General features: G+C 43.0%; 4 protein-coding genes across 7 annotated transcripts; 2 read left to right on the forward strand and 2 right to left on the reverse strand.

Moving 5' to 3' along the window:
* Positions 1-3,975: 3,975 nt before the first annotated feature.
* Positions 3,976-7,672, forward strand: LYSET (lysosomal enzyme trafficking factor). Of its 2 annotated transcripts, none has more exons than XM_075427281.1 (2): positions 3,976-4,067; positions 6,064-7,672. In XM_075427281.1, exon 2 carries the CDS (start codon positions 6,115-6,117, stop codon positions 6,508-6,510), a length of 396 nt encoding a protein of 131 aa, XP_075283396.1. In that variant the 5' UTR covers positions 3,976-4,067; positions 6,064-6,114; the 3' UTR covers positions 6,511-7,672. The 2 variants fall into 2 exon arrangements, with proteins under 2 accessions (XP_075283396.1, XP_075283395.1); XM_075427280.1 differs by having other exon boundaries at positions 3,981-4,067; positions 6,099-7,672.
* A 4,940-nt stretch (positions 7,673-12,612) lies between these two features.
* Positions 12,613-14,422, reverse strand: GON7 (GON7 subunit of KEOPS complex). Its single transcript, XM_075427367.1, has 2 exons — positions 14,191-14,422; positions 12,613-14,110 (listed from the first exon to the last, which is right to left on the reverse strand). Exons 1-2 carry the CDS (start codon positions 14,402-14,404, stop codon positions 13,974-13,976), a joined length of 351 nt encoding a protein of 116 aa, XP_075283482.1. The 5' UTR covers positions 14,405-14,422; the 3' UTR covers positions 12,613-13,973.
* A 143-nt stretch (positions 14,423-14,565) lies between these two features.
* UBR7 (ubiquitin protein ligase E3 component n-recognin 7) lies at positions 14,566-25,813 on the forward strand. Its single transcript, XM_075426617.1, has 11 exons — positions 14,566-14,777; positions 14,879-15,012; positions 15,436-15,496; positions 17,049-17,144; positions 18,863-18,916; positions 19,828-19,933; positions 21,160-21,344; positions 21,920-22,051; positions 22,421-22,583; positions 23,491-23,552; positions 24,393-25,813. Exons 1-11 carry the CDS (start codon positions 14,610-14,612, stop codon positions 24,483-24,485), a joined length of 1,254 nt encoding a protein of 417 aa, XP_075282732.1. The 5' UTR covers positions 14,566-14,609; the 3' UTR covers positions 24,486-25,813.
* A 3,289-nt stretch (positions 25,814-29,102) lies between these two features.
* On the reverse strand, positions 29,103-84,553 carry BTBD7 (BTB domain containing 7). 3 transcript variants are annotated; one of them, XM_075426489.1, is made up of 12 exons: positions 84,451-84,553; positions 63,325-63,510; positions 57,098-58,177; positions 45,548-45,756; positions 44,100-44,175; positions 41,730-41,890; positions 41,296-41,439; positions 40,952-41,065; positions 39,214-39,403; positions 34,763-34,941; positions 33,624-34,052; positions 29,103-31,918 (listed from the first exon to the last, which is right to left on the reverse strand). In XM_075426489.1, exons 2-12 carry the CDS (start codon positions 63,404-63,406, stop codon positions 31,103-31,105), a joined length of 3,480 nt encoding a protein of 1,159 aa, XP_075282604.1. In that variant the 5' UTR covers positions 63,407-63,510; positions 84,451-84,553; the 3' UTR covers positions 29,103-31,102. The 3 variants fall into 3 exon arrangements, with proteins under 3 accessions (XP_075282604.1, XP_075282605.1, XP_075282607.1); XM_075426490.1 differs by lacking the exon at positions 84,451-84,553 and adding an exon at positions 64,398-64,454; XM_075426492.1 differs by lacking the exon at positions 40,952-41,065.
* Between the last annotated feature and the right edge of the window lie 29,189 nt (positions 84,554-113,742).

Below are 113,742 nucleotides of genomic sequence, written 5' to 3' on the forward strand. Positions count from 1 at the left end.
GTCTAACCCTCTTGGCTTAAGGTTAGGTATGATCTTCATAGGACCAGCACATAGGCTCATGCCCTGTTCTCCCCCTTTATGCCAGTTTTCTCCTTGGAATCTCAACACATATGGGCTCCTTAAGGATCCCAGATCTCTAGCAAGAATTTGCCTTAGAGTTAGCATTAAGAAGAAAAAAAATCCAGGAATGTGGTGTTCTTGATGAATCAAAAATCAGTATCCAACAAAGCAGAAGGCAGATGCCTTTGTGAGAAAAATGTTTCTGTAATTAGTTTCTCACTTTTTGGTTACTTGTCAATAAGGAAAACCTACCTATGACTATGTCAAATCTTTATCAGCCCAAACAGTCCATGGTGTTTTGTGTCCTTCAGCTTCTGCCTTCCATTTAGAAGTCCAACTAGTTTTGATTTGGTAATCATCTCAGGTCTTTCTATCTTTTCTTCAGTTTTGGCCAAAATCTAAGCCTGGTGAAGACCTTAATTTAATACTAAGTTACAAAAACTTTGTTTGACACGAAGATTACAACTAACCCTCCTGCTTCGTATTGTCAGCCCTTCATTTTCCTGTGTACTTTGTCAGGACCCTGAGTACACTAACAGGCCTGAACAGCCCCAACAAGCCTCACCTACCCCCCAGTGCATGGGCTCAGGAGCCCCATGTAAGCTGAGCCCTGGGTCTTCAGTCCCTACCTGGGCTATGTTGTAGGAGTATGGGTCTCCAGCTCAGCCATGACTCTGCGTAGCCATGTTGATCTGGGTCTGGACTTACAGACTGAACGTCCTAGCTTGACCTCAGTCTTCTCTTATCAGTATGGACCTGCCTGGCAATCACGAGGTTATGTCTGACCCTAGTTATCCTCACTGGACCTCACCCTAACCTGTGGGTTGCCTTCTCAGCTTGACCTTGGACCTGTCTCATCGCTTGCCTGATGATCTGGACTCTTGGCTGAATCTGGTATGCCCTGCTTGCTTTGCTCAGGGACTGTGGGACTGCGTTCTGGCAGGGAGGCTCTGTCCTATCAGCTGTGTTATCATGCTTGGCTCCTGCCCTTTATGGAGCAGCCAGCCCTCACTGCTCCAAATGCTTCTCTGCTTTACCTTCAAAATAAACCTGCTATTTCTATACTTAGTTTCACAATCCTAACAAGAACTCACATGTCAAAACTGAGTGGAAACACTCCCTTTCCATTTTTTTTTTTTTAGTACTACAAAATCCCATTATTAACTCTGTAATTCTAGGCCTGAACATTAAATGTTAATTGCTTTTGATTCAACTGACTTCTATCTTTTCTTCTTATTTGCAACCTGAATATTACCCTTTTGAGTTTCACTAGGTGTATGTCCCCATTCCAATATGGCGAGCATCAGTTGTTTTCCCTTATTGCTACCAGTCCTGGTGATCAGAATTTAGCTTGAAATCCCTCTGAAGCTGAGAACTGTCGCTTCTTGTTCCACTAATCTTGGTATTTTTGCCCCCTCAAAGGCTGCTGCTAAAAAACGCCAAACAAACCCTCAGCTGAGCTATTTGCTGCGTCCCTTCCTATACTATGCCAAAGGCTAAGCATAATACCGAATTTATGCAAACTGAGATCTAACCCATAGATACTACAATCACTCTGGTGTTATGTCTTTGCTTTCAAAGGCAGCTTGTGTTTGCTGTAACAACTCCACAAATTTTTTACATCTTTCTGTTCATAACTGTAATTTCAGGCCCATGGTTAACACAGAAGAAAAGACCCATAAACCAAGCAGGTTAAATCCTAAACTGTCCTCCCTTTCCAGCTCCAACCCTTCAGAGGACAGACTGGTTATGCAGCAGGAATAAGCCCCACATTTCACTCCTTTTTCTTCAGAATCTTAAATGAAACCATGGGCTTTACATGTGTCACACGAATCCACTGCCAAGCCATATAGTCACGCAGTCACATATTCATTCTGACTGAAACCCTTCTCTGACATCTAGGTCGGTATTTTAAAGGAAATTGGCTCTATGCAGTAGCTATTCCATTGCTCTAACCCCAATATAAGAAAATGCAATAAAGCCATACTTGAGTAGAAGGTCTGTCAGCTACACAGGAGCTATACTCACTTCTACATCAACTGGGACTTCACCACCTGTAAGACGGGAAAGAATGGCATTTAGTTAAGAGCAGTGTCCCAAGGACAAATAGCTGTATGTAGTTATTCATACCTACATCTTTCATCAGAACTGCACTAACAGTTTATTTAAATTTCATGAAAGATGATGAAATCCCGATTCAACCGAAGTCAAGCGCAAAACCTCTGCTGAACTGGGAGTTGGGGTTTCACCTGGCCTAGGAAAGGTCGGCTTTGCCTGTGGTGTTGAGCACCATCTAGTGTTCTCACAGTGACCAAGGAGATACACTTCCTTGAGCCTTTAGTTGAACGAGCATCAAAACAGGGGGGCCGCGGGGGGGAACATGGCTTAAGGTGAAGTTGTGAAGTTGCTGTGCCAGGGAACTTCCTTCTGACTTTTGTGGGCCCTCAACAGTGTTATTTTTCTCCAATGACATCTGCAGCACTGTGCATTTAGTTGTCAGCTGTCCCAAGTATAATCCAAAACATTAGCTTCTAACATTTTTCATTGAAACACCATATGTAGCAGGATAATCCATCATAAATTTAATTTTGCAGCAGCTTTTATATACTGCCTCACAAACACCTACTATATCCCACAAAAATATTGGCAGAAAATCATATGTGTATATATCTATATACATGCAAACAAAAAATGTCATTGCTTTAGCATCTTTGGTTTCTTGTTTGATGACCCTTTTTAAATTCTCTTTTAGCTTTCTTGTTAACTATAGCTGGAGTTGTGTGAATTGTGGCCACAACTGCTTCTCTGTAAAGGTCAGAACTCAATGCTGCCTGCATGAGTCAGTCATTCCCAACACAAATGGAGAGTAAGTCAAGGTTTTGACAAATCAAATGGATTTGAAATCCATTTTGCTCATAGTTGATTCAATTTGTGAAGCAATTCAGAAAGAAGTTACAGCAGCTCCTAGCAGCAGTAGGAGAAAACAGTAGCTTTGTCGTGACTCTGGGACACACCAACTTAGTGAAAAGTTTGTATTTTACATATAATGCTATGCAGTTACTGAATACTTTAGCACAGGAAATATGCATTGAAGTGTTACTGAATTCAGACAATATGTCAAAACACCATCTGCACAAGCAAACTTTCCAAACATCGTGGTGCACGTCAGTCAACTGCACACATCTGACCAAATCAGATTTTTTGTCAATTTAGATGATCTTCTGGCTTCATTGAAGGCTTTCTCCTGGTAGCATATTTCCTAATAATTTACCTCACATATTTCCTAACAATTTACCTCAATAGAAATAAGCCAGTAACACGTTTATGTATAAACACACACTGTTTTTTAAGTACATGTACTTTAGTTCCACAACATAATAGTCTCCATTGGTACATCCCTCAATGCACCACACCTGGCTAATGCAGCCCACTGTCAAAACGCAACCACTGGCATTTCTCCTCTCCTCGAGTGCCTCCGCCATTAAAACACACGCACTGGCACGGGCAGCGCGGGGAAAGGCGAGCGCTGCGCCAGGCCGCTGGGCCTCTCTCCTCTGCCACCACGTGAAGCGGCACTAGCACGGAAACGACGGCGCCTCGAGGCCGGCAGCCACAGCCGCACCGGCGGTAACCCAGCAGTGACACAAGGCCGCCGTTACCGCCGACGGCCGCCATTTTGGGCGAGGCCAACCCCGCCACAGAGGGGCGCGGGCCCCAGCCAAGATGGCCGCCGGCCAACCCGCCCCGCCCCGCCTCGCCCGGGCAGGGCCGGCCCCGCCCCGCCCCGCCTCGCCTCGTCCCGGATGCAAACGGGCGCGCACCGGAAGTGTCTCTCCCATTGCGGAAGTGCCGCGGTTCCGGAGCGGCGGTCGGGCGGCGATGGCAGCGGGCCGGCAGCGGCGGGGCGGGCCGGCGGGCCCCTCCGCCTCCCGGCGCGGCGGCGCGGGCTGAGGGGAGCGGGCCGCCCGCCGCCGCCCTCCCGCTCCCTGCTTCTCTGCCGGAGGAAGGTAAGGGGCTGTCGGCGCCGGCGGAGGAGCGGCGCAGCGCTTCTCGCCCGCGGCGCGGGCGGCGTCAGCGGCCGGTTTGCGCGGCCTGTGGCGGGAGGAGGGCCCCGGAGCGCCCCCGGGACGGGCTGCGGGGCTCCGGTGACCGCGGCCGGTGGGAGCGGCGCCTCGAAACGGCGAACACGGCCGAGAAAGCCCCGGGCGCTACCGCCGGCTCCCTCGGTGCCTCCCGGGGCTCGGGCTCCGCGCTGGCTGCTGCCGCCGAGCAGGGCCGGGGGGAAACCCCCTGACGCCTGCCTGCTTAAATCCGCGGCACTTCTGATGGCGTTTGTGCGTTCAATGCCGGGGTTCCTGTGAAGATCGGTTGTCTCTGAAGGCGGCTGCTTGTTAGCCACCTCTCAAACGCCCGACCGCTGGAAAACAGGGACAGGGACTTAGATGGCGGGTAAACGGGGCTCTGGAATTGAAGTTTTCACCCAGTAGGTTGCCAGCTTCTGAAACAAAACTTTTGGTCACTTATTGTATTAAAGAGAAACATACTGTTAAGTTATATTGAAGGATACGCTGAACAACAGATGGCTGTCACAGGCATAAGTAATGGCATTCTCGGGTATTTACTGCCACTGTATGCTCGACTCTTTTAGCCACAGCAAGTGCAGAAGTGTGAAGGCCAGAACAACTTCTCTGGGGCTCCACTGATCAGATTCTGGCAGGTCAGCATTTTGGATATCCGATTGTATATGGAAAACTGGGAAGTCTTTCAAGATTGCTGACTAGACAAATTAGTTTGGCCTCAGGCAGGGGGATTTAGAAAGGTGTCATGATTTTTTTACCAATTTTGGTAAACTGTCTTGTACTTTTGTTAATAGTTATTGTTCTGGATGCATAAATTATCCGTAAACAAGCATTTCTGCCTAGTATTTTTAAAGCCTGATATATTTTCTTAAAGCAGTGCTGCATAAATTGATTTTACCCCTCTCTGGAAAATGCTAGGAAAGGTAAAACCCCAACAGTCTGAAAAAGTTTATTTGTTAGGAGAGCTCTTTAACCAGCTGCAGTGAGGCAGTGGTTCTCCCTGCCCTGCCAAGGGCTATTTTGAGGGCAGGTGGTAATGACTTCTTGGTATTAGTGAAGGTACTTTAGCTAGAGTGTTTGTGACAGCTCTGAAGAGTGTTTTAAGACACCTAGACCTGTACGGCCAGCTGGAGATCTTAAAGCAACTAAAATCAAGCTCAGTAGTGTCTGTGGTGCTTCAATAATTTGTGCTTTTTCTGAAAAGTACCACTTGACGGGCGTCTGGTTTGTTCTGCACCGAGTCAGTTACTAGTACAGATGTTCAGCGCCTTTCCTCCCAAAGGCATACCGCAACTGTTCGCACGGGCAGAGCAGAAGTGCAGTTAGGTTCAAACAACGTGCCTGTAGTCCGTATCTTCACGTGAGCGAATGGGTACTACTACATACCTGTAGTACATATCTTTCCATGTGCAAATTGAAAACATCCTTTTATGTGGTTTCTAGATGGGCACTCAGCTAGAGCTTAATAAAACCGGACGTTGCTACACTGCAAACAAGCAGTGATGCTCATGTTACTGACTGGCTAGCAGTGTGTTTGTCTTGCAGACATCGAAGAACTTTACAAGCTTCCTGTATTTATAGGAAGTTTTGTATTATCCCCACCCTGTGGCTAGGGACACACTGAGGGCAGGTGGGGTAAGTAACTTACCCAGTTCACGACTTCTGTTTTGTTCACTCAGTTCATGACTTTAGCCTGGTATAACTTGATAGCTAGCAGGCCTTAAACTAGCCAGAGCTATCAATAAGTGTTGTATGTAATTACCATTAGCCTGTTGCTGGCATAGTGGTGTGATGTTCTCTCATGTAGACAGAACCCGGGTCTTCAGAAATGGCTGTGTGTGCTGTTGTTACTCATGCATCATGAAAAATTACAAAAAGTTAATTTATGAAAACCAAGCTTCATCTGTGTTCCCTCTTTCTCCAGGCTGTACTGAATGTATACGTCGCCTTTTGTTCCAGGTACAGAGCATGGAGAATGATGAACTTCCGCCAGAGGATGGGATGGATTGGTGTGGGGTTGTACTTGTTAGCAAGTGCTGCAGCTTTTTATTACGTCTTTGAAATCAATGAGACTTACAACAAACTAGCGCTGGAGCACATTCAGCAACACCCCAAGGAACCACAGGAAGGAACCACATGGACGCACTCCTTAAAAGTACGACTGCTATCCTTGCCTTTTTGGCTTTGGACTATAATATTTTTAATACCATATTTACAGGTGTTCTTGTTCCTCTATTCCTGTACAAGAGCTGACCCCAAAACTGTCGGCTATTGCATCATTCCTATCTGCTTGGCTGTTATTTGCAATCGTCATCAAACATTTGTGAAGGCCTCTAATCAGATCAGTAGATTACAACTGATTGACACTTAGCTCAATTTCTAGTTTCCGTAGCTGTTTTGAAGCAATTGCATATGCCTGATCTAATCACAAGACTGAAGTTCTGAGCGAAGGCTGGAAAGAGTCTTTTCTTTCAAACTGTTAAGCAATGAAGAGAGTGACTGTTTTCTGTTAAAAAACAAAACAAAACCTAACTTCAAAGGTTTTTAAATATGGGTCTATCAAAATGGCCAGAGGGGGAGAGCCCTGTGTGACAGTTGATGGAAGTATTCCTCATTTTGCCTTAACGATGCAAAATTGCAACACTCCATCTAAAACGTCTTGTGGGGAAATAAGTTTCTGGTCCATGACTTTACTCCTCTGTGCAAAGAAGTGATTTCCTATGTTTTCCCTTGGAGTAAAATCAATGAAAATATACTTCTTTTGTGGTAAATGTAAAAGGAAAAAAAAATAGAACATGATTATAAAAGCTGCTCTTAACATAATTATTTTCTTTTTGTTTTTTTTTTAAGTAATTCATATCTACATCAGTGCTTGTTTTGAATGAATTTTTTAAAAATAAGTTTAGATATGAATACAGGAAGCAAAAAATTAAAGTTTGTGCGAACCTTTAAAGAGGAAAAAGGTACTTTTCCGTGGTAGTGTACTTTTTTCAGTGACCACAACAGTACCACGTTGTAGCAGGTAGGGAGCGAGGAGTGGCATAGGCCTGGAGGTTGGTGCTTTAAACTCTTTCCTATGATGTCAAAAGCAGCTTTTGCTGGCATTGGCCTATAGTCTGCACAAAACTTCATTTGTGTTTCTTTCTCCTATCTATAGCAATCTCCTTTGATAAAATTATAAGTGATTGGAATTTATTATCATTCTGATTTCACTCCGGACATGATGCAAAACCGTGTTGTGGGGGCACTGATGTATTAGGAAAAAATTTTAGATTTGGGAAAGTTAACTGGTATTAGGTTGGGGGGATGCTACAAACAGGTTGTAAGACAGATAAACATTTTTCTTCCAGAAATTTGAAGAAATAAGATACCTCCTTGTTCTTGCAGTGAATGCAAATCTCTTTGGTCATACTAAAATTCCACTGAGATTTCTTACCATACTTTCAACCTCTGTTTTTCAGGGCTATTTTGGCATAGCATTTAATTCTAACTACTGGATTGTCTGTTTTGAATAATATCGAATCTGTTCTTTTTTCTTGGCTTTTTGTGTTTGTTCTTGGAACAACCAAATTATTGAACCAGCCGTGATGGAAATAACTTTCTGAATGTGAAAACAGGGCAAAATACGCCCTTCAAAAGCATTAGGCCCAGAACAATTACAAATGAAATTCCTCGATCATCATTTCAATTGTATGTGATTGTCAGTACTGAATCATCACAAATGCTAATCTGTTTCTGACTACTTTAAGGGAATCCTGGAGAATATCGGCTTTCTCTTGCTTTGGAAAGAGAACACTATTTTCAGTGTCGCTGTGTTTAAGCATGGTAGTTCCAACACCTTAAACTTTCTGTTTGCATTTGGAGATATTTTGAGACACTGGTTTCAAATGCCAGCATTGGTGCTAGGACCTGAAAACACAATGTAGCCTTTACAAGAAGGTTTTGAGTTCTAAGTGCAATAGGAGGAGGAGGAAGAAGCTGCCATCTTAATATGCTGGAGTAAGAATGAAGTATCAGCTCTGACTTGTAGTATCTTTGGGAGTCAGAGCTTTTAAGTTGTGTTGTTTCCCAACTTTAAAAATCACCATCCTATTTATCTATAAAATAAAAATTTTTCAATGTTTATAAACAGAAGTCTGTTAATGCAGATGTAATACATACTGATGGTTTTATTTTTTTTGCGTATGTTTATTGCTGGATTGCAGTGCTGGCAGTCAGCTAGCTGCTGTAGCTTACTCCCCTGTCCTTCCCTCAGTGTATGTTGGGTTGGTCTTTTCGTTTGTCCTTTTATGCTCTGTGCCATGTCTGTAGCCTGAGGTTTTGGGGCTGGCTGGATTCAACTGTGTTCTTTTGTCATTTCTCTGCCTTTGTGTAACAGGGAGATACCTCTGGCGGGACTATGTTTTTAACTACTTCTGTAGTTTTTAAACTGAGCTGTTGTGTCTAGATGGAGTTACTTAAGAAGAAGAACGTAAGAGGAAGCATCAAAAATAGAAAATGATAGGGAGAACTGCCTGAGTGTCTGTTGTACAAGCATGTGGCCTGCAGCAAATTCATCAGCATGCCTGACACGGTGAGCCAAGCTGTCTGGGTGTGGAGCACGTGCTGAGTGCAGCAGTGACTTGCCGAATGGAGGTTTGTGTTCGTAGACTTTTCCGTCAGAAGCCTGGTTTTGGATTCAAGCTGGCTCAAGCGTGAGCTTTACAGCTAACAGAAAGACACACAGTCTAATTGCAGCAAATGCTGTCTCCGAGTGTTTGAGCTTGAGGTGGAAAGCGGCAGTGGAGAGAAATAGTATAAACTGTTAACATAGCGCATAGGAATACTAGCAGTAGGCGGGTTTGGCACCAGTGGAACATCAACAGGTGAAGTCTTACCCACAGAATGAGTAAAGGAAGGACTATCAAAATTAATGATTAAATTGCTTTTTACTGTAGTCTTTTAAAAGAGGTAGTAAAATTACTTTAAGCTTGATTATCCTGAATATTTCTAGGTAGTGTCAAGGCTAATTAGTTCTCAGTCACAGAAGATAATTGCCTGTAACACAAATTGACATAATCTACAAGCTTTGGGGATAATCAGGCTCAAAGAAGTTTTACAACCTCTTTAAAGACTACAGTACTTCTCAATTAGTTCTTGATTGTATGTGACATAATAGCACAAATCTGTTTCTACAGCAATGGCATTAATAAAAGATGTGAGACTAGCTTATACTAGAACCTGCCTCATACAAATCTACTTAGTTCTTTTCACTGAGTGGGCAGAAAAGATGAGCTGCTACAATTTCCACTTAGGGGTGGGAAAGCTATTTTTACTCATGTTCTTTTAACTTAAAATGAGTTAACTCAGACGTGATCTTGAAGAGCTTCCAAAAGCAGAAGCAGTAATAATAGAGGCAGTAATGAAGTCCTCAGAAGACTGCAAACCTCTACCAGCTTAGCTGTCATTCAGAGCTTTAATTTTCTGCCAAGAAAGTGAGTAGCTGTAGTACAAGGTTGCTTAACATTTATCTCTGTGCCACCTACCCTGGATTTCTTTTTATTGTGTTTGTGTCACAAGATAAATCTTTGTCAGACTGCTTGAAGATCACTTTTGGCCAGTTTGAGCATTAGTTTCATTAGCGGCTCAACCATCACCTGACAGTCCCTTCCTGTCTCAGAAAAACGCCTGCCACTTTTTTTTTTAAGTGCTGCTGAGCCTGTTCTTCACTCTCTCCAGTGGGAGAGTGGGTCCAGTGGTGGAGAGCATAACTTCAGGCTGCAGCCCTTCAAACTTGGATGGAAGTAAGTTGCAACAAAATGTGTTCCTTATGAAGCACGTTTCTTCCAGCAGCGAAGCAGAACTGCAAGCTTGGCTTCTTTTTTAATTAAAAGTATGAGGATTGACTTCTTATCCTTAGAACAAAACTTCCCAGTTTGTGCAGGATACCTATTAACTCCCCTTATTTTCTCTGTCTTCTTAACAGGATGCTCCACAGTTTATCATTCTGTTAGTTTCTAAAAAATGCTTTTTGCGTGCCAGTCTTGGATGTTAACCTCTTTTCTACATATGATCTAATGCATGAAAGCAGTTTTAATAACTTTATTGAGTAGTTAATTCGTAAGAACTGACTCATCTTAGCTCTCCTTAAAGGTGGCCCTATGGTACAGGTTTCTTGTGGAAAGAACGTGCTACAGCTACAAGAAGGTACTTCTGCTCCACTTTCAGTCCTCAAAGTCCATGACTAGTCCAGTAAATTTTGGCTGTGCACAAAACCACTGCTCACTTGTTTACGCTGCTGAGTGTTAACCTAGTTGCCATACGTTAAGCCCCATGATACATTATTAAGTCCTAACTGCCAGATTGCTGTGTATTTTAAGGAGAATTTGGTATCTGTGGGAACTTGTGTATAAATTAACTCTTAAGCTAGAATGAGTGGGAATTACACAGGGGCTGCAATGGGTGAATCGCATTCAAACCCTTTTAATGAAAATTATGAGAGTGAATCTCTCTCCTAGGAACTAGGAGGGGTCTTGGCACTTTTAGACAATGCCCTGATTATTGGGCATAATGGGATTGCCCCCTTTCCTTCACAGAACCTGCTGAGTGCCTAATACATACCACACTTGTGATTTTAAACTTTTTTTTTTTTTAAACACAGAATGCTGCAACTTCTTAAATTCCTTTGCGAATTTAGCCTCAAAGTTGTTTGAACCAGCAAATTCAGTATTTCAAAGCAGTAACAACAGACTATGTCATACCATCCCAGTCTATGTGAAGGAGACTTGCTTTCACATTTTTGATGTTCTGTTTTACAACTAGGAAAAAGTAGTTGGTTCCCATCTCAGTACTACCAAGAATTTGAGTGTCACTTCAGCTTTTTTAGTTCAATAGAAACATACCAGTGTTCTCCCCCCTTTATCAGAAAGGAAATCCATCTTTTGGCCAGAAAAATTAAGTCCTATTAGCAAGACATACAAACTATACTAAACAGCGCAGAGGTGGTGAACTGGGCTTGTTCTGTGCCAGCCTGAAGTTTGGGTGAGGTACAGAAGCACTAGCGTTATCTCAGAGATGAAGACTATGCCATCAAGGCTAATCTACTGTCCGCCTAAAACGCAGGGGACACAGCTGACTTACAACATGCATGAAGCGTCACCCTCCAGGACAGCTTTGTAGAAGTCATTGCAGTGTTCTCCACACACATGAACCTTCAGCTCTTCTGCCTTCAGAAAATTTTGAGGCCTCTCCCACAGCTGTGAAAAAAACTGTATGCTTCTCTGACTTGGTTGCTTGGAAGAAGGGTCCTGCAACCAGTGAGCAACAGCAGGTAGTTCTGTTGCTCCATGTACCTTCCACATGTGGCTAGAGGACGGTACAGGGAGTGGGAGACTGCAGTCCTTCTGGGGGAGAAAGGGGCTCCCCAGAAGGGGTTCAGAACGCAGCTGCAAGGTAGGTCCTAAAACAGATATGGAGGGAGAAAGGGAAGAAAAAAAAACCACCCAAAATGACACCAGAGCTTTCTGTGCCTCGTTACCTTGCAGCAGCTCTCAGAGAAGCCATGTTCTCTGTAGAAGATTCAGGGCACTTGTGTCACAAACAAGCCTACGGCTTGAAGTTCTTCAAGGCCCCATGAAGCTCCAGTGCCCTCTTCGTTGTTTAAAAGTTTTGTGGCCACAGTAAGGACTAGAAAGTGCTTCATTAAAAGTAAAACCTGAGTGGCTGTTCTTGACCCAGTGCACACCGATCTCTTCTGGAGCTCAGGCGCGGCATGTTGCTGTGTCCAGGCTGACACAAAAAACAAGCATGCCGTTACTGGGGTATTACCTGCATTTACTCCCACGCTAGTGAAGTTAGGCTTCGTTGCTTCAGACCAGAGGTTTTCAGCCTTTGACTTGCCAATGGACCATTTACACAAAGTTTATATATAAAGACCACATATCCATGCTTAATGTTAAATGTTGTTTTTCAGCCACCCCACAGTTCACAGCATTGTTCGGGTGTTTCAGACAGCAGTCTGGAAGCAGTGTGGGGGGGAACACCACTTGGATGTAGCTCTACAAGCAGCTTCCAAAGCTGCAGAACAGAGCTCGTAAGCGGTGCAGGTCAGAGGAAGGAGCCCTTCTGATGCGTTTATCAGCCTCGGGTTTTTGTACTAAATGTTGCCTTTGCCATTTTGATAAGCCACTTCCTTCAAAAAATTATCATCTACCCTAAAACACTTTAAGCATTTTATCACTTTAAGAATTTGCAACCTGACAAGAGATCAGAATTAATTTGTATAATTTTTTTCTTACCCTAGGTCCTCAGCAACTAAAGCTCCCTAGTCTTCAGAGCTGGGCTTTTCTCCTCAGTTACACCTCTGCTGTATCTGCTAACAGAATAATGGGTGTATGAATTTCTTAGAGTAAGAGTACATAAAAGTGTCCAAAATATGTTTTCCAACTTTTTTTTTGCACTATTTCAAATGAATGCAGACAATTTTGTGCCCATAAAAATTTGCCCATAATTTATTCTGATGCTTTGTCCTCCAAACATAAGTCTCAAAATTTGCTCAGTGTGCACAATACATAAACAAACTAGGCCAGTGGAACACATGAAAATGAAAAAAAAAAAAATGCTTTTCACACTATTAAATGTAAGTCAATTTCTGCTAGAGAAAACTCCCGGGCCCCACAATAAGCTCTATGGACTGGCTATCAAGAGTCTTTTACGCCTGTTCACAGAAGCATGCACCAAAAAAACCCTGGGAATTAAAGTAACACCCAGGAAGCACTGACAACCTTCCCCTTGCAGGAAGCATCCGTTACCTTAATGACATTCCACACGCTGCACTGTCCTCAGAGCAACAAGCTGCCTGGGCAGAGGGACTGCGTCATGCCGGTTTATACAGCCAACAACTGTCACATACAACATACTCGTAGGTGTTACGGCAACAGTTATGCTCTCCCCCCACCTGCAGCAACTAGTGTAGAACCCTACTATGTTTCCCCTAGTTTCTGCCCAAAGTTTGGTTTTTATAAAGCATCTCAAAAAAAAAAACCACCTAATTTCCTTTTTTCTTCTTTTTTTCTTCTTTTTTGAGCAAATGTTGAGAGTTCTGCACAGGCAGAATATTAAGTTCTGGTGTTCACTTTATTTGACTTAGCTACTGAATGAGCCAAGAAATCAACCTGGATAAAACTCCGTGATGGAAGAAATTGTATAAAGATTGGCTGCTGCATGAAAAAAAAGAAAAAACATTTGGAGAAGACAGACAGCGGGTTTTGAATTGTGTAATATTAATTATCAAAATCATATTGACTTGTCACCTTCCTGGCTGTCACTACAAGCGAGGATTTTTTGAAACCAAGATTCCCAACTCTTTCAGTCTACTTTGTCCATGACCTTTTCCAGGAAAACACACGAGTGATGGGCAACTAGATTAAACCTTTCAGATGACAGGGAGAAATCATCTTCCATTGTACAGGACTGCCCAGGAACGGACAGGGTCACATCTGTGCTGGTGTTTTTCACTGATTTTAAGTACTACAGTGGCCTGACGTTGCTTTATCTCCAAACAAGTAAGAGTTGTCTTGTGCCGCTCCGAGATCGTGGCTGACAAAATAACCCTTCCCAGATGCAGTTTGGTGGAGGCCACGCGCAGAAACAGTGTGACCTGTAAAAAGTTGCTGAAAGCGCAGCAGTCAGAGGGCTCGCGAGGACGGGTTTGTATCGGTTACCTGCTTTACCACAGACTCTCCCCAGCGTCGCGCCGGCAGCGCGGGGCACCCCTTCCTCACGGCGTCCATCCGCACCCCGCTGTGCGGGATGGGCGCGGGGGGCGACCCGCAGGCTCGGTCTCCCGGGCCGCCGTCAGGGCTGCTGCACCTTCGTCCGCTTTGCGGGCGGGTCACCGGCGCCCGCCTTCGCGTCGAGGCTGTTGTCATCTTCGTCTTCATCTTCCTCATCCTCCTCCTCCTCCTCGTCGTCGTCCCCGTCCTCGGCACCACCTGCCAGGGCCCGGGCGGGGCGCGGGTGAGCGGTGGGGCCGCCGGGGCCCGCCCCGGCCCTCCCCCCGCCCGCCACTCACCGCGCGGCCCGCCGCCGCCGCCGCCGCCCGCCGCCGCTCTCTCCTCCCGCACCAGCGGCGCCAGCAGCTCCGCCACGCGCTCCTGCAGCTCCTCCACGGCCCGCCGCAGCACGCGCAGCTGCGCGGCCTCGCCCCCGCCCTCCTCCGCCGGGCACCGCACCCGCACCGACCGCGTCCGCCCGTCGCGGCCCCGCAGCTCCGCCACCAGCTCCATGGCGCCGCGGACCGACAGCCCCCGCGCCGGCCCCGCCCCGCCGGTCACGTGACCGCCTCCCGCGCGCGGGCTCCCCCCGCCGCCGCCGCTGCTGTTGTGACGCCGTCACGTGAGGCGCGGGCGCTTCCGCTTCCGCCGCGGCGCCCTCTGGCGCCCGGGCCGCGCGCTTCGCGCCTCGGCTCGCCCTCGGCCTCGCGTCCCGGCGATGGAGGCGGCGGCGGAGGGCGCCGAGCCGGGGAGCGGCGGTGGCGGCGGCGGCGCGGAGGAGCCCGTGGTCTCCTTGGCGGAGGTGCTGGCGGAGAACGAGGAGCTCGAGAAGGAGGCGCGGGCCGTGCTGGGGGGCAGCGACCACGAGCGCTGCAGCTACTCCCAGGTGGGGGCGGGGCCGCGGGCCGGGGGGGCGGGGCCGTCCGGGGCCGGGACCCCCGCCGGGCGGCCCGTGTAACGCGCGCGCGCGCCGCTGTCGCCCCGCAGGGCGCGGTGAAGAGGCAGGCGCTGTACGCCTGCGGCACCTGCACGCCGCCCGGGGCGGAGCCGGCGGGGATCTGCCTGGCCTGCAGCTACGAGTGCCACGGCGCCCACCGCCTCTTCGAGCTCTACACCAAGAGGTACGGACCGCCCGACGGCGGGAGGCGCGCGCGGGCGGCGGGCGGCCCCACATCCCCCCCCCCCGTCCCCTCAGGCGGCGGGACCCTCGCGCGGCGACCGCCACCCGGTGCCTCTGCCCGCGGGGCCGAGCGGGGGGGAGGCGGCCGTGGCACCGGGGGAGCGGGCGGGGAGCGGCCCCAGCGCCCGCCCTGCCGCGCGGTGCGGTGCGGGGAACCGGCGCGGCGCGGGGTCGTCGAGGCCGCCGCGCGGGAGGGTGAGGCTGCGAGCCCCCGCGGCCCGTTCTGACCGGCGCTGCGGTTTGAACAGCTGCGAGGACATTTGTGTGGCTCCTGATACGCTGCTGGGGCTGCTGCGGACACAAAAACTGATAAAACATGAACTCGGGTAGTAAAAAACCTGGCATGCGATGTTTTCCCTTCCAGGAACTTCCGCTGTGACTGTGGGAATAGCAAGTTCAAAAATCTGCAGTGCAAGCTGCTCCCCGTAAGTCCGGGCGCGGGTTCCGTACGTACAGCATCACAGTAAGAGTCTGGGGAGGCCGGTGCCTCGCCTTGGCCCGCGCTGATGCGTGCGACGCCTCCGCTTTTCCCAGCGAGTTAAACCGGGTGGGAGTGTGACAGCGGGAGGTAGAACCATTGAGGGACTGAAGGGAAATGCTGCGAGGAGAGAGAACGATTGAGCCTTGTCATCCACGAATGCAGCAGGTCTGTATCCGTGGTCAGGGCAACGCCAGAAACATGCGTGGTGGCTGCACCAATACATCTCACCATCTTTAAGCTGGCTCCAGGAGAACCTCCTGGGGTGCAGTTTTACCGTGGCATTAAGGAAATGTAAGGTTGGGCTGCTGTCAAAGGGACAGTTCCCTCCCCTGCTCGCTGGTGGCATTTGTGCCCTGATCTGTCTTGGCAGGTTGTCATCAGAGCCTGCTGACGGCTGCGAAAGCCCTGTGCTTTGGTACCCGGTGGGCATTTTGGGCTCGTCGAGTAGCTGGTAGTCGTCTGGGAAGCAGCGACAGGAAGCTGCTTCGCTCGCCAGCAGCGCTGCTCCCAGGGCGATAACGGTCCCCGTGTAGAAACAGCAAATGGTTCTGTGCGTGCCCATTTTGTTCTGGCAGAACTGGGATGGATCCAGAGCTAGTCAGCCTAGGGCTACAGGCCAGCGAGCCCTGCGGAGACACCCGCAGCAATTCTAAGATGTTCCTGTTTGTCGTTTGAGTCAATGGAACGGATCACATGGTTTTTCCTCCTGCTTCTGTTCAGTGCAAAGTCAGTTGCACAGGTTAAGTGACCTTTGGCACCCCTCCGTTAATCTGTCTGACTGTGGATGCCGGGTGCTCCCATCGTCCATTCTTCCTTTGTCAGAACAGTGGTAGGAAGCGTTTTGCAGCAACATCGTAAACGGGCACAGACGTTGCGGGTACATGCAGCTCTGAAGCCTTCTGGCTGCAGCTGTATTAGCTGTTGTTTTTTTTTTAAATCGGATTACCTGTAATTGAATTTTGTTCAGCGTGTTTTGTAATTTGGATAGTCCTCTCCTGTGGAGTGAGGCTTATATGACATGAGTTTAGTGGAAGCTCAGTGGCAAGATTAAACAAAGTCAGGTTTGGATTCCAGGCTGGATGTTTGAGAAAAAATGGAGAGGAAGGTGCACAGTAAATCTATGGACGTTGCTATAATGGCAGCAGGCAGGCGTGGTTGGTGATCAGAACTCGTACATTGTTTTAGGTTAGCCGCAGCTTAACAAACACCACAGTTGCCATTTGTTACAAAGACAGAAAGACTGTTTTTTCTCTTTCCTTCTGAACTTCAGTGTTCGTCGCGTGCCCTGTCTGCTGCTCACTGTCTAGCATAGGTGTCTGGATAATACCTGTCTTTTCGGATCCTCAAGCTGATATATATATAATATATATATATATTAATGATTGCTTTTAGGAATTAAAGCGGAACAGGAATTGGATTTTTCTAGATCATACATCATTTCTGGTTTTTGTTTTTCACTGCATTGTCTATTGAGGCGTTTTTTGCTTTCCTCCTAGGAAAAAACCAAGGTGAATTCAGGAAACAAGTATAATGATAATTTTTATGGATTATACTGTACTTGTAAAAGACCTTATCCTGATCCTGAAGATGAGGTAAGGAATACAAAAAACAGTAGTGATCATATATGGATGGCATTTATGAAAAACTTTGTGCAAAGGGTGGTTGCTGAGCTGCTTTACAGTGTGGCCAGTAGGACGAGGGAGGTTCTCCTTCCCCTCTACACTGCCCTGGTGAGGCCTCATCTGGAGTACTGTGTCCAGTTCTGGGCTCCCCAGTTCAAGAAAGATGAAGAGCTACTGGAGAGAGTCCAGCGGAGGGCTACAAGGATGGTGAGGGGACTGGAGCATCTCCCCTACGAGGAGAGGTTGAGGGAACTGGGCTTGTTCAGCCTGAAGAAGAGAAGGCTGCGAGGGGACCTTATAAATGCCTACAAATATCTGAAGGGTGGGTGTCAGGAGGATGGGGCCAAGCTCTTTTCAGTGGTGCCCAGTGACAGGACAAGGGGCAATGGGCACAAACTGAGGCACGGGAAGTTCCGTCTGAACATGAGGAAGAACTTCTTCCCTCTGAGGGTGACGGAGCACTGGAACAGGCTGCCCAGGGAGGTTGTGGAGTCTCCTTCTCTGGAGATATTCAAGACCTGCCTGGACAAGATCCTGTGCAGCCTGCTGTAGGTGACCCTGCTTCGGCAGGGGGGTTGGACTAGATGACCCACAGAGGTCCCTTCCAACCCCTACTATTCTGTGATTCTGTGATTCTGTGAAGATGCTGCTTTAAGAAATCATAAGTTCCATATTGCTTTTGGTCCTCATGTGCTGTATAAAATATTTACTTTATCAGATATATTTGTTTTAAATGGTAGAATATGTTTGTGCCTTAAAGATAGATGAGGAGGACAAACCATCATTTGGACAAAATGCTGCCACAGTCACTGCTGCTTTCCTGCCTCTAGAGTCGCAGAGCTCCCTCAGGGGGTGGGTTTCTCATTATCCCGAGAAATGTGGCAAGCACGGAATAAACACATTGCACATGTTAGGAGAGATCAGAATCTGCTTCCTCGTGCCTGCAACAGCGCTCCGACAAGGCTTCTGGGAGGGGTTCAGCCTGTCCTGTAGTACTGGCGTTAGCTGTCCTTTACAGTAGTCAGAACACTTTTTCTCTGCCTGAAGTATTAAAGCATACCCCTTGGTTTGCACACGCAAACTTTTGTTTGCAGTCATCAAAGTTAGGTGTCTTAATAAGGAAGGCACAAGTCTTTCAAATACAAAAAAGTATTTTATAAACTCACCTCTCTGAAGTTCAGAGATAGCTAAACGTTTCTAAAGAAATTGTTAATAACTGTTTCATAACGGAGCGGTTTGCACTATACTGTGTTGTGGACAGTTAAGTTAGGATTCTGTCATTCCAGTATAAACCTGATGACGTAAGGAGTGTCAGTATCTTTCCTTTGCTAAGCTGTCTGGTCATACATTCCTGTTGACAGGAAGAAAGATACCAATAGTGTGTTCACTTTTATCAGCTCTTTTGTGTGAGAAGTTAGAATGTCTTGCTTTAGTGGGAAAGCTACTTTTGTAGTAATAAATGGGAATTTCCACAGTCTTGATAATATGACAAATTACATACGCTGCTGAACTTGAGGGAAGCAAACTGACTGGTGAAGCAGTAACTGCTCATTAATGGCAGCTCCCTGTGGGTGAGTGAAGAGGGAAATGCAATCCACTCGAGCAGGCTTTGCATGATACTGCAGTTTGAGGCTTGTGAAAGATCCTGGAGGTTGCTATTAATGCTAATAATACAACCGTTCATCTAGATTCCAGATGAGATGATCCAATGCATAGTTTGCGAAGACTGGTTCCATGGAAGGGTAAGGAAACTCTTAACTAGCGGAATTGCCATTTGCATAGAAGTAAGTTAGTGTCAGTTGAGTTTGTATGGTTACTCTTACTTGGGAAGGTTTGCTGGAGTTCTCAAAAGATTATTACATGAGTTCTAAGGTATTTCTTTTCATCCTGTGCAAAGGAATATTGAAAGTTTAGTCTTGCACTGCTGTCCACTCCAGTCCAGAAAACCTAGGAAGAGTTCTACCTTTTTGAAGGTTACCACTGCAGAATAAAATAACAACTTTATAAGCATCTCTTTAAGTGGAGAATTCTAATCAGTAGAATCAGTGAGAAGAAGATTCTTACCGAAACACATCATTATCAAGTACCTGAATAGTTCTTCATTCAAAAAAATGCTTTTTAAACCGTAATTACTTTAAATAGCAAGGAACAAACTGCGCGGTTGCTTCCTGATTATGAATTTTGGGGAAATCTTTTAAAAGCAGCTTGGCACTTCAGTGAGTGCCCTACTTAACTTGTAAGCATTAAAGATTCAGCCTTTTGTGCCTTGAAGGGCACGAGTGAAATTCCATGTTTGAAGTTGCAGGATCAAAGAATTAAAAAAAGAGATGATTGGCTTTGATTAGGAGTTCTGTAGACAAACTATAGGATTCTTTTGTATAAATGTATGTAATTAAGAATGTTACGCTGCATACTGCGAGCTTTGCAGGAATGCTTTTTGAAAGAAAGCCAGTAAGTGCTTTTAATTGCCTAAATGGTTCTCACCGGTTTGTGGAGAGCTTTGGGACCTAATTCTTCTTAAGTTCAGTATGAAGACTTAACAATCTCTTACATGCAAGGAAGTAATTGTAAGTTATCTTCCTTTAAACTTAGAACTGAGTCTGTTAATTTGCAGCAAACGTTTCACTGCTGCGTGCTTGTTTCTTGTTGGTAGCATCTTGGCGCAGTCCCCCCTGAAAGCGGAGACTTCCATGAAATGGTATGCCAAGCCTGCATGAATCACTGCCATTTCCTGTGGGCCTATGCATCGCAATTAGCAGGTAAAGAAAATTAAGATATCTGAGCCAATATTTCATTAGCATGTATTTCTCATACTTGGTTGATTAATGACATAATATTGCTTAAGTGGTTGGAGAAGGGATATTCATTGTATCGGAGAATTGCCTTCAGCAGTGGAACGTGTAGGGCTGCAGTAACTGTTCTGTAAAAAGAAATAATGCAGTTCTTGGTCCTAAATCTCAGTTCAGTGGTGCTCACTCTTTTATTTATGTTATCAAAGATGTGCTAGCACATAGATGGATGGAGATTTAATACTTGTCTTGAGGAACCTGATATCTAAACTGGACCAAAGACCTGAAGAGCCATCCTGAGGGAAGCAGTCAGGCAAACGGCTGAGTCTAAGAGGCTCTGAGCAGCAAACAGAGAATGACAGAGTGACCCGAAATGAGTGTGTAAAACCTTAATCTGAGTAGGTCTGGGGTGTGCTCAGGACACGTGTTCCCTGCGGTCACACCAGGCCTCTGTCTGCTGTGTGATCTCCGTGGGGTCAGAAGGGTAGATGACTTGATTTCTGTGGAAAGACCTGGTTTCATGTAGTCTCCTAAATGTTACTTAGATCAACTGGTGATTGATCTATTGTGTGCCAGAAACTTCAGTGGCAATTTTAGGGATTCCAAGCTGGCCCGCCTGGAGTTCTCTTCCTTCTAATGTAAATCCAGTACAGAATGGGGTTTGCTGTTTGGTTTTCCTCCTCCTCACCAGCTAGGTTGCAGGGCACACATTTGAATTGACATCAGAAGAAAAACTTGCTTTAAGTAAGGAATCGGTTAGTGTAGTTAATCCGTCACGGAGTTTTTGGGGGGTGTGTCTGGAGAAAATGAAGGACAAAGTCAGCAAAGAAGTATACAACAGCTACTGACCCTGCCATAGCTATCAAGGGGTGTCAGGAAGGGCAGGCATCTTAGCACAGAACTATCTGAAATTGTGCTACTCTCTTCCCTGTCCTAGGGCTTAGAGTTTGGGAAGCAGAGTACTTTAGAATAGGAGTATGACAGGTGAGGAACACTGAGGTGAAAGAGGGAGCCGCTGCGTTACATACCTAGGTCACTGTGTCTGTGGACGGCTGTAGGATGTATCCAGGACCCTGCAGTGTGCGAGGTGATCTCGGTGCTCTTTGACGCTGCGCTGTAAAGCAGAGAGAACGTCTGTGGTAGCCCGTGTGTTGCCTGGCACGGTATTTTCACTTACACGGCTGTGTGTCTTCCAGTTCCTGCTCTGACCAAAGTGAACTCCCTTGAAGATGAAGGGATTGTCCTGAAGGCTGAGCAAACTGAAGAGCAGAAAAAAGAAATAAAAAAAGAAAGTGGAGCGGAACACCAAGAAGTGAAGAAGGAAAAGCAAATGGAACCGTTCAATGAACCATCTACTAGCTCTGGGTCTGCTTGTCCGGAGGTAAAACAGCCCTTCTTCTCCATCCTGTACCGCTTCGTGCTGGTCTTGGGTGAAGCGCAGCCCCCCTCTCCCTGCGTAGGCTCTGTGAAGAGGCAGATGCTTTCAGTCTGTTTCCATGTGCCTCTTCGCATGTCCGACGGGTCAGTGCCTGGTCTCTGTGGAGCACAGCGCAGGCTGGGGAGCGCGCGTGTGGAAGTGGGTGACCGGGGTGTAGGGTCCGCTTGCAGATCAGTTGTTAGATCCGTCCCTGCGTGTCAGCCACCCGGCCTTTACGCTGAGGTGACTCTGGAGCCTGTTCTTCTGTGGGGGTATTGTGCAGTGCATGATGGTCCAGCTCTGATTTTTTAAACATTTATGGCTATTGCAGTAAATTTCTACAGAAATTTCCAGTGGAAACTGCTAAAACCATGTTGGAATCCTCCTGCGGATGAAATGGTAATATAGGTTGTTCATAAAGATAAGTGTGTCTGAGACAAAAGAAAAAGCTTGTGTAAGGAAAATGCCATGCTGGACAGAACGGAGTGTATGTGAAGTGCCGTGAAAGAGCACTGAAGGCTCTCATTTTAATAATTCAGGTAGTTACTAAGAGTGAAGAGCCAGTCTGCAAGCTGAAAGAGCTCCAAAGCAAGCAATTTTTGAAAAAAGATACAGCCACCTTTTGGCCATCGAACTGGAGAAGCAAATTATGCACTTGTGAAGACTGTTTGGTATGTATTCTCTCTTTGTGACCATCACTGACGTGGGGCAGGCTGGGAGGAAAGTCTTTGAAGGGAAGCTTGTAGATAAAACCAGTGTAAATGTGCTTACTGTGCACATAGACCCCTCCACCCCACATAAAGAAACACACTGAATCCTGTGCAATTAACACAGCACGAAGGAGCTGCTAAACGTTTGTATTTCCTTTGCTGCTTAAATCCAGTAGTATTGCTTTGGAAGTCGTTATGGGGAGGTGTCTGAAATGCTGGATACAAAATTTACATGATTATTTGTGAGACTGAGCACAAAAAGGATTGGGTGAGAGCATCTCCATCTGAGAAGTTTTGTAACGTAAAAGTAAATTTTACTTTATTCTACAGAAAATGTATTCAGAGCTTGAAGTCCAGTTCCTGACAGATGAATGTGACACGGTCTTGGCCTACGAAAGCAAAGGTACCAGTGACCAAGAAGCAGAGCGGAGAGATCCTTTAATGGACACCCTTAACAGCATGAACAGAGTCCAGCAAGTAGAACTCATCTGTGGTAAGTACAGCTACTTCTGTTTGAGGCTCTCCCTTAGCGCTTCAAGTGAGCGGTTTCCCTGAGAGGTTGGTGCCAGGGCTGGCAGCGTGGTGTCAGGCTGTTCTCGAGGTAACCTGTAGAAGACTGTATGACGGATCACGCGCCTCAAGCAGGATCACTCTAGAGAAGTTGGTCCTCTCTGGCCTGTTGTTACAACTTTAACTTACATTGAGGAACTAGATGGTGAGGGAACTTTTCCCCTGTTTAACACCGTAGATACTGTGTTGATGGCAATTTCTTGTAACTTGACTATTTAAACATTAATTTACACTTCTGCTGTTGGCTTGTTTGTCTCGCCCTGTTCTGTTGTTCGCAATCCCCTGCGGTCTGGGGGTGCTGGCTGGTGCGACGCTGGGGCACAGGGTGCTCGCGGGCAGCTCTGCCGCGGAGCGCGTTGACCAGGCAGCGTTGGGGTGTTTCGTAACAGGAGCCACGCTTCCCCCCTCCGCGTGAGGGCTTTGTGCGCTGGTGAGGACGCTGGCCCAGTGCCGCGTTACGGGCTGGCACTGCCCACCGCTACCCATGCCTGCGTCTGCAGGGGGAGGCTGGGAGCAGCGCAGGCTTTTAGTTTACGGTACTCACTCACTGGCTGAACTTCTGTACGTTTCTCTGAAGAGCACCTGAACAGGTATTCGGACTGCATAGGCTCGTCTGATAAATTGTTAGGCTTCTCACGTTGCCCTGGACTTGCCTTTCTTTTTATTGCTGTTATTTATAATCCAGTGCAAACCTAGATTTGTCTCAAGTAAACTGAACAAATGACAAGAGGAAGTAGAGCAAGTTGTCTTCTTGAGCACCTGTTAAACTAAAGCTGGGCATCTTCTTGTATTTTTTGTTTTCTTTCTCCTGCCTTCACTTCTCCATCCAGAATACAACGATTTAAAGACAGAACTGACCGACTATCTCAGGAGGTTTGCAGATGAGGGAACGGTAAGGCGCGACTCGCAGAATTTGTTTGCCAGAAAATGTGTTTTAAAGTGCTCCTGAGGGGTGGGTGTTGAATACCATGGTGCTGGGTTATGTTTGGGTTTTTTTTCCTGTCTGTTGGGAGTTGCTGGTACTGCAGTAGAAACTAGAAATCTCTGATTTGATTGGAACTTAAAAGTTGTATTTTCTCAATGGCATTATTGAGAGATAACAGGGACCTTACAGAAATCTGTCTATAAAGTACAGAGCACAGTTCCTAAGTTGAAGTGAAACTCCTGTTGCTCTAGGAAGAGTATCTGGGGGGGAGGGGGGGCGGCTCTTAACCTCTATGGTTTTTCTTAGAGTGAATTTAAACCCTTAGAAGAGCAAGGACTGGCTAAATACTGGCACGCAATTGTGTCAGTTCTTTTCTGGAGAAATTTGCATGCTATTATTAATCAACGCCTGCATTGTGTTGGCTTATTTGCTACACGGCCAGTCTTGGTTACATTGTAAGGACTGAAGCCAGCTGGTGAAAATCTTGCTTTGTGTTTGTTTCTCTGATGCTAAAAGCAAGTGGTCAAACCTGTTACAAACACTGTCGGGAGCTTTGCTCCATGTGCTTGTTCTGCCTGCGGGGAGCTCCTGTCCCTGGTTGTGTTCTCTCACAACAGGATTTGGGCGATAATCAGTTCCTTTAGGTACAGCAGGAGAGCTGGTTCGCTGGCGGCGTCAGGGCGATGCCGGGATACCGGCATGTGGATGCTTGGTGCACGCGCGGGGGATGCATGCAAGGGGAGGGGGGGAAGGATCGTTTCATTGAATTCTTGTACCAGAGCTTGGGTTTCGTATTGCTTCCCCCAGGTGGTTAAAAGAGAGGACATCCAGCACTTCTTCGAAGAATTTCAGTCACGGAAAAGACGACGGACTAACAGGATGCAGTACTACTGTAGTTAGACTGAGGGGGACAACTGGGAAAACAGTATTCACTGGCAAATACAAGAGGCGTCTTCAGTGTTTGGCTCCTCATCAAAACCCAGCTGTCCAAGAAACGTCTTCATTTTGTCTCATACTTCCTCTGCTTGTAGCGACTAAATCGTGTTCTGAGCCGGGACATTGCATTTGTAGGGGTTCCAGTACCGATCGCCTTTGCATTTGGCGAGCACTGGCCTTGTCCCCAGGGAGGGGACGCCTCGGTGGGGGCAGGGTGCTGCTGCGTGTGCGCCAGGGCCGGCTGCGGTTCTGCCTTCAGCCCCATGCCGTGCTCAAACTGGGCGTGGGCCGCCCGCCCTTCCCTGCAGCGCAGGAGCAGGTGCTCGCGGGGCCGTGCGGGACGGAGGCCGCTGCTGTCCCGCTCCGCGCAGCTCTGTGTCCGCTCGGCGAGGGCCGGGCAGGCAGGCACTGCAGCCACAGCTGGCACCGGGCGAGCCCAACAGCACCGCGCTTCTGCACGTGGGCTGCGCGCTGCAGACAGGTGCCCCGGGCAGGAGAGAAATGGGAAATCGTAGGTCAGGCTCCGGGCAACAGAGTGTTGTACCTGGTTTTATAAATTCAAAAGCTTTGTTTCTAATATTGTACAGTGGTGTTTTACAGGCAAAAATTTGTCACATGGACTTTATCCACTCACTAGAATATGACCAGTGTCTAGGAGGAGGTATGACATTACAAATTAAGCATGGAGGGGTCTTGTTATAGGACTTCTAATGTGCTTTGATTTTAAAAACTAGCCTACTTCAAATTACTTCTTAAATGTTCCTGAAAATACGGCAGCACCCGGCATGTTGCTACAGTGTAGAACGTGGGATCTTTTTATAATCACTGTGATAATCATGGCACAGGAGATGTTTCACTGACTTTTAAAAATCTACACAACTACAGTTAAATATTGACTTTTCCTAAGTTGGGAGCTATGTAGTTTTTAGTTTTCTTTACCTGCAAACCCCAAAACATACCTTAAGGAAGTTCTAATTTTTAACTCCTGCTTTACGTAGTTGGAGGATTTCTTTACCATGGGGTACTGTTCTGCTTCCACGTTTGTGACTTTTGAGAAGAAAAGCAGAGCTTATCTACCATCCTCCCTATTAAAGGTTTCTAACTACTTTCTTTCCAAAAGCTAGTTCTAGCCTAGCAGCGCAGCTCAGCGGTTTGTTTCTTGCGAAATGATTAGTTGCTTTTAAATTTAACTCTGGGTATTGTATGTGTTTTTTTTTTGTAGCAACTGTTATGGGAGTTGTAACCATGTATCTAACTAAAATACCTAAAAATTAAAGACCTGTCAATCTGTAGCACCTTGGTTCGTGGAAGTGCTGCTGTGGTGGTGTGTGCGCACCCACCCTCCCTACACGCGCAGGGTGGGCAGCAGGGGCTGCTCTGGGAGCAGCTGCTGAGCAGGGTGACCTGGCCCCTGTGCTGCCCGGACCAGCATGGGGGAAAACAGGCCTGGAGGATGAGAAAGGCAGCAGCAGGTGCCAGGGTGCAGGTGAAGGCTACAGCAAGCCCCAGCCCTGCCACACGCCCTGTCCAGGGCAGGCTCACCCACCGGGATCAGCAAGCACTTGGGCCCAGCAGTCCCCTTCCTAAGGCTCCTCGTGCGGTCCCCCGAAGGCCCACCGCCCAGCAAGGAGGGACCCCCTCCGTGTATGAGCAGGCTCCAGGGAAGGCTGCTGCAAAATGACCAGCACGCCTGCAACCGAGGGTCACGCTGCCGCGGCTCAGGCAGCTGCTCCCACAGCTCGCCTTCCTGGCCGCAGCAGCGAAGGGCATTAACGGCCACAGCCCACGGGGCACTCTGGCTCCCCAGCACACCGCCCTGCTGCTGCTGCCCACGCAGTGGGACTGGTGGAGGGTTTCTGCTGCCGGCTGAGGCTTCCCAACTGGAGTCTGCTCGTGGCAGCGGTGAAGCGCTTGTTTTGGCAAAAGGGATGCACTGACTTCAGCCGATGCAGGGCAACTGCAGCTCGGGACTGCTGGGCCCTGATGAGCAGCCCAGGCTGCTCTGCGGAGAACATGCTCAGCCAAGGGCTAAAGGCCCTCAGCCCAGACAAAGTAACCCTGTTCCCATGCAGAGGGAGTAGTCTCTGTGCAGCTCCAGCCTGAGAACTCACTGAACCATGTCAGTGCAGTGCTTTTTCCTTTTCAACAAGCCACTCCAACAGCACTACTAATTCTGAATTCCTCTTTTTACACCGGTTTGTATCACATCCTCCATGTTCAAAGCATTACTGCACACTTTCTTCCCCAGCAGGAACAGCAAACCTTGTCAGCTCCAGGAGCCTCCGCAGCCAGAGGGCACCTCACAGTTTGCGCTCAGGCACTCCTGTCCCCGCTGTGAGGGCGGCACAGCCCCTGGGGCGCCTGCCGGGGACAGCTCAGCGGAAGAAGTCGCACAGGCACTTTCTATACAAGCCATTTATTTGAAATGCCAACTATACGTAGGATAAAGTCAGTGTTACATGCTTCTCAGCAACAGTAGAAAAATAGAACCAGTGAAAACCTTTTTACAACTGTAATGGTACTCAAAAGAGAAATGTATTGTTTTACAATGCATCACACAAGACTAGAATTCAAGTTTGGAGGTACCTAAATAAAAATACTATTTTTTTTTTAAAAAAACACTATATACAATTGAAGCGTAAACAAGTTTTACAAAGTACTGGTTATGCAGGTTGTAGAAAAAACACTTGCATAGGACATGAAGTCAGTTTAAGAAAGTTTTCTGAGCCTTTAGCATTGAAGGCACTTGACTTTATACCAGTAACAACACGAGGACAAGAAACAAAACTGTAACGCTGCCAAAGGCAGGGCTGCCTTCTGCAGTACAGATACTTACAGAAACCCCAAACACAGTTTTACAGTTTTCTCTCTCGGCTGTTCCCTGCGTTTGGCAGAGCTCAGCACCTCGACCACAGACGCATGTAATCATCAGGAGACAGAACAGAGCCTCCAACAGCACGAGGATTCTTGCCAAAAGACCCCAGACCAACCCAAATGCCCCCAAAACCCCCAAACCCAAACTAAAGAAACCCCCAAGACAAACACTTGGGACATTCCAGGACCAAAATCCAAGGCTTACAAGTATGAGCAGCCACAGCCTTAACTTTAACAAATGAAACTCCTCAAGAACAGGAAAAATACAACAAGGAACTGCCGATCAACGCAGCAGCTAATACACAACTACTGTGGAACAAAGCATTTCAAAGGAAGAATCTGTTTCAGGAATTAAGTTATTCACCCATATATTAAGGAAAAGAGAAGGGGGTCAGGGAAGGGGGAACACAAAGTTTCTGCATGTCGCTCACTAAATGAAAGTCTGAGCTCTCTCTAACAGAACAAGGAGCACAAGTCTTCTTCCTCCAAGCAAACTTCATACCTCTATCCTCAAGCAAAATACAGTCAGAAATCTGTTACCTCCATCACATTTACAGGAGGAAAAGATGGTAATTTCCAGCCTAACCAGAAAGTGCTTCATGTAAACAAGGAGCTTCTGCACCGAAGTCCCAGCAGACAGAGAACAAGCAGCAGCAGGTAGCACAGGTACACGCGCCCTGCGAGCAAGTGCACTATCAACCTCCCAGTGATGTTTCTGTGAAGAGCAGTGAAGATGGGCTCTCTCCCCTCCCTCCGCACGTCCAACTCGGGAGGAAATCCTACGCTGGAGTACAAAAACAGTTCCAGCAACCGGACAAATCCTCCTTTTCCACTCAGAATCAGCTGCCGTTAGCTGCTCTCTTTTTCCCAACTCCAAACACAAGTGAAAATGCAGATTGTCTGCACGGCCTGATTGTCTTTGTGGCCTCAGGACGACTCGTCTCTTACGTTACACCTACTTTCAAACACTTTATATTCTCTTTTTAATACTGCTCAGCTCCTGAGACTTCAGAAGCAGTTTCGTATTCTAAAATGCAGACACGTCCCTCTCCCCAAGGCATTTCTCACCAACTTATGCTGAAGCCAAAGCATTTCATTATTCCCTTCAAGCCATAATCTTAAAACTCCTCAGTCTTCATCAGCCACGTCCCCACAAATTTGAAGCTTAAAAGTTACGCCTGTAGATTTCAGCCCCACCTCTGTCCAGGCACACAGTGCCCCATCAAACTATGGTAACTAAAACAGTTTTCTCAAAGTACATCTATCAATTTTAGGTAAAAATAAGTTATTCATAATAGCAAGTCTTCTGAGGAGAGCTATACCTTTTAGTAATGAAGCTCCCAACATACATATGACCCAAGTGCCATGAGTTTCAGGGTTTCTGTGTGCGATGGAAGGTCATGCTTCCAGTGCTGGTGAGCACGAGACCCGAGCGCCCGGGCAGAGCTGCGCAGCCGGACAGCGCTGGGCTCAAGTCTCCAGCAGAAACCCAGCGAGCCCCAGCCCCTGCCCGCAGCAGCACCGTCCCCCACTGACACCTCCTGCCATTTAACAGCGTTCTACACTGCAGTCCCATGGAAATAACACACACTGGTGATGAGGCCACGACCACCAAGTATCTTCACTGTGGTCAAAGAAAAGAGATTAAAAAAAGCTCGCAGAGGAGAACCGCCCCCCCCCCCCCAAAAAAAAAAAAACCCCAAAAAACCAACACAAAACCAAAAACCCCAACCAACCTACAGCCAAAAAACCACAACCCCCCACACCTCCTCTCACCCACAAGAGCCATCACCTGCAGTTCATCTGAGTTTCTCCTCCACTCCTACAGCCCGCCTTCCACAGCTGCATCTCGACAGCAGTGTCTCCAGAGCCTCCACAGCAGCAGGAGGCCTCCAGAAGCATCGGCAGGAGACATTAGGGTTTATTTGTTCAAGCACCCGTGTCTCCACTGACCTAGCAGCTATTTCGTGGTTTGGGAATGCAGTGCTCGATGTATTTTGGTAACATTCTGTTGTTACCAGGCCTTGCATACTTTAATGGAACAGGTTAGGTAAGAATCTGCCAGCAACAAGAACTAAAAGTAAAGTTGCAGCAAGATTTCTGTTTAAATAGCATTAAGCATTTTGACCCGCAGGAAACAACCTAACCTTAAAGTAGTCCTTCGGTCACACGTGGGATTAAAGTTTTTTACTATAGGGAAATTCTTCATGATAGAAGCTGCATTTAAAAAACCCAAACAGGCCTTTATCAGTAATCACTGCGCTGCAGTGGCATCAGATCCCTACCCCGGAATGCCATGAATCTGCAGTGAAAATTGCACGGTATTAAAGATGCACTTCAGTGCCGCCGTTACACTCGGTGCGCTGCTCAACCCCAGCCCAGAGGCAGGGAACCAGCCCACATCACCACCGTTCCCCCTTCGTACCGCGTTAATAGATGAATCTTGCTTCTGTGCTTTGAAAAACCAAAGCTGGGAAATGGAAGTGTGATTTAAGCGTGCTAAAGCTTTGCACGTTTCGTGATGCTTGAGCGGTTATGTTTGACTTAGATTTTGTTCACAGAATGGCTGCAATTACGAAGTCAGCAACACTTCAGATCAGGCAAGGAACACTGAACGACGTCACCACGAGTGAAGCCCTTTGTTAAGCCCCGGCAGGAGAAACCAAGGCGATGGGCAGTCACCTCAGCACCTCTGCTGGAGAGGGAACCCTCTCAGGGGAGGGTTACTGCGCAGGCAGCAGCGAAGATCCGATGCCTTGTCTTCCTGACGCTCCGGGATTTACCACGAATCCTCAACGCTGGTCTTCACTTACCCCCATGTACGGGTAGCTGGAAGAACAAGTTATTACTATAATTTTTACAGTATTTCTAGATTTATTTCTGCATGGGCAAATAAACAATTCTGTTCTGTCCAGTAAGTGCTTCTGGGTGATCGTGGAGTTCTCCACGGTCACAGCTGAACCAGAAAACACACAGAATCAGACTGTCGGATCCCAGTGAATTTCACCGGAATTCAGACTCCTAAATATCCCCCTGGACTCTTAAAAACCCAAATATAATTCTTGAAGTGGGCTTGCTATATAAGGGTAAGACCAGCTGCCAGAACTTTTCAAATGAAACATTAGACTGGATTCTTGCTGTAGTCATAAAAATCAGGAAGATTTCAGATCTAAACAAGCAAAGAGTCTGAACTAAAAATGTAGTATTTTGATGTGCTGTTCTTTGGAATTCCTATAATTAAAAAATAAACAGATTGTTATTATCTCATAAGAAAATACGTTTCATAATGTGCAACCCAATGCACACAGGGAATTGGCAGGCGAAAGGGAAAATGCAAAAGTATGAAAATACAGTCCTTTAAATGTGACAAAGTTTAACATATTAGTACAAAACTAATACACTAAAATAGATGTACAGGTGCAAAAGGCTACGAGGTTGTAGAAAAAAGGTACCAGCTTTTTCTTTTTTCAAAAGGCTTAATGAAATTTGCTCCAAAAAAATTTTCCCACAAAATAAATCCAGAAGCAGCATTAAAACCAAACTGATAACATGCTGTCTCTAACAAAGCAATGTATGTACAGAAGAAGTGAGCGAAGCTGATGATAGCTGCTGGCGTGAGTGAATTCGTCTGACAGAAGTCAGGCCAACAGCTGCAGAGAACGGGACCTTTACAACTCTTAGGCACAGAGAAGTAGTGGACGCTGCTTTCATAGGGCAGATTTTTTATAGAGGAAGTCTGGTTTGTTTGGAGACCTCCTGCCCCTGCTCACTGCATCTTCCCTTTCCAAATCCGTGTTTCTCGGTGCTCCATGTTCCAACGGCTCATCATCGGCCAGTCTCCTGCTGGGTCTCTCCTCTTGCATTTCGGAGGCGTACGCAGAGAGCGAAGGCCTGTTGGAAATCAGCCCATAGGTTAAATCGGTCTCCATTTTTGTTCTTCCCCTGATGTGAACCGGGCCGTTACCAGCATTCTCCTGGGTAGCCAACGCCAAGTCCAGTCGCTGGGGAGGTTGTTCTAAGACATCGAGGTGTATTGGCTCATTCTTTTGTCTGTGTTGATGCCCGTCTTGGGAGAGCAGGTATTCCCTCCTGGAATCCTCTTGCTTTTTAGGAGATATCTGGGAAGGCAGATAGGCTGACTTTAAGCCACTTGGTGATGCCTTACTGTGGCTATACAAATCTGGGCCAAAATATATGCCTTGTGAAGGCGAAGGACTGTGCCTGCTGGGCACTGGAGTGGAGGGTCTGCATGCAGCATTGGAGAAGTCATAGAAGTCGGGATATTCCTGCTGATTTTCTTGAGCATCTATTTTTGGCTCTATTGCATGTTTCTTTCGAGAAGCGGGCACGTGTCTGTTCTGAATACATGAAATGTGCTGGGGTGGACCGGGCCCTACCTCTGTAACCGTCTGGCTTAATTCGGTGTCGACAGTGAGCTCTGGTAATCTTCTGTCTTTTAAGGACATTGCTGACACACCCATTGCGATGTCTGGCATCAGTTCATTTAGCAAGGGCTGAGCGCACTGCAAGAGAAAAGAAATTGGTCCATGGAAACAAAGCAAAAGCCAAACACAAACGGCATTTAAGAGAGTTTCTGTAATTCAGAATGGCATTTTCCTAATCTGTCTTTGCCTAGACCAACCTCAGCCTGCAAGTTTCCCACGCTGCTCAAAGTACAGACATATCCTCCAACCTTCACCTTCCTGCTAGCATAAGGCAACTTTCCTTCATGAAGCTGTTGTGCCACAGCAATAGTTCCTTCTTAAAATGCATCTTGTCTTGAATATGTAGTAAATGTCAGCGTACTGTTAAACTCTCTAAAGGTAAGGCTGCTTTAGGCCACTTGCATCCAACTGAACAAGGCACTGTGTGCAGAACTCCACAAATGGTTTGTCACAGCACACAGTTCTGGTGCAGAGAAGCCACGAAACACGTATTTCATCACTACAGATGCAACCCCTCTGCTTGCATTTCATACTTTAATTTGCATGCACGACAGCCTCGGGGCTTGAGGGGGAGCGTCTGTCACAGCACTGACCAGATTCACAACATGCTGGAAGCTGCTGCACAGCATGCTGCCCACCTACACCTGCCAGCAACCCTGTAAGGGGACACGCATATTGCGGTCTTCCACACAGAAGAGTTCAAACTTCTAATTGTATTTATCATTTCTAATGAAAGCAATTTTAATAATCATTGGTCACTAGTAACTCTCAAATTGCAGAAATAAAGAACAAAAATATCATCCATATTAAGTCTATGCTTCTCCTTGTATTTTTTTTATACAAATATTCTAGTAGAGACATTTCCAATGTGAGAAAGGTGTGAAAAAGATCACTATACGGTTTCCTTAGTGAAGTCACTATTGCTTAAGAAAGAGATACTTCTGCTACAAAGCCCACCATTGAACAAAATTAGAATTGTTTTCCATTGTTTAAGTTAAATATTTCAGGTTAAAATATAGAAAGGAGTGTAATGTATTTAGGACAATTGCTGAAGGAAAAAAAAATTTTCCATTCAGAACTCCAGATCAAATCTAAATCTAAACAGCAGGCTTTCAGTATGACACAACTGTGCACTGAAATAGCTTTTTCACTGCACAAATAAGTTACTAAATTCTTTATTTATCATTTCATGTACTTCACAAAGCTATGTCTTTGTCCAGTATGTTACAAGTCATTGTTTTCATCACATCATATTGTGGTTCAGCAACTATAATGATTGCCTTTAAATGCTGTGACAAACCCTTTTGAATTTGCAATTAACGATTGCTGCTTGCCTGTTAACTGTAAAATCTTTTCCACAGCTGTAAGGCCTTCACATTCTCCACAGGTTCCCTTTATACACATCCGTTCACTTCAGGACCACTTACCTGTGAACAGCCAAAGTACCATCACTACTTCACCCTTGAATTCCAGCACACAGTCCACTACTGACTTTGTTTTTATGTAGGGCAAACCGTATTGCTTCAGAAGATTCACAAGCCCTGCTCGGCCCTCCAAAATGCTCCTGGCCCTGGAACATTCACTCTCCCAGGGACTAGGGCATGCCTTTGGGATACAGAACGCCAACAGCCAGTTTGGTAGAAAATTCTTCTCCTAACCAATGCAGAAGCTCTTTTATTTCACAAAGCCAAGTTAATTCATCATCAGAACTCCCTCCAGCTCCTCTCTATAAGCTACTCTTAAGTGGGCAGAGATAGGGAGAAGAGAAGAAGTCATAACTTACCACTTGCTTCTCAGCTGCCATCACCGCTGCTGCAGCAGCCACCGTTTGTCTCCCCAGAGCTGTAGTGTTAGTGCAATCAGGAGGTGCTGCTTTAACACCCGGCAAGTAGACAGGCGGTGCAGCTTTGGGAGCGGTTCGGGAGTGGAACAGTGAGTGATTACACGGGTAAGAAAAGGAACGAGAGGGATGTTGACTTGGCACCCTTTGTTTCCAGCCCACTTTGAACTGGTTATGAATAGGAGTTGCTGGTGGGTGGTATGGAGGTGGAGGAGGGGGCAATGGTGGATGGAAGGCCACAAAAGAGTCCAGTTCTGTAAACATGGTTTCTGCAGTGGGAGTGCTGTTAACACGACATCGTCCAGACTGTCTCATCATCAGGAGTGGGCTTTCGTCCCCGAATCGCTCATCAGGAAAAAATTTGTGAGGATTCTGCAAAGGAAAAAACCCACCACGTAACAAAACAAAGTAGGAAGCCATCTAGAAAAATCTCCTAAACTAACATGCATTGGAACTAGAAATCTGCTAGTACAGTACCAGGACAGTTGTGCCACCTAAAACCTCACCAACACTCGGAGGCGATTACAGTTACCATGGAATAATTTTTTTTTTTTTAAAAAGCAAGACGAGAAGCACCAGATTCAGTGTGAATAAGTCGACCAACAAATGCATTTGCTTTAACTGCAACATACAAACAGAAGCAGGATTTCCAGCTTCCCAGTCCTGACAGGTACTGTGCAGATCTGCTGCATCAGGTGGACTTTTTTTTCCTTTCTGTCTGAAGGATAGATCATCATCTAGATTTCTAGTTATGGTTTGACTATTCTCATCAACTGCCTCTTCGACAGATTTTTTTTGTCCCCAAAATCTGCAACAGTAAGAGCACACTGAATAGCAACATCTCTTGAGAAAAGTATTCATACATTGTGCTTGCACATTTATAAAAATCACACAAATCAAATGCAACAGTCCCCCTGTAATTTGCACTTGGACAATTCTAAAGTTAAGCAGGCATTTCAAAGCCTTTTTGCACCTGCCTGTGCACACACAAAGCAGTTCTCACTGCAGACTACACATTCAAGTCAATTCATCAGCAGAAGAGAATCAAAGCATTTGTGGTTCTATAGAGCAATCTTCCATACCTGCAGAAGTTCAGCAGCAGCATCAGACAGTCCGAATTCCCGCAGCACACGAATCTGAATCTCGTAACTGACTGTGGCACCCTCTCCGCAGTTGAGAGCATAGGCTCTCTGCACCTGCTCGGTGTGACGCAGCTCCTGCAGCCGCCTGATCATTTCTTTTACAATGAGGAGATTGGGAACTGGAGGGATAATAGAGAACGGAAAAGGGGTAACAGAGACTACTTTTTGAACCGTGAGACGGTAAGTTTGATCGCAATGGTTAGACTTAATTCTGAAGGAAAAAAAACTAACGTCAGGCCGAATTGGCTTTTTTCTTTTTTAAAGCAGCATTCTGCCAAGAACAGTTGGAATTAGGCACCTTCCTTGAAGCATCATTAAGGCACATGGGATAACACACATTATCCTACAAATGGTAAAGACATAGACCATTTTTTCAGCTTCTGCTAGAGTAAGCCACAAATACAGCCTTCTTGGCAAAGTCATTCTGATGCAGGAATTTTATGATTTGAGGTGGGGGCAGTATATCTTAAATAACAACTGAATGTTCCCTCATGAATTCTACAGGCCAAGAATTCATTGTTTTTTTTGGCATACACTTCATACTTCTAGTGGAATTCTATAATCACAAGACCACAACACCAGTATGTAACTACAGAAAGAGCGTTCTAAAAAAGTTACAAACCATAAGCCAACATAAACCTGTTAAAATTATGTTGGTTTATGGAGCCATATTGAAATAATTAAAAAAAAAAAAAAACTTTCCAGAAGGAAATGGTGTATAATTTGGGGTATTTATCCTGTTGCAAAACTTTCTCATGCCACTTCTTGCTGCTGTTTGATGATGAATGGTATTTCTCTGTGGTCTTTCTGTCCTCAGGAAAATGTGCATATTGTAAGAGAAGACAAATCCAGATCTCTGAACACGTAAGTCCTGGCATCTGATCCTTCACCAGCTTTACAAGCATTACGTATTCCCATGACCAGATGTCCATAATGAAAGCTCATAAAAATTACATGGATCAGACAGCAAGAATAGTGTGAAGAGATATTTGCATTACAGAGGAGGAGAAAACCCAACACTATGCAACTACAACTGGTCCCAATTTCACAAAGTTTACATTGGTACGCGAAGGATAAGTGCAAGTAGTGCAAAATATTTTTTCCCTCCAAGTTGAGTTCCTGTACTAGGAAAAAAAAAAAAAAAAAGAATCCATTCAATCCAGTCTTCAAGGCTTGGAAATAAGCCTTCCACGCAAACCCTCCCCACACTTCAATTGTTCTGAAAAATCCTCATTCAGCCGCCAGATGTTTAGCTACAACGAGCATTTTGCTAACACTGAAAAAAGCAATTTTAGAGAAGTTTGAAGCAGCTCTCCAAACCAGTAGCCATAAAAATAATCTAGTTCTTTCATAAAAGAGTGCTACCTTCTCAAATCTAGGTTTGTTTCTGATTTTTTTGGTATTATTCATACGAAACACATGTAAGAGATTACATATATAAAATTACAATACTCAAGTCAGTTGCAGGATTGCTAATTCAAACTGAAATTGGAAAATACCTATGGAATCCTGCAAACCTAAAGCTACCTGCAGAACCCAGTCTGGAAGTAGCACAGACTTCAGCGGAGGTTGAACTCATTTTACAATAGTGTTGCAAGAGGAGCACCAAGATGCACTGCCATTAGCATTTATACAAATACAGTCCACAGGCAGTGGGTACAAGGAAGATGCAAACGGCCTCAGCTGTAAAGAACCCCCTGTTCTAAGAGCCCAGCCTAAGGGGCACGGAGGTAATGCTGCCTCGCTCTCCCTCCAGCAGTTCCTGCACTCCATCTGTGCTTTGGGATGGATTCCTGCACAAGCGATAGGTCTGGTCAATGCCTGAACCTCCTCAAATTAACTGGGCTCCATCTACCCTTCCTAGCGCAAGGCGTTGGCAAAACAATCAGTTCTTTTGCATAATTACAGAACTAACCAAAGCTGGCAGTTACCAGGACACAATACCTGTGCTCCAGCTACTGGCCCAGCTCGCACCCTGCTCCAATCAAAGGGCTGGCACTAATTACTATACGTTAAATTGTACAGAATCAAGCTGGAGTTTCAGATTGGTCAAGATGTCTTATGCTTGCCAACAGAGACAGATTTTTTCAGAACATGAGAACTTTTGCAAAACACTGGAGACCTGTTTTCTTTCTCAACTTCTCTGGAAACTAAGATTGAGCAAAGTGTTACCAAAGCCCCATCTTATGATGAAGTACTTTACATTCAATTCATGGTGAGTATATTTATGCTTTTCTGTAGAGGAAGAAAAAGTCTCAGTACTGTAATGCACTGCTGAGACGCCACAGCTTTAAGTTGCTAAACAATTAGTACTTTTATCAAATTACAGAAATTTTCAGAAGCTCCTTTTAGGCTTTATCAAGTCTCTTCCCAAATCACAAGAAACAAATAGATCAAAAACATTTCACAAACCTTACTAGAAAACTTACTGCAGTGTGTAACCAAACAGCATTTCAAATCTTCTCAACAGCTCAACTTAAAATTCTCTTGCAGAAATTTAACCCTATTATTTTTGTCCTGGGTCTAGCATCCGTAAGAATAGTTCATTTATTTCCTTTCAACATAGTTGACTTAAGGGAGACATAACTGATTACAAAGAGCTTATAAAATGGGAAGTGGTGGAGGAAGACGACTGTTTTGTTGGTGGCATGTCATCTTTTATCGCTTTTCTACAGACCCTCAAACTGATCCATATCTACTGAAATGTGGTATTTTGAACTAAAAACGGATGCCAAAAGTTTACGCAAGTTTAAGGAAAGACTGCATAAGCTCATGGTTTAAAGATGCATTTAAAATTACTGACTACACAGAAACACCATCCACCGTAGGACACCTCTGACCTGCAAATGGCTGAAGGGTGCACAGAATTTTACAGTGAATTATTTTGTGTGCTTTTTCTGCTACACCTTCCTTATGCACTCACTTCTGGTCACTGCTAGAATACGGATACTAGATTAGACAGACAAATCATTGACCTGACCCAGTATGGCCATTTGAAGGGCTAAACACAATCACTCCATATGAGAAGAAATTACTTCACATGCCTCGTGGCACATTTGGTTTTCTATTTTAGTATGACTCTTCATGGAATTGTGTAACATTGACTTTCAGGCTTTTCTCCACAGAGCTTCCCTCAGCCATCCTGTATGCATGCAGCTGGCTAGTTACTTAAGCACATTTCCCACTTTCTTCACTGAGTTTAAATTTAATCTTGGTCATTCAGCTATATAATCCTGCCCTCCAAAACATCCGCTGACCCTCCCAACTTGTCATCAGCTGCCAAGTTTTCCCAGTGTATTCTCTATTCTGAGTATTGATGGAGCCAGGGAAAGGTGGGAAGCGCTAGATGCTTTGGCATCCCACCAGATACATTGTCATTTATGCATTTGATCTTCCAGTGTCAAACTGGAGGAATGTATTACAGTAGTTTTATGACTATATTTCCTTGGTTTGCCTATGGGGGATGTCCCACCAAATATCCTGAAGTTGAGAGAGGCCGTGCCTACTTCCACCCATAACAACTTACTCTGACACACAAAGCTAAAGTGGATTTCATGAACTGAAAAAAAGAGTGCCTACTTCCAATATTTTTCTGGCAAATTGAGTTAAGCTGACTGCTGTAGAAGTTATGCTCCTCTGCTTTTTGTTTTTAGAAGATATCAGTATTTTGCCATTTTCCAGCCTTCTGGATCAACCACTTGTCCAAGACAGCTAAGCAGAAAACTGAGAACCACTCTAAGAACAGAGTGCCAGGCTCCAGCATGTGTTCCACAGTAAGTTTAACTAGTGCAAGGTTTTTCAAATTGCTCAGCTAAAGCTGGCTAAAACACTACTCCCTCCAGTAGCTTCCTTTCTAACTACTTACTATGCCATCCAAAAATAGTTAATGCCTTCAGAGTACACCAAAGGGACTACCAGTGGGTGGGAAGAAGCCCAAACGGTGCAGTACCACTCTCTGAGGAAATCACAGAATCACAGAATGACAGGGGTTGGAAGGGACCTCTGTGGGTCATCTAGCCCAACCCTCCTGCTGAAGCAGGATCACCTACAGCAGACTGCACAGGACCTTTGTCCAGGCGGGTCTTGAATATCTCCAGAGAAGGAGACTCCACAACCTCCCTGGGCAGCCTGTTCCAGGGCTCCGTAACCCTCAGAGGGAAGAAGTTCTTCCTCATGTTCAGATGGAACTTCCTGTGCTTCAGTCTGTGCCCATTGCCCCTTGTCCTGTCGCTGGGCACTACTGAAAAGAGCTTGGCCCCATCTTCCTGACACCCACTCTTCAGATATTTGTAAGTATAATATTCAGTAATTCGCATTCCCTCTCCCCTGCCCCAAGCCCCCATCCGCCCACATAAGACCAGTCAGTGTTGCAAGCGGTTGAGCAGCCTTACCTGGGATCTCATTGGCTATAACTGAAGGAGGACTGGACTGGTTAGTGCTAACTTGCTGGTGGGTAATCATATGACAGCACTGTGGCACTGCGTTGTTTACCATGTACAGGGTGTCGGGCACATTGGACATTCGGACCATCCGCAAGCGAACGAGATCTGTTTGTTCCACCATCATCTCATCCAGCACTGACTGCAACGACAGCCATGAGAGCCCTCATGAAGGCACTGCACACACACCCCCTGCCAACGCAGTCCCGAGGCCACAAGTCTAGCAATGTCTACACCGTAACTTTTCCAGGTCACAAACACTATTTGGCTTTTCCACAGCATTTTCTATTCCATTTTCCAGTCATGATCAGAGTTGACTTTCCAAGCTAAGAGCAGGCAGGTGAATACAATCTGGGAAGGCTGCTATGTTTATCAGATGTTGTCAGACTGGAAGTAACCTTCGAGGCCAGACTCTCCGGACTCTGTCTCAATTACTGCCTATAGGTCTCAACTCTCTGTGCCACTGAGTAGAAGGCACTAGTCTGAAAATGTGATGTGCTTCCCTCAATTGTCTTAAAGAATAAAAAGGGATTTATTAATACCATTTTAAGAGTCTCATTTAATGTTAAATGGATTTATTTCAAAAAATGGGAGGCTAGCAGGGGAGGAAAAAAAAATCAGAAACTCATCTGCAATTTTTGCATTTCACAATAATTAAACTGTGAATAGGAGTATAGTTACACAATAATTAAACTGTGAATAGGAGTATAGTTACCAGATAGTAAGTATGAGAGTCCTTCCCTTAAGGTTAAACAGCTAATGATGCTTTTAAAAATATTAACAGCATAATATGAAACTACTAGAAACAAGTATATTCCAGACAGGGGGGGGCGGAAAATTTAGAATGCATTTTTTACTTTGAGGTTACTACTAAAGCACTCCCATACCATAGACCTGAAAACTAAAAGAGTCAAAGCTTCTATCACATGTTCTTTAAGACATTTTTGTTAGTTTTAAATTTATATCTTTGTATCTTGGATTGTTAACTGGCTAGTCTTCCTTTGCTGCTTTAGTGCCACCTGGTGCTCTCTAACCTTTGTGCCCAAAATGCAAAAGTAGTTTTATTTCTCCCCTCCCCTCAAAGAGGACATCAACAACAACAATTCACATCCTTAGAAAATAATTTTCTTATTAGGCACAGGGCAAAAGCTGTGAATTCACCAGAGTAGTGGTCAGAGTCCGTAGGTGATATGGATGCACACAGCTTCACTTAAGCCTCTCGTTCTGGAGTCACCTGTGCTGCAGGGACTCACCAGCTCTTAAGTAAGAGCTGCCTTCAGTGGTGGCATTAGTTAGCGACCCACAGGGGTCCCATTCTGTCAAACAGAATACGGCATATTTCTGCCCTACACAGAGCAATCTCCTCCCTGTCATCCACAGCCACCATCAGAGACACTACAAGATCTTAAGTTTGACAGTCCTCATGCAAGGTATTAGAAAGGGAAGCTACTGCTCTTGGCTGGGACACAAAGGACTTCAGTCAAGTTGGACACAAGGTATTTATTCCATTTTGTGGAGGATCAAAAGAATTTTAGATACATTACGATTCAAACAAGGAAGATGAAATATCAGAGTCCTCTGCCTAGTGGAATAGTAGTTCTCCACCCAGCTCTGGTGGGAGCTGGGGAGCCTGAAAGACCTGGTATCGAGGTTGCTGACTAGCTGCAAACTGGGACCCTCAGGCTCTCACCTTGCCATCCGCCTGCCAGGTGGGCTGCCGAGGAGCTGGGCCGGCAAACTGGCTGGAAACCAGGGAGGTTTCCCTCAGAACGCTGCTTTGTTTCCGGTGGAATTTCATCAAGATCTGTCTCGCAAACATTTCAATTTCGACAAAAAAAAATTTTGTTGAAATTTTTCTGACCAGTTCTAGAGACTTGAGCCTGATGATCAATCTTGTAAGTCTTGTTAAATTGAAAATGTTAGTATTATAGGCCAGTACATGCAAAGAGAGACAAAACATACCAAAATCCTTCTCTGTTTACAGCACCCCCGATGACTCCAGATTAACAATACTCAAATGTTAATGATTATTACCTTAGCCTCTTCCACATATGGTGAGAACAGTCTTGGCCGCACATATATTCCTGCATTTTTTTGCCGCAGCCAGGAGTTTGACTTTCCACCTTCTGATGTTGGTAGCATGTCTGAAGGAGGAGTACTAATCAGGCCTCTCTTCATCTTTAAGAATCAAGAAAGAGTCTCATGGTATTTTAAAAATAATCACGGGAAGAACTTGCAAGAAACGCATTTCTTAAATTGAATCCTTACACCACTGATTTTTCTTTAGCCTTTTGATAAAGTACAGAAAATTTAACCAGAAAAAGTTATACATATATTACTCTATGTGATAACATTTTAGGAGCTAATTCTCAAAAAAAACCCCAAAAGCCAAACCCATAACCTGAACATCGTAGAATGTGAAGTACAAATAATCCAGAGATAATATTTGTACAGGATTACTGACTTACTGCATCACTCAGTACTTCACTATTCATGGGCAAGATGTGCTCAATGCGGACAAAAGGTAGAAGTGGAGACAGGATCTCTCTCAGCTCCTCAATGTCAAGATCTCTCCTCTTTACACCTCTTTTGTTCACACTGTGAGCAGTACCACTCAGTAAATTAGGTTCTGTGGGAAGGAACAAAATATAATAAGTTTACATCAAAAAGTTTAAACTTAAAAGCAGGAGTTACAGGACTTATAAAAAGCCATAGAAAGGGAAAGAAAAGTCTAATTTAAGAATCAACAGTGCTTATCAGCATTATTCCACAAAACTATTTCATGCCTTAAAATCCGACATGAAGCACCAGCAGTCGGGTTCACTTTATACAAGCATGGGTCATTTGCACAGCTGTCAGTTTCAAAGCATAAAGCCAGGGAAAAACCACAGAATTAAGTGTTTATAAAGCTCTACCTTGAACTGCACTATGAAAACATCTGTGCCTAGCTGCTAGCGGGTTCCCCAAAGGTTCCCTCCTGCAGCTCCCTTCCCCTTCCCCAGCAGTTTTCAGAAACTCATTCACTACAAATTAAGGCCTGAAGAGACTATTGGCATAAATTATCCTAGCCTCCCCACATAAACCACCCTAGTAACAGCTGTGTCAAGTCCATCCAAAGTGTTCTCGTGGTCACAGGACACCTGTTTATGCCAAGAGTGGGTATCTGCCTAGAGACTGCAAGATGACAAGGTACGACACTCTTGGTTAACGTTCTCCCTCCCTCAGTTAACTATCTTCACCTGTGTTATGGACTGTGCCCAATTTGACACTGACTAACTTCACTCTGAGAAGCCTGTCAAACACACCCACCCTCTGCTCAGTACAGGCAGCTCCAGGTTTGCCCACAGCCCATTACAATTTCTAACACTTTCTGGCATTTGACTGACACTGCCACATATTCGTAGCTCCAACATCAGGAGCATCGCTGAGGAATTTAGACCAAATTACTAGACTAAATTTGGCCCTAATCTGGCAGAACTTGGTGTAGCTCTTATTTTTGCTTATCATGTTATCTGATGATCCCAGGAAAGAAATGAGCTGTTTACTTCATGAACACGACAGACCAGGAAGCTACACAATTACTCCAAACAAGCAGCTTCTCCCCTAGTCCAGGTCTGTTACTGTTTAACTGGTCCCATTATGTTCCAGTGTGCCTTGAGACAAACACTTAGACAATCTTGAAGATAGAAGGTTAATAATTACTCGGGTCACCAAAATCATATATTTTAGCTGAGTTTTTGTTTCACACATCATGTCCATGACAAAGTAGTTGTATTACAAGCAGTAACAGTGGATTTCAAAAACATGGCCAGCCCTCCAAAGACAGCAGCTACACCAGCACTGCTCTGTTTTCACACAGCCAAGTTCTTCCCTTTCTGTTGCTCGTCATGCTGTCTGATTGACACTTCGTTGTGGGGATGAACTACAAGCTACCCACATGTTATTTGGGAAGTATATATTTAACCTACTTCCCACATCCAATACATGCGAGATTGCCCTTGAAGTTACCACTGTAGTGGTAATATGCATCTGAGCTAATAAAAATACATTTACATCTACTTTAGGAAAAACACTGATGCCACTTGATGGCTTGTTTCTCACCACCACAGATTTCTGTGGGAGAAATGTACTCAAACTGAAGTGAAAGGTTGACACGGTAAACTAAGAATAAGACTACTGAAAAGCCTGCATGAGCACAGAAAAGTAAAAGCTACTGCAGTTTGTTTTTTTATTTCATGAATTAATTGCAAGAAAAATAGTTCTGAGAGAACAGGAAATCAACCAGACTTAAAAATCAGACAATCTTAGAGGTTAAAAGGACCTCTAGGAGTCTGGTCTGCCCACAACCACCACTCTCCCCACATCACCTCACAAAGGTCACAGCAGGTTGCCCATGACTACGTCCAGTTGGGTTTCGAACACCTCCAAGGACAGAAGATCCCATAACTACTCTGGGCAACCTGTTCCAGTGTCTGATCATCTTCACAGTTTCTTGCGTTTTAACTAAAATACAGGAAATTCTGTTCATGTCTCACTGCCTCTTATGCTGTCCTGGGTGCCAAGTGAAGAGCATGGCTCCGTTTGCTTTGCTTCCTGTATCTACAGACTTTGCTAAGCCCTACGTCTCTTCTTGCTGATGCTAAGCAATCCCAGCTCCCTCGGAATACCTGCGTTCTCAATTTTTAGAAAACAAAAGCTTCCTCCCCCCCCCCCCCAAAAAAAAAAGTGCATTTGTTTTGACCTTACTACAAACAAAGTACATGAAATTTCTACACATTACAGATTACCCACAAAAAAAGAACTTCCATACATTTTGGTTTATTTGTAAAGGACCTTACCTCGATCCGCTATTCTCTTCATCAACTGGTGTTCTCCCCATTTAATCAGATATTTGAGAATATCTTGTTCACTTGCCTGGTAGACAGAGAAAGTCAGCAATCTGCATATGCTTAATTTAATGTCACACACACAAAAAGAATCATATACACAGGTCTTTTACAGCTATAAACACACACAGCTGTGCCAAGAGCGAAGCAAGTATTTGTCCTTTATGATCTACTATACTGCTTCCTTCAAGTATTTTAAGGTAGTATTACTCACGTAACACCACCATGATTTCTAGATTCATGTCACTTTTTTAATCCTTAAGAGGAAAAAAAAAATTTCTACAGAAGAAAAATTTTGTCTAGTATGAAAACTTACAGGTATTAGATTTGAATAAAGTGAATTAAAAGGGGCAGTTCTAACAATGGGTGTTTGGATCTCTTTGTTAAAATTAACAATTCAGCACCTGCACAGCCTGGAAAGCTATGAAAATAATGAACTAAACAATAATCTAGGTGAAGAAAAAGATTTTCAGTAATACTATAAACAAAACAACTTAGCTTTGCTCACACCTATACACATCTGCTAACCTCTCAATATTTTTAGAGAGAAAAATCATGTACTGAAAAATTTAAATCTATCTACCAAATTTCTTCGCAACTAGGGTAGGAAATTTAGTCATAATACACACTCTGATGGAAGAGATCAACAGTACTGTTAAACATTTTGGGAATTATAGTAAACAAAACTTTTTTTTACAAAAAAACACTTTAAATAATCTCTAACACTTCATACTTTTAAAAAAAGGTAAGATTGGGATGGATACAATTTAAAAAAAGAAAAAATCCAGTCATCTTTAAGCTACAAATGGCTGGTAGTCATTATAAAGATATCATCCCTGAAGAGAAATGGCAGCAAAAATCCACAAGCTTTCTATTAGTCAGTATGGTTTCCTCTCCCTAAAACCACACAATCCCTGCAGGAAAGTCACCAAAAGAGAAATTCTGCAATACTTGTCAGGAAAGGTATTTTTAGGTCTCCCCTAAAAAAATAAAGCCTTCTGAATGCTTATTAGCTCCCACTGCCCTCAACTAGGATGTACGTTGTTACAGTAGAACTACTACCGCATAATTTTAATAAAACACTTAAACATGCAGGGCAAATGTTAGGTTCAGAAATGCTTCGTTTAAAATAATTTGCAGCCGTTTCTAAACTATTATTAGGCCTCTAAGCAATAGCATATACCACCAGTTTGGGCTGTGTTACAAGCCAACAAGAAAATAGTTTTCTTAATCACTACTTCAATTTCATTTTTTACATATTAGAAAGGAATGCTTAGTCTGCATGCAAACCCACTCTTGCCTACAATTTAAAATGAGCTACTCCCAAGCACTTCTAGTAATGGTATAACATATCCTGGTTCAAGCAGGACTAGCTGTAGTCTACTGTAACTGCAGGTTACCTGTAAATAATCAGACTGGATAGCTGTGAGCAGGTGGTCCTTGCTGAGTTCATAGAAGACATCTGAAGTCATGACCTGGGTAAATTCCTCACAGAGGAAGTGTAGCGCTTGACGATGTACCCACTTGGAACCGTACGGCTGAGAGCTCCACTTCAGAATGGCAATTAAGGTGTCTAGTGAGATGCTCTCTGCAATAATATCTTCACAGCCTAGGAAACAAAAGCAAAAAATGAACTATGTTGTTGCAGAGGCACCTTGATACTGAAGGAATAATATACATGGCTAAATCTGTAATATAACGGGTTACACGACTCCCAGTGAGAGTAAAAACAGAAGTGCCCTACAGACCTAGGTTGCAAACAGGGTTAAATTCTGACTAAAAGTGTAATAAATTTCAGTTGTGGTTTAGGATTCCAACCATACAGTCATCCACCTTGTAACAGCACATGAAACATCATGCCTGCTGGTACACCTGGACGAACAACTGGAAAGCTAGTTCAGCTATACTAGAACCTCCTTCGGTTAACACATATTATCTGACTGTTTCACATATTTTGAAGTTGCTGATTTGAATCTCAGTCACTGTTGTTCAGGGCAGATTCACAGAAGCCTATAAACCATAACAGAGGTGGGATTATCATCCGTATCGCTTTGCACATGGGCCCTCCTGAGACAGGCCACGCAGAGGAGTGGAAACAAGAGCTGTGACGTACTGTTGGCACCCAGCTACTCAACACAGGGCGAGGGCAGCAAAGCCCCATTTTGGGACTCGCTGAGAAGGCCGGGAGCAGCAGACGGTTGCTCTAGGCCACCACCCTGGCCCCCAACCAAGCAAGGTACAGAGGGTGCCAGGACAGGGAGCACCTCCTCCGATCAGGAAGCAGAACGCGAACCCTCCGACAGGCCGGTATTCTGACTCACGGTGAGGCTGCCACAGTGCCTTCGTACCCACTGCTGCACTCAGATTTTTACTTGTTCACAGGGTACGTGTCTTCTGAAGAAAAGACAGAGGATATTTCAGTCTGCTGAAGGGAGATGGAGCAGACTGGAAGAAACGAGGGGAGACATACCACGGGAGGGCTGAGAGCACGAGTACTTCGGGTTACTGAGTTAAGACAGACGGTACCACAATATTGATAACTTCAATTCTCCAACAGCACTTCGCTGATTTCATTTGTACATCTGGTTTACATATACACAGGATACTATTTCTATTTGTGCTATAAAGATAGCAATTTAAAGAAAAAAGTATCCTAGTCCAGAATTATACATTCCAGCCTCGACCCACTACAGCCACAAAATTACAGCTGTGCTTATGCCCATGAGACGTCCCCAGACCGTACAGAGCAGCATGCTTACAAGGCAATTATTTTACTTCTTATACATCATCATTGTTCTCTCAGTTTCAAGGATATTTAAGAAATAAACTTTGACAGTTTAGAGAACTGTATCTCATCACTGAGCTCTTGGACTAAGCTGAGTAAAAAAGTGTTTAGCATGGTAATCTTCATGTTTGTCAAGACAGAGATCAAAGAGGCTCTCCTGATGCTAGATATTTTTGAACTGGTTGCATACATGTTAGACACACTAGCAGAAATTAATAGAATAAAAAGAAAAATCTTACTTTTCTACATAGGCCAGCATACAGAATACAAGCATTGATTCCATTTCTGGATAAGTTATTATGGAGTGAGTAGTAACAAGTGAACATGCTACTTCCAGTAGAAAGGTATTTGTCAAAGGAACTACTACTTAAAAACAAAGTCACCAAAAAAGGAAACTTAAACAGTAAAGAAGGTACTAGAAAGCAATAGTTTAAACAGGAGGCAGGTCATAAATTTGCCTGTCCTATTAAGCACATACATTTGTACTTAATAACTGTCAAAAAGCCCGCACAATCAACGATCAGTGCAGACACCGACAGAAGGGCTAAAAAAAGCACACACATTTCTGAACGATGCATTAAGGGCAGCATTATACTATTCATCCCAATTTAGACTCCATTTGCTTCTGACGAAGAGGTAAGTGTTGAGTCACGTTTCAATGCACCTGCTTTGTCTTTTATCATTACTTAAGTAATACAGTACTTCTTAGAGCTACCTCTCACCATTAGGTTACATATTATTATTGCTACTACAAGTAAGAACAGATGCCTTACTATAGATATTGACCTCTAACCTGCATGGTGAGGACTAGCCACAAGCAAGCAGTACATATGCAAAGACTGGTTGGAGGCACTTGGAACATCAGCGCGCTCATCACTGGTACAGATGAGTGCAGAGGATGAGAACTGCTCTGAAATACACTCCTTGCATTTTGGTACAGGTTAGAGAAATTGCCCCCTCTAGACAGGGGAATTCCCCAGAAGCCTAAAGGATAAGCCTTACTCTGAAGCCTTCAAAAATTGTGGTCAAGAACTGAAAAACAGTGTTTTCACAAAAAACCCACCTACTTCAAAAAAAGCTCAAAACACTTCAGTGTATGTCAGAAATATGAATAAATGAAATCTGAAGTTTTCCATTTCAGGATCCATTTTTACTTACAATTTTCCTTACCTTTTTACTTACACAGTTAATGGCTGACATTGCATTTAACTTTGTCATACAAGTCCCTCTTTATCTTCCCTTTTAGAGCTCAAAAAAGGAAAAGTGTTAAGTTAGCACCAAACCTGGCACGGCCAATGAAAGCTTACCATGACTAGCTGCAGTATGCTTAAAAGAGGAGTTTGTTTCTCTGAATAAGAAACACACAGCTGTTTGAAACAATTCTTTAGGGTTATCTATTGTGTTGCACTAAGTCTTGCCCTGTTAAATCCTAACACAACTTTTTGCATTCAATTATTCTGTTTGCATGCAAGCTGAATTCAGCAGCAATTATATCCCTCTGAAGTCTAAAGATTACACATCAGGACTGCTCCATTTCAAAGTGTAAACACACTCACTGAGATCAGTCATGAGGAAACTCAAACCGGGAGCAGAGACTTATCTCGAAGTGAATGCCATTCACAGTATTTCATCTTACACTTATTTTTGAAACAGTAAGTATACCCACTCCTGCAAGGACAGAAAACTACATTTTTGTGAGAAATACAGTTCCAAAGATCTGAGCAACACTGATTTATAGAAACAGAGCATCAGCTCAGTCTCAATCCTTCTGTCAGGTCCAATTATGGCACAAATACCAACAGTATGACATCATCAGGTAAAAAGCTCATTCAGGATGCCTAGCAAATGAAACAGTCCTCTTCCCAAGTAATTCTAGCAATATGTTAGAACTGCAGGATTATTAAAAGTATTTCTTCTGAACTAAGCATGAGCTAATAATTAAAGTGTTTTCTGAAAATCTGAATAAATTGGGGCAACCCAGTTCTAGATATGAAAGGAATCCAATTTCTTCTCTTCGGCAGAAGGGTTTTTTTGCTTTAACAATCAGCCACTTGGCAAAAAAAAGCAGTCATCTAATAGCCACAATATTGTTCTTCACAGTGGAACAGAGCACATTTCTCCTATGAGTACTATTTTATAGTGTTCCAGCAGCAACACCCTTTCCCATATCCATTTGCAGTGTCCCACAGTGCTGTACCACAAGTTTCTGTGACCATTAGTATCTTTCAGAGATTGAACTTGGAATCTACAGATACGAAAGATGACTATCACATTTCAGACAAGTGAGGCTATTCCATGCACTCCTTTTGCTGGATACCAATGGGTCCTGCCTACAGGCAAGTCCTCTGCTTCCCCAGTGCTCTCAAACACAATTCCACAGCCTTTCCAAACAGCAACAGCTTGAGCCCACGTTTAGCGTGCTAGCTAGTAGCTTGGGATCTTATCAAGACAGCTCACAGACCTACTAAAGACAAATTAAGTGCCTTCCACAGTCAGCAATACTGGAATTAAGCACAGTTTTTACTACAAAAATGTTCGCTTGATTTAACTCACTTTGTAGTGGAGACCTTTCCCCTAAAATTATGCAAATCAGTGGAGCCAAGAAAAAAAAAAGTAGTAAGAATTCATCTTGTCACTGAACTGGAGTCTAGAAGCTATTCAACGTTTTCTTAAGTCTGTCGCATTAGGAGAGACCATGCTGGCAACCAGGAAGCCTACTCTTTGAATTTGCCAGCATGTAGAGAACAGCTAAGAGGCATGACCTGTAGCTAGTCTGGGCTGCAACGTGTTTGGAAGTTCAGAGATGCGCATCTCAGCCACCCATGAGCACTCTTGCTGTTCTAACAAAGCTTCTGACCAGAAGGAAAAAAGGAAAACAATCTTTGTTCAGGCTCCTTCCCATGTCTTACAGACCCAAAGATCCAAATGTGTTTAGTACTTGGTGAGGATTCTTCAGAAGGCAGCCTACACTCACACACTGTGGGAGCAGCCGTGGAAGCTACCCTCCTTGTATAGTGGTATTAAACCAGACTGTCATCTTCAGTCCACATCTCCTGCTCTTCTGTCACACCAGTGCTTGGGTGGCCACTCAATGAAGTAGTCAACTAATTTCTGTCAGTCCTGCTTCCAGCAACATTAGATCCTCAATGGCACAAACCCCGCTGCCAGCACAGAGAATGGAAACAAGGAGGCTAATGCAGGAGGCAGCGCAGCAGTACCGCTTCCGACAACCAAACCACCTGCATCAGATTCAAGTAACCTCATACAACTTGAGACACACAGCAATACAATTTCAGGTTCTCCACAGCAGTAGGCTAAACTCACATACAAAGACCAAGTAAGACTTACCTAGTACAAACAGGAAACTACACCTTTTTAACTGGTTATCACACACGCAACAACTGCAACAACCTCTGCTGTATACAGATACATGTATATGTACACCTCTACCGTATATAACTGTATTGTGAGCAAGGGATCTCATTCAGCATCCACCTTCTGGATGCAGGCTGACTTTCCCAGTTTATTAACATCTCTTGCCTCCTGGCAGCACCATGTTCTCCGTCTTAAATGAATGCTACAGGTTTCTAGCTTCTTGAAGTTTTAGTGCTTTTCTTTCCCATCTCCTCCCTAAATTGTTTAAAAAAAAAATCTTCAAAAGGAGATTATTAGTTAACTGATCTCAAGCCTGTAACTTGCAAGTGCATTATTTTCCACATTTTAGAACTCTGAAGCACACAAGTTTTGGTTACATGGAGGTGCAAAACTATGTGAATATTTTGCAGAAAAGAAAAAGACCTAAGCAGCCCTGGAGATCAAGGAGGACTCGATGGGCATTAGTGGTCAAATACTGTTGAATTCTATTGCTACGTTCAGTACCTTGTTTGAGCTACTTTTAATCCTTCTGCTGATTTTTCTAAGCACAAAAATTTAAAGCGTTCATGTACTCCCATCCTTGAAAGGCTGAATTCAAAGTACGTGTATTATGGCACTGTTAAAGTATATAGTATTATTTTTTGCTTTATTCAAATACAAAGCTGATGACTTTATAGCATTTCAGATTTACTGTTCAAGCAAAAATAAAATAGGATCTGAAGGTTACATCAGGCAGTATTTTGTGTTATGCTAACCATCCTTCCACAGTGAAAACTCAGTAAGGTGCATCAAACCCAATACAGCATATTATCCAGCCATTTGAAAAATTAAATTAGGGAGCAGACAAAACCAATGCCACTTATATTATTTAAAAATATTTTCATTTATGATATGGCATATTATAAAGCTGTTCAAGATTCTAAGATATTAACAACTGGACTTTTGAAGTTTTAAGTTTAGCCAGAAATGTAAGGTAATTTTTACTTGTTTAAAGCCTTCACTATTTGTGGCAAAAGTTCTTTAATGTCTTCTCTCCCAAACAATGAAAACAAACTCACTCTTCTACTCCTGCCACATGCAAAATGCCTGAATTTAGGAAGCCTGAAATCTGCATCTACATTGTTGGCTGCCTGGCCACCAGTTGATAATGACCCTTGTGTATTCCTTGAGAGACAGATTCAGCAGCAGCGGCAGGCAGCATAGCTGATCCCGCTTGAACAGAATACATTCACAGGTCAGAAACAAGAAGTTGTTGACTCAACCATAACAAACCAGATGGAAGAACCTAACGTGGGAAAAATGAAGAGCCGAGGGAAGATGAGCTGATGTTCAGAGGGACCACTGCCAGTCATCACTGGTCAGTATTTAAGCTGTGTATTTCCCAGAACACAGGTGGCTGAAAGAAAAACCTGAAAACAGTGACCAGATCTGTTCATCTGCAAACTACGACACTGCAAACAAATACTACATGGCCAGTTGCACAACTCGGTCAAATCCTTTATCCTTGCATATAACCCTGGAACGTAACTGCTCTAAGGAAGATACTTCCCACTTCCTGCTTTCTCCAGTTGTCGTCTTCATAATATAAAAGCGAAGCAATAATTTCAGACTTGAGTACAAGTGAATCATTGTAAGGAGGTAATAGGTCAGATTTATGTTAATATTTACTTAGTCATACCCAATTTATTTTAAAAATGCAAGTGCCAGACTAGTTCCTTTGAACATTCCTACTACACTGAGATATAACTGACACTTGTTCTAATCTTCCCACAATACATTTGTGTGTAGTTAATACTGCTACTCTGGGCTTCCTGGCGTTTCTGTATTTCAGTCCTGCTGAGATCAAGGGTACTTTTGATGTCAGGCAGTATCTGCCTTTAGATCAAAGCCTGCACTACTGAGTATGGCTTTAAAATAAAGTTTCTTACTTCTTATTCTTGTCAAGGGTAAAGTCAACACCTAAAAATAAAACAAAAGCAAAAAGTCTCAAATGAATTTATTTTTTGTCAATTTTACTTCAGAAAACTTTTTGGAATCAGCAGGCAGAAAAGATTCCCAGGCAGAACTATTTCCTAGAGTCCCAGTATCAAAAAACTACAACAGAAAAACATACTGTACTAGCACCTCCGTGAGGCTATTCATGACAGTACACAACAGGGCCAAGACGCAGAAGAGGATTCATATAGTTAATATAGATACCCAATAAAATTACGATACCTGAAGCAAAACTTCTCTGCAACGGCAGCAGATGTGGTAGCACAGTAAGACTGGAAGAGGGGATTATTTTGACAACACATGATGCACAGGACTAAGGAGCTGATCTGGTTTTATTAACTCTGCTACAGAAGAGGAAGGGATAAGTAATTTTGAACCTGATCTTTGTGAGTCCATGTGTTGAACTGATCACACTAGGAGCTGACAGAGGGCAGCAAGGCAGGACGAAGACACAAAAGCAGGAGCAGAGTGCAAAAATAAGCAGGCAGAACATGGAAACATTCCACTTCGGGATGTGCTTGAACCTCCTGGAGAATGCTCTAATCCTCACAGCCCCCCTGAAAACAGTGAAGAGCTTCACTTATTGATAGTTGACAAATACTGCAATCCCCCTAATAGCAGTCTCAGCCTATTAGGTACATATAGGTTTCAGTAAGATCAGCTCTGTACATGGGATATGTTTTCCAATTAGTTCACTTATTCAAATGAATTCAAAGATCCAATTTAGTTTCTCTTGGAAGATAAGTGACAAGCATCAGGTGAAACAAATCTAGCTGAAGCCAGAGCAAATTCTAAATAAAGTAGTCTTGCTTTACTTGGACAGTACATATTCATAGCACGTGCCCATACTATCACTGACTTCATAGAGAAACCATCTATTAAAATACAACAGTCAGAAAAAGGAGTATCACTGTTAAAAATGGGAAGATTTCCATGGAAAGAGTCAAAGCTGAATCATCTGCTGAAACTGAAGAAAAATTACAACTTCTGGATACTTCAAAAGGTCCCTGAAGACAAATCAAACTAAAATCTGTTGAAAATAAGAACAGTTGATCAGAAGCTTTAAAAATGCATCAACTTCACTTGAAACTTAGTTACAGATACCCATCCAAAACTGAGTAAAAATCGAGCAAAATGCATTGGAAAGAGTATCCAGACTTACATATAATGAACCCAAAATATTTTCCAGGAAACCATGGAGACAAGCTTCAGCAAGTTCACAATTGGCTAGCATGAGTGAACTGAATCAAAAAAACCTCGAGCCAGGGGGTGTGGAAATCTAGAGAAGAAACATAAGACATTGGCTACTGCAAAAGCCAACTGACAGGATGGGTCAGAACTTGAGCAAAACTGGACATCTGCAGCACAACAGAGTAGAAAAGTGCTGTCAGGGGACCACACTAAGGGATTTCATGAGAACTGTCTGCCCAGTGGTGTCCAACACCTAGGCAATGCTGTCTCTTCTAGCATCGCTCTACATAACCCCCAGAAGTCAGATGTTTAAGTGACAGCTTCCAGCACAGAAGTATGCTAGCTATGAAATCAGGGAATGGGAGGGACACTACCAAAATGAAAATCTCTCATCTACCTCAAGTATTACAAGAAGAAAGGACAGGGTGCTACACTTAAGTGCTGAAACAAGAACGGCAGTCACTACTAAAGTGCATATTTTATTAAGTGATCTGTTAGTCAAGTACAGGCACATAGTTTTCCCTGATCAAATAAGCTTCCTTTTACTTTTGATTATAGGATTATACCAGAACAATTCTTCAGTGTCAGCACAGTACCAGTGACCTAAATTCATTCTTAATTTGCCAAGTTTGTAACTATTAGATACTGACTGCACTGGCATACACAGATTTTCTCCAGACTGCTTACTGCTTTCTCCTGTAGCCAGGGAATGCAGTACCGATTTATAAAATCCTAATTAGCTGATGTTAACACCTAGAATTTGAGCATCTGAAGGGGTGTCAAACTCACATTTTCTAGTATTGGATAATATAGTAAGCTTCAACCCTTGCCTGATTTTACTGCATTTCTCCCCTATGTATAACCACCTCCCCAAAGCTCACCACTTTTGTGGTCAGACACAGGTTTACCAGAGAAAAAAAAAAAACAAACAAAAAACCCCACATCTCTGAAGACCACCCCCAAAATGCTACAGCTCTTGATTCAACCAGAGGTCCACAAGAACCAGCCTGCACTGCTGCGCTCGCTGGTTCCAGCCACCTGAGCGTGCTGCCAAGGTGCTGCAAGCTCAGCGCCGCTCCTGCTGCTGCCATTCTTCTTCCAAGGTAGTGTTGGAGGAAAGCCTCCAGGGAGAAGTTAAGATCTTGTTACCACTGACTCACAGAACACATATTCCAGAGCAGCACCGGTCTGTAGTGCGTTACTGAAGACTGCTGGTTTAGGACACAGATACAAGTACGCCCAACTTAAAGCAAGCAGAAATCACAAAACTCAGCATCAAATAAAACACCAGCTCTGTTTTTCAGCATTTACTAACGCCTAAAAAATAAAAGCCATCTTCCTATCTATAAGTCTTACTAAGTTTCTCTTTGAAGTTCTCTATCATTGCTTATCTGCTTCAATATAACTTACACTGCTTCATCAGAGCACCTCCAGATTATAGTTATTCCAGTTTAGGTTTCCAATCTGAGGGAAAGAATTACACCCTGTTCATTTATGAAACAGTGCATAATTATTCAGTATCTTACTGAGGGCTTCATTCACAGTTTAATTCCCTCATTAGCATTCCCTGAACACACTAAATCCTTTCAGCACTTGTATATGTGCACACACCAAAACTGAGAAACTGTACACTTATATCACCTTTTAAATTTCAACTCATTTTCCTTTCTTGCTTTCAGCTGATCTGCTGAGTTGTCCAGCTCTCAAGTATTATTTAACCCACAAATGTTGTACAGGAATGAATTTCGCACTGTAGTTCAACCACTGTAAAACTTTTTGCCACTTCTGTATTCCATTCAATATTAAGTTTCTAGGTGTACTTAGAGAGGAACAACAACAAAAATTAGAAAGATGCAGACAGACCAGAAAGGGTCCAAAGGAGTGCCATCAAGATGACCTAAGGGGTGGAGAACCTGCCCTACAAGCAACAACTGAAAGAGTCGGGTCTTTTCTCCCTGGAGAAGAGAAGGCTCAGAAGTACCTCATCACAGCATTCCAGTACCTAAAGGGCAGCTACACAAAGGATGGAGGCTCTCTCTTCACAAGGAGCCACATGGAGGGAATGAGGGGCAACAGGTACACGTTGCAGCAAGTGACCTCTCAATATAGGGAGATGTTTTACAGCAAGAACAATCATTCACTGCAATGACCTCCCCAGGCATGTGGTTTACTCCCCGTCACTGGATGTTTTCAAGATGGGACTGGACAGGGTGCCAGATAATCTCACCTAGGCTCCCCTTCCCACAAAAGGTTGGGACAGATGATCTTTCAAGGCCCCTTCCAACCTGCGCTGCTCTACGACTCGATGATTCTGAGCCTAAGTGCACCTCATTCGCATTCCTGCAGCCGCGTATCTCAGAAAACTCATCTCTGTTTTCTGCCAGTTTTATTGCAGTAGGATTATTTCAGCTTTCAGCATCATGTGAAAATTAGTTTCCTAATACCAGCCTTCACAGAAGATACAATTAGTTTCCCATATCTTTATCACTCACTTTTGATGTAACTATTAGGAGAACCCATTGTAAGTATGATCTATTCCTGCAGTGCTTGCATCTGCTTTTTCCTGCCCACTCCTTAAGAAGTTTCCTATTTTAATGAAGTCTACTTAATATTATAAAGATTTCAATCTTGTCAAATCTCATTAGATACCTAGAAGTTACAAATGTACTGTGAGAAGTTATTTACTTAAAAAAAATAAACTAGCTTAAACAAATAATGTTGCTGATCTCAGTTAATTCCATTCTCCGTTTCTCAGCTCAAAAGCAAGATTCCTATCCCTCGCCAACAAAGCCTGAAGCAATTGTCATACCCCATTATGCATAATATGGCCATGAAATAGTTCAAACACCAACAGATGAAACAGCAAGCAAAGCTCCTGCCACCACAAGATATACTATTTGTTCACCAGTCAGTTCTCCGATACCTCACCGGAGGTGAGATTACATTAACCCTGGCCAGCCCCCACGAGCAGGAAGTATGTTATTGAGATCTGAGTGACCTTCAAGATTAACGGACAGAAATGAAACTTGCTAAACTTTAACTCTGAAAATACTGACTGTCCCTGACTTCAGTTCTGTACATCAAGAAACCGATACTAAGGACCTAGGACTAGTGCAATTAAGCCTTTTAAAATTACCTTCCAACAGCAAGATTGTAGGCTTGGTGCACCCCCTTCAACAAACTACAGAAATAATCATTCATGTTTACAGCCTTGTTAATACACAAGGACACTTCGTAAGAAGTCTATGTATTTCCTCCTCTCAACGTGGATCTCTTATATCCTCCCCCTGTCATTTACATCCAAAAAATGGATTACAGATGAAAGTAGATAAAGATCAGAAATATCAAGACCAGTTATACATATTTGTTATAAATAGCATGCTCCAATAATGACACACAACACAGTTAAAAGCTCTCACATGGCACTTCTGTCACTAGAAAACACAGACGCACTATCTACATACAGATGGAAATTAAATTCCTTTTCTTAAAGGAACTGTCAGCCACTGATAGCAAGACTCAATAGGCATACTTACACTGCAAAATAGCTATAAAATTACTCTAATAAGGTCATATATTCTACAGCAAGGACAGTATTACATACCTTGTGCAAGCATGTTAAACTCCAAGAACAATGCTATGTGGTAAAGCTCCATAGCTTCTTCTGCCCTAGTCATGTTTAATTTTCCCGCTACAAGAGCCTGAACTTCACTTAAACTGCCCACTGAAGGGCTGGAGTGCAAAACTGAGAGGTCCACCACATCTGTATACATACAGTTCAAAATGACCTTAGCATATTTTTTTGGTATGATAGATTCATCCAATATAATTCTAGTTGGAGTTCGTAGAGTTCGGTCTGTGATCTCTTCACCAGTTCGTATCCTCCTCTGCAGCAAGTGACGAAAAAATGGAGATCGTGACGAAATAATAGCTTTGTGAGCTCTGAGCTCTTCATCTAGACAGTTCTGACTTCCACCAAAAGTTTCAACTAAGTCAGAGTTGGATGAAAAGCTAAGAACCACATCATAGTAGCACATGTAATCAAACAGTGCACGCATGTCAACATCTAAGGAATTTGGTGTTCCAAATTCTTCACTAAGCTGCACAAGGATATCAACATTTTGGAATCTTGAATCCTCCATTCCAAACTCGCCTGTATAAAGGTAGTGTAACAAAGCAGAAAACATAGGCATATCTATGCCAGCTGTATTAATATCCATTATTATTTCTGCTCCATACTCTGGTGAGGAAGAAAGCAGAGTCTTAAAAAATGGACATCTTGCTGCCAGTATCGCACGATGCACAGGAAAACAAGTTTCTTGAAATATTAAGTCTACATCAGTACAGTATTTGTACTGATAAAGTTCAGCCATGTCTTTTTGCAGCGTCCTGGCTTCTGGTCTTGCCAAATTAGCTTGTAGATAAAGTTCCTTTAAGGCTGACGTTCCTTCGTATTCTTCTACTAACGCGTTAACATCTCTGACATCCCAGCCTGAGAGGAGTTCGCGCATCTGCTTGGCGTGATCAGCAGATCGGCTAGATTTCCGACGCTTAATGAATTTCTTTTTGAGGGTGGCAAGGCCAGAGGTTTTCTTTTTCTTGTCTTGAGGTTTCTCATGGCCATGGTCAAGGCTATACAGCTTTGATTCACAGCCATAACCTTGATGAGAGTAGGATGATGTCCCTGAAGGCAAAAAGGAAAATTGAACACATTTATTCTTTAAACTTAAAAGGAAGGTCCATAACCAAAAAGTCCATCAATGTCTCTGCAAGCTATAGAGTTTTCCCTTCTCTAGATAATTCAACAAGTTGGAAACCCGAATGAAGCCTTTTCTGGCCATTAAGAACAAAAATTTTTTTTTTTCACATCTACAAAGTTTATAGTTTTTTTTTTTTTGAAGTGTACTCAATTTTAAGGAACAAGCAGTGCCAGTTGATGTAGCTCGGTAGCAGGTGGCAGGCTTAGGTAGGCAGGAAGTGAACACTGTGGTTGTAACATTGCAAATGTCATTGTATTAACTGTAGCAAGTGAAAAAGACAGCCTTTTTAAAAACTTATATGATCGCAGTGAAATAGTAGCACCTCCCTCCCCCGCTTTCAAAGTGTTTTTCAAATTCTGTTCTTCTAGCATTAAGTGTCATTTGAAGAAGAAAAGCATACCTGGCACCAGATAGTTATTACAGTCACAAAAAAAAAAAAGGAAAAAAGAACACAGTACCAAAACATTCAGGGAAATGGAGGACAACGGATCAATTTTCAATGCTAGTTTAACAGGAAAGTAAAAATCCTGTCATACCATAATCAAGTAACGCCAAAAGTCAAACACTTAAAAGGGGCTCCTTTCCACGGAACTACAGATGCTAATTTGTGCGTACACCCCATTTAAAAGAATATGGAGAAACTAAGTTATACTGCATTACTAAACATGTCCTTTGACCAGAGCATTATACAATCAAAATATGTATGTAATCATCTTTCCCCTCAAAAATCATTTATAGGGAAGTTGTGTTATGAACCAAGAATGTTATAAAGTTAAAAATGGATTGAAATCAACATTATCTGTTACACACCTGACCTGTTCTGCTAAGTGAGCTTTGCCAATTGTCAGTTTGAGCCTAGCTGCATACACAGTAACACTGAAACAATTTAGTACGAAAAAGAGGAATTAGAATCTGTATTTCTAGAAGTAATGTAAAACTTTTTTAGTAAAAAAGTAGTTAAAAACTATAGTTTAAACAGAACGATGACTCTCACATTAAATGGTTATTTTCCAATTTAACTTTTTTCACAGAATTTTCACTCTAAGCCAGATGGTGAAAAACCTCAGACATGACAAGAACATGGGGGGGGGGGGGAACAACAACCACATACACAGACCCAACTACTACTTCCAGACAAAAGAAGAAAGCAGAAGAAAACATATGAAAAGGTATACAGATCAATAACAATCAAAGGTTCATCTGAAATAGCATTGTCTATTTTCTGTAGGGACTAGTTAACATGTTTCCATTAGTACACTTGTGTAGCTTCACTACTTCTTACGTTTTTTGGATCTTTAAGTTCAAAGCACATCCAACCACCACAGCTTTTGGGGCCTTTTATAACTTGTTCTACCGTTGCCCTCTCACACTTCCATTTGTTCCAGGTAGATTTGATGCGATGCTATTTTGCTATGCTATTTTGACAGTGATGTCATGGGCCTGTCAGTCAAAACACATTATTTCAGATAGATATTTCTTGAACTTTGAAACACACAGGAGTAATTCAAAGCTGTATTTGAGAGCACAGCAACTGTAGCAATCAAAGATTTCTGCAAATTGTTTATTATTTAAACCCAAATAATTTCAAGTAGCCTTACACACTGACTTTTATGCCAAGCTATTGAACCCCCCCCAAAACATGCAATACAAAGATTTTACGACTCATCTACTGGTGCAAACTTTGGGAACAACTTTGCTTTATTTGAGGAAAGACCTCTAACCATTTTATCCATGCTACATTAAATTTGGCTTGATCAGGCATCGTGTAATCAATCATAGTGAAATTTCAAGACATTAAGAAAATACTAATTTAAATGAAGAGAAGAGCAGTAACTCAAGACAACTTCAAAAAAGAGGTTGTGCTGCAAAATCCACCATAAAAATTCCTTCCACATGCTATACTATGTATTATAATAGAAAACTTGAGCTTCAGTGTCCTACCAATAAAGACAAGCCTAGAATTTCTGCTCAATCTAAAAAGTATTGATTACATTTCACAATAAAAGTATAACCACTCTTTGGTCACTCTATAATGGTAGATTCTGCTCCAAGAGAAACATGCCAGCTCATTTCTATTTGAAGTATTTTGGATTCTAATGGCAAATTTGAGTATGCAGAATATTCCCTTACATTCCGCTAAAGAAAAACTAGTACGCCGCAAGTCTCAATTTCTTTCTGCCCTGAAGGCTGCCGCAAGGTATTACTTGCGCATAAATCACCGCAAGACACTAAAACACCATTCACACCTTGTATACCCTGAACTGCTCACAAGATTTAACTTCAGAAGAACTGCAAACAGTGCTATTAACCCTTACAAACAGATAAAAGACCGCTACAGAAATGTCACCACACAACTGCTTTTTGCCTGAGGCAGACACAGAGATGCACCAGGACAGCATCTCTGGGTACAACAGCCAGTGGCTCTGTATCCCTCAAAGAAAGAATGCTGAAGAGCCCTTTTTCACCTGCCTGTATTGCTTCATAAGGCAGCAGCACTAGAAGTAGGAAACAGAAATTTATTCCCCACTTCCACACTAAAAGGCACCAATCTATTAAATGCTGTTAAAAATGAAATAGCTACTTCATGCCCCTAGACCATATCCAGCTTTGAACAGATAAATATTCACCAGAAACAGATGACTGCCAAAAGAAACTACTTGGGCACTTGACAATGAATACCGGGATCTTTCTAGTCCTCTGCATGCCTACACATTTTAAAATCTAATTATAGAGCTCTATTTAAAATAAACATCTTGAACAGATGTACCACCCTAGAAAATTGTGTGAAATCCTCCTCCTGAATGCTGTAGACAAAACAGCAAGGAGATGACTAGTTAAGCCTTTGCTAAAATGGAAGTATTTTTTACAGTAAGAGAAGGGCATTATTTTTACGGATTTATCTCCTCTTCATAAACTGTAAGCACATTCAGCATTAGGTCAACCAACAATAGGAGCTCATCCTACGAAACTTCTGTGCTTTGTTCTCAACTTTTAATATTCATCCTACATTCACAACGTAACATGGTGCAGCACTTCAATGGTAAAGCAGCAAGTCTGAAACAAACCCACAGGCCTGAACCCAATTTCCAGGAATAAGGCAACTAACAGGTATTATGCAGCTATTGTAACTCTAGTCCCCATATTGCCAGTTCTACTATGGGACAGTAAATAGATCTCATGCCTTCTACATTAAAAAAAGATTTAAAAAAATAATCTGTAGAAGTTGATTAAATAATAAATCTCCATTATTCTGCCAAGTGATGAAAACCTCAGCTATCAATTTTACTATACATCTATCTTCTGCTGAGACAGTTACACAAACCAATCATCCAAACAAGAAATAAGATCAGAAAGAGTCAAATTCCACAAAGTGGGAAGAAGAAATGCACACCTGTAATGTAGATCGCATGCTTACCCTACTAACACGTGCCACCATAAAATTCTTGCTGAAATCTTCTGATATTAACCAGAACACTCATTTGCCTAAGACGAGACAGCCATACGCTTTTAGACTTGCCTCAAAAAAGTCTCAACCACAATTTTCAATGGGTAATGCAGATCAATAAATTTATCATGACATACTACATAATGAGTTCTTTTTTGAATTTAGTCATGAAGAGCATCAACAAAACCTTCCACATACCAAGTAGAAAGTTTCTGGGGAATTTAACGAAGCCTTTGGAACTCTCACCTCTTCAATCTACTCAAAAGGTGGTCCAGCATGCAGATCTGCCTGTTTTCAGGCCTGTAAGTGTTTCTCTTCATTCCATACGGACGCAGATAAAAAACACCAAGACTTGCAATAAAAACATTCTGGCTGTGACTTTAGAAAGGATATATACACATTGGGGCAAACTTTTTACTACTGTTAGTTATGATACACTGAAAATACATGAAGCCTTAAAGGGGACTTTACAGCATGGATATCGAAGATGTTAGTACTGAAAGTTCTTCCTTGACATGCTACGACAGCACATGCAGAATTTTTAGCCCAGAGTACAGGTCTTTACATGTAACAGTTTGTGGGCTGTCCTCTACTCAGATCTCTAAACGTCAGGAGTGTCACAAAAGCAAGAAACTACAAAGTAAGTAAATTCTTCCTCTCCTAAGCATATCACTGTGCTTTCAGCGATGATTAAGAAAAGAAGTAACATTGAATATCAGTAACTACTACTTCAGTGTTGCAAGCCAAGGCATAAAGGAGAAGTGTTTATAAAGTATTTATGCTATTTACTGCTAAGATCATTCTTCCAGCTGTCAGGGGTTTTTTTTAAAGTTGGGTTTTTTTAAGCAAGATTTACCTTCTCAAAAACTGCCTTATTTTAGATTCTTCACATAACCATGTATTATTTATAGTGTGACAGTACTTAGAACTACACTGAGGCCTTTTTGCACTAGACTGAAAAGCACATAAAGGTAATACCTGCCCCATTTATGACTGAGATAATAAATTTCTGAAGAGTACTTCAACTCACACTTCCAGCTAAGCAACGCCCTTGCTTGTAAAAAAAGCTGTTAGAACAATAAGCGACCCCCATTCCCCATTCACAGGAACAGGAAAACAACAGAAGAAGTTGTCTTCAAGACTCCTCGTTACTTGAACAGGCTTATTATCAGAGATATCCCTTCTAGCAACAAGAAAGTTATTTACTCAGACACAATGACAATACTACTATGAATAACTATGATCAAGAGTTTTCTACACTTTAACACAGTTTCACAGAAAATCTGAGGGAGTAGAAAAATGATAGATAGTATTAACAGATAGCAACTGCTCTTGAACTGGGGAAACTAGCATGCATGGTATAATTATCAAAAAAACTCCACTATTTTTTTTAAACAACCTGGCATCTGCTTACTAGCAAACGGCAGATCAACTCATTGCATACGTAGGCCAAACAGATACTGGACAGTACCGAATTTCATGCACGGTTGAGCTTGAATGGATTCAAACTGGTGACCTAGAAAATAAAAGCTCTGCATAACATTACTGCAAGCAAATCAAATCCAGTGCATACACAACCTAGCAACTCACTTATGTAAGTGTGAAGACAACTAAAAAAAGAGTTACCTATGAATGTCTGTTGTGCCTGTGAATTTCCCCCTACCCTTGGGGAACACGAGTGAGGGTAGTTAGATGCATTAGCACCCATTTTCTTCAGTTACTCAGGCATTCCGCCTGCTGGCTCTTCAGTGTATAATCCCATAATCCTTTATAAATCTTCAGTCCCAGGTCCAGCATTCTGTTCCTCCATTTCTGAAGAACAAAAACACCGATAAGTTACTTCTTTGTTTTAAGCATGTATTATATGACTTAGATAAATTCAGCCTTCAGCATGTAGCATTTTCATAAATTAAAACCTCAAATATTTCCAAAATAGCTTTTTATTTGAAGGATTAAACCAAGATCAAAAATACATTTTTCCCAAAATAATTTGTAATTTTCCAAACCATTCACAAATCAGTAAGATAAACTACAACAAGGAACAGGATTGCTATCAAGCTTTTAGCTAAGAAATCTTCACGTAGGAGTTGGTCTAGAGTAGATATACTCCTTTAACTACACAAAGCAAGACTTTTCATACCTGCCAATATGTTTATACATCTTTATAAAAGTCCCAAAGTGAATTATATTGAGAAAGCAGAATAAGCCAATCCCACTGGAGATTACACCATCATCACTGCTTTCAGCTGCATTTTGCTTTCATAGCAGTTACGTAGTTCTCATTCAGTACTACTTTTCAAGTTTAGCCTAGTACCTAGAAGTAGGTCTAACAGTAAAAATAAGGTGCTTAAGCATTAATCTAGGCATTTGAACACATTTTTTTTTTTTTTAGAAAGTCAATTCCAAGGAAATTTGAGCAAGGATTCACGGCTAAACATACAATAAGCACATTCTAATTCATTCCTATATCAGTAGTGTTAAAATAGTAATACCACAAAATGAAAGTTACCACAACAAAAAACTGCCTACTGTCAACTGAACATGTGTGCCTCCACCCAGAACACAAACATGCAGGTAAGAAAGAGTGATACAAAGGTAAAGCCTAAACTTTTTCAGACTCCATTCAATATTGTGAACAGGTAACTAACTTCTGTGTTGTCACAGGTGTACCTGTATTTGCTACATGCTCCCAACTTTACCTCCTCTCTCAGTACCCCTCCGACATGTTAAATTGGACAAGGAAGTACCACGCAAGAGAATGTTTCAAGCAAGCAGCAGCACCGTTCCAGTCTCTTCTCTCTGCTTTAATAATCTGATTATTTCTGGCATGAGGAGTTCAGAAGACCGAGCTGCAGCGACAGTGGGGAGGTGAGAGATGATTCTGAGTGGAGAGGCACACCTGGCCTCTTGGTCACAACAGCAGCGCACAAAGCTGATCCTGGGGAGCAGAAAGGGAGAGACAGACCAAGGCGAAGGCTCCAAGTTGCTGCAGGCGCAGGGGTGGGGGCTGGACAAGTGCTCTGGGATTCGAGGGCTGGCTACATGAGGAGGAAGAGTAGAGAAGGGTTTGGAAACCTGGCTTACAGACACGGGTATATGAAAAGGCGAGACAGAGGCACGGGACTGAAACATGAGAGTGCATGATTTCCAACCATCTGATGCCCTAGAACAAGGTTCCTAAAACCAGGCCTTTTGGCATTTGTGGTCTATGACATCAGATGTTTTCAAAAAGGAACCACACCACCTCCGGTCAGACATGACGTACAGGCAGAATCACTGCTCTAGAGAGTGCGCAGCCCTGGTCTGCCTCATACAGCTGCAGCCAGGGCAGGAGACACAACTATACCACCACAGCAGCTTTGCAGGTGTTACACCAGCCAACCTGAGCCGATCTACAGGCCTGCCAACGCAGAAAGCGGGAGCTCCCCTGCCTGCCCTCCCCAGCTAGGTAGCAACTCCTCCTCAACTGCATGTAACCCAATGCTGTTCTGGAACTGGTCTTTACCCAGATTCAGCTTACTACACATCAGGAAACAGAAAAATAAAATACCTTCCTACACGAATAGCGAGCCTGCTCAGGATGATGTTAGAACCAGAGCACATGCAAAATGGGCAACATCACACCAGCAAACACCAGTTAATCTCCACAAACACAAGCTGATGGATCAGTTCAGTCTTAGCCAATACATGTGCTCATTTTCTTCCCTGTGCAGAAATAAGCTAGCTATTCTAAGCTAACCAAATCTATTTGGATGCAGTCCTCTTCTCCACACATGAAAAGCTCCACTGATTTAAGAAAAAACACTGGGAAAACACTGTCATTAAAACAGTGACACTCCAAGTGATTTGTGTACCCACACAGAACACACTGCTTAAACGCGCTGTCCATTTCCAGATGGAATTAGCTATATTCAGTACAAACTTTGTGGATATAAGAGTCAGTTTGAATGCTAAGTCTCTCACAAACAAAGGCCAGTATCCCAAGTAGATATCCCAACAACTTCCCTTTTCCCAGCTAAAATTCTATTTTGTTCATTTGGAGAGAGTCCTGGAATAGTGCATTGCTATTCCACTTTCCTCTTCTGCACTCAGCTGTGGTGTGATAACTTATCTACTAGATGTCTACTAATACTTTTCAGTTCTTCCTGACACTGGAAACAGCCCAGGAGCTAAGTAAAAGAAGGGGGGGAGAAATGGGTGGGTTTTTTTGCTAGCAAGCACTACTTATACATAACCAAGTCTCAGGTCTGAAGTTAGTACCTTCCACTCAGCAATCTGCATGCCACAGAAGATGGAAGGAATGTGATCAAGTAATACATGAAACTGCTAGTATTCAATGCTTGAATCTGTAAAACAATAGGATTTAAATTAACTGAAAAATGTAAACCATACAAAGAGTTCCTAAAAATATCCAATTTTATTCAAGGCTTACCACGAGAACACTGTTACACATTAAGCCCAAGTCAGTATCGTGTAGAATGAGCTCACAAGATTTAAAATATGTAACTTCAGTAATACTGGACAGTGTAAAAATGGTGTCACATTAAAGCTGTATACATAAACATATTCATTTATATAAACTATATGTATACTATATAAATGTATATATTTACATAAGTAAAACCAACCATGCCAGGTTTCAGTGAAGGAGGAACTCAATGCAGAGTAGGCACTGTGGTCAGCCATTTCCGGATGCCAAAACCTCCCGTACCTCCTTTCAAATTTAACCACGCACTGCTTGGGCATGTGTACGCTGGCTGACTTCTTCAGAGTATTTTGTATCTTGAATTCAACAAAGCATATTGTGCCCCATGACTCAAAACTGAGCATAGCTTTAGTGCCGCTACTACCCTTAACCTCATGTATCAAATTGAAGTACAATCTTTGTATCTTTCATTACACCACTAAATTTTACAAGATAATATTGCATAACCCATGTTATATATCCCAAACAATTTAAGCTGGTAGTAGCGATGAACTTGGTCCTGGAGGAAGCCCTGCCTTCCTCTCTTCATCCTCATACCCACTTTCCTGCCTTGTTTACTCTGGCCCAAACATTCTGTGAACCAGATAAACTAACCCATGCTAAAACGAACCTAGACAAAAAGTTTCAACAGTATCAGTTACCCAAGTGGTTTGTTACAATGTCACACAAATAACTGCGCCAACACAGGTGGGAAAACAAAGAGGACAGTGGAAGCAAGCTGCTAGAGCCAGGATTGCACCTTTTTACAGCAAGGTGTACGTGAACCACTCATGGCTTTAGGTCCTTTTTTTCGTTTGGTTTGTTTTGCTAGCATCCACTTCAGTCTCTACACTAAACCTCGCCTACCTGCACCGAAGTCAGTCTTGCACATAGCCTGCTGAGTCTAGCACAAACATAAATACATCTCAGTTGCCACATGAAATGCCAAATCAAGAATGCTGTTTCCCATGGTGAAAGACAGTTGTAGAAGGACATGAACATAAAAACGATGAAACAACCCCAAACCATAAACAATTAGATCTTTAGCTGCAAAGGGAAAGAAAGATTTCATCTTTCCTTGCAGAAGTTCTCCTGCATACCAAGAGCTTCCTTATTTTGGCTTAGCTGAAGAATTTTCATCTAATTTTAGCCTCAGAATAGAGTACTGGAATTTTTTTGTTTGTGTGTTTTAAAAACTACCATCAATTGAACTTTTTCTTGCCTTTCTGTTAAGAGTTTATTTGTATCCATTTAAGCATTATCAATAAGACACTAAATTCAACACCTGCTGGCCTACTGAAACAGGATTTCTTGCTGAGAGCAGCGACACACAGATGTGTTACGTATGTACACATGTACACAGAAAAAAAAACTACATCAAAGCTTGTTTAAAAAATGCCTGAACTGCAGAAATAGTATATGAACTACGTTATATTAAACCAGGAAGCTTCAGAAGCCAAAATTACCATCCCAAATGCTACAAAAAGCATCGAGTGACTTTCAGATCATACTGGTATGTACCGCAGAATAAAATTTAAAATAAACACAAATTTAAAATTTCAGTACCCGACAGTCTTCTCAATACTTGTCACACTGAACCTAAAGCCCTAAGAACCTAAGGTGACTTGCATCTGAGGTGTCTGGGCTGACAGCCAGGAATTCCTGGATTGGGAATTTTGATTTAACAAAAAGTCTGTGTACAGAATCGGCTTTGGATAACACTGACACTTGGTTTATAGTCATCATTCAATACAAAGGTTTCATAAAATTTTCTCTAGTCCACTGGGATCCACTTAATGTAAGGGCGAGGTGAGGAGCGTTACAGCATGTTTTACAACCAAAACTATTTAACTTTTTCCCCTCTAAAATTTTAAGAGCTTCTTGTATTTCTTCTGGCATTGTTGCCATAGGATTACGAAATAGCATAATACTAAGACGAAAGTAAGAAATCATATCAAGTACATGCACATGCTTGTACCAACATGACTTTTCAGGTTTTACGTTTTACATTTACTATGAGTAAATGACAACACAAATATCACAAGCATATCTTATTCATATCTGCTTAGATTTTTATCTAAACCAAAAATGCTATGCTATTTTGCTCCAACAGTTCCTTTCAAGTAACAAAGAATGTTGGTTGATGTGACCATCATCTTGTAATGCAAGATGAGATGAACAACATCGAGCAGTAAATTGGTACATTTGGGGAAAAAGAAAATTTTAAAAAACATTTTAAAAGTGATAACCCCAGCATGGAAATACTCCAACTAAATTTCAGCAAGGTCAAATTTATTTTCATGGAGATTAAGTAGATAAATCACTAAAAGAGAAAGAACTTGTGAGAATGGACCCCTGTCATTGCCCCCAACATACATCCCACCAGCTTGCCTTAACATCCTGAACCTGCCTCCAGCAGAGCAGTGGTCTGGTGACCAATACAGAGCCCTGAGCCATCACAAAGGAATTCAGGAACAATCTCATCATCAGCAGAACATCAGCAGAACAGTTCTACAGTTCCCATCCACCCGGAAGCCTCCAAAGCTAGCCCTGGCCATGCTGGTTGTTACACAGTATCACTACTGGAATTACCAGCCAAGAACATCCAAAGGTACTTAAAAATGAACAGAAAGTTGGTTGTGGTTGGAGTTCCAACTGTTTGTTCAGATGTGCATTTGCTACCAACCTCACTTTCTTACTATCCTACAGGGGCAGCAGTTCTCCAAGGAAGAGCTAACAAGAACTGACTGTTACCTGTCCTAACCCTGCTCTTATTCCACAGAGAAGGCACTCAAGTCAGGTACTGGTATACTCACAGATTTTGCTGAGACCAGAAGTCTCCAATCCGAAGAGCATACTCGCTAAAGGACTGAATGCATATGGGACAGCACATCTTGAAGAACTTGTGTAATGGGTAAGTAATTCTCTGTTCAAAGGAAACAGCTTAAGTTTTGAAGGACCAGCTGATTATACAGCCTGGCAAACATGCAAACCCACAAAAAGCCTATTTTGACTCTTTTTTTAAATCCAGTCAAGCAATCAACTTTTATGGTTATTCAAAATTATCTGGATGACACAATAGCAAGATATAGCGGATACAGCTGAAAAGTTCTGGTTCAGATTAGTACTGCACAAAAATGAGGAACAGATAATGTTCTTCATTATCTGGGTTTATGAATCTGTGTTATCGCGATTTACTACATTGGAAAGAAAGAAAATCCAATAAGCAAAATACCAGAACTTAAGCCACGTCAGCAGTTACAGGCACAAGGGGGCAAGAAAAAGCAGATATAACGAGATTACAGAAGTGCTGCATTGCTTAGTGCTTTGTTGAGAATCATGTGTTCCAGCTATCACAAAGAATCCTTTCTTAAAGCATGAATTTTAAATCAATTTATTTTCCATGAAGCAGTACACTTCCCCATTAAGAAATTATTTTATAACAGAGGCAGCAAAAACCCCATAGTACTCCTGGCTTTCTATTTCTAGATTTGTTGATAATCTCAGGACTGAGTTTTAGGAAGAAAAAAAACCCAAACAAACAAAACAAAAAAACCCTGTACCAACTTTCATCACGTCCTCTGAGGAATCAGAGTGAAAGTTAAAAGAACTATATTCAAATAGAGTATAAAGGTGTGTAGTCTTGAAGATATGTACACTTCAGAAAGTGAAAACACTGAGAAGCATTCTGGCTGTTGAAAAGGTCTATGGAATGTGGAAAGAGGGACAGGCCACTTGGGAGGATACAGGAATGTGGTCAGAGCATGCATGGATGCAACGAGGAAGACCAAGGCCCACCTGGAATTGAAGCTGGCAAGAGATGTCAAAAACAACAAGAAGGGCTTCTTCAACTACATCAGTAGCAAACGGAAGACTAGGGATAATGTGGGGCTGCTGCTGAATGAGGTGGGCGTCCTGGTGACACAGGATGCAGAGAAGGCAGAGCTACTGAATGCCTTCTTTGCTTCAGTCTTCAGTGCTAAGGCCGGCCCTCAGGAATCCCAGGCCCTGGAGGTAAGAGAGGAAGCCTGAGGAAAGTATGACCCTCCCTTGGTCGAGGAGGACTGTGTGAGGGATTGCTTAAGTGATCTGGACGTCCACAAATCCATGGGCCCCGATGGAATGCACCCACGAGTGCTGAGGGAGCTGGCGGATGTCATTGCTGAGCCACTCTCCATCATCTTTGAAAGGTCCTGGAGGACAGGAGAGGTGCCTGAGGACTGCAGAAAAGTCAGTGTCACTCCAGTCTTCAAAAAGGGCAAGAAGGAGGACCCAGGGAACTACAGGCCGGTCAGCCTCACCTCCATCCCGGGAAAGGTGATGGAGCCGCTCATCCTGGAGGTCATCATCAAGCAAGTGGAAGAAAAGAAGGTTATCGGGAGTAGTCAGCATGGATTCACCAAGGGGAAATCATGCCTGACCAATCTGATAGCTTTCTACAATGGCATGACTGGCTGGGTAGATGAGAGGAGAGCCGTGGATGTTGTCTACCTTGACTTCAGCAAGGCTTTCGACACAGTCTCCCATGATATCCTCCTAGGGAAGCTGAGGAAGTGTGGGCTGGATGAGTGGTCAGTGAAGTGGATAGAGAACTGGCTGAATGGCAGAACTCAGAGGGTTGTCATCAGCGGCGCTGAGTCTAGTTGGAGGCCGGTAACTAGTGGTGTCCCTCAGGGGTCAGTACTGGGCCCAGTCTTGTTCAACTTCTTCGTCAGTGACCTGGATGAAGAGTTAGAGTGTACTGACGACACCAAACTGGGAGGAGTGGTAGACACACCAGAAAGCTGTGCTGCCATTTAGTGAGCCCTGGACAGGCTGGAAAGCTGGGCAGAGAGGAACCTAATGAAGTTCAACAAGAGCAAGTGCAGGGTCCTGCACCTGGGCAGGAACAACCCCATGCACCAGTACAGGCTTGGGGCGGACCTGCTGGAGAGCAGCTCTGTGGACACAGACCTGGGAGTGCTGGTGGACGACAGGTTAACCATGAGCCAGCAGTGTGCCCTGGCTGCCAAGAAGGCCAGAGGTATCCTGGGGTGCATTAAGAAGAGTGTGGCCAGTATGTCGAGGGAGGTTCTCCTCCTCTACACTGCCCTAGTGAGGCCCCATCTGGAGTACTGTGTCCAGTTCTGGGCTCCCCAGTTCAAGAAAGATGAAGAGCTACTGGAGAGAGTCCAGCGGAGGGCTACGAGGACCATGAGGGGACTGGAGCACCTGTCCTATGAGGAAAGGCTGAGGGAGCTGGGCTTGTTCAGCCTGCAGAAGAGAAGGCTGCAAGGGGACCTAATAAATGCCTATAAATATCTTCAGGGTGAGTGTCAAGAGGATGGGGCCAAACTCTTTTCAGCGGTGCCCAGTGACAGGACAAAGGGCAATGGGCACCAACTGAAGCATAGGAAGTTGCAGCTGAACATGAGGAAGAACTTCTTCCCTCTGAGGGTGACGGAGCACTAGAACAGGCTGCCCAGGGAGGTTGTGGAGTCTCCTTCTCTGGAGATGTTCATGACCTGCCTGGACAAGATCCTGTGCAGCCTGCTGCAGGTGATCCTGCTTTGGCAGTGGGGGGCTGGACCAGATGATGCCCAGAGGTCCCTTCCAACCCCTACCATTCTGTGAAAACACAGAACTTAAAGGAAAAAAAGCCTCTTTTTTCAATGCTGTCTTTGCGTATAGTGTTCAAAGTAAGATTTTTGAAGATCAGCAAAGCAATTCAGAATATAATGTGAACATGTCACATTCTAGAAGCAATTAAGTAATGTCATCGGTGGGGAGCAACAGGTCAAAGCACTAACAGCACTGCAGAGGCATGGGACATCAACATGTTTACATTCCCCGAAATACGAAAAAGTTCTAGCACCTAAAAAAAAAAAAATATCAACACACAAAGCCCACACAGACTAACTGAATTACAACAGCACACTCCTGCACAGAGCAGGAAGTTCCTCCCAAGCAACTTAGATTTTTTCATATACTGGTAAATGAATGTTGATCTCTGTACATCACTGATCCTGCTAGCTGGTTGCAAGCACCCACTGATTTACCAGAAGTCTATTCAGATTGGTGATACTCATAGCAAGACCTAACTAATGTTCCCGAAGTTGAATATGAAACACTTCTTTTAGCAAAATCAGCAAGAACTCACTTATTGCCCTCTAGGACTCTCATGAAGTGAAACGACAACATGTATTCTTTAATGACTTTTCATTTTTTAGAAGTTCACTTGAAAGGAACATTATCTGATGCAGACACAAGATGTCATTAAATCTACTCTGTAAGAAAATCGGAGAAATCCTACCCACGAAATCTTATATTATTATCACCGAACAGAGTAATTAGGAACGAACATGTCCATTTACAGAAAAAACAGGGATAATTCATTTCAGCAAATCTAGAATAATTTCAAGATATTCTGACGTATTGTGATACATTTTGAGGAGTCTAAATGTTTTTCAAAAGGCCTCTTCTCAGCAAACAAAAACATGCTTTTGTTTAAGGAAGGCAAGTCCTCTTTGGTGTAATATATAAACACATCAGTTGGTTAAGTCAGAAAAAGGAACCTCCAAATTACATGAAAAGTACATCCAAAAAAGGTTCAGACCTTTTTTTAAAAGTAGTCTGATTTTTGCTCTCCAAGTTCTGGCCAACACTCAATTGTCTTGTCAGGCAGCAACTTAATTCAGTCAAGTTTCAGCTAAATTCAGCTTCAGATACTGGGATTGAATACCTGTCTGGCAAGATCACTGCCCTCTTCTCCCTCTGTTTCCAGACACTGCCTGTCCTTTATTACAGCAGTATCCTCAGTCATGTGCTCCTTTCTTCCTTCACTGAAAAGGCAGGAGTGGAGCAAACGTAAGAATTCTCCACATGAAGCTGTCCCACCTTTATACAGTATATTTCACAGGCTTCCTGTTCAAGTACCCCTTACCTGTCAACCGGATTGTTGTTTTTTGTGGAGCAGGGCAGCTAGTCTTTCCTCTCTGCAGCTTTCATGATTCATACGATTTTATTCTATTTTCTTTGATAGTACCCCCCAAAGATCCCTGTTGCATTGAGAAATGGAATTACTCCTGTTGCTCAAGCTGCGACCCAACCACAACACAAGATGCTGTTTTCAATTAGCAAGTCTACTAAGACAGGGAAATTTTGGCTCAATCCCCAGCCATATGGAAGAACAGTCTCTGGATTTTAGCGCTGCTGCCTTCTCACATCAAGTACCACCTCAGTAGGGTATACCCTACAGCTTCCTTGTACTGAAGACATTTTCCCTTTTCTCCAGGCTCAATTATTTCACTGAAAGCCATTTACTCTGAATAAGGATCTGTGAGCTTCCTGTACACAACAGAGCTTCGAAATCCACTGCACAGTTACATTTACCACACTCCCTCCTGGAACTGTCCTGTGACAGTATATTACTTATACATTAACCACATAAGTTACTAATAAGGCAATCCCAGACATTAGGCTCGGCACCGACATTAAGTAAGCAGCACCCATCTTCTCTGGTGACTTGCTGTTTTCAATTCCCCTTCAGAAAAGCATCCTTCTGATCACACAGTTTTAGTTCCCTCATTAACTTCCACAGCCTTAAGAGGAACAGTAGTAATCTCTGGTGATGACGCTGCTTGGGCTTTTCCCCACAGTAACTCCAGCATCCCAATGTCAAAGTAGACGGAAAAATCTCAGACCCATGCACTGACTTGACCTTCCCATATGGGTGAACTCTGTTCATAAATCCGTTTACTGATTACCTCTATCATCTTATTTTGGCTGCAATGAACTCCTCATACTGCCAGCCAGCCATTGTCTCAGTAACAACATCACCTTGTGGTGTTTCTGTTGCTTGGAACCATTTCTGACATCATTCCTCATTACCTCAGTGTTTTTGCATAATCCTCTTCCTTTCTGCACAAGCTTCCGAGATGCTCAGTGACAGAACAATATGCATCTCATCTGCTTCCACTGAAAACCTCTGCCTGTGGCTAAAAAAGCTATTAGCAATATTGCCACACATTTAAAACAATTTTCTCTACATCCCCCTCCTTAATACACCACTATTCTCTTTGTTCTGTACACCATCCTCTCCGGGCGTCCTTTTGTCATCACACAACAGCAAACTTCACCCATGCAGCCTTTTCTTTGTGATATAACAAAAGTTTGAGGTATCAGCTGCTAGCATCATCTCTTATACATTTAAGACTAATGGATTCATCTATGTACAACAGAAAAACTGGAAGGTGGAACACAGACAGGTGTGGTAAAGAACTCAAAATGTTATCTAGCCCAGTCCATTTCATGAGACCCATCAGGAATTTTATTAAAGAAACACTGATATTCCCCATTCAAGAAAGCATTAAGTCATAGCCATAAAACTGACAAATTTCAGCTACAGTTTAAATAGAGTTTCTACACTAATAGTCACAAGCCACTACAAGTCTTTGATCCAACCAAACCACAGTTCCAATCTGGATTCGAAATCCATTATTTGGTCTACACAAAACCAAGTTTTTTTCACCAACACTGTGGTTCCACACACATTTCTTCAGCAACAGTGCTCACCTCAGCTACTACCACCAACTTCCCAAAGCTCCACCATTGTGTCAGCAACTAAATTAGGGTATTCTCTTCTGCAGGATTTTTCTCTCCAGTACAATTAGCTCCCTGCACTAATTTACCAAATGACCCAAGCAACGTCACCAGAGGAGGAAAGAACAGCAAGAAAAGGCTGCTTGCTCCCCACAGTCAAACGCAACATGCGGTTTGACTAATATTCAGTTGGCGCAGCCTTCAGAAAATAAACATTTCCAGTCCCATGCACTCATTCCTACAGCAGATCTGTCCTCTTTCACTCTAGCAGACATGTGAGAAGCCACGTAAGTCCTATCAGGGATGTGAGTGGACCATGTTTGTTTTCAGCTGATCCTCTTGTACGCCTGGTCAAACCCACAAGCTGTTTTCCTTTTATTTAGATGTTTTTAATGTACAAAACCACAACTAACACGGCGATCTTTGCCTGTTTGCATAAAACGGTTATTTCTGTATATACACTAAGATTTTAACAGTTATTTAAAAGCTTGCATATTTAAAAGATTTCTCCTTTGGTTGGGCTTTTCTATACAGTCAATTTAAATTCATCAACTTCAGCAGAAAATTTTAAGAGCCACACTGACTTCAACAAGTAACATTTACAACATAACATCTGATGTCAAGAAATCTTTCTATGCCATACACATCCAGGATTTCAATCATTTTCAAGATGGATATTTTAGTACACGCACTTAAGAGCATGTACAGTAGCAAAATATATTAGTATTGCAATGCTTCCCCTCACAAGCAAACTTCAGATACTTCCACAAACTATTAGAACGCTCAAAAGTTACAGCGGTAACTTTAGCTTCAGCAGTTACTTTCAGTAATATTTACATTTAGATTCCATGCAGGTATAGCAAGAACTAAATTCTCACAAACTTTGAGGCGTCCTCCCCAAAAATACAGAAATCCATTTCAAATGAAACAGAAAATATACTTTTTCCAATGATAAAAGCAATCAATTAAGGAAGGAAAGGCTTTGTCAGAAAAACCGTCTAGCAGCTAGTCTACAATTAAGTTGGAGCTTTGTTTACATTTTCCTCTTGGCAAGAAAAGGAAGTTATGTCTTCCAGATTTCCTGCAACAAGCTCTCTCCACACTTCTAAAGCATTCATTTTTTTGTCCTGTAACATGAACACACAAGTTTCACAGAACAGTCAAAGGAGCACGGCACATGCTGACTTCACATGACGTTCCTAAAAATGGATGCACCAATCATTTAGACATTAATTAATTCCACAATATCTATACACATCTCAAGTATGCAGTCTTTTTAAGATTGCAGTTATGAGAATGTGTGGGGTGGCTTTTTGTTAACTATTTGCTAAAGCAAATCTGCCCTTTGAGCAGACTGATGATATACCTTAACTCTTCCCTCTCCCTCCACAAGAGCTGAAGCTTTCCAGCTGCCCCAGAGCATGTGAAAAGACAGATTTTTCAAAGAAATCAAAGGTTCAGAAGGAAAGTCTGTTGGATTATACTAATTAGAGGAGACAATCCATTAGAGCATTCTATTGATTTTAATCTGATTTTAGACCACATTTGTCTAGCTTTCTCTTATCCACAACTGGTCTTGATACTACTACTCCTCTTTCATGCTCACAGCAAATGTGAAACATGGAAGGGAAGCCTTTGCCAGCATGTGCTACACTTACCAAACCTCCTTTGATTCTTCCACTTAGTAGTTCATCAATATATGGACAGAAGTCAACATTGCCACCAAAAAAAGGAATCTCGCTACCCTCTCTAGCCAGATGAGCCTTCCCACTCAACTCTACATTCTCTACTCGCATATTCATATTCAATGAACAAGAACAGTTTTCAGATTAACAAAAATAAAAGGTTCATTTTAACTGAAAGGAAACAATTTAATCTTGTAGATGTGGGGAAAAAATAAAAGGCAAGTTCCATTTCTTTCCAAGTTTAAAACAAGGATGGTACTCAGATTCACTAGATGTTTAAACAAGCATTTTCATTACTGTTGAAGAGCAATAGTCCTTAATCCAACTCAGCCTTGATGCAGGTAACACCGAGACACAAAATATGACATTTTCTAATTTAACTCTCCAGAATAATAAGTTGGTAGCTAAAACCAGAATGAAGGGAGAAGGGAAGCAGATCCCTAAAATGGTCATCTAGATTGGAACAAGTTTGTTAATCCAAACTGACAAATTTTGAGCCAATAGTCAACTAAAAAGCTATGTAGTAACAAAATTACTTTAGATATTCTCAGAGAAACTAAAACATCTTGAGAAACTTACAGCAAGACAAAACAAATTTTATTTTCCTCAAAATGCAAGAGGCCTGAGTAGTACAGACAGATCTTTTGGAAAGTTTGCCTTAGGGCTGTACTTCTGAGTAACGCAGTTTTCAGAAGCCTTGTAATTTCAGCCTGAAAACCAGCTTCAGATAGTAAATGTCCAGATTACAGCATCAAAGATCTTGGTTAAATGCAGTGAAAGACAAGCAGCTTTGACTCAATGCAGAAATACATACAAGAGTCACTTTACCAGGGGTTACCAAGTCTTCAGGTTTGTGTCTAAAACTACAAAGTGCTATTAGAGAGGCAATAATCATACATCGTATGACAACTGTACTAGTTGCTAGAAGGACACTTTGTCATTTCAAGTCCAAATGCACACTTCCAGAAGGACCAAACCCTACGGAGATTTTAATGACCAAGTAAGGAGTGGGAGGTACTTTCTGATCCAAATCATGTATCTTTTTTATAAAGGAGACAGAAAATTATCTTAAGTATTATCTTTGGCTATACAAAAAAAAGTCAGCCAAATTGGGATTTGACAATCTGAGGCAGTAAACACACATTCTTATCCAAAATTTAGATAAGCTAAAATCTGCAAATCACTCATGAAAAACAAACTGCAGAGGAAATGAAGATACCCAGAACACTGAGGGGGGGAGGTGTACTCACAATGACACTGACCAGCAATTCCTCATACTGTTATATACATTTCTTTGTAGGAATTATGGTGCTTACATCCAGCTCACCAATGACAACTGTTGCCTCTCACAAGCTGAAAAGCACTGACACAGTTTAGATTCTTCCTCATTCAGTATCAAGCCCATCACTACACTCAATTATACAAGATTTCCTACCTTGAGTGTGCATTTTGTCAGCTCAGCATTCTTCTACCATGCTAATGTCTGCAGTACAATAAACAACCCGTTTCAAAAATTTGCTAGAAGTACCACATTGCAGACTGACAAAGCTGTTTTCAACTTCAAATATCAGTATAAGCAACTAGATTGTATTTCGGTGCACTGTAGTCACTACTAGAACAACTTCAAAGAAATTCATGAACCTATTAACACGATCTTCTCTGCCTGCATTCTAGAGGTTTTACATGTATTCCGTTTCACCTTTCCAGACATCTGAAACTGACATGCCCATTACAGGATCAGTCAAGGTACACGACATCACCCTTTAATGTATTTCCATACTTGATTAGTCTGCAACTGGTTTGTTTGGGGTTTTTGTGTTTTTTTTAATGGATAACATGAAATTCCACTATGTATACGTGTCTACAGGCCTCCCTTCTCCAAAAGGAAATCTTCTGGTCATTCAGTTCAACATCACAAGCAGCTTCAGAGGTTGTTAACCTTTTATGTATTTTAAGAAACAGACATCTGGATACATGAGAGAAAACATTTAAAAACCTCCACTTGTACAAAGTACTTCAGCATAACCTCATATTAATCGCTACATAATTTACATGGATGAGCACTATAATTATCACAGTAGCAGAAAGGCTTCAAATAGGACTTGCATTTTCCTAGACAAAGTCAAAGATCACCAAATCCACAGCAAACCCAGTTCCTTAGTTCCAATAGTGAAGGAACGCCTTCCCTCCCTCCTTCACCTAAGAGTCATCATGAGAACAAAAAGCTAAAGCAGCATAAGATCAAAAAAGCTCACAGAATAAGGCAGCACAAGTCCACAAAATACTGCCTCTCTGCACTCTGATTGGATTTGTTATTTCAGAAGGCTTTTTAGTTAGCTCTCAAGTGGCATTTCCAATATTTGGGTCAGGAGAAAGAGTATGAAAGGAACTTTTGTCACTCATACTGATTCTTTTTAAAGTAATTAGAATAACGTACCTGTCACAGAAGCATTTTACATGTTTCACTGCAGTACAGAGATCTGGGGTAGCAGATGATAAGCAAAGCAGCATTCCAATTTCTCACTAATGCAATGTGATCTACCTGGTCATGCAAAACACTTTAATTTGCATATAAATAGGTATAATTTTACTAAAGTTTGATGCCTTCACAAGACTTTGGTATTCTCGCTCTTTGTATTCCAAACCTCGATTCAAATGTCAGTGCTGGACTGTAAGAAAGAGCCATCTTCTGTAATCCAGACTAAAGTCTAAGACACACACGCGAGCAGACACATTTTGCAGCTCTGCTGATCACAGCGAGCTTCTGCAGGTACTGAGTCACAAAATAACATGCCCAACTAAAAGACCAAGCAGCAGTCATTTATTACACTGCTGTTTCAACCAGCTCCTTTGAGTTCACCCATCGTTACCCTTCGTAGAAGTGTAAAATGGCTTGACAGCTCTAAACCAGAGTTTTAACAGATCTTAGACAGGGCTTCCAAATTAGAGGGGAATCTTGCATACTATTAATTAGCTTGATCTATCTCTAAAGCACTTCCCACTACATAACACTGAAGATTTGAAGTGATGAAATTAATCTTAAAAGCTGCAAGTTAGTATACTGAAATAATCCTGTATCAAAGAGGACAGATTAGAAATAAAAAGACTCTTTAAGAAGATGGGGAATGGCAGTAGCAGCAGCACTAGAAAGAGATTCTTTTAAGAGAGATTTTAAAAAATTAAACTCTACAATTTACTACAGTGGACTGGAAACAGGATATAAAAAGTAAGAAAAGCAAAGATGGACAGAAAGAAAAAATCCAGTCTAATACAGGAAGAACTGAACATACAATGAAGTTTTAAGTGTCATACAGAACTTGCAGTATGACCACTGAATTCAGACAAGATTTCAGGACAAAGATCAAATAGGATTTACAAAATGATGAGCCATTTAGACAGATAACTGCTAGCATTAGAATGTCAAGTTCTAAAAACAAAACTAGATCTCCATAATATACTTCTGAAATTTAGAAACTGATTTAGGAAGATGCTACCTTCAAGTGTTACGCACCCACATCCTGCTGAAAGTTTCTTCTTCAGCAGTTTTGACCACTTAATTTTTTTTTTCATGTGTTATCACTCTGGTATAACATTGTAATTCCTACTTTTCATTTAGAGAAATAGTTTAAACCCACTGATGAAATCCCCGACACGCTGAACACTTGTCTGCAAGCCCACCAGTTGTTAAACAACACATTCAGCAGAGTTCAGGATAACCTTGCACAACACTTACACTCAATGGAGCAAAGAAATCAGGTCTAAATTTAACTACGTATATAGTTATGTCTGTACTTCAATCCAACACACTTTAGGCAACACAGTCCCACCCCAGATCCCCTTTACCTACCTGGCCTTGCCTCTACACTGTGCCAGCAAGCAAACTTTCCATAACAATGTGATGACCCAGACCACAGACCTGATCTGATGCTATTTTGTGTTCCAGTGGTTTATTTTTCAGACAGATCAGTTTCCTGCAAAGCTTCAGAGTGAAGCCATGTAAACAGCTCCACCAACACAGCTGAGAGGACTGTGCAGGAAGCAGGAAAAAGCAGCTGTGGGCTACAAATGTTTAAGTCAATTTTACCACTAAGCATCTATCAAGAACCTCATGGGTTCACCCTTCTAAAGCAAGACAGTTATTTGCCATAGTCCCAAGGACAGTGAAATGAGAGACTTCAGATCCCGTTTAGTTTCAGGTGATGATCTGATCTCTTTGCTTGAACACTGGAAACTAAAACACCACAGAGAGAATAAGATGAAAGCAAAATGCTAAAGCTTTACAGAGCTTCAGACAGCAAGGTATGAAATGTGTTGCACATACCACCATTGATATTCACCTGCTTCCTATCCATTCTTCTTCTTGCCCATTTCTGCTGTCCCCAAGACAATTTTCACTGTTTCCATACAAAACACACAAGGATTTCAGACCTCCTAGTACCATCATTACAATTGACATCTTTCCTGGGAGATATGCAGGACAGACTGGATGTGCACAAAACGCAAAGCTAGTTTCGAACTTTGCATCTGCAGTCCCTTCTTGTTATAGTTCAGGCATACTGGTAAGCCAACATACAAAAGAACATTCTGAAAATCCACAACTGCTTCTGCACAAAGATTTAAAGATACATTGACAAGCCTTGTTCTTCAAAGAAGCTGGGTAATGAAACAGATCAATGATTACATGACTTACTTGAAGCTCATCCAACACTCATATCTAAACTAGCATTCTCAGTCTCCACTGCATGCACAATAAAGTTTCTGCATCAGTTTTCCAGACATCTGTGAAAAAATGGTACAAGCCATTGATCCAGCAACAGAAATCAAAACTCATGTAAATATGATCAGAAAAAAACCCAAAAGAAAATTTAGAGTTAGGACTGAAACTAGCAGTTTTATAACAGGATTTGCCACAAAAGCAGTCAGATTCTCATCAGTATTATTAAGAACACTGCTATTTCTTCATAAGTGCAATCTCACATTTTATCCATAGATCTTTTGTTTGATTAAGGTGAACTACACGCAGTCCATGAGAGATGTCCATAGGTTGTTTCGATGCATCTAGCTTTTCGTCTCTGAAAGGCAGCCAGCACAGCTATCTTGGTCATCTCTGTGCAGCCGACATCAGAACACACTCCTGTTTTCTTGCATGTGCTCTGGTATATGAAGACCAAACGAGCATCAGGGTGGCAGGAGGAGCAGGGCCAGCATCACACCTCCACCGATGGCCATATGCAGGACCACAAGATACCACACCACCAATGCAGCCTGCAAAGCAGGACAGAGGCAGACATTGTCCAAGCCTGGAGTTCATCCCCTACAAGCCTCTAGATTAACTGTCATCAACAACAGCTGTAAACCTGACATCATGTATGTAGCAATTCGAAAGGCCGTTTTCAAAACGAAGACTCAATATTTTGTTAGTCTACTCGTCAAGCTCTGACAGCCCTACTGAGCAAAATTCAAACAGCTGGCTGCAAAGACAGCACATTCTACTATAATTTAAGAATGAGCAACACACCTTCACAACACAAAGTTTTAAGCTTCTCAAACAAGCTTGAAAACCAAGCGGGGAAAAAAAATTAAAAAAAAAAAATCACTATGACAAGCCCATGCAAGTCTTCCAGGAGAGCTTATAAAAATAATTCTGTTCTTTCATGTATTACTCTTTGCAAATCAGTCAATGCCAGCTATAAGCATTACACCACTACTGTATCTATGACTCAGCAAGTGAATCTGGACATATGAAGAAAATTCACTTACATTAGTAACAGGCAAGGATTTAAAGAAAGCCATCACTTACAACAATGCCACAGAAAATGATCCAATACGACTTGTGTCTGTCCTCTGCAGACTAAGACCCCCCTGGACAAGGTCCTGTGCAGCCCGCTGTAGATGACGCTGCTTTCGCAGGGGGATTGGACTAGATGACCCACAGAGGTCCCCTCCAAACCCAAACATTCTGTGATTCCTTGTATGTTTAAACATACCAAATTAGATTAGAACATCAAACTCATTTATATATTAGCTAAAGTTTGAAAGCAAGTAAAACAATGCTTAGTGCAGCTGAGCCAAAATACAAAGGATTCAATAGCTTTTTTCATCTCCATTGAACAGAAACAAACACTGGCTGTACATTCTACACAAAATACTGAACTCTTTCCAAGAATACCTCTATGTAGCTCAAGTATGCAAGTCTAACTTCAAATCTGAATAAAAAAAGAGTGATCACCAGATTCATGTTGTAACTTAAGATACAAGCTTTACTCACTAAGACAGTCATCAGAGGTTTCTGTATAAGCATGAACAGATAGCAATGTTTACACAACATTATTTGATGTAGCAAAGTAGCAAGTTCTTAAATGGCTCAGTTATGCTTTGGTCCATCAACTAAGACTAAGTTAGAATTAAATTATTCCAACAAGGAAGAAAATATCACAAGCCATACCTTTCCAATATATTATCTTCATCCAGATAGTCCAAAAAAAAAAAAAAAAGCACTCGGACCTCACCTTTTAAACACCACAGTCCACAGAGTCTGTACATTACTAAGAGACACTCATTTCACATCCTCAAAAATAGTCTCTATACAGTTCATTTTGTTATGCTGGCAGAAGACTCTTAATCAACAAGGGGAGGAGGGGAGAAAGGAGGAAAAAATATTTTCCTTGATTTCTTAAGCCAAAGGTTCAAACAGAGGGATCTGAACTCACTGCATCTAAAAAGGAATTCCCTTCCCTGCACCTCCCCATGTAATGAAGCATACCAATACAGAACTAGGATGAAAGTGGTCCACAGTTTACATCTGAAACAATAAAGGAGAATCTTAGAAGACTAATCCTCTTCCCTAATATCTTTCAGGCAAAGAAGGTAAAGCTTTAACTCATCAAGCTTCTCAGTGTCTCAAAAAGAAGTTACAAGCACTAAAGATTTTGTATCCCACTTTCTATTTTTATTTTCTCCATTTCTAAGTGAAAACAGAGCATGCAGTATGTGGTGAAACCTGAGGTGACCACATCCCAGTGGTGTATCTGCCAAACGCTTTAGATTTGTGTATTGTGTTACACTGGTTTGGAGCAAAGCCTCAAGCGATGCTACATTCCCATTCCTGAGCTAAATTCTGACACAAAGTATCATTGCACCAACACATATTTTATTACCTTACCATCATATTTTATGACAGCACTTGACGTGTGTGTCGTCTTTCACCTAACGGCCCCAAACGGGATGGCGGGGGGGGCAAGCAGAAGCACGGACAAACAGCAGAGCACTGTCCCACTGGCAGCAGGAATATTCCAGAGGCACAAGCCCGCACACCACCCGCAAAGCCCTCCGAGCTTCCCAGCAACACCACAGTGACACCAGCGTGGAGAGCAGCGAGCCGGAGTCTCACGGCCCCGGGCGGCAGCAGCGCCGAGGCCGCAGGAACCGCCGAGAGCCGGGCTGCACGGCCGGGAGCCCCGCAGCCCACGGCCAGCGGAGCGCGGCGGCTCCCGCACAGGCCGGACACCAGGGGAGCCCCGCAGCAGCGGGAGCGCCCGCCCCGTGCCGGCCCCTGCGTGAGGTGACTCCAGCCACCCCCACCGAGGGCTCCGCGGGGAGCGGCGCCGGAGGGCCGCGCCGCCCCGGGCGGGCAGCGCTCCGCAGGGGAGGGGGCGTTCAGGCAGGACCCGACGGCGAGAAGAGGCAGAGGGGAGCCCCGTGCTCCGGAGCGGGGACCCTGCGGGCTGGGCCCGCCCTGCCCCGGGAGCGGCGGGAGGGGAAGGGCCGCTCCCGGCGGCGGGAGGCCTTATGGGGCGGCGGGGGCCCGCACCCCAGCCCCGCTGCGGACGGGGAGCGACGAGGCGGGCGCGGGAGGAGTCTGCCCACAGCCGGCGCGGGGCACCGCCGGCCCGGCGGGCGTGCACCCGGCCCCCGCTCAGGGAACCCTGCCGCGGGGGCGCCGGCGGTCTCGCCCCTTCCTCTCTACCACCGCGAAGCCGAGCCCGGTTCCCGCTCACCGCGCGGCTTCCCGCGGCGCCTCACCTCCGGTAACCGCTCGCCGCCGCCATCCTCCCCGCTCAGCACTGCCTGCTCCCTCCCGGTCCTGCTCCGGCCGCCGCCATTTTGATCCGGAGCCCCAGCCTCGGCCGGGCAGGGGGGGCAGGCACGGCGCCTGCGCAGCGGCGCTGCGGCGCCCAGGCCACGTGGTCGGCGGGGCGGGCGCTGCCTGAGGGGGTGGTGGGATGGCGGGCGGGATGGCGCGCGGGCGGGCGCGGTGCCTTCGGTGCCTTCCCCTGTCACGGCTGCGACGGGGGAGGAGGCGAGCGGGGCGGCGGCGGTCCCCGTGCTGAAGGAGGGCTCACGCCTCGGCCTCGGCCAGAAGGCCAACTTGCTCTGAGAGCCTGCGCGGCTTCCAGTCAGCCCGGCGTTCGGGGTCATGGCCCGACAGCCGGCAGAGCCGGGGCGGGCGGGGTGCCGCGGGGCGGCCCTGGTGTCTGTGTGAGGGGGAGGCGAGGCCGGGCGCTGCGGAGACCTCCGTCCCCGGCCCCTTCCCGCGCGGGCGTGTTCTCCTGGCTTTGCGTGGCACCTCTCGAGTCTGTCAGACCTCAGCACGGAGGCCAGCACGTGCTCTTGGGCCCTTCGGGATTATTTAAGCTGCTTATATCAGGCATAGGTTTAACTCCGTGCGTTGCCAAACTGCTATGAGCTTGTCGCGGACAGCCCACAGTCGGATTCCAGTTTAATTGTTCATGCTAGAAATGCACACTGTTCACCTGTAAATAAACTCTCTCCACCTTCCCCATTTCTGATAACCTCTCTCAGCATCAGAAATGAGTATTTCACACATCTAGGTGACAGTAACTGCCAGCAGTAAAAATGCTTGTAGCTTTTCCCACCGTGGCTGGTACCGCTCCTGCTATGTTTTCTTCAGAGACAGGTGCGTGTAGATACAGCCAGGATCAGAATGTATCAGCCACCACGTGTGTAGGAGCACTGTTTTCTAAATCAGAGGCAGTGACCAAAAATACACCTCAAAGTTTATTAGAACAGTAAAACTGCTTAAGTAAACCAACTTGTGCTCTCCAAAAGAACTAAGCACCATGTGTCTATAAATGAAAAGTTCTGAGAAAAGAGTTTCAGGCCAGAAATCTGATGAATTCACATGGCAGAAAATATTCAGCAAGCTGAAAGCCACATCTGTGATCATTCTTGGTTGGTAAAGGCAAGCTATGACTGATTATATCCCCTCCTGACTTTGCTGAGAGTCCTTTCTGGAGGGAAGCCTTCCTCCCACTTGGCATCACGCTGTCCTCCAACCACCTCTGTAATTAACTTGCCTGAATGCAGCAGACCTCCCTAACTACCACTTGGCATAACATCCCATAATGCTGAGCAGCTTAGCAAGAAGCTAGGAAAAAAACAACTTCTAATGTATTTGTCCATGCTGTAGACTGTTTTCTAACTGGTTTCAGCCTAAAAATGGAGGAGAAACGCAGTTACTTGGGCTGATGGACAGTATCTTGTACTCCTTGGGGGTTTAACCACCTTAGTTATTTATATGGTCTCCAATATTGTGATATCTGAGAGAACCACAACATTTGACTTCCGTATCTGCGCAGAACTAGAGTGAGATGAGGGAATTTTTATAATTGCAATTTAATAGATAAAGTTCACACTGTCAGAGTTATGCTTGTATCTGTTCAAGGGGGACTATGCTCTGTAAATATTATGTCTTTGCAAGCTGTTGTTGCTGTTGTCAGGAGAGCTAAGAAAACTGATTGGCAGGCAGAGCTCAGCCGCTTTGAGCTATTGCCTGCTACAGCCTTCCCAGCGTCTATTTCTGTCTCTTGTCTTGCACCTGCCCTAACCCGCTTTCCATTCCCTGCTATAGGAACCAAGCTCGTGGAATACCACATACACAGTAGTCAGCTTTGTTCTATTTTACCCTGGTTTTCTGTAGAAATCTGGTATACAAGATCATATTACCTGCCTGCGCATATATGGGTTTAAGTCTGTGACCTCTGTGCTAAAAATTTTTGAACTCATTGATCCGTTTGTGTCCTTATAGATGCTGCAACTACAGAAAAGGCTTCATTTGTCTTAGCTACCAAAGTCAAGCAACCAACAGACACACACCTATAGGAAACCAAACTGCAGCCGTTTTAATGTGCATGGAATTGTTAATTTGAATATATCTGTCAGGAGAAATGGTTGCAGCCGAGGTGCCTGAAGATCGACAGTGTGAGCCAACCCTCGCCTCTACATGTCATTAATGATTTATAATGTCATTGTTACAATTTTAGCAGTGGCTTGCTGAGACCATTACAGAAATAAGAACCAGCTGAAGTTAAATCAGTAAGATTCAGGTCACAAAGCTTTTAGACTGAGGGGAAATAGTATGCCAACTTGGTTTTCAGGTGACAGGAACTAGTTATGAATTTGTTGCCAAAGTTCTGTAGGTAGGTGAAAAAATCCATTCTTCCCTCCAGCAAGCCTGGCTCGTAATCTTACAGGTAGTGAAAATGAGAAGAAGGAAAAGAAGTCTTGCAGGCTGAATGTTTGCTTTGGTAGTGTTATTTTATATTCTGGTGTTTTAAACACAAGTGTAGTCAAAATGGATGGTTATAGCGAAATGCCAAGATCTTGCTCACCAATAATCATCCCTTTAGTAGCTAAAATAAGCCTTCTGTCTTATGACTCAGAGACAAACGGTGTGTTGGGTAACAACTTGGGGAGACATCTGGCACGTTGGAAGTGAGGAAGGCCAGCATGTGCTTTCACTTCAGACTTTTTGCAGTGTAGAGATCACCCCTTGACTGCAGTGCAGTGTCATTGTCTTCAAGGACTGCATGGTCTCATGGGCTAGACAGTTGGGAAGTACACCAAAAGCAAGCTGAGCAGCTCCTTCTGCCACAGGGGACCTTGGTGCAGGAGACAGGTTATAAAACACCGAGTTACAAACCTTGCTGCGGAGGAGTGGGAAATGGGAGCTAATTGCGTTTACATGCAGGTGAATGTGTTTTCTGAGACAAGAGGATAGGAGATTCACACCATCTGACAAACACCCCCAGAGCATGTGCACACACATCACTTCCCTGATCACCTAATTATAATCCTCACACCTTGCTCTCAGAAATAAATTGATCTTCCATTTTTAGCAGGATTGAGATATGTTTGGTGTGATTGATGTAAAATAATCTCTTGATGCCCTAATGAGCAAAATCTTACAGACACCTTAAATATTGTACAATGTCATCTCCTCTTTGGAACAAAGTGCAGAATGAGATACCGAGCCACACAGTTCTCAGTACCTCTGCTCATACAGGATGATGCCATGCTTTATTCATGTTTTTGCAGGGACTTCTGTGAAATACTTACTGATGATAACCACTGTACATACACATGGCATTTTGTCTCCACATTCAAGAGTGTTAGCAGGAAAAATTGATTATGTGCCACCACTTATTAAAAATAAAACCAACCCAAATGTCTATTGTAGCTCGTTTACCCTTCATTTGCACTAGGAAGCTCAAGCTTTGAAATGCCCTTTGGGGCATTTATCAGAGTTTACTGGAGAGTAAATACACTTGGAAAAAACCCCACGGCTCACTTCCATTGAGTCATTTTTTGTCCTTGATTCATTTCTTAGACTTTAGGATGTTTCATTTGCTTTTCATTCCAAATGTGTACTGTTTATTATTATTAATGATGTATTTGTGTTGCTGTGCTGTGTGGAGGCCCTAATCAAAACTAGGGTCCCACTGTGCTGGATAGTATGCCAAACTCAGATTACAGTACATGCTCTAGAGAATTTACAAATTAACTGGACGGTGTAGTCATGCAAGGTACAGAAAGCCTGCTGCAAACCAGTGCAAAAACTGGATGTGCGTAATTTTTGGCAAGAGTTGGGGTCACACCACATGTTACAGAAGGTACCTCTGGGTGCCTACTACAGAAATGTTGGCTGCCTTACTTAGAGAATGTGATTCTGTTTTGCTGTAAGCAACACCTTTTTATTTATGACCATCTGAAGTGTGACTTTCTACCATTACAGATCAAATCCTTAAAGTCCAATTTATCGCAACTTTTATTTAGTGTGTGTATTTCAGTTCAATTTTATGGCACTCAGGGCAGTTAAAAGAAGTGAAAAGTGGCTAAAGAAAAGCTTAGAATACTTCAAAATATTATCTGTTTATTGGTAACTTATCCACATTCTCAAGGGTTGAAAAATAGATTGAAGACTGATGCTTTTTACGCTAAACAGGCTTCATTTTTATCAGTGGTAATGATGAGATTCTGTAAATACATAGATCTGGACTATTATTAGCTCTTTAATTTTATTATTTGTCTGTTGTCTTTCTTTTCTTGCTACCTAAACCTACTTTAAAATTTTGTAGAAGAAAGGTATTCACCATAGTGGTATACACATTGCTCATTATACACCATCCGAGAGCCCCTCGAAGAACAGACTGAAGCTGATATGCAAGCCACAGTAATTGGATTTCTATAATCAGTGATGGCCAAGCAAGTCATGTGCTTCCTTGCGTGAAATAGGCGGCGTGGAAGCACAGCAATGACACCAACATGCTCTTTCTGCCCTGGTTTCCTCGTTCCTTGAGTCACCAGATTTTCATGCAGAGGTGAGGAAAGCCCTGTGTTCCAGCAAGAGAACAGAGGAAGGGAGGCAAGGGTAGAGGATTTTGTTTGCTGCTAGCAGGAGAGAAGGAGGATGCCCCGGGGTAGCTGTGATGGGGGTTGCCAGGTAAGTAGCGGCTATGGGATCTCTGCCTGTTCTGTGATGAAGCAAATTCCCCATCAGCACGCATCCGGGAGAGCTAAGGGGCACACAGCCACCCCGTGCTTCTCGGAAGCCTGGCGATTTTGGTGAGGTGGAATAGTTGCATCCAGCAAGAACAAAGTGCAAACTATTACCTTGAAGGAGGTGTCAAACAGGCCCTGCCTGTAACAGGTCACAGAAAATGCACATACATCAGGGGCCTTTGAAGAAGCATGAGGAAAAGAAGTGACTTTAGACTCCCATGTTAAGGTGGGGAGGCCTAGGGACAGACGTCTGTTTGTGGGACAACCCGGCACCTCAAGAAATGAAGACAATGTTGGTGGTGATCTATGCCAGAAGGTTAAACCTTATGAAACTCACTGCCTGTGAAGTCTGTGGACTGATAACGCTGTGCAGCCCATGGCCATTACATTTAGACAAACTTACAATGGGAGACACAATTAAGATCTCAAATTTAAGCACACAAAATTAATTGTTTTGCTTGTGTGACCTTTATGTACCTAACTGGTGCCCAGGCGCGGGGAAGAATCTCGCACTGTGATCACCAAGGCATATCCTAAAAGGAATATTACCTCCTTGTAAATCAAATGTCAATTGGATTAACCTTTAGTTGGGTCCTTAAAAGGGGTTTTTTATGTGTACATTTGGTTTGCTGTTACTGATGGTAGTGTGTCACTGATGCTTTTGGTGAGGGTATAATCACCCACCCTGTGACTGCATTCCTTGGTAGACACTCTGTAATTTGTCAGTATAGAGAAAAATGCCAAAAACCAAACCACTGCTGATGATGGCAATCGCTTGCTTTGGCTGTGGATACCTACACTGCTTGCCTTTTCCTACCACTTAGTGCTTTATCAAATGATCCTGGTTTTTTCCACAGGACCCATTTCTGTGAGCAATATGCACAAAGTGAGATGGTTGCTGAATGAGCAGTTACTCAGTATGTTGATCTCTCCTCACAGTTCGGTATGGCACTATGCCTACTTCGCTGCACACTTCAACCTCTCTTTTAAATGCAGAGTTCTTAACTTCCTAGTGCCCTTTCTGTGTCATCTGAATAGTTCACAAGCACTAATGAATTTTCGGAAAACAGTTGTTATACCCACCCTGTAGACTACAGTATGAGGCACAGAATTATTCAGGTGGAGAATCTGCTTGTTGTGGGGGCTCAGTTAAGGTACGCTTACCAGTACCGTAGCACTTGCTGTGTTGAGTGCCTGTTTCCCGTTCAGTTCAGCTGCAGCTGTGAGTCTGCCCTTCTGTAAATTTGGCACCAAAGTTTCAAGTCAAATAGTCAGAACATGAAGAGCAAACAGTTAACCACAACTTGTGAAAAGTTTAAGGGATCAGCTGATTATTATATTGCGGTTCTTTGGCAGAGGCAAGGTTAGATTCCCAGGAGAGCACTAAGCTATGGGACAGTCCATTTCCATCCAGGAATTGTTTGTCTCATGCCATCTGCCACCTTCCAAGTTCTGCAACATGCTGAGCAAAGGTCAACACATGGACTTTTTTTTTTTTTTAAATTTACATCCCTGATTTATACCCAGAACAGATCCATCCTAGAAGTTATCTATCTGGTTAGACCCTGCTATGACCCAGTTGGATCTGGATGTTGTAAAGTGCAGTTACTGATGTTAAAAATAGTTATCCGTTGGAACCTAGATACAGCTTTTGGAGTGACATAGCATCAGCGGAATTCGTAGCACTGACTGGAATTTGTCTATGTGCTTAATATATGGATAAACTAACTAACTGGTTAGGAAGTTCATGCTAGAAAGATGATAGTAGATGATCAATGGGAGAATACATGGTACAATATACAAGAACTGATGACATGCATATAAAGCCTGTTCTTTCTGTTCAAGTTGCTGAGCTGGTAGTCCTCCTGAGATGTTGCTTGTTGACAGTGGACAAATCTTGCGAAGTTATTACTGCTACTTGCTCTACTGCCTTAATAAAGAAACCTGGATGATGAAGCTGTTGTCAAGCTGAATAGTGTCTGTACAAGACTGAGTGAGTCTGGTTTCTGAAAGAGGTAGAGCTAGAAAAAAATTGAAGCAATCAGTCATTGTCAGGGAAAGAGCAATGCTACCACCACCTTCAGGTGCTGAAAGTTTTTGGAGTGCCAAGTGAGAGCAACAGGCAGAGTAGCTAGCGGTCAGAGGGAGAGGCAACCTGGAAGGAAGCAGTCTACATGAGGGAGATCTCCTAACCTTCCTGAAGAGAGCTGAGCACTGTAAAGGATTGCTCTCAATCAGCAACATTTTCCTAGTGGCAGATCTAAGTCTCCCTCACTGCAATTTAAGTTCACCGCTTTTTGTGCTGTCAGCTGCAGACACAGGGAACAGATTATTCTCTTAGTCTTTGCAGCTACTTTTATAGGACAGGTCTGGAACACAGTCACCTTCACTCCCAGTTCTTTTTTTAGACTAAACAATTCTGATTTCTTCAGTGCTTCCCTCTGGATGTGTTTTTAGTTCTTGATCATTCTCTTCACACTTCTTTGTTGTCTTTGTGATTAGTTCACAACTTTCTTGAAGTACAGGTCCCAAACTGCAAGCCAAATTGCAGCACAGGTTTTGCCAGTATCATGTGCTGTAGGGGATTCCTCCAAATACTTCACAGATGATGCTTTTGTGTGTATCTCCCAATAAAAGCACCTTCTTCTCCCTCCATGTAATGTTGACCCAGGTTTAATTTGTCATTTAGTGCATCTCTGAAATGGTCTTCTGCAAATTATTAAGCCAATTTTTTTTATCTTGTGTTTTGTGCTATCAGTTATCCTGGGTGCAGAATATTCTCTCCTTTGTTATTTGTCTAAATTTCTCCCTGTTTATGCTGAATTGGCTGTGACTCAGACAAATTGGCTTCTTTTTACACATCTCCTGTTCTTTCTTCACTCTGGGTTACACTGCAATTGTGCCATTCATGTTTTGCTAAGGAAGTACCAATTTTCTGAGACTCGTTTTCTCCTTAAGCGTATTTTCCTTAGGATCTGTGAGTTTGTTGATTTTCATAGAAAGCAGAGTTCATGATCTTTATTTTACCGTTCTTCCTCAGTCCCTTCATGAAAATGAGGAACAGTTATTTCATAGTCTCAGCTACCTTTCCTCTCTATATTCTCAACCAATTCCTCCCTACTGCTTGCCATCAAATGGGAAGTGAGCTCCCTTCTAGCTGTATTCTGAATAAACACATCACCAACACCTTCCAAGAGTTTGCTGGACAATCTGTTCTGTATCTTTTTTTGCCTAATATATGTGCAGATGGCAAAGTCTCCATTATTTCCAAATCTGGAGCTTTGGCTGATTCTGCTAGCTGCTCTCAAACAGCCCTGTCTGCATGATCTGCTCTGTTTAATGTCCCTGTGACACCACCCTTGTGTATTTCCTTCTTTATCACTATCCATATGTTAATATTATGGTAGCATGGATTATCCCACTCTCAGTTGTGCAAATTCAGTTGTAACTGGGTTATTGCATTCAAGATTCCCAGCATTTGTTGTTCCTGTGTTTCTCGCATTAATATACAGATATCTGAGATGTTCAGGGAGTTGACTTGCTGTCCTTCACATCCTCCTGATGACGCTTACGACCACAAAGCAAAGATACCATCCCCCTTCTTTACAAAGGGGACTGAACATCTGCCCAGTAATTTGTAGAACAGTATTTCAGTGCTCAGAGAACCCAAGACCTTCTGCTGCTATCATTTATGCAGACAAATGCTCATTTCCAAGATATGTCTCTCACTTCCTTAATTCACAACTGGAAGAAGAAAAAAAAGTACAAGCTGAATCCCCTGCTGCCTCACCCTCGCTCCTTGCACCTTGCAGTTGTTTCTGATCGCTTTAGGCTCTCTCCTAGCAGTATCCTCGGCACTCACATGGACGAAGAGCATGAAGAGATAATCAGTGAACTGGCAGGGCTTCCTTATCCCTTTCTGGGAGTTTGGATGCACTTCTCTTGAAACAGCAGGGCAGAGTATTGTATGGGTCTGCCCAGTTCAGGAGAGATTGATGCCACGTTTTGTTCCCTCCGTGGAGGTTGTGTGTCTTAGGTCTTTTAGGGAATGTGGCTTTCCTTCATTTGCCCTCAACACTAAATCCTCACTTGCTGCCTGAACCCTGGCTCTTTGACTTCAAAAGCAGCTGACTTCCTGAAAGAGCAGCTTATTCACCCTCAACTGCTCTTGCTTCTACAGCCTACTCCAGCTGGCCAGCTTTCCTTCTCTGCATGGTGACCCTAATAAAGTTTGAGAAGCAAACTAAGTTAATTAGAAGCTCCTGTCCTGAGGTACTCTCAGACTACGCATGAAGACGCAAATCCTGTCAAGGAGGAAGCTATGAAGCATTGGCTGAGGATTTTTTGCCTTAGAAGGCCTCTGACTGGGGGGTGCATGAGAGTCTGGAGTTCGCTGTACCGCAGCTGGGACTGACCCACGTTTTTCTTCCTGACAGTAGTGGTCCTGGCCCTGCCGGGGAGATCTGCAATTCCACACCGAGCCACAAAGCATTTCAGGGATAGATGGCATGTTACTAACAGGTTTTGGTTAATAATTAACAGTTAATGAAAACCTGTAACTCCTACTGTGGGATCTGAGATGACGTTAAGCGTGCTCGCAAAGTTTCCTCTTAGGAGAGAAAAAGGAGGAAAAGCGGACAGAAAATCAGACAAATGTTGACACTCAGATTCTGATGAGTCTTTTAAATATGAAGGTAAGATCTGAGAAGGTCACATATGAACTTTTATACACTGTAGTGGGGTCCTATTATTTTCATGGGATAACTGCTGGGGCTGAGGAACTGTATACCCAAGTCATCACAACCGAGGATTAGAATTTGCTGCACCAGCCTGCCATATATATAGAATGAGTAGTAGGCATATATCATACACAAAGCATTCAGAAGGAGTTACAGCAATTACCTGAATGAGATTGTTGCCCTGGAAGCTCCTTTTAAATAGAAGCAGGTTTAAGCTGTGTCAGATGTAGTTCTATGTTGACTGACGATTCACAGGTCTTTGGATGCAGAGTATAGGTGCAGATCTTAACAGATAAAGTCAACTCTGGATGCAGTAAACTGAAACAGATAGAACATCACAGTGGTTTAAATTAATAATTTGTTGAAAGTCTGGTTTTGCTTATGTTTCAAGCTTTTTACTCCACTTCCCCTTTTGCCTTTGAAGTTAACATTCATTGTACACTGATGTTTGTTTTCTCCCTGGCACTTTCATCCTCTGCCCCAGGCCATCCCACGTACATGGGAGGAGATCTGTGCAAAAGGCTTTTTAAAAATCTCTCCTTAAATTTAGTTTCTGCTATGAATCTTATGAGCAAGCTTGCTGTGCTGCATATGGCATTTGCCTTGTTGCTCCTTGGTTTTCCCACCACATGTACATTTATTTTTGGCTCAAGCTCTGCCCTTTAAAAATAAAGGAGCCTGATGTGCCAGAAGGTGTTACTTTGGTAAAACCAGCTTTGCTTCTGTAGACCTCTGCAGCTGCCTGCGGATGTGAAAGCAGAAGCTGCTTGTGAGAGCGGTGTTTAATAGCCCTCTGAGGCGTTGTTGGGACAGTGACTCCACCAATTCCTTTTATGATATTGGAGATATAATTTTGCCTCTTGGTGTCTGATTCTCTCTGTATTTTACTTTCTAAAGGGTTGTTTTATTTGGCCTGTTTAGACTTTAGTGTAGCTCATGCAATAGTTTACATGTAGATATATGGATAGTCTTGTGGCATAACATCTATTGGCAGTCCATACCCTGCTGAATTAAACCTGTACTCTGGAGAGGCCAATCCAGGATCAGGATCAGCAAAAGTCTTTTCTCACAGCAGTGGAGCTAGTGCAGACATGCTGTTACATCCACACATCACTGCCTGGAGATATTAACCTTGACACCAAGAGTAGTATAAATGTTTAGCAAGGTGTTGGGCATTTCCAGAGCTAACACCACCTCTACCAGCTCAGGAATGTCTGCATTTCTTTGCTGCATGCCAGACATGACAGAATTCACTTTCAGTCTGTAATTCTCTGTGAGCAAACTTTGAACATAAAAATGAGCATTGCAGGCAGAAGAAAAAGATATCAAAGACCACCCACTGAAATGAATTACCTGACTCTGGACTGGGCCCCAGGATTACATCATCCTCCAGAGCTGAACATGGCAATTTCTTTGTGATGCCTACCCACAACAGAAGAAAAAGCCAAAAGGTTATGTGTTTTGGGGATATGACGAAAAAAGAAACAGTAAGTGCAGTGATTTTGAAAGTAGGCACAGTGCATTTATCCAGATTGGATGAATCAGGGTGCTAAGACTTGCTTCCCTTTGCAAGAATGCCTCCAGCTAATGACTACCAGCCACTGGGATCAGCTTTGTGTCTTGTCCAAAACACAGTGTGTTGAACCATCATACCATGGGCTGTCTCCTCCCTCTGCCTGGGTTGGGCAAGTGCCACTGTCTCCAGCTGAACAATGCCAGCTCATACCAGCTGGGACTCTAGGCTATCATTTGCTTATTCATCAGCTTCCAAGGGAAAAATATAAATAGTACTTAGCTCTCTTACTGCTTCCTACAGAAAAACTAAGGAGTTTCATCTTCATTTAAACAGAAGGGAAAAGTCAAATATTTTTTAAGTCTTGAAATTTTGGTGTCTCAAGTAAAAGGTCAAAAAGTTGATGTTGTCCCACTAAAATCGATAGGAACATTATTACTGACTGGTGGATGTGGGATGAATCCCCAAATTGAAATAAAGACCCTTTATGAAAGTAGAATAGTTTTCAGAGGAATCCAGCATTTCATTGCTTCTACCAGTGTTAGCAATATATTGATTATTTTGTGATTGTAGATAAAGGCAGCAGCCAGTTTGGGTCCTTACCATATACAGAAATATCTGTGGAAAGAACTTGCAAAATTCTCAGCCTTTCTCAAAAGCAATCGCTGAGTACTGGAACAGCTGTGACAAGAAACAGAAAGCAGCATCCTCTACTACTGCCCCTGTGCTGCCCAGGAAGCCGCGGTCAGCCTCTGGCCCGTTAGACCCTGCCTGGTCCCCAGCACACCCTAGGGCAGTCTCGCAGCACTGTGCCACGCAGAGGCTCAGGCTTTGGCCTGTGACTTTGCTGGCATTTAGCTGTGCCAGGGCAGCTGCAGGAATCCTAGCCGAGTCACACCAAGTAATCTCTGTATTCCAGCTCTTCCACCAGTTGACTGTATCATTTGAACTCACAGAACGAAAATGTTGTAGAATGTATACATCAGTCAAAAGCACAGCAGAGAATGTCTTTTGTCCCAGGCTGCAAGAAAGTTTGAAGTTATTTACGCTGCTTACTTAGGTAGGTAAAAATCTGACCCTTCAGGAGAACAAAACCAAAGCAAAGTCACTGTATGCCCAATCAGCCGTAGGTAAATATGAGTCCGCTTTCTGTTGTGCAATGATTTAGTGCCATCTAGAGTGTGAAATTGGTCCCGAAGACCAAAAGCTGTCAGAGCTTCAAATTACATGGAAAGCAGCAGAACAGCATGCACAAAAAATTACCTTATGATTTTAAAACAAATAAACACATGATAAAAAGGCGGAAGAAATTAAATGAAAAGCTTGGTATGCATTAAAATAGCAACAGAAGATTTGATGTTGTTGAATAAGCTTTGTGCTTGTGAGTATGCTTGATTCTAACATAGATCAATGTATTCATATATTATGGGATTCTTTTCTCAGCTCATTTTTGCTATTGTTGATCAAACTGAGCTTGAATTAAATGATAAATTAAAAAGTCACCTGATGCCTTTCTTCGTAAGGTTTAGACAACAGCATAGCAAATCTTCTTTGGGTCCTCTGGTGTCATTGGTACAACTTACCTAGACGCCAGGAGGCAAGAATCAGGACTCTGTTAAGTAAATTCCATTTTGTGGCGTTTTCCTTGTTACTGCAGTTATTCAAAACCTAGGAGCATGTCGCCCTTTTTGAAGTGCTGCGCTCTTGACCAAAGCAAATGGACATTTCATTGCCCTTAACTTGTCCACCTAGGAAGTTGTCTCCATTATCTCTTCTCTTAGGTGGTCTGTTCAGGCAGTAAACCAAAAAGTTGGGGTTTTTTTTCCACATGATGATAAACTGAATCATTCACTTCTTTCTCCCCTTGTACACCGAGAGGCCTGAGCCTAGATGCTTTTCAGCCTTTATATGTCATAAATACAATTTGGAATGGAAAATGAGTTTCTGACAGTTGGATGTGGACTCATCCTAAACTCTTACACAAATTGGCAGTCAGGCTCTGAATCACTGCAAGGGCAGCTTCCCGATTTCTGCAGTACCTGAGTGCCCAAGTGGAACTTCTAACAGTGATCTCTGAGAGACACTGACAGAGGACTTCTCTCTGCCATTAACAATATTTTGAAAATTAAATGGCTTTGAGAATAGGAACAGAAGCAGCAGGCTGTCATCTCAAGATCTCTCACAACCTTCCTCACTGCTTTTCTCTCTTTCCTTTCTTCTTTTCTTGCATTCCTCCTCAGTATTTATAAGTCTTTGCAATTAGATCCATTGTTTTCTTGATGCCAGTGGTATTATTTGTATTGCTTTTAGGGTAATACGTTGACAAAATCAAGAACCTATTTTCTCCTTGTGTATACACACTGTGCAGAGCAGGCCTATTAAATGTTGAAGCAATACTTGCAGTAATGCGATGCACCAGCCTTTCTTTCTGGTAAATTCATAAAGAATTAGAAACACCAGTTTTTGTGTATTAGTAGGGATATTGCTAGGTCCACGCGGGGAGCCCATACCAATCATGAAAGCCTCACTGATTTTCTGAGCCTGGCAGCAGTCAGGCATAGATTCATCCCATCAAACAACAGTAGTTCACCAAGGTATCTTAGTTAGGAGCACAGTCACTCTGAAAGTTAGGACAGGAAGAGAGGCATCTTCATGGTAGATTCAGATCTTAGGGGCACATTGGTAAGAAGAGAGAGATGTACACAATGAAGAAATAAAAAGCAACAATAGAATGAATTCCATGGAGTCCACGCTCCTAACAGAGAGCTCAATAAACTCTGGGGGGGCAAATCACTGGTGACTAGAGTTGAGAGGAAGGACACTATATTTCTGCAGAACAAAAACAGTTGTAGAATTATTAACAAGAAATTTATTGTGTCTGTGTTGAAGGACATAAGAATTATTCAGTTGCTTTTGTTCGCAAAAAGGACTATTTTAAAGAAGTACCTGCCTTCAATTTTTTCTTGTGCACAGAGACAACCTGTAGAATATCAAATACTGAGTAAGTGCTCAAGGCAAAATGACATCTATAATTAGCTTGCAAATATATTGTTTATTCAAAATGCAGCAATGACCTGAGTGTTATTAAGCTTGCTTTGGCAATGCTCTTGAGCAACACATATTTGGAGTTATAAACATGCAGTGTCTGATTCCAGCGTTTGCTTCCTTTCTCTCCTATGCTCTTATAATTCAGGAGCAACTTCACTGAAATTAATGAGCTTTTCCAGTTGAAAACCGGAGGGAGACTCAGCTCTGCAGCATTTGCACTGTGAAGACCCAAAAAGCCCAGGTCGTGGCTGGAAGGGAGCCAGGTTACCCTGTGTGTAGCGGTACTGGTGTCCCACAAGCACAGTACTGGGCTCATGTTCAGGATTATGCTGGGAGTCAGTCTGGCCATGTCCCATCGCTGCATTTGGAAAAAACACTTCCAGCCTTTTTTCCCAAAAAAAGTGCTTCTAAAAGCCTGTGCAGTTTAAACAAGCATTCCAACAAGGTTCAGAACAAAAAGACCATGATGTTCTCTTAAAACCCCTCTAGATTGTGTCTATCCTAGAAACAGACATTAGAATAGTTTCTGTTTGCAAACTGGAAAGTGTGTTGTTCTGTATCTGACAAAGTGGCAAAGAGGAGAATCACCGCCATATCTTCTATATTCTACTATACTTTTTATTGATCTGCAATTTATGGAAAAGTAGAATATTCCTCAAATCAGGCACATACATAAACATGGAGTGTATTTTATTTTATTGAAGGCAGATTTTTTGATCTGTCCAAGCAGTAGAAATAGAACTGGGTTTTTTTTCCAAATATAAAACCTATGGCAAGAAAGTTACATGAGAAGTTGGGCCTGCTCTGATTTTTCTCATTGAAATAAATAAATTAATAAACCACTTCCAAAACACCAAGGCAATTATGTTTACTTCTTTTTCAATAGATACTTTAGTTTCACCATAGTTCTACTGGTTAAATACTACCATCAGTACAACTGTCCTAAATTTACATTGCTGTAAGACTTCTATTTTGAATTCCTCTGTATCTTGATGCATCTTTAATCTTTTACGACACTGATAGTTCAAAAACTAGTTCACTCTGACTGAAATGTTTTCACCTGTGGAAAAGCAAAGACAATCAGAAACAGTCTTTCAAAGATAACATCAAGGGGTTTATTTCTGAGAGTATTACTATAGATAGACCAGAAGAAAAAAATTCTCTCCCCAATGGTGTCATTAGTCATTACATTTGATCAGCACTGAAAAAACTGTAGATCTGTAGATTAGTGATAAGGTCTCCGGAAGACTGTCAGAGAAGTGGCAACCTGTGTTGTAGTTTGTTATGTAATCTAACGAAGCATTTCGCCTATCACAGAACAGGCAATGTGGCTGTAGCATATTGTGTTTTCAAACCAGAATGATGTGATTGTCATGTGAAACCTTCAGGCCAAAGGAGGAGAGGTGGTCTGGAAGGTGTTCGTCTTCCGTTCAGCTAGGGACACTGCCTTTTCTGGCTCTTGCATGAGGTTCTCATACAAGCTTGGACAATCTAGTTGATATTTCTGTGTCATAATTTCCTGACTGTAAGCAACAGTGACCCTTCCATTCTCTTTAAAATAAACATTGCATTTTCAATGTACAAGGAGGATTAAAAATTCTCTGTGCTGCAGACTTGGTTTCCTCTGACATCAAAATACCATGGAAAATATGGACCAGCATTAACTTCCTGCACACCCGCTGCTACTTTTTAAATAAAATAAACAACCGATCTCATGCTAAAATAAAGCTGCTCAAACAGCCTTACACTGTTATCTACAATTTTCCCCCAGGAGCAGACGAGGGAGACAATGAACCACAACATCAGAGGGTCGGTGCTGTCGCTGCGTACGTTAATTGAAAGCGCATTGCTGTGGCACTGATGGGGATGCTGTAACCTGTATCACTGTAGCAGTGGCTGGAGAATCTGCCCTCTCAGCTAAGACATGAGGAAATGGTGCTAGCTAATGTGCATACAAGAAGGGACCTCAATAACTCACAAATTATTCCAGTGGTAGCAGTCTAAAGAGCAAACACTCCTAAAAGAAAGAGCTCTGAAAGAGAGAAAGAGCGAGGAACCATCCTGTGGGGTCAGAAATGTTGGGAAGAATACAGAATGTATTTTTAAGGTAGCAGAGAAGAAGAAAGCTGCTGGATAAACTGTTCCAGGAGAGTCCTCCTGCCACCCTGAAGGGACCAATAACAAACCTAGGAACAGCAAAAGGCTTTTCAAATCTAAATTTAATGTGAGAAAACTCCTAATGTTCAGAAGAGGTGTGTAAGTAGTGTCTGGAGGGCTGGAAATGTACGTACAGGTGAGGCTGGAACAGGCTGAGCATCCCCATCTTAGTATAGGGGTGCTAAGAGACATCGAGTGAGGAGCAAAGAGGCCAGTGCTTAGCCAAGAACAGCTGAGCCTTTTTGAGGGGAGTTTGAGAAATACTGTTCACTGCTGTGCAGAAATACACAGACAAGCTGAAAATGCCAGGGTGCAGCACTATCGTGAGCAGAGGGCTATGGCAATGGGGAAGCTTGGTTTGGACTTTACAGCTGAGTAACTGGAAAGTTTGCTAGGAAAATAAGATTATATCTCATTTTCTAGTGAACATGCAGAAAGCTGGAAAATAATTGCCAAGCTTGGTAAGATTAACAAGAGTCACTGTTGCTGTTGTAGGACAGTGTTTAGTTTCATTTTAATACAGGAATTAATGCTAGTGAGGTCTGTACGGGACATAGCTTGAAGATGAAAAGAGAATCTCAGTATAACTTTAGGAAGTTTCCAATCCTTACAGCTGTAGAGAAGAATAAAGTTCATGCAGAAAGCATGAAACTCAAAAGGCAGATACCTGAAAACAAGTAGTAGAACCTGAAAACTGTTATTGTAAAATATCATTGATCTAGGACAATCTCTTGGTGCTAGAGGGTCTGTCTCAGGCAATTTGGTTGCTTAGCGTTATCTATGGCATGTTTAGCTGCTATTACCACAGCCGATGAGTGCCGATCAGTCTTTTGCTCTCTAGTTACTTTAGACACACCTCTCAGACATATTTACTTCTGGACAAATTCTCTATTTGTTACAGACAGGTAGGATAGTTACTGTTTGGGGAGGATTTACAAGAAAAAAAACTTGTTGTCTCTTCCTCCATAAAATTGAGCAAGTAAATTTACTGAGATAACAAAACCATGGCACTGGTAAAATACATGCCAGATGAGTCTGTCTAATCACTGATCCACTATTCTTTGTTTGTGTAGACTGTGAACTCTTTGCGCTTTACACCTTGCCAACATATTCTGCACATTGTCAAAAAACCTCAAGCTGAGGCTCTCACCGCCACCACCGCGTTGCAGGCTGTCTTGGAAGCGAGCTTGGAGGATGCGCTCTGATGAGAAGCCTAGAGAAGGATGCTGTAGTTGTCTGCTTCAGGCTTTGGTAATTAAAGGCAGGAGAAAGTGCGGAAGAAATGAATAAACTGTATTTGGGCAGAAATGAGTATGGAATCTAGCAAGTTGCTGAGTGAAAATCGTCATGTCTGCATGCAACAAACACAGGTTTCATCTATTAACAATATCCATGCTGGACATGGCAGAGTCCGTAGCTGAGGGGAGGGTTATTTATTTCCCTGCCTCTTAACCTTCAAGTGCAGAAGTAGCACATTTTACACAGTTGTCTATAGACTGTTGGATGTCTGCTTGCACTTGGTGAAAGCTGACTGCCTATAAACCATCCCCAGTCTGCAAGTTGAGTCTGCAAGCACCAGCATGGTGTTGGTGCTAGGCTACTAGCTCCTAAACTTGGGCTTAGCACCACGGCACCGTAACTTTCCAACATCCATCCAGCTTTGTGAGTGGAGGAGTGGACACATCCCTCTGCACCTGCCCAGCTACTTCTGCTCTTAAATAATCTCCTACCACTAATGCTGATAAAATTTTTTTGCCTTTTCCTGTTACCCTGTCACACATTCTGCTTTGATGCTGGACCCAGGTGGGCAGCTCGACTTTACCTGGTCCTCTGTCCTTGCCGTGGGTGGCTGCTCTCCCAGCAAGCTGCTTCACAGCTTCTTTGTTCCCCTGGCTTAGCGGCGTTTTGGGTGGGATGTGGAGGAAGGAGATATTCTCTGCAGGGCAGGGCAGGGAATTATTTTATTTGAGGTACTGGTCATTTACTGGTCAGAACATTTCGTGGATGAAGGTGGTAAATGAACTGCAAGTGTGGGCAAATGGGAATTTCAGAGAGCATGTAATTTGGGGAGCAAACAATTTGCGTGGAGAAGCACATGCATGTGAAAATAGGGGAAGGAAGACTGTTCAGGCTCTAGCAGATGAGCGGACAGGCAGTTTTTTCCCTTTTGCCTCGCGGCATAAGCAGCGGAGACAGCCTCCTCCCATCTGCTGGGCTCAGCAGCATCGCTCTGCGAGCCAGTGGGAGGTGGCTGCATCGTCCCAAGGCACTTCTTTCCCAGAGAGCAGGCACATACACACGCTCCAGCTGGTGCTCGCCCAAGGACAGCAGCTACCCAGTGTATTTCGGTTTGTGTTAGTGCTTCTTGCACCCAACATAAAAATGAAGGGACTTGACTGTCAAGAAGGACTCCTTGCCTTCACGGAAAAGAATTCAGCATCCTACAGGCTTTGAGCAGTATAAAACGGCAAAGGACTGGGAAACTCCTTACAGCAGTAGTTACTGGCAAGTCAGGATTCCCCAGCTGGGATACAATGGTGGGCCCTATAATGCACCACGGATCCAGACTCCTGCGCTTCGGGTCTGCCGGTTGGAACAGCTCCTGCATCCACAGCTCCCCACCCAAGGAAAAAGTGGGACTGCTGGTGAGTTCTGTCCTTGTGCCCTCGCTTTTCCTTTCCTCACCCATAGCTTGGGCATAGGGCCCAGTCTTCTCAGAAGACCTTCCTCTCACTATTGTCTTCCATATAGACAATATAGGTTTCTTCACCCCAGCTAGAGGCCAGCTCTCCCCAGGATCTTCCTTCCATTCCTGACAGAAGTTCTTCTCTTCCCACCTCCTCCGTGGCAAGTTTGTTTCTGAGAGGAAGGGAACGCTCTCATAGCATCCTGCAGAGGCATGTGTAACAAAATCCCCTTGCTGTGTAGTGCCCTTTTATGAGCTTTGATTATACTCCCCAGCACAACTACTATATCATTATAGAAGACTTATAACTAAATTTTCAGTATCTCTCTCCCCCGTTATATCAGCTCCCAGTGTTAGTAGATACTCAAAGCTCTTGTATACAATTAGTGGTGAGCTGCACCACTGTAACTATTAAGCAAATAATACTGTTTCTAGAAAGATTTTATTCATAAAAAGCTCAAGAAATAGGCACAAAATGTACTAAGTTTGTAGGAAAATAAGAAATTTGCCACCTCATTTAATGTGTCTTTTATGCTTTTAAATGTGGCTTGTATACGCAGGTTTGTACATGGCATGAGCTAAGGTAATTTTTTTCCAGCTGGCATGGGTTACTATTGCTTCTAGGCCAAATACATAAAATAATCCTCTGTGGATTTTTTTTTCCTTTAGAATCTGTTGCATCTCTGGGATTAGAGCTACAGGAGTTCAATAAAATAACATAATTTGTTTGGCAATAAACTGCTTACACTGGGAGCATTCCAGTTTGTTTATTTTTATTTAACCTGCTTTCCTTTAACTTAGGAGACAATCATTGGATTCTCAGCATTTTCACTGGCAGTTCTTGGACCGGCTGGATGGTTCCTGTGCCACCTTCCAAGCTACAGAAAGAAATAGAAAACATCCCTTCAAAATTAAGCTCTGAAGGCTACAATAAACTGTAATACTCCTAACTTGGACTCTCTTGAAAGGGAGAACATAGGGCTTTGAGGGCCAGTTTAAAACAAAATTATTAAAAAATGAGTTCAGGTTTGATGTCTGTCACATTGTGCTTCCATATGGAAAAAAAAAGAAAAGTCCATACAGACAATACGCCTAACTAAGGTCCCAGTTCACACACTATCATCAGTCCTGTGGGACAAGTCCCAGGTCAGAGGGCTTTTGCGGGTGTCATAGAACTGGATTCAGCTATAAAATGGTGTAGTGATGCGAAGTAGTAGTAGGTCTACTCTTCCATCTTCTGCTGCTGTTGGGCCAGTCTGCATGGACCAGTCTGAATCTGTCATCAGATACTGTCACAACTTTACACTAAGTAAATGGGAGAAAATACAGAAAAAAAAAAATTGTAATACTTTAATCTATACTTATCTCAGACAAAAACTCTAAGAGTTTAAGATGATTTCCTTGAAGTTTGTCTTTAACCTTTACATGTGTTCTTTTGGTGTGTTCCCCCACCTAACCTACTTTTCCGCCAGAATAAATGTTTTTCTGCAGGTCATGGTTGTCAGGTGCTTCAATTTCTTTTCAATTTTTAGATTATAATTTGTAACATTTGAGAGACATTTTTCCCATGGCTGCTATTTGTAATGAATGCTGTGATAAGTACTTTGAAATCTAGACCATATTTGAAATAAATACAATAAATAATACTTGTTATGCCATACTATATGTGTTATAAAGGAATGTCTTCTAATGATTTCATGTCTGTCTTGCAAAAAATACAGAATATTAACCTTTTGTGATGCTTAAGTATGAGTTGTGACGCTCAAGTATTAGTAGAATCTGATTTATAACTCCATCAAGTCATTTGTAATGTCTAATATCAAAAGAGATTCTGAAAGTTGGGCTGTGAATGTGTAAAAGTGTATATTCTTGCTGTATTTCTAAAGTACAATTTTCAAATAAATTGTCTGAGTTCCTCTCAGGCTTTTAATCGCACCTGAAGTTTTCAGAGTGAGAGTGGAGGCACCCTGATTGTTTAAAGAAAATGGTATTGATTTATTTTTTCCAAAATAACTGTAGCTGTGTCACTGAATTGAACAGCTTGATCTGAACACCCAGTTACATATATGAAAATTTCCCACAAATCTTGATGAGTTTTGGATAGGTGCCTGCATTCCTGATATCCAGGGAAAAACCCATGCCAGTAACTGAAATATGGCTGGGCAAGTCCGCTGAAACTCTGCTCCTGAACATCATGCGCACATCCACTGAAATCAACAAGGCTGTTTTGCAGAATCTTTGGTAAAAAAAAGGTTTTGAACATTTCAGTGTGTCTGCTTGTCCTGCATCTGATTTTGTCAGCCATATCTCACCTACTGATAACTAAACAAATCAGTAAGAGATGACATTTCAGTCGTTGTACTTGTTCTCCTAAATTATGGCAATGAATAATAAGATTGCCTGGTTATAATGCGTACCCAGGGTATGCGAGTGAAGCATGGAGAATTGCACTAGATGAAATGCAGTAGAAAAGTCACCTGGTGTTTAATATCTGGCAATAGAGATATGTAGGGATGTTTATATTGAAGCAGGGATAATTTTTAGAAAGTACTTACCTAAAGGACTGTTTAAAATGCAAGTATATTTAATATTTTTTTTTTCAAATTTCCAGTCCACTTCAAGCATGGTTTAGTGGTGGAATTGACAGTGCTAGGTTAATGGTTGGACTCGATGATCTTGACGGTCTCCTCCAACCTAAAGAATTCTATGATTCTCTGAATCCAGGTCATTGCAGGCACCTTTATTGCTCTTAGTGTGGTATGAGTGAGCTGATAGGCTTTACCAAGTGCAAGCGTTTTTATTTTCTGGCCTTAACCAGCCAGAGTTCAGCCAGGACTGGGCTAATAAACGCAGCCAGTGGTGCCTGGGGCTCCAGGTCCACCAGCTGTTTTTTTCCTCAGGCTTCCTGCAACTTCTGGAGCTGTTTGGTCAAAATGGTCTGTGAATTGTGTATTTCAGCAGCAACGATCCTACCTGTAGGGTACCACAGTGCCAGGGCTCCCTGCTAGTTCAGGGATCACCCAGCGGTGCTGAGCTTTGTGTGTGGACATCAGCGGAGCCCTGTGCAAAGAGCAGCAGGAGCCACGCTCCTGTAATTCCACAGATGAGGAGTGCCAAACATGAAGTGCCTGCCCACGATCAGGCAGCAGGTTAGGAGGAGGTGGAAACAGACTGTTGGAGAAAGGCTCCCTGCTGTGTTTCTCATTGTGTATCTACATCAGTGGTTTGGGTTTCTTGTGGATGTGCCAAAGCTGGCTTTATGCTGGCTACAGATAGAGCACAGGTGACAAATATATGCCCAGGGGTAAGCAGCTGAAGCCTGTCTTTCCATAGGAACGTAAGTAACAGCCATTCCAGCTAAGACAAAAGGTCTTGTATTGAATTAAACTTCGGAATATTTACATGGTTTGTGATTATAATTATGTGCTGCATTAAATATATATGCCAAAATACTCATTATAGTTCTGAGTAAGTAGAAGGAGAAGTCACCATGGTGCCTTTCAGCTACTGTATTGCCTCTTCTCAAGAACAGATGCTCTGGATGATCTCACACTTAATTTAAGAGACCCAGTAGTATTCAGCTTATGGTCCATACACACACCGGGTCTGCAAAAAGCAGCTGGGGAATACTAACCAATTGTCAGTAGGCTTAAATTTGCTCTAGATAGGGCAACACGTCTACCCAACAATTTGTAAGGGTCTGCAGATGAGAAAAATGTCGGCATTCCTGTGTAAAGTGCAACAGCTTTCCTACAGGCTGCTCGAAGGGTGCCCCAGTTCTGTCAACTCAGTTCACGTTGTATTTCACACCAAGAATCTAGTCTTTAATAGTCCACGCTTCAGTTCATCTTATGTAGCTCCTGGACTCCTAACTGCAGCAAACCAATGTGGAAGAGAGACTAGCTAGCTTACTGGCTCCTAGGAAGGTAGCCTTCAAGGACATAAGCAAGGTCAGTCCACTTTAGTTGTTACTGAGCCAGGGCCTGCACCCTGGCATGGGTCACAAACATGGTACACACAGAGTAAAATGCCGAGGACCCTAGCAGCACTGAATGTCACGTGCCTTCTCCTCACCTCCTTCATGGAAAATCTCATGCCTTCTGTTGCTCTCTGTTACTGTTTTTGCCCAGCAGAGGCCTTACCCAAATGTTTTCACTTTAGTGTAGAAATACTAAAGCAAAATAAAAATTATGCTCTGGGTTTCTTGTCTTCCATGTTCATGTCTTAGTCTTTGGGCCATGATGCTGTGATAGGTTAAAGAAGGCAGATTTTTGACACCTGTCATTCTAATTTCTAAGGCATTAGTAACAGTACAATGTGCTTTTACTTTAGCCACATAGGTAGTTGGTATAGTCAATTCTACACAAGTCTGAGATTAAAGGTAACAAAAACATTCATATTATTGGGAGCAAATCTAATTCAGCCAGGGTGATGCCAATTTTCACAAACACGGCATGGTAGCTGTCACAAATACTGCGCTTCTTAGAGCGGGTAAAGCCAGTCTCTGATTTTATAATAGTCCTAGTACATGCTCACCAGGTTTGTGCTAGTTCTCTGTGCAGGTCACCATTTATTTCTCAAAACTCCACTGCTATGGCAACAAATTAAGTATTTTGTTCACTTAGAGGCTAATGAGATTACTCTAGAAGAGAAATTGAATGCATTTATCAGATTTTTTTTGTTATAGTGACAGATACTGACGAATGTAATAATGAAGCAAACATCCACAGAGTTAACTGAAGTAACTGCCAGAATAGCAGGCATGGTGGTGTTGGATCGACGGTGGGACCTGATGATCTTAGAGATCTTTTCCAACCTTAATGATTCTATGAGTCTATGAATAAGAAGAATATTACAGATTTGTAAATACAACTAAATAACCACTGTATTTTGTAATGATTTTTTTTTTTCCTGAAGTCTTAATTATTCTAAATTGGGGAGGAAAAGAACAAATATTAACATCACAAGCTGGCTACTCCGTTGGGAACACTGCACTAGCAGTGAGACCCAGAGCTCTGAACTGCTCAGTCTCTTACTTTAAATCAACCCAAGCCAGCAATGACTAAAATGTATTTGTCACATGTCAGATGGCATAACTGATATGGGTTTGTGGTTTGAGCCAAGTTTCTGATCACATCACAATCACTTCTGACAAATGTAAAGATTTATTATTCTATTCTATTCTATTCTATTCTATTCTATTCTATTCTATTCTATTCTATTCTATTCTATTCTATGCTATGCTATGCTATGCTATGCTATGCTATGCTATCCTATCCTATGCTATCCTCTACCCTATCCTAATTTCTAACCTATCTTAATTGCCATCTTACTGTACTCTACACCTTTCTCCTCAGAACAGCTACGTTCCTGTCCTCCCACAGCAAGAGGTCTGGTTGATTTTTTTTTCTTTACATACTGCTGTGTGATAGCAAGACCAAAGGTAAGATACAAAGTTTTCCTTGCATTTTTAGGTTTCAACATAGATTGGATATTCTTCTCCTGGGTAGAAATTCTTTTCCTGCAGACTGTCAGCACAAGACTATACAAGCTGTCAGCAATATTGTGTTACTTTTGTGTGTAGACATGATTTTCTGTGAGCAAGAAGAGGTGCCTTTCTGTTCACTGTCTCTTAGCTGATGCCAGTTAACCCAGCTGTCTGAGCCCTCAGGAACAGCTCCAGAAATCTTCCTGTGTCAACCAGGATACATGCTGTAGCATATCTGAGTTGAGCCTACTGGTTCAGTTTAATCCCAGATAGACACTTTCCTCAAGCGATTATCTGTTTGACCATCATTCATGAGGATTAATGCTTGTAGAGAGCAAGGATTTAGGGACAAATTAAATTTAATGGGGTCCAACTATAGCTGTCAAATGCACATGTCTAAGCCTGAAGGACTCTGTCTGCTGTTTGAATCTGACAGGCGGGAGATCAGTTCCTACGTAGGTCCTGTTCAGGGGCTCCAGTCCCATACCAAGCACCCTGCATTTGGGTTAGGTTAACCTGGGGGTAGTGGTGGATACCCAGAGGGCACCGTGTGGGTTGAAGAGACCTGAGTGCCAGAGAAGCTCACCCTCTCCTGCTGCTGCTCCAGTTGACTTGTTCTGTTTGGGTTTCCTTACTGGGATTACCGCTGGCGTCAGTCTCTACTCACCCTTACCGCCTTTATATCATGGCAGAGCCTTCAATAGGCCTGTAGTGATTAAAGCAAGAGTTTAAGACACTCCAAACATTTCCCCGCCTCTACTGTGGGTTTTAATATCCCTATCACAACTCAGTTAATGGTAACCTCCTGCCAGAAATTATGGGCAAGTTCCAAAAAATTGAGACATTGGCTTAAAATAAATTAAATTGGAAGCTGGCTGTCTTTGTTCTGTGTTGTTTGATGAAACTTACAAAGCATTTAGGTCCTTGCATCTCATTTAGGCATTGAAATCTTCATTTGTTTCAAACATTGTTTATGTTGCATTTGAGTCTCTGAATGTGTCAGGTAAGAACCAAATTTTATTTAAAATTCAAATGCATATTCATGTAATTACCTGACTCTGGAAGCTGAGCCTTTAAGGAAAACACCATGAGAACGTATCAGGAGTTGATAACAGTGAACATCTCTGTACACAAAATGTACATACATACCTATAAAAAGATACATAGACAGATTTATTTTTTATATACACATACAGTCACTTTAATTTGTGAACAAGTTAAGAAATTTTCTGTGCGTGATTCAAGATAGGAGAGCTTAGGATTTTGTATTTTTCAGAAAGGATTACCTTTCTAAAAGTAGATTTGTTAATGCTTGGAGATTAAAAACAAATGAACTATACTAGATTTTGTGTCTCTGTTCAGAGCTGAATACTGGAAAATGTAATTCACAGTGACAGGAGTCACATAAATAGTGAGTTCAAATCTGGACAACTTCTTTTCTTCTTACAGTATATTTCATTAATTTATTCTTGAATTATGTTGCAACTGCAATGCACACTGTTACAGCAGACAAAGTTTAGTTAAAAACTGGCACAAAGCACACAAATAGCATGGTCCCCATCCCTTCCAAACCTTATCTACCACATCCTGCAAAAGCCACAGCAGAAGGAAATAGGAGAGTTCAGTCTCTTCAGTCAGCGAAAAAGAGAATGTGGTTAATAACAAATTCCTCTGTAAGAAGTAGGTATATTTTTTAGCTGTCTTGAATATCGTTTTTCAGCTTAATACCCAGACGTCCAGCTGACTGATTTTCAAGGATCACCTCTTTCAAGCGCTAGAATAGTCCCTCCCAACACGCCAACACAGAGGAAGTCAAGCGCAGGTCACAGGAGTCTTGCATGTATGAATAAAGTGTTCCTGACAAAAGTCAAACGTAAAAAAAAAGTGTAAAAGAGACAAAAGCAGGAGCAGGTGACCTATGAGGAACACAGAAACACTGGCCAAGCATGCAGGGATGGGATTAGGAAAAGTAAGGCCCACCAGGAATTGAATCTGTTGATGCAACATGAAAATGCAGTGTGAAGGGATTCTACAGGGACATCAGCAGCAAGAGGACACCTAGGGAAAATGCGAGTCCATTGATGAACGGGGAAGGGGACCTGCTGATGAATGAGATGAAAAAGGCTGAAGCACTCAATGTCTTCTTTACTTTGGTCTTTTCTGGTAGGACCTGCCTTCAGGAATCCCAGGCCCCTGAGGCCAGTGGGACATTCTGGAACAAGGAAGACTTACCCATCAGTAGAGGATGATCAAGTAAGGGAACATTTCAAGAAAAACAGACATACACAAGTCCATGGGACATGACAGGATGCACACACAAGTGCTAAAGAAGTTGACCAATGTAATTGTAATGCTGCTTTTGATTATCTTTAAAAGGCCAAAGCAACTGAGAGAGAGTCCTGAGAAACAGAAAAAAGCAAATATCACTCCTATTTTCAATAAAGACAAGCAGGAGGATCCAGGAGACTATAAGGCCATTTAGTCTCACCTTGATCCCTGGGGAGATGATGGAGCAAATAATCCTGGAAGCCAATTCCAAACACATTAAGGACAAGAAGGTGATTTGTAGCAGTCAGTGTGGATTTACAAAGGGAAAATCATGCCTGACCAACTTGATAGCCTTCTACAACAAAATGAGCAGCTTGGTGCATGAGGGGAGAGCAATGGATGTTTATCTTTAGCAAGACTTTCATCACGGTCTCCTATGACATCAGCATTGACAAACTGACAAAGTATGGACTAGGTAAGTTGACAAAAATGTGAATTGAAAAGTGGCCAAACAAACCGCCAGGCTCAAAGGCTTGTGATCAGTGCTGCAAAGTCCAGCTGGAAACCAGTTACTAGTGCTGTACTGCAGGGGTCAATACTGGGCCAGTACTGTTTCACGTCTTTGTTGGTGACCCGGATGATGGGACACCCTCTGCAAACATGCAGGTGGATACAAGACTGGGAGGAGCAGTTGATACACCAGATGGTTGTGCTGCCATTCAAATAGATCTTGAGAAGTTGGAGAGATGGGCCAACAGGAGTCTCATGAAGTTCAGCAGATGAAAATTCAAGTCCTGCACCTGGGGAGGAATAACCTCAGCACCAGCACAGGCTAGGGGATGACCAGCTGGAAAGCAGCTCTGCAGAGAATGACCTGGGGTCCTGGCAGACACCAAGCTGACCATGAGTCAGCAATGAACATGCGTAGCAAGAAGGCCAACCGGATCTTGGGCTACATTAGGAAAATCATGGCCAGGTTGTCAAGAGACATGATTATTCCCCTCTACCCAGCACTGGCGAGACCCTGTCTGGAGTGCTGTGTCTCATTCTGGGCTCACCAGTACAAGAAAGGCAAGGACATACTGGAGCGAGTCAAGTGAAGGGCTAGATGATAAAGAGACTGGAGCATCTGTTGTATGAGGAGAGGCTGAGAGAGCTGGGATTGTTTAGCCTCAACAAAAAAAGGCTTGGGGGGAGGGGGTCTTGTCAATGTGTATAAATATCTGATGGAAAGGAGTAAGAAGATGGAGCCAGACTTTTCTCCACGGCACTGAGTGACAGGACCAGGGGCAATGAGCACAAACTGAAATCCAGGAAATTCCACTTAAAGTAACAAAACACTTTTCTGCTATGAGGATGGTCAAACCTTGGAACAGGTTGCTCAGAGAGGTTGTGGGGTCTCCATCTTGCACGTATTTGAAACCTGACTGGACACGACCCTGAGCAATCTGCTGTAGTTGACCTTGCTTTGAGCAGGGAAGGTGGAGCAGACAGTCTCCAGAGGTTCCTTCAGCGATTCTGTGATTCAATGAAATTTCCTGAATTTCATGAACTCAGAAAAGTACCTTTTTTTCTTTCTGGTTTTCATCAGTTGGTACGTAAGTTTTCCATTCCCCACTCATTTATTGTTAAAAATATGTTCTTGAGTTAACAACCGTGGCCTTGCAGCTTGTATGTGCGCTCTTAACTGAGTGCATGCAGAGGTAAAAAGCATATGGACATAAACCTTAGCTGCTTAAAAATGTTTTCAGTGGAGTACTGTACTCGTTTTATTAGGCAAATTCATGAGGATCTTGCTGAGAAATGGTGGCTTCTATTCAGCACAGACTTGAGAATCTAATCCCAGAGTCCCATGTTCCTGTAATTGCTCCTTTATGGCATTTGTTCACAATTCTCTATATTGTATTAACAAACTAGGCAAATCTGCCAAATTGTTTGACCAAAGAACAGAGGACATATCAGGATTTATCTGGGGCTTAGGCACTGTTTAGGCATGCAGACGGACTCATAAGCAATAAATCGCTTTCCATATACCTGAACTACACGCTGAACTGTATAGGGCCTTGTTCACTAAATGCAGGCATAGCTGCAATTTTCAGGCACTTAAACCAAAGAAGAAATTTTACATGAGAAATGGAATTCATATTTTCTCAGTGTATTCCTGCTTTATCAACCTGAGTGTTTTTCGTAGGCTCATCACTGCACTATGTGAACACTTGCTATATTTTAAAGGATACCTATGGGAGCTCAGTTCCTTTCAGTGCACAGTTCCCTGTTGCTCTGTAATGAGCAATAAAGCAGTTCACATTGATTTGTTGCATCAACAGACTGAAATTCAAGAAAAAAGATGAGACCTGCCTTCAGCAGCTTATCTCAGTGAGGTCTGAAAGCTATTCGTCTATACTTTCATCACTTATGTTCTATGTTGTGAGACCTAGGGGAAGTGGGGCTTGTAGCACCACATGACCTCCCTGGGCACTTTATTAAATTAAATAAATAGAAAAACTCTCACTGACCTCAGTAGGATCAGGTATCACATGCCAGTGTCTAATAAAAGAATAAACTTGAGTGTTTACTCTTAAATGTTTAAATGTAAAAGAGTGAACTTAAATGT

This window comes from Opisthocomus hoazin, chromosome 7 (assembly GCF_030867145.1).
Source record: "Opisthocomus hoazin isolate bOpiHoa1 chromosome 7, bOpiHoa1.hap1, whole genome shotgun sequence".
Classification (NCBI taxonomy): domain Eukaryota; kingdom Metazoa; phylum Chordata; class Aves; order Opisthocomiformes; family Opisthocomidae; genus Opisthocomus; species Opisthocomus hoazin.

Excerpts from the sequence above, each read along its gene's own strand:
- GON7 (XM_075427367.1), bottom strand. The coding sequence starts at position 14,404 with ATGGAGCTGGTGGCGGAGCTGCGGGGCCGCGACGGGCGGACGCGGTCG. Across the intron at positions 14,111-14,190 it reads CGGCGGCGGCGGGCCGCGCG|GTGGTGCCGAGGACGGGGAC; the intron begins GTGAGTGGCGGG and ends GGGCCCTGGCAG.
- BTBD7 (XM_075426489.1), bottom strand. The coding sequence starts at position 63,406 with ATGGGTGCTAATGCATCTAACTACCCTCACTCGTGTTCCCCAAGGGTA. Across the intron at positions 34,053-34,762 it reads CTGCTGCTGAACTTCTGCAG|AATCCTCACAAATTTTTTCC; the intron begins GTATGGAAGATT and ends TTTCCTTTGCAG. Across the intron at positions 31,919-33,623 it reads TGGCAGCTGAGAAGCAAGTG|TGCGCTCAGCCCTTGCTAAA; the intron begins GTAAGTTATGAC and ends TTTCTCTTGCAG.
- UBR7 (XM_075426617.1), top strand. The coding sequence starts at position 14,610 with ATGGAGGCGGCGGCGGAGGGCGCCGAGCCGGGGAGCGGCGGTGGCGGC. Across the intron at positions 14,778-14,878 it reads AGCGCTGCAGCTACTCCCAG|GGCGCGGTGAAGAGGCAGGC; the intron begins GTGGGGGCGGGG and ends GTCGCCCCGCAG. Across the intron at positions 15,497-17,048 it reads TGCAGTGCAAGCTGCTCCCC|GAAAAAACCAAGGTGAATTC; the intron begins GTAAGTCCGGGC and ends CTTTCCTCCTAG.
- LYSET (XM_075427281.1), top strand. The coding sequence starts at position 6,115 with ATGATGAACTTCCGCCAGAGGATGGGATGGATTGGTGTGGGGTTGTAC.